At 42.0% G+C, this 144,179-nt stretch overlaps 1 protein-coding gene and 20 non-coding genes across 22 annotated transcripts; 15 read left to right on the top strand and 6 right to left on the bottom strand.

The window, feature by feature from the left end:
• Positions 1–59,456: 59,456 nt before the first annotated feature.
• Positions 59,457–62,287, bottom strand: LOC147234042 (C-type isolectin Sp-CL4-like). 2 transcript variants are annotated; one of them, XM_086146139.1, is made up of 6 exons: positions 62,245–62,265; positions 61,843–61,924; positions 61,635–61,774; positions 60,745–60,885; positions 60,034–60,148; positions 59,457–59,651 (listed from the first exon to the last, which is right to left on the bottom strand). In XM_086146139.1, exons 2-6 carry the CDS (start codon positions 61,910–61,912, stop codon positions 59,581–59,583), a joined length of 537 nt encoding a protein of 178 aa, XP_086002265.1. In that variant the 5' UTR covers positions 61,913–61,924; positions 62,245–62,265; the 3' UTR covers positions 59,457–59,580. The 2 variants fall into 2 exon arrangements, with proteins under 2 accessions (XP_086002265.1, XP_086002263.1); XM_086146137.1 differs by having other exon boundaries at positions 59,458–59,651; positions 61,843–61,957; positions 62,245–62,287.
• A 6,253-nt stretch (positions 62,288–68,540) lies between these two features.
• On the bottom strand, positions 68,541–68,612 carry trnap-cgg (transfer RNA proline (anticodon CGG)). Its single transcript has one exon. It is a non-coding gene; the product is annotated as a tRNA-Pro (tRNA).
• A 1,082-nt stretch (positions 68,613–69,694) lies between these two features.
• trnap-agg (transfer RNA proline (anticodon AGG)) lies at positions 69,695–69,766 on the top strand. The gene has a single exon. It is a non-coding gene; the product is annotated as a tRNA-Pro (tRNA).
• Positions 69,767–71,881: 2,115 nt separating this feature from the next.
• Positions 71,882–71,953, top strand: trnap-agg (transfer RNA proline (anticodon AGG)). Its single transcript has one exon. It is a non-coding gene; the product is annotated as a tRNA-Pro (tRNA).
• Positions 71,954–74,067: 2,114 nt separating this feature from the next.
• On the top strand, positions 74,068–74,139 carry trnap-agg (transfer RNA proline (anticodon AGG)). The gene has a single exon. It is a non-coding gene; the product is annotated as a tRNA-Pro (tRNA).
• A 2,090-nt stretch (positions 74,140–76,229) lies between these two features.
• Positions 76,230–76,301, top strand: trnap-agg (transfer RNA proline (anticodon AGG)). Its single transcript has one exon. It is a non-coding gene; the product is annotated as a tRNA-Pro (tRNA).
• A 2,090-nt stretch (positions 76,302–78,391) lies between these two features.
• trnap-agg (transfer RNA proline (anticodon AGG)) lies at positions 78,392–78,463 on the top strand. The gene has a single exon. It is a non-coding gene; the product is annotated as a tRNA-Pro (tRNA).
• Positions 78,464–80,553: 2,090 nt separating this feature from the next.
• On the top strand, positions 80,554–80,625 carry trnap-agg (transfer RNA proline (anticodon AGG)). The gene has a single exon. It is a non-coding gene; the product is annotated as a tRNA-Pro (tRNA).
• A 2,114-nt stretch (positions 80,626–82,739) lies between these two features.
• trnap-agg (transfer RNA proline (anticodon AGG)) lies at positions 82,740–82,811 on the top strand. The gene has a single exon. It is a non-coding gene; the product is annotated as a tRNA-Pro (tRNA).
• Positions 82,812–84,901: 2,090 nt separating this feature from the next.
• Positions 84,902–84,973, top strand: trnap-agg (transfer RNA proline (anticodon AGG)). The gene has a single exon. It is a non-coding gene; the product is annotated as a tRNA-Pro (tRNA).
• A 2,090-nt stretch (positions 84,974–87,063) lies between these two features.
• trnap-agg (transfer RNA proline (anticodon AGG)) lies at positions 87,064–87,135 on the top strand. Its single transcript has one exon. It is a non-coding gene; the product is annotated as a tRNA-Pro (tRNA).
• Positions 87,136–89,249: 2,114 nt separating this feature from the next.
• Positions 89,250–89,321, top strand: trnap-agg (transfer RNA proline (anticodon AGG)). Its single transcript has one exon. It is a non-coding gene; the product is annotated as a tRNA-Pro (tRNA).
• Positions 89,322–91,411: 2,090 nt separating this feature from the next.
• trnap-agg (transfer RNA proline (anticodon AGG)) lies at positions 91,412–91,483 on the top strand. Its single transcript has one exon. It is a non-coding gene; the product is annotated as a tRNA-Pro (tRNA).
• Positions 91,484–93,047: 1,564 nt separating this feature from the next.
• On the bottom strand, positions 93,048–93,119 carry trnap-ugg (transfer RNA proline (anticodon UGG)). The gene has a single exon. It is a non-coding gene; the product is annotated as a tRNA-Pro (tRNA).
• Positions 93,120–93,772: 653 nt separating this feature from the next.
• Positions 93,773–93,844, top strand: trnap-agg (transfer RNA proline (anticodon AGG)). The gene has a single exon. It is a non-coding gene; the product is annotated as a tRNA-Pro (tRNA).
• Positions 93,845–95,382: 1,538 nt separating this feature from the next.
• Positions 95,383–95,454, bottom strand: trnap-ugg (transfer RNA proline (anticodon UGG)). The gene has a single exon. It is a non-coding gene; the product is annotated as a tRNA-Pro (tRNA).
• Positions 95,455–96,108: 654 nt separating this feature from the next.
• On the top strand, positions 96,109–96,180 carry trnap-agg (transfer RNA proline (anticodon AGG)). Its single transcript has one exon. It is a non-coding gene; the product is annotated as a tRNA-Pro (tRNA).
• Positions 96,181–97,719: 1,539 nt separating this feature from the next.
• Positions 97,720–97,791, bottom strand: trnap-ugg (transfer RNA proline (anticodon UGG)). Its single transcript has one exon. It is a non-coding gene; the product is annotated as a tRNA-Pro (tRNA).
• Positions 97,792–98,444: 653 nt separating this feature from the next.
• On the top strand, positions 98,445–98,516 carry trnap-agg (transfer RNA proline (anticodon AGG)). Its single transcript has one exon. It is a non-coding gene; the product is annotated as a tRNA-Pro (tRNA).
• Positions 98,517–99,302: 786 nt separating this feature from the next.
• On the bottom strand, positions 99,303–99,374 carry trnap-cgg (transfer RNA proline (anticodon CGG)). The gene has a single exon. It is a non-coding gene; the product is annotated as a tRNA-Pro (tRNA).
• Positions 99,375–103,943: 4,569 nt separating this feature from the next.
• Positions 103,944–104,015, top strand: trnap-agg (transfer RNA proline (anticodon AGG)). Its single transcript has one exon. It is a non-coding gene; the product is annotated as a tRNA-Pro (tRNA).
• The last annotated feature ends 40,164 nt before the right edge of the window (positions 104,016–144,179 follow it).

Below are 144,179 nucleotides of genomic sequence, written 5' to 3'. Positions count from 1 at the left end.
AATATAAATATAAATATAAATATAAATATAAATATAAATATAAATATAAATATAAATATAAATATTATTCACACACACACCTATATATATGTAGGAGGTTTGAGATCTCTCTCTCTCTCTCTGTATATATATATATATATATATATATATATATATATAGTCTTTTTAAAAATCAAGTTATTTTAATTTTTCTTTGGTGCATAATGTAAGTGGCATATTTTCAGGGAAAACGGTGATTGTTTGCCTTTTTGTTCCAGTCTACATTTTCCCCAACTGACTTTTGGGTGTTTTGTTAACAGCCCTGCATTTATGACACCTGTTCTGTTGTCCCTCTCATGTTTAATTGTTTTTTCCACCTTCAATTTCACTAATCAATTTTAATTTATTTATATGTACCAACGGCATTCACTCTCTTCCTGATATCCTTAAAATTATTCATTGATATAGTTCATCAATGTTTAATTACCCTTTTCACAAAGAAATGTTATTAAATAGTAGTAACCTACTTTCCATCCAAAGTCTCTGTGGCTCCAATCATAAATAATAATTTATATGATGCTTTTGAAGTGATTTGCATCTGGATCTCACATTCAAACATTCACAAATGTTCTCACACGCCGACGGCAACTTTGCTGCAAGGCACTAAGCAGGACACAGGGGCAACTTAGAATTCAGGAGGAGCTGGGAATCGAGCCACCAACCTTACGATTGGAAAGGGGCACTGGAGGAAATGAAAGAAGTTTTGGCAAGGAGGAATGAAAGGCAGATAAGGCAGATTAGAGAAAAGATAAACAACAACATAAACCACCCTTTTTTTTCCTTTAAAGTTTTATTAAATCATTTACGTTTGTTTGCTTTTTTTCTCAGAAAGTGTGCGGTGACGCATGCATTCACAGCATATGGTCCAAAGCAGAGAAGATGATATGAAGAAGAGTACGTTTACATGAGGAAATTATCAGCACATCAAAAAACAAATAAATGTTTTATGGTTCTCAAATGGGGTACTGAACAGTTTTTGGGCTGGGTTGACCACAAGCCATCTGGGAAAAAGTGGCATGTGAACATTCAAGTTCTTTTTCTTATACCTGATTTATAACCAACGGTAAAATTGTACTCGACTGGTAGTGGTTTATATTTCTTTTTTCATTTATTTATGTATATTTGCATGCCCTCAGTGCTATGTCTTCCAGACAAAGTTCATACAGTTGACACAATATGTTTCCTAGCCTTCTGATTTTAGACCCGGTGACTAAGCGTATCTGGCCTTGATAAAATGGTGCATGTATGATTCAGCATCCTGTCTTATCCTTTATTTTAAAAATCAGTCATATTCCACAATCCCTTCTTATCTTGACTTCCTGTCAGCAAGAGTCACTCTGTGCAAGCTGACATGGCATCCACTAAAATTAGGCTCGCCCAGGGTTTCATGAAAATTGTGTCTCCTCTTCTCCAGTCATGATCATCCAGTAGAATGGCTGCAATCCATGGCAACTGAAGACGACAGTAGTGGATTTGGTGGACATTGTGAAAAACTAAAAAAGGAAATAAAAAGATAGATGAACAAATTCTTACATACATGCACAGATACAAACATACATACATGCATACATAAATTGACATCAGTCAGGGATTTTAGGGTGATATGTATATACATATATCAGTCTCTCACTAATATTGTGAAATTAGGGTCTATTCTGTCTCAAAAAGATTCTGCGGTTCTAACATTCAAATTATTCCTACGTTTTCTTTTCCACCCTGGATTATTGTAACTCTCTTTTGTTGGGCTGCCGTGCTAAGCTGTTAAAGACTCCAACTCATTCAGAAGGCTGCTGCACGTGTTCTAAAAAGAGCTAGTATGAAGGATCATGTTTCTTTAGAAATACCTAAATGGTTAAAATTCCTAGAACCCAACCCTCTCTCTACGCTCCCGGGATGCAGGTAGTTGTGTTCTCTTGAGTCTCTCGAAGTAGAAATGTATCATTCAGACACTCAGCTTCTCCTCTGTGGATCCTCTTCTTCAGATCCCGATCCGAATAGACTCAAAATCTTCCATTTTGAAGGTTTCACCATCACATCTCATAGTGAGGGTGAGGCTCTCTCTTTTTACCCTGACTGGTCAAACAGGAGGCTGCCCACACGGTTTAGTTCAAGGTTAGTACCCGGTAAACGGCAGTTTCCTTTGCCATTGTTGCTTAATGGGGAATCTTTGGTTTCTGTAAAGTACTTTAAACAGTGCGGTACAGACCTGCTCATCATGAAAACTGGCATGTAACAACTGTGTTGTGATTTTGCGCCATGTAAAACTTAACTGGAGTTCAGTGAGACACGATTTATTGTTTTAATTGGGACCGAGGGTAGAAGGAGGAGCATCTGACCTGAGAGTGACTATGTCACTATGAAAAATTCCAATCAACCTTTCCAGAGCATATGAATTTGAACATGAATGCATGATCACATTTGAGCAACTGCACTGCAGTGTAAAAAATAAAAATAAAAATGAATAAATAAATAAATAAATAAATAAATAAATAAATAAATAAATAAATAAATAGATGGATAGATAGATAGATAGATAGATAGATAGATAGATTGATAGATAGATAGATAGATAGACAGACAGACAGACAGACAGACAAATAAATAAATAAATAAATAAATAAATAGAAACCTTATCATTACAAATAGAGATCAACTAAGGGTTCATAATTTTTTTCTGTCAAGTCCACTGTATTTCAATCAGGTATGTGTTGTTTCTTTACTGTTTTTTTTTTACAATTTGTAATCACAAGTAATTTATTCATCCTTTATCCATATTTCTTGAAAAATGAAGTCATTAGAATGTAAGCCTCAATGTTTTGAGTCATGTTTTCATTTAGATGAGTTATTAATGAAGACCCCTGCACAAAAGGTCGTATTCATTAACTGGTCGGTGTCTTCCTAATCCACGTTGCAATGGGGCATCATCCTAATGATGCTGGGGATCCTCTATTACAAAATAATTAGCTTTGGGTAAACTGAGGTTATCCATCTTGATTGAGAAGAAGCTTGCTTTTTTGAAAAAGCGGTAAAAAGCGCTGAGGGCATTTTATCTGGCTGCAAACATGATGTCAAAGACAAGGTTTTCTCAACCATGGTTCTGTAAATATTGTTGCAGTATGAAAATATGACTCTCGATCTATGTGGTTTTTTACAGTTGCGCTAAGGGTGAGGTGAGAGAAGAGCCCTCAGTCCTTTTAAACCCCCGCCTCGACAAACTGGTTACACACGATTGGTGGCACTTCGTGTGCAAAGAGAAGTCTGGAAACCTCATCACCTTCTCATGGTCTTTCAAAATACTTTCACATGGTTGCATATTCCAATTACAAGGAATATTGCACAGGTCCTTTATAACTTAATAAGCAAACAGTTGACACAAAACTGTAAAAAAACTTGTCTTTCAACGGTAAGACACTGTGCATTTTTAAACATATCTAAAAATATGACTGAATCTTGGCTATGCTCAGGATAAATTTAGGTTAAGCTGTCAAGGCCATGCAAGGAATGTGTAATGTTCATGACCCTGACCGCAAATGATATTTGTATAGAGACCCCCCCCCGGAGGACCTTGGGCAAGATACGGCACAATAGTTTCTTTCTGCATGCTATTAACACTGGTTAACTCCTCAATAGTAACTGCTCTCTCATCTCTTATACTTTGCATTCTCCAATAAATATACAGTATGTTAATGGCAGAAGTGGAGTGAGGACTACTGTGGTGTTTGAGAGGAGCCAATGGGATGCCTCAGGGATTGAAGAGACTACCCCACAACGCATTAACTTATTTTGTATTCATACGTTATCCCTGTTTAAAATATGAGCAATGAATCATTGTGTGAGATTTCTCAAGAAATCAAAAAAAAGAGAAAAGAAAAATAAAGCCTGCAAAGCAGTAGAAGAACAAGCTTTGAGATGAATGATGTTTCCCCAAAGCTTTTTTTTTTTTTTTTTCTTGTACATGTAAATAGGATTGTTTCAAACTGCCTCTGAAACATCACGTATTGCTGCATGTCACAGTCCTTTTTCAGAAGCCCCCGACTTTTACAAATTGAGTTTTGTATCGATTTACATAGGCGATCCCTCGCGGAAATCTAATTTCCATCCGGCTGAGATTTGTAGTGAGAACTCATCCGTAAAAGATTTCAGTGGATGTGACACAATAATGTAAACCTTTCCGCTGGTGCTGACATAACACTGACACTTTTTTTTTTATCTGGCTTATTAATGAAATTGATTGTTACCATTTTATTCACATAAAGAGATGGAGTCAATTAACTTGATTGAAAAAGCTTCTAAAGAAGAAGAAAAAGACATCTTCTGGTTTCCCATTTTGCTACAATGTTACTAATTTCTCTCTATGTATTGTCTTAGTTTTATTTGCTAGCATGCAACATCTCCTCCCTTCATAACATTCTCCTCTGACTCCACAAAGACAACTGACATAACTTGATTATTCATCTTCAGGCTGTGTAACTTTACCCCAAACTTTACATATCTTTTTGGTAGAAAGTGTTCTTTACTTGTCCAGACACAGCATTAAACCATATTCAAGGACTTTGTGTAAAAAAAGGGGGTAGCAGACAATTTTACAATAATGTGTTTCATCCCATCAGTAGCATACCAGGTCCGGCCTCCCTGAGTGACAATGATATGGCTGTGCTCCACACTCATGAGGTGCTTTGGTTTCAAAATTCAGCAAAATGAAAAGTAATTAAATGGATGGTGTATGTATTTTATGTTTTTCATGTTCAAACTTCTATCTAAGCCTTCAATTTCAAACTGGAACAAAATTGTTCTATTAATGGAGAAATCACAACATGTACATGGAATATCAAACAGGTAAAGTAATAGGGCAAGTTATTTCAAGTCAAGTTTTATGTATATGGCACCGGATCACAGCACAGTTGTATTGCATATAGAGCAGGTCTGGATCACATTCTTTAAAATGATTTACAGAAAAAAAACCCTCTCCCATGAGCGGGTACCTGGAGACAGTGGCAAGAAACTCCGTCTTGTACAGGGCAGAAGCCATGGCCTTCTGTCTCAACCAACTGGGGTAGACAGAGAAAGGGGGAGAGGGACAGAAAGATAAAAAGCAACAGTAACACGAAATCTGCCAGTTATCCTGCACTTAGGGTCGCGGGGGATGCTGAAGCTCATCCAAACTGCCAGCGGGGTACACCCTGGAGTAGTCGCCAGTCAGATGCAGGGCCACATACAAAGACAGACAACATTCACTCACTGACGCGTTCGGGGCAATTTTCCCAATTTTCCAATTAACCCACAGATTGTTTTTGGAATATGGGAAGAAACCGGGGAACCCAGAGGAAACAAAGGGTCTTTTGTGCTGTGAAGCACTAAATACTGCGCCACCATGAAATGATATATTTGCAACTTTTATGGGCAGAAAAAAAAATAGGAATGGACACTCAGCAAGACCCCTGCAGTAGATCAAGCAAAATAACCTAGGAACCTGAGGGTTTTATTATTGAACCATAAGTTACGTAGCTGCAGCTATGGACTGAAGAGAATATGAAGAGAAGCAATAAAGTTGACTTTGAAGCTAAATTTGATATGAGTTTAGCACTTTTCACACAAACCTTTTGGAGTTCCTAAATCCTTTTCGGGAAGAAAACCATAATCCTAGGACCATATTAGCTCTTTCACCAAGTTCTTTTTAGGCTTCCATAGGAATTCATATGACTTAGATGCTTGGTCCTTTGTGAAACTCATAAGCTCTGTCCATTACTGGCTTCTTCCTGTGGTGCACCATTTTCAAAAGCTATTGTGGTCAGTTGGTTTCTTGCAACCTCTGACAAAATGGACGGAACCGGTGATAAATGGTTATTCGGAGTGAGGGATTTTTAGAGAAAAATCTCCAGGTACATGATTCCCTACAAAAAATGTATTTATTGAAGTGAGTTTGAAACAATAAATGGAAACCAAAGTCAAGCTGAAGAAAACCTGCAATGAGACTGTCAATGATCTTATGAGGAATATCAATAGAACATGTTGCTCTCCAGCAAATGACTGTATATACTGAAGCGCAGCTCGCAGTGGAGTTGTTGTCAAATGCAGCATTCCAACAGAAAAATCAAAGTTTTTGTCCAAGACAAAGCTGCTAATGTAAAAGCAATGGTAGGGATTTTTGGCAGCAGAGCATGAATGCTATGTCACACTCTAGACTTGGCGTGAAGTGCAGTGAAAAGCCTTCAAACTGTCCGGGAATATGTGCTACAAAATGCCGTACTGGACAGTTAAACTGCAAAAATTGGTAAAGACCAATACTAAAGGATAAACAACCATAAATAAGGCAGTCACATACCTGTGCAATATTTAAGCACCCACCGAGTGAGCACCGAGTGAGCATTTAACACATGCTTACTGGCCTGCTGACCTTTGTCTTGATCTTGTAAGAGCGGAGGTAGGAGCACACAGGTAGACTACATCTTGTATAGACGAGGTAACCTGAAAGAGATCAGTGACTACAAAGTAGTTGTTGGTGAGAGTGAAGCCACACAGAATAGGATGGTGGTTTGTAGGATGACTCAAGAGAATAAAGCAGAGCGGAGGCCTAAGTGGTGGAAGCTGAAAAGGGAGGAGGGTTGTATGGTTTTCAGAGAGTAGTTGAGAAAGGCTCTGGGTGATAATATGTCACATATTATACAGTCGTGACAGTGGACTGATTTGTGATTAATCATCAGTCATTAAGGGGTTATGGAATTAAGAGAGTACTGGCAAACTGTATGAGGTTCATGAAAATGGGATTCTAAATGGGATTCTCCAGCACTGTTAAAGAGACCTAACCAGGGAGGCTGAGGAGTGTGATCCCTTGTAGTTGGAACACACCCTCTGATCACCCTTATTAAAAAGGGGGATCATCACCCCAGTCTGCTAGTCTAGCGGTACTGTCCCCGACATCCATGCAATGTGCCAGAGGCGAGTCAGCCAGGACAGCCCTATAGCATCCAGAGCCTTGATGAACCCAGGGTCAGAGTCCAAGTCTGATGATACGATGACAAGGTTGATCAAAGAGCTGCAGCCTAAGGTGTGTTGGTGCCAAATGCACATATGGACACCTTTATGTCCGAACATATTGTTTGTTATGGACACTGCTTGGGTTCAATTGGGGGGGTCCGCTCCTCCCAATCGTGCCCTTAAATGTCACACTGTCATTGCCCACTAATTCTTCCAGTAGAATGAGGGAGCCCTCAGTAGGAGCGCTCTCCAACAGCCACTCTAGGGACCCATATGAAGGTGGGGGGGTTGCTACCCTCTTGTCCACTGGGTTGGGCCCAAATGTGCAGACGGTGACATGAAGAGCAATCAATATACCCATACCTACTCCCTCTCACTGGGGTAAACGTCAGAATAAAAGGAAGAGCGGACCAGCAAGGTCCCCCGCTACGGCTACCACCCGGCTAACACTGCACCTGACCGCCTTGACTCTTGCTTGTGTTGGTGAGACCAGGGGAGGAGGGACCCATATCGTCTTTCTGGCTGTGCCCGGTTGGGCCCCATGGCTGAAGGCCCTGTCACCAGACACCCGCCACCGAGCCCTGTCCCTGGGTGACCTGTATTCGGCCAAGGGAAAACCATGTCCAATGATTGTCTTCTTCATGGGGGACCATTATTGTCCCTAATGTTGACTGAATTATTCAGATTGTCTTGTGTAATTATTTTGTTTTTCTTTTATCAGTTGAAAACAACCACAACAACCAGGCAATATGCGCACATCACTTGAGAGATTCCCATCCCTTTGTTGGTGTCATTTGCTCATTTTTGTTTAGGTTGGTCAAAGACCAGCCACAGACTAATTACTATTGATGGCTGAGTGAATCACTGAACAGCAAAGTGATCAAGATGGCTTTTATTCTGCTTGGAGAGGTTATTTTTCACCATTCTCTTTAACACCATTTCACCAAGATATGTTTTCTCTACCTGCAGCTCCAATTGACAGAGGGGATCATAGAAAACAAATATCTCTCACGGTGTAAATTTAAACTGAGATCCAGGGTAGCCCTACAAACATCCACCCTCTCTTTAAAGGCAAGACAGACGCAGAAAAACCAAAAAGGGTAAGACATGTCTTGCTCTCGGATCACATCTTGGGTGTTATCTTTAATCCATTATTGATGTCACAACAAAGCTAATACATGCACAAGCCTGCTGGGTCTCATCACATGACCCGATGAAGTGTGTAAATTCTGTGTCTGTGCGACCACAGTGGGATGCTTTTCATGGGTAATGCGTTCTGCTCCTTTTATGTTGCCAGTTGCGGGGTATGACACATTTGCTACACTTCTGTAGACGGCTATACTTTAACATTCAAACCCTGCTGGGGAGGCTCTCTGTGAACTGAGGCTGTCAAAAGATGGAAAGTGTCTTTTGAATATTCCCTCATTATTGTTAAAAATGGGATTTTCTGACACTCTTTCTTCTAGCGTGCAAAGTAACTTTGGGAAGCTAATATTATTGCACCTAAAATGTTTTTCATGGAAAAAAAACTTCATTAGATTATGCAGCTGGTCTCAAATGTGCTCTGATTTTCAATGTGGTGCCAGGTTTGACATATATGGATGCTAAGCTTAATGCAGGTTCCCCTGCTTGCACATCATTTTGTTGTTTTCCAACTGAATTCCAAGCAAAGGCTTGAGATTGTTGGGAATGGAAATCCATCTGTTACCACACACCTCCAATATCGTTATCGATCAGCTGATTTAGCCTGACCTACATTTCAGCCTGACTGCTTCAGAAATGAAATTGCAAGTCCCATTTCTGGAATGCGGTTCAATAGTCATCAGGTTCAAACCCAAATGAGTTGACTTTGTTTCAGCCACCATTGCTTGTTTTGGTTTTGGTCTGATCCTTTCTGTTTTAGCTCTAAAAACCTGGCCACTTTGATTGAAAAAATAGAAAAAAAGAAAATTAAACTTTCTAGGTACATTTTGATTACATTATTATCAGAAGTTTTCAAGCATGTCATGCTGCGCCCGGGTGAGGTGACGTGTCCCGAGGTGCAGATGTCAGTGGCAGTGATCCATAACACGGCTGTCAACAACAAAACTTGTTTGACGATGATTTGGCTGAGAAGAGTTGTGTCATGTTACACCCATTGATTAACATGGGGGAACCGGATAAAGTGACTATGTGAGTGGTAAAGGTAAAAGGGAAAAACAACCAAAAATGAGGCCACTAAGTTAACTTAATTGAACCATATTATACCTTTTGTCCACGTAGTCCTGCTATTTGACCGCTATTTGACCGCATTAACTCTCTGTGAAAGAGCTGTATTTAAAATCCACATACGATATCAAGTCTGGGCTCAATAAACTGAAGTGTTGTAGATGCTCATCAAATATTCATTTGGCGTTAAAAATCAGGAAATTGGGTAGGTTCTGTAGCCCTTGAGCCAGAGTAAGTTTTTCAACAGCTACTGCCAGTTTGTAGTGAAAGAGACTCCCCTGACTGAAGGACAGTCTTTCTATGTGAGATCAGTCTGTTTCCCAGCCTCTGAGGCGCCTTTCCTCCTCCTCCTAGATGCTTTCTTTGTGCTTTTGCTGTATTGGCTGCGTTGAGTCCACAGAGAGCTGCTGAGCTCCCTGTCATCAACAGAACTTTCTCATCCTTCAAAGCTGCCTCCCTCGCTGTAATATGCAGTATGGCTGGGAGAATCAGGGAGAAATTTAGTCAAACCGAGTGTTCAGAATTTTGTTACGTTTGATTACTGTATTTAAACATAGCAGAATTTGTAATGAACGGAAACGTCATGAGATAGAATGGGATTGGATGGGATCCAAAACTCAGGTAGGTAGGAAGGTTTCAAATCGTGATCAGAACACGAAAAATTGATGGTAGCCTAATATCAATCATGTACAGTAGCATGTTTGCTTTCTTATTGGATATATGACTTGCCATCAAAACAATGCTGTTTGTGCAGGAGGCTGAGTGAAAACAATAAATATGCTTGTTGTCAGCAATTTTTCATTTCAACTTTGCTAAATGACACATCTACTATCAGCAACAGGCAGTAAATCATTTGTTAAAAGCCTGAACTGCTTACTGCTCAGTAAATATGTCAATGGCGGAAGACGGACCCTGTAATAAGTAATAAGAAAAAGAAACCCACATTTCCCATACTGGAAAAAAAAAGACTGAAACTACCAATGTTGTATTCGATACTTAATGGTACGGCTGTCTGGCAACACTGGAGAAAAGATTGAAATGTTTGACTTAGTTTAACATACAGGCAGTTGTAATTGAGGACCTTTAACATTTACATTTAGGCGGGCCCACCCTGGATGAGTCTATGACAGGCCAGGATGATTAGAAGGATGAAGGTCAGCAGCATCATCCTTTCATCCTGAAAGAGATGGATTGGCGGGGAATCGGGACTGCCTGCAGATAACAGCTGTAAGGTCAACTTGAAGAACGCAGGGAGTTTAGACCTGGAGGGAGGGGGGGTCTCACTGATGAAACATTTCAAGCCTCCATCCATCACAGGTTCTGTATTATCCTTACAGTGTTTCCACTCTATTGTCGGTGGGCTGAACCTGGTTGACTTAGGAAACATATCCATTGGAAAAAATTTAGGAAACATGTCCATCCAACTCGAGAATATAACATTATTTTTCTATGTATCATTATATATTTTTTCTGTATTATAAGTGAAAATGTGATTTTCTTTGTTATCATGTTGGTATATGTATATGTATTCTAGAATGAGCATAACTCATGTAATGTTCCAGTCCATAGAATTGATTAGATATAATATCCGTTGCCACCATTTCTGACTCAGCTTGTAATTAAAACATCAGGACATGAGTTCTCTCTCCAAAACCAATTTTAGTAATTCAAGCCCATAAAGTCATGATGACTTGTGTGCCAGCAGAGCTGGCGTGGCCGTGGTATCTCGTTTCAGAACAGCACTGTAACAGGTGACAATGTTCTCATCACAGCTAAACGCCCTCTGTGATGGGGCACCGGTGGCAACGAACAAACACACACCGGCTGGCAAGCTTTGCAACACGAGGAGTTTTCCTTTCGCTGTCAGGCTCCGTGCCTTGCATGCTGGCACTGGCATCTCACCCCACTTAAGCTGCCCCCTCATCAGAGGGAGTCGCTGTGCTCTCAGCTTAGTTTGTCCTGACCTGCCTTTTGAAAAAGACGGACAAAGAGTTCTTTCTTTTCACCGTGGCTTCACCTGTTGCCAATGTGATTTGATCTCTTCTACCACAATGACTGAATTGCACCCAAGGATCAAGAAATGAAGCTGTGTCCGACCGGTCAATTGCTAACACCGTTGGCCCTTTTCATTCAAGCCAATTGGAATGGTTGGGTTTATGCTCTCGCATCTGCTGAAAGTCATTTCCTCATTTAGCAATTATATTTTCAATCAAGACATGGAGGAGTGGCTTGGATTTTGAACCCCAGATGTGCTTTTCATCTTATGAAACATCTGTTAACTCCTAGAGTGGGTTCAACACGTCACACTTGGCCTACAGCACCACCATGTACAGCCTGCTGGGCCTTATTTTCTTGTTAACTTCCAACACCTGACTAATGGCTTCCTGCGGCTCAATCAGTCTTTGGATAATATTTCCTTGCAGTGATCGATGCCATGTCTCTCTTTTTTCCCTTACCAGAAATAACAGTCTTAAGCATTTTTCTGTAATAAAAACGTGTTTAGTTCATAACTGTGACATGCAGTAGAATTATTAATAATATTGTAAATATAAAGAAAATAAATAAATAAATAAATACAAATTCTAAATTCTTTACAGTTAAATATTTCACTATGCACAATGATGGGTAAGTGGAGTTTGACCGCAGATGACGGATTTCACTTATATCAATGTAAAGCAAATCCGCATTGAAAATCAGATGTCCAGGGCTTGGTTGATTTCCGATATCATAGTTCATTCTGACATACGATGTAATTCAGGACAAGATTGACAGAAGTGTGATGTGAGCACATATACTAAGCATGGGCTTTATATTTGAGGAGGAAAAACCATGGGCTTAGCAAGAAAATGTCTGGTAAGGTCAAAAATATTGTGGTCTAATCATTTTGCACTGCCTTCATTTTGTTACTTGCACTCTCAAATGTGAAAGCTTCCTTTCCTTGTCTCAAGGAAATAAGTGTATCTCTCAAGATGTGTGAGATCATATTAGATGTACCATTTTTATTGCCAATGGTTGCACATCTCCCCACCATCAACTGATGAAGTAGAGTGTTATAATAATGAATGACTCCACGGTATGGCTTGACCTATTTCCTTCCTGGATGTGTTGTAAATCAGCATTTATAGCCAGCATGGGACATCATAATAATGCCCTTTCTACAGATGTAGAGAGACAGAAGAAAGGGGAGGAGACAAATAAGATGGGGTGAAAAAAAAGGTAGCCGAAGACCTTATGAACTGATGGTTCCAATTTAAATCCCCCTCCACCGGCCACCCCCTACCCCACTCTTGGGAGAGAAATTTTTCTGATTTCAAAACTTTTTACGTGACTTTCATGACCTTGGGAACTCTGGTGGTAATTCAAAAAGCTGATACCTCAACAAATCCTACAACATGGTTGGCTGAGTGTGCTGATCTAATCTTGGCTTCTTTTTAGTTATTTTTTTCCTGGCGTCTTATTGCGATCAGCTGTAACAGCAATATACAACCAGTATGGTAGCCAAATATTAGATGTAAGTGAAATTTCAACACTGGAGTAATAATTATTTCTTAATTGGAGAGGATGGTCTCTCACAAACTCCTATGCCTTAACCTTGATTGTCCTGCAATCGCACTGAGCAGTTACAATTAACAAGTAATGGGTTGTAACACAACACATGCCTTACATTCAAGGACAAAAGGCCTTCAGACAACAAATTAAATATTAAATATTAAAAATTTGAATTTAAAAAAATCTCCATGAAGTATGTCAGGACTTGTACAACATTAGAACATATTGATCTGTGTTCGATAAATGTATGCAGCATGTATGCAGAAACTGAAGACCAATAGTTTTTATTGGTTTTTGGATGTTCGATTCTATTGTATTTCTTCATTCTAATCTTTTTTAGTTTCCCCCATCACATCCATCAAAACCTAACAAATACATTAATATCCAATGTGCAATGCGCAAGCATTGGTTTTATGAGGCAAAATGTAAAAATAGATGAACCATGGATAAATTCAATAGATTGTCAAATAAATCAATCAATTTATACATATATTAACAAATACTTTAAAAGATAATAAACATTTTAATAATATAAATAAATAAATATATACATACATAAATACATATATATTTTATTTTGAGTTCGACAACACAAGTGTGTGTGCTTTTAACATGACATATGCATTCTCACAACATTGCACAGTGTTACAGTGTGCAACAATTCCAGCCCTTCACTGACTTGGAGAAACTTAAACATGGATAGTGTTATTGGTTTATTGGCTCATTTTTTGGAAGCATTCCTTTTGTTTTAAAATGGTTTGGTTTTCTTTTTACTGCTAGTTTTAAGGATCCTGTGTGTGTGTGTGTGTTTGTGTGTGTGTGTGTGTGTGTGTGTGTGTGTGTGTGTGTGTGTGTGTGTGCATTTGTCATATTGCATTCCTTCCCTTAATATCATATTAGGGACTGATTGTTAATTTTGCTATTAGCGACATATTGACTCCACTCTCAAAACTAAATCTCCTTCCTGGAGTGTAACCTTGCCTGAGAGGTAACTTTGTTATATGTGTTACCGTTGGTGTGCTTGTGTTTTTTATCCACTCAGGGGCGGCAGGCTTCCCCGCATGTAACAACTTCCCTGTCTGATGACTTATTATCCTTTGGTGACGCCACTACCTCATGACCTCTAACTATTCTCCCTTCATTTTAGATAATGACATTTGAAACTAATTAATGGGCTTCATTTTTCACCGAGCGAACATTAAAGGGCATTGCATACTTGGTGATGAATTTGATGACAAAGTCATCAACTGCACAGAGTCAAGCGGTGTCACTGTCTGTCTCAGTCTGTCAGAGTCACTTGATTGATCGTGGTTCTATTGGACTGTATGAAAATATTTTGCCAGGAAAAAAAAAGACCTGTGTGGTATCTTGTTAAAACACACATCTCCCACCAAGCAAAGAATGGCTTGCCCACATAGATTTAAACTTTACGTGTCCACTGTCTGTGTATACATCTGAAAGATATGTGTGATTCCAGATCAACCTCCACACAGGTCACCAGAGAGACAGGATATATTTTACTTGGATAATTAAACTGAGATGAAGGTGCAGGAAAAATTAAACCTGCGGAAAAAGTATAAAAATAAAACAAAAATCCCAAAAAATGAAGGACAAACTGTCACGATTGGATATCTGATATGGAAATTGGGCCAACATTATAGAATGTAAAAAAAAAAAGAAAAAAGGTCAGCAACCACTACTTTTCAAAGACCACACAGGCGGGTCCTGCTAGTTAAACAACTGAAAGTCAAGCTACTAGATACATTTTTTTGTCACATGATAAATGAGTAGAGAGGAATATCATTTGCATATATTGTAATTCCCTTTTTGCTTGAAGTCATGCTGAGCCAAGAAGACAAAGATTGAGGGTGACACTGAAGCATGTGAAAAAAAAAATTAAATACATTTTTACTTTATTTCCATTTGCTTTCGCTGGAGTGGTTTGCAGTCGAATGTGAAGCAGCTGGAATGGGGATCAGTACCTCCAAATCCGACACCATGGTGCTCAACCGGAAACAGGTGGAGTGTCCACTCTGGATCGGGGAAGAGGTCCTGCCCCAAGTGGAGTAGTTCAAGTATCTCAAGATCTTGTTCATGAGAGAGGGAAATATGGAGCAGGAGATTGAAAGGAGGATCGGTGCAGCGTATGCAGTGATGAGGACTCTTTGTCTGTGGTGGTGAAGAGGGATCTGAGCTAGAAAGGTGAACCTCTCAATTTACTAGTCAATCTATCTTCCTACCCTCACCTATGGTCATGACCTGTGGGTGGTGACCGAAAGAATGAGATTGCGGATACAACAAACTTTTTTTTTTCCGCAGGGTGGCCAGCCAGTCGCTTCTCCTCCGCATAAAAAGAAGTCAGATGAGGTGGCTCGGCATCTGGTCAGGATGCCTCCTGGACACCTCCCGGGGAGGTATTCCGGACATGTCCATCTGGGAGGAGGCCACGGGGAAGACCCAGGACTTACTGGAGAGCTGATGTCTCTGGGCTGGCCTGGGAACGCCTTGGCATGCCCCCAGAACAGCTGGTCTGGGGAGAGGGAAGCCTGGGCCTCTCTGCTTTGGCTGCTGCCCCTGCAACCTGACTTCTGATCAGTGACAAAAGATGGATGGATGTGTGGAAGGATCATTTACTTCTGAAGAATCAGCTTTGTGTTTGCTTGAATCATACGCTTAGAACCTGTGGAATGATTCAATATGATGTAAACAAGCAAAACTACTGTGAAATTTCTCTATGTAGGTTGATCTATCAAAAGATCCACCCTGCAACACAATTTTTACAATTGTAAAAACAATGTAAAATATGTTTTAGACAGTACACAGCAAATGAAGAAATTAATGACAGTATTAAAAAAAAAAGCTAGAGGAGAAAAAAAGAAATCAGACAGCATAGTATGATTGAAATGGTGGAGAGTGTGCTAATCTCAACCAAGATAATTTTTTTTCATTGGAGGGATTTAATTTCATTATTTTCAGGTTTGGATCAGGTTTTGTCAAATCATTAAATAGCGAGATTCATAAAAAAAAATAAAAAAAAAAGTTTGGTCCTATCGATTTCATAGAGAATTGTGTCTCAATGTCCCCACTTGCTCTTCAATGACCTTAATTTCACACGCCATTTTTTTCCCAGGAAATTCAATACATTTAATGAGCCTTGTATTGATCCCTAGCAATCTTTGGACGGTGACCGTAACATCCACAACTTCTTCTCGGGCTGTGGTCAAACTAATCCCCAACATCAATTGAAGACCGTACGAAGATATGGAACTCGAATTGCGCAGTGGCGGAAGAACTATTCTATACCCATATTTGTATTATACTCCCCATGTTAAAAAAGAAACAATTTTAACTGTATTTGACATGCTTGAATGCGCTCATGTAGAACAAAATCAAGTTCAATGTATTACATCTGATGTACGAACAAACATTCCTTTCTTAGCAAAATCCCCAGCTACCGTGCTCTACCATGCTTCCTACTTTACACAACTGTTCAATAGCTCATTCTGTTGCCTGAGATATGTTGGCTCTTCAAATCCGGCAGGACTTACAGAACAGCAAGGTGAGGAGTGAAAAATACTTCCGTAAGCAATTTAAGTCAGGCTCTTAAGAGAGCGCAGGGCTGCCGGAACCTGTCGAAGGAGTGCGGAGACAAACAAGGTGAGAGAAGGCAACCTGTCCACTGGGAAAAGAAAGAAGACAACATGGCAACTATAACTATAACTATAACTTTAACATATTATAGATGTCCATGCAACATTGGAATTGATATTTCATTTACATATTTTAATTATATAAGTAGTACAGTTACTCATATTTGCCAAAAAAAAATCAAAGTATTATGTTACTGGAGAACTTTATATTTTACAAATGTGCAATCATTGTATTACTTATGTATTATCTGAACCAGCCAGCTGCATGGCTACAAGATTTCATGTTTTGTCATTTCTCCTTTTTTTTTATTTTATTTTTTCTCTTATTTCCCCTCCTGGCTTTCTTTCTCTACTTCTTTCTTTTAACTTTTGAAAACAGTTTCATTATTCTCTTTGCTCCTTATCAGTTAGTAACACATCAATATTCACTTCTACTCATCAAATACTGTGGCCAGGGCTCTGGCAAATGGCATCTCCTGCTGGTGCAAAAACAGGTTGGCTCGATCCGTTAAATTAGCATTTCATTCCGGCATTTAGCTCACAATTGCTAGTTCTCCCAATTATTTGCATCGGAAAAGTCATTTGGAGAATTTACATCCAGAGTTAAGCCTGATCAAGGATGGATAGAGGGAATTGGAGAGTAGAATCTCTTTTAAACTTTTATTTTATTTCTTTATGGAGAGATCTTCTTTAGCGCAACTTTCTTCCTGCTGTCTTTGCCCAACACGTTGCTACAGCAGGCTCAATGCCTAAAGCCTTGCCGGAAATCACTTTTTAATTCATTTTCCATTTGTCCCTCCAATTGCCTCCCAACCCAGGTGTTGGACTGAATTAATTTCAACATTAGTGACCATCCGAACCAAAGGAAAACTGTGTGGTTCAAGTGTAGAAAACAAACATGAAAACAAAAAAAAAAACAGAGAAAGAAATATCTTGTCTTGATTGTACAACTACACTCGGGCACTAAAAAGGACCAGGAATGTCATTGGAAGACAAATAAGCCTTGAATACCTCGTAACAACCCTAGAGACCATGTTGACTTGTCACAATGGATTCATTAAGAAAATAACCACAGCCGCAGCATTAATTAAAGGGAATGAATCAATTATCATTTCTCTCTTTATCAGCGAGTCTCTGTTCTTTCCTCATCCCAGGTGTCAATTCTCCTTCTCCCCCCTTGCTCCATAGATCGGAACCTTGGTAACGGGGGATAAAGTATCTGTGCATCTATCAGTTCTTCGCCTGCCGCGTCCGACTTAAACTACTTATGGAAGTATTTTTCACTCCTCTCCTTGCTGTTCTGTAACTTTTCTATGATGAACAAACAAAGTTTCGCCCATCCCTCCCAAGGCATCTGAGGAACTGATTATCACAACTGCTTTTGTTATTAATCATTCCGAAGAACCTAATTACAACTGAATTGATCAGTGATTTATTTTTTCTATTTTTCCAATATATAAAAATGCAGCAGGTTAATTGGAAAAATTTTGGGAAAATTGCTCCGAATGAGTGGGTTAGTGAGTGAATGGTGGTCTGGTAGGCTCCAGCATCCCCTGTGACCATGAGTGCAGAATAATCGGCAGACAATGGATGGATGAAGAGTTTAATGATTAAACAAAAAAATTAAAAAAAGGAATTGTATTCACCGTTCTTTAAGTATTTATCTTTTTTGAATTCTATATATTTATTTGTTTATTTATCCATCTATATATTTTGCAGGCGCAGTAGTAGACACTTTCACTTCACAGCAACAGGCTTCCTTGTTGGATTCTGACAGGAGGCCTTTCTGCTTGATTTGTGAGGTTTCATAAACAAATTTCAAAACTGATACAAAATTTTTGTCCCTATAGCCAAATCTTTTGGCTATACAGGTAAAACATTATGCCTCTTTACAAAGCATGTAGAGGTCTGTAAGTTTTTCTCATGGGTACTCCTCAACTCTGACATAATCCAAAACATCTCATCAGACCATCCATTTCTCCTCTAGATCATCTTTGGTCTTCTTCTAGGCCTCCTGCTTGGCAGTTCCAGGCTCAGCATCCTTCCATCAATGCATTCACCATCCCTCCAACGTACATAATCAAACCACCTCAGTCTGGCCTCTCTGAACTCATATCCAAAACATTTAACATCTGATGGACTCATTCCTGTCCTATCCACATTCCTCACTCCAGAAGAGTACCACAACATCTTCATCTCTGCTACCTACGGCTCTGCTTTTCGTCTTTTCCTCAATGCCACTATTTCTAAACTATATAATGTTGCTGATCACACCACTGTTGTGTACTTCCTTCCTTTCACTTTGGCTCAAACTCTTTAATTGCACATTACCACTGGCACTTTCCAGTGGTAATGGCACTGTAAAAAAACGTTTATCTCTTATCTTTACCTATAAATGAAGTCTATGTGTCGCACCCTCTAAAGAAAACCATCGATAACTTGCTTGTAGAAGTTCTCCTTATCTTTCTTCAGTTTCAAAAGTGTCTGTCTCAATGGAAATCACTGCCAGTGAAGACAGTCATCCTTGATCGGTCCTGTTCTGACTATATATTTTGAGTCTTTTTAGTGCTCAGAATGACCGCTCAACCCATGCTGTTGAAGTCGGAACGGTGACCTCCAAGTAACTTTGTCGTCTCAGGAATAGTTTGAATGAGATCCTTTTGGGCCAAAAAGTTGAGAAGCTGCCCAGGAGATTTATGTTCATCTCTCAAGGTTTGTGAGCTATAAAGCCCAATGAGATCGGCAAAAAATAGCTGGATGGCTGCGCTTGACTTGCTAACCGTCTACTGTAGCTTGCTATTGTTAATTCAATTATTCTGTAGCTCAACACGTTACAGTTGTTAACAAAAAACATTAGACACATCAGCTAAATTATGGAAATTTAGTTCATATATTAAAAGTGTTTTTTTCTAATAGTAACATCCACAGACAGCAATACGGTCTCAGTGCATAGCATGGCTGCACAGTTAGCAGTATCATTGCGCAATCCATAGTGGGCGCAGCTGGTTGCCGCATCACCGCACATCTCTTCTTTATATTTGAATGGTAAATGTGAATATTTTTTCAGCGATTTTGAAAAAAAAAAAAAATGGTGAAATCAAGTGGAAAATAACTTTATAGTGCAAATTACTGAATAAATATAACCATTTCATTTATTTTTCTTTTTGCATTTTTTTCTTTCCATGATGCCAGGTGAGGCCCGGCCTCCCCTCCCTCTACTCACTGCACGTCACTGGCGACAGCATACCTAACCACTGTCTCACTGTTTGCATAGATGTCTTGCACTAGTCTGGCATAATTCCTCCCCTCCTTCATTGACCCTCAGTGGCCCAATTTTCACTGGTACCCAGTAAGTTATAGATACCAGTGATGGTCATTCTTAACCCCAGTCTTGACCGATCCTGTATGAGAATCATAGGTTGAAATTGCATATTTGGTTTTGGTACAAGTTTTGCACCGGATGCCCTTCCTGACAGAACCCTCTACATTTATTTAGTCCTGGGACCAGCTCAGAAAGACACTTGCTTGTGCCCCCCTGAGGCTGCCTTACCTGATCTGATCTGGGAACATATGTGCCTGAATAACTAAAAGCACTGAATTTTGCATGCTGTCAAAACAGAGACACTGGCCATTAGTGTTGTTTTGAATTTTAATTTTGTCATTATTCACCCACAAAAACTCTTCATCACTCTGCATTTGTTATGCAGTGGGGTTTGCCAAAAAAACAACATTACATTTTAATGAATTAGTAATTAGCCCCAAAAGCCAGTTCCCGACAAATATGTCTGGATTCTGATCCTCAGACCTTTTATTCCTGTTAATAGGGCTTATGGCTCAGCATGTAACAACGGGCCCAACACATGAATATACAATAAACAAAACACCTATGTCCGTGAGGAGGATTTTGCATTTGATTCACATAACAGATCTGACCTTAAGGTCAGCTCTGAGACAATCAGACCACCCTGACCTCATTAGGATTCTAGTTGTGTTTTGCGTAACACTGCTGAAATATTTGAAGGCCTTAGCAGTTGCATGATTTGCTAATGAGCTAAAAGTTCTGCCAGTTTTCCTTGTTGACTGAACCAGTTACTCTTACCTCACACACGAGCGATTTTATGGATTTCACTCTCCATTGTTGTGTCTTTAACATTCACCGGCTATTTCCCTTGTTTCTGTTCTTACTTCTGCAACTTTGAACAGTAGGAGATTGTTGTAAAATGGATTGTAGAGGTGAACAAATGTGTACGTGCCCAGCAAGAGTCTCACCTTGGCTGTGCATCGGCATCTGTGTGATTGGCTATGGTACAGCTGTAACTGAGCCAATGGACATGAAAGCTGCAGCTAGTTAATACAATTCACAGTCAGTGGCCATTACTGTGAGCTGTACCTTGCTTGAACTGGAGCCTCGGGGCATTAAAGTGAGGTGTGTCTGGAACATGGCCCACTCATTGCAGTCCATTCACTGGACACCTCTGTGAAAACCCATCTTTTTAATTCATATTTAGTACAGAGAAACAGTGCATTTGGCCTTTACTTCATTCTCTTCCATCTTAAAACATGAAATTATGTTTACATTCAATAACATTGTGCTATAGTCCATTCCCAAAAAGCCGTCTTTAGGTTTACTCAGATTTTTCCCCCCATGTGTTGGTTTCTTCTAATCCTGCCCATAGGATTGGATGGTTTTCATTTTAACCAAAATTCATGCCGATCTTTTCTTTCATTTTTCTGGCTTGTGATATATTTTTTTGACTAATTATATATCTCAAATTTGCTTATGCTAGCATAACACACACAAGAAAGAAGGCCAAAGGCCTGTACATACTCTATGTATTATGCGCTGCATGGAAAAAAGTATGCTACTCTTATCATGTATCCTTGGTTTGGGAGTTCTTGATGCTGATCATCTTGATCATCTGAGCAGAACTTTTATTTTTCTAGCAGGGTATCCAATAACTATTGTGTCAGTTGTCAGAAATGTGTAGAGGGCTTTAATGCAGAAAAACAAAAGTGTTGCCACTCCTGCTTTTCCACTGGTGCAAAAGGCTGTGCAGTATGCAAGTATGAGAGGATCAGGTATGAACATTTACAAAGCACATTAGGCAAGGCATTTGAAGACACCCAAAAATGGGTGAGGTAGTGAGTGGGGTAAGGTAGTGAGGTTATGGAAGCAGCACAGATGCACCTTTGGCCAGCGTTGCGCACTGTCCAGAGTGCTGTTATACATTCTGTTGGCCGTGGGGACAAAGGACTGTCTGCAATGTTTGGGGTGCGATGAACCATTAGCTGAAGGAGCTGCCCACCAGCCACAGCTCATCTTACAGGGGGTGTAAAAAATTGTCCAGGATAGCTTCCATTTTGTCCTTCACCCTTCCCACTGCCACCGATTGAGGATGGTCCAGGTTCAGTCCCGCCACCAAGCGGGCTTACTTCAGTATCTTGTTGAGATAAACAGATAGCCTAGCCCTGAATGTTTCTGGTAAATAATGTGTAAGGTGTTTTTGTAGGTTCAAAGGCTCAGCGACATTCAATAAAGAATGTTTGAGAGCACATTCACATTCTCCCTTTAAGACAATCCTTCCATGTCTGCCAGTTACACTTGACAGAAGGATGGGGGATTCAATTAATTCTCAGAGACTCGTATTATTAGGGTTTCATCAATGATGATATTGATATCAGTTAAGCTTTCTTTATTTAATGACTTCTATTTATAACTGTAAAGGCAAGAATGGGTTGTATTCTTTGTTTCCACTATGTCACAAGTTGCTGTTACAATTAATGATTCTTCCTCAAGAAGGGCTAAATAAAAGCTTTGATTAATTTGATCATCCCATTATGTGATACTGCATCTTGCATAGCTTTTAAAGCAAAATACTATTCAATCACACCCAAGCCATAGTTTAGTTACTCTTTTGGCCCAGACAACCCTGTGCAAAGTAATTGTGATGGAATATGGATGAAAGCAATCTTGACAAAGCAACTCTCAGAGTGATGATGTATTTGTCTCATGGCTTCAGTGAAACTTTAATGACTGTTCAGGTATGATGCTAATTAAAATAATCACAATACTGTTTTGCAGTTTATTGTAATGGGTGGGGTATGGACCCAATCACAACACCACAACTCCACACCAACAGGGGGAGTTCAAACAACTTTACTGAGGCTAAGGTAGCAGATGGGTTTGTAATCGCAGAATGCAGGTGAAGCAAAAGAACTGAAGATAGAAAGGAGAAAGCTGGAGAGTCACAAGTGGCAAAGAACAATGTGAAAAAGGGGAGAGAGTGAAGCTGGTATTGTATTTTTCGCACTATAAGGCGCACTTAAAAGCCTTTAATCTTCTCAAAAACCGACAGTGCGCCTTATATATGGCTCAATATTGAGCCGCAAGAGGTCTCGCACTACGGGAAGCAGCCGCCGATTCCATTTTCTCCCGTAGAAGAAGTGTGCATTGCATGCTGGGATATATGATTGCACTAAGCATGCATTTTCATTTCCATTTGTGTGTGTGTGTATGTGTGCGCACGCGCGTCGCCGAAGTAGCAGCGGTAAAAATGGTAAAGGGGAATTCCAGTCCCACATCACTTGTGTGTGTATGAAGACCCCAAAATGACTCCTTTTAAGAGACACGCTTACAATGCAGAGTTTAAACTCAAGGCAATCAGTCACGTAGTAGAACACGGGAATAGAGCAGCAGTGAGAGAATTCAACAAAGTGAGATGGCCACAGTTGGAGGACAAACTCGAGCAGTTGTTGAACAGAGAGCAGCAAGTAGAAACATCTCTACAGTCACTCTTTGAATGAAGGCAACAGCACGAGCTAGCGACGTAAACATCGATGAATTTAGAGGCGGTCCTTCTTGGTGCTTTCCTTTTATGAAACGCTTTGAACTGTGATAAATTGAGTTGGAAATACATTGTTTGAATGAAGGCGGCGCGAATACCGTTAAGAGCTACCGGTATGTACGGTACCGTACTGTGAATGCACTAACGTGTTTTGGGAATGAACAGCGTTTTCTGTTGGCCTGTATTCTAATAATAAAGTCTGACAGACTTATCTGACTGTTGTTGACATTCCCTTTGGTGCAGCTCCATTTATTGGATGCATAATGCAACCCAAGCCACAACTGTAGCTTTTATTCCATCCACCTTAAAATGCGTTGTGCCTTATATATGAACATTTATTTAAAATAGGCCATTCATGGAAAGTGCGCCCTATAATCCGGTGCACCTTATAGTGCGTGAATACGGTACGTATGTCTGGATTCTGATCCTCAGACCTTTTATTCCTGTTATTAGGGCTTATGGCTCAGCATGTAACAACGGGCCCGACACATAAATATACAATGAACAAAACACCTATGTCCGTGAGGAGGATTTTGCATTTGATACACATAACAGATCTGGCCTTGAGGTCAGCTCTGAGTCCAGAGCTGCTTTGAGTCCAGTGATGGGGGGGACAGTTATACTGTCTGGTGTCCCAGTTTGTGCAGCATTCACAGATTCTCAATCTTTGTTGTTGTGTGGGACTGCATTGGTTAAATGACTTGTTACGTTCACATTGACTGTATCTCAGACTCCTGAATGTCTTAAACAACAAAAACGTTGGTCAAACAAGTAAACACACAGGCGTGATGTAAGTATGACCTTCAACAAATAAATGTCACTCTCAATTAGTGCTGAGATACCCATCACCTGCACACAAGAAGTAATTTGAAAGTATAATGCTCTAGCTGTAAAATGCTGTGAAACTATAACATAATCTGCAAAGTGCTGTCGTCCATTTACGTCGTCATGATACGTTAAATATGGTTGAAGCATCTATGGAGGTTCTCAGTCATCCAGATCATATTTAATCATGTCAAATCTTGTTAAATTCCAGCTCACACTACACAACACTACCAAAACTCACACTATATAACTGCTCTGTAACAAAAACTCCCCACAGCCTATTAGAACTGTTGAAGCCTTTCGGATGAGAAGTGAAAAGACTTCAAGAGAGGAAACCAAGCCCAGTTGCCACAACAAGATTAGACAAGGAGTTGTCTTACGTGGAATTCCCAGGTGAAATTTTCTATTTACTATTTTGCTCCGCAAGGGTCTATTTGCAATTGTTTGCCAGGTTTATCAATATAACTAAAACATGATTTGAGACTGAATTGTTTCTGCCAAATAAAGTTAATGTTGAGAGTCTAGATTTGGCCTGGAGCTAAATTCAGTCTGCAGTCCTTGACTGGTCCCTGTGCAGAATGCCAGGTTAGACATATTCTCAAGGTTGAAAGAAAAGGTGTTTAAAGACTTATTTTGAATTTTTTATTGGTTTTGAAACCAAGGGCTTCCACTAATGATGCCCCAAAGTCCCATGTCTTACTAAAAATATATTTAGTTCCAGTACAACAAACTCAATAATTTTCCCTTGACATTGTGCTTGCATCTTGGATAAGAACCTTGATATTGTTTGCTTTGTTCTGTTTTTGGTGTTCCCTCAGTTAGCTGCAGCTGAAGTTATTCTTTTAACTTTGTCTTTGTTTTGTCCAATGGCAGATGGATATCTGACCTCATGCCTAGGATCACCTTATTGGTCTGGTAATGTTATACACCAGTGGCTCCTGATTTCTATTTGGAGGACCACTGCAACTACATTCATTGTGTATGCAGGGCTATTTGGGGATTACTATTGTCCGGAACCAAAACATTTGAATTTGAAAAGAATTAATGTATTCCGTGTTGTCCCCATGTCTGCATGGGTCTCCTCCGGATTCTCTGGTTTCCTCCCGTTGTCCAAAGACATGCAGTGGGTTCACTGGGTACCCCAATTTGACAAGGTAGTTTGTCTCCATATGCCCCCTTTGATAAACCGGTGACCGGTCTATGGTGAACCCGACCTGTCATCTAATGACAGCTGGGATAGGCTCCAGCCTCTATAACCCTTACTGCGGGACAAGGAGTGTATATAATAAATGAATGACTGTAGGATGAAAATGCACTACCATCAAATACACTGTAACCCGGGGGCAATTGATCTACAATTTGATCTGATTTAATTTTTGGAAATCAAATTATACCCTGGCTGAAGTTTACAGTCAATCGCTTGAGAAATCTGTAGAAGACAGATTCAAAGACAATTAAGTGATATCTCATAGGAATTAATTAGGGAATTACAGACTAGGGAGGGTATATATTAATTACGCTGCCATAATTTAAAGAGATGATAATTAAAAGTCAACAAAAAATTCCTGTTGGTGATGAGATTTGGTCTTTACATTATCCTTAATTCAGCTTATTGCTGTGATTTGTTTGTTTAATTGCTGGCCATCAGGGTGAGGCACAGAGAAATAATTACTGAAGGTTGTTGGTGGTGTGAAAATAAATGAATAATTTGAAAAAAGTTCGAGAATGATTTTAATTCAATTTAACTGCCTGACAGATATTCTATTTTGAATGTGGATTACATGGTGTTTTCTGTCTCATTCCCTGCCCAGTCCCATTAGTGAAACATAGACATGGGCCATATTTCTCAGTAATGGGTTGCTTAGTGATGCTTTTGAAATGCTCTCTTCTGGTGCAGTTGCAATAATTGTTTAAAGCGGCCCTGATTGCCTCCATCAGCTTTATTGGTGCAGGGATACATGACAGATGGGCCCACAGGGAGCCCTGGGCTTGGCTAGACATGGTCCTGATGTCTAAATGCTCAAGGTAGTGCTACCTGTGCCCCGGGAAAAAGTAATTGTGGTCCAAGAAAATGCTGATTTGGGAGGTGGTAATTGGGGTTTGTTGAAAGTCCCACTCAATGTGACCCAGTTGAAGTGGCAATAATAGAGTCTGCAACAAATCTTGGTACTCCTGAACACTTGTAGACTCAAAAGATGAGGGGCCATTAGCAGCATCTTAGAATGCATTAAAGAGGCTGGATGTTGGCAGTGGTTAAAGAGCTTACATGTGGGTTTGTGGACTAATTAAACAACTTCCATTCAAAGATAAAGTAGGCATCCTGCTTGCCGTGGGATGTGGGGTAAATAAACAACAGCACTTAATACTTTACTTTTTTCTCTTTCTTTTGGTGTCATTGCCTCCTTTGCAAAGCCCATATCAGAGATACGCTTAATTATATTGGTACTTTGCTGAAGCTTGTTATGCTTATTTATGAGTCTACAGATAAACACAACATTGCAAAAGGCCAGAATCCCTTTTTTCTGTTGCTGTTGGGAGCAGAGTCTAAACAAGGCACCAATGAATTTCTCTGATTTACAAAGTCCGCCTCATGTGTTGATGTTCTATAGTAGAAGTGTACATATCCATATGTCATCTATTGACTTTTGAATAAAAGTCTCTGGTAAAAATGTTCCATACCTTGAGATCAATAGTCACAAAAACCCAGTGCAAGTTGATAAGGCATGCAGAGATAACTTGCTGGAAACAAACGTGGTATATTTCATTATGCATTCCATTAGCATTGGTGATTTTGATCGCAAAGTCTTGCTTTTGGTACTTTTATATTCTGCAATGGTAAGGTAAAAGGCAAATCAAGTATTATTGATTTCTTTTTTCTTTTTTCTACACATATCTAACAATAATTCTTCTGCTTGCCCAGCTTTAAAAACACTGGAATGGCAAAAAACACATTCTGACAGCCTCAGGGATTATACATGGAATAACCACTGCAACTTTCAAACTTTAGAAACATAAACTGAGGAATACTTCCACATGAAAGTCACTCAGTACTCATGTTCATTTATAATGTATCTTAATTTCAATCTAAATTTTTAATAGATGTTTGGATGCTGAAGACTGACTTCATCTTCATTATGGCTTGTAGCTTTCATCGTCTGCTTCTCAAGTCCCAGGGCAGCAGTTTATAATTGAAAAGGAGGCTGAATTGTCCCTCGGTGTAAAATCCTACGTATCCCCGTGTGTTTCAGCCAATTTAACCGAACCACATCAATTAGTTGAGTTAGATTGGACAAGAGATAAATTTATAGCTGCAGTGTTGTCGCTCCAATTGCGTTGTTTAATCTTTGGCACTCAACACCAATGTCTAGAACCCATTCAACATGAGGTGACAAGGCCCTGCCTGAAAAAGAGGTGTAAAATAATTGTTCTAGTTTATATATGTTGCTTTCCTGGAGCTGCGTGTATAAAATCTTAGACTCTTAAACTCATAAACTCAATTCTATGCATGTGAATATTTTCAAATGGATGCGGATCATGATGTCTGACCTGAAGCCAAATAGCCTGATGACAACTCTCACAAATATAATTGACTTGATATTAGTCTTTATTAAAAAACCCATAAAGCAATGTGTAATTGTTCTTGTTGTCAGCCATATCTGCTCCATGAGCCCCTTTCTTATAAGCCCACTGGGATGATAGATCAATATTGCATCACATCGTCCAACCATTACAGCAGGCTGGGCTCTATCTGATGAAATAATCACCAGCACTTGCAGAAAACCAAGGTACAATCAAATTTTATTCAGATGTGCCAGAGGAGAATGTCAATAGTTTTAATAATTTATTCAAAAGCGGATGTCACTGGATATCATCTTAATACCAATAAAATATTATAAATGTATAATGTATAAATGTTATTTACTCATTGTTGTCAGGTTATAGAGTCAGATATTTTAGGTACTTTTTTGTAATCACTCCCCTGCAGCTTTCTATATTGACCACTTCTCTATCTGAGCTCCACAGCCGCTAAGTGACCAAGAAAAGGACCCAAATCACTTTCACCACTCACGATCTCGCCATCCCTTCCAGTTACTGCCATCATGCAGACAGCATACTGGCTTGTTGGAATATCTGTCTATACATCTATACATCTATCTTGAAGTACTCCAACACATGAACCCCCCCAATGACATTAATTAGGGCTCAAAGAAGGCCAGATGCTCAACTTATCTGCATTCATTTGGCACATAAATACAAACAATTTAGAGTGATTCAAGGACAGCTAATGACCAGCTGGACCCTTTGGCTATGTTAACCACCAATCCTGCATGTGACCATATGTCAATCATCACTACAAGAAAAGTCATGAAAATTTGATTTTATTTATAATTATTATCATTATTATTATTTATATTTTTTATTTTTGGTTGACCCTCTGCTTAAAATCCACCTGCAAAACCTTAGTAACATGTTGTAAAGTAAAAGCCACATTGGCACCAGGAGCCTGTGTAATGAAAATACTAATTAATCTTCAGTTTAATCACCACAATAGACCTGCTCTTTATCCTCAAATCAAAATGAGTGTTTTATCTCAATGTCCTGTACATTAACTTCTCTTGGCCAAAACAGAGCAGAAGTTGGAAAGCAAGGTCCATCTGTGCCTGCAGGACACAACCAGGGGTTTACTGTTCCCTTCTGAGATCAGACACCAAAATGAAATGGCTAGAATCAGAAAAAAAAACTTTATATGTCCCAGAGGGGAAGTAGGGGAAATCCAGTCTATAAGTCTTGCTGAGCTGCAGGGCGGACAGCATTTCCTTCTCTGAGATGTTAGGCTGTCAGACAGAGGCAGTAGCTGATCTTTTCATTCTCAGTTCTCTGACTGACTTTTCGTCCCTGAAATTCATTCCATGAAGAAAATCACCAGGAAAGAGACAATTTATTGCCATCTGACTTGAAGATATTACATGCAACAAGCAATCAAATACACTGAAGGCATGCCTTCCATCATTGGTTTGTCAATAGCATAGCCGCTAAGTTTTGAAGAATTTGGAGTTGGAAAGTCCTTGACACAGAAGGATATCAGAGTATGAATGATTTGCTGTGTTCCTGTGGGTCAGAGACATTTCACAACTTTATTTATTGAAAAGTGAAAAAAGGAGTTGACTAAAACATGGGTGAATTATTTTTGCCAGATGTGTGAAACATACATTTCATTTCCTGAGAAACAGAGGATTTTAGTGTAGTAGGGGGAATAAGAAGAGGCTGATGATCACGATGGCCAAATAAATCTCTATTTTACCGTCTTTCTTGGGGACGAGGGTGTGCAACAGTCAGAGAGGACTGACGGCCATTAATGAGGTGGGCAGGGGTAATGCCATGGATTTATTCAATTCTATAAAAGACTCTTGTTATCAGATACAAAAAAATCACCAAACATTCCACTTCAGTCTTTAATAGTCTTTTTTGGGACCACAAAGACTTCCTCCACACTGGTCTGATTCAGACTTCAACGACCTCAAAGGCAATACAAATATATAATCTTGTTATTTGTTTTAGACTAACACCTCACTAATCAAATCAATACATGGATGTTCACTTGGAAGCAATCGAAAAAAAAAACAAAACATCGATACATTATTTTGAAATCAGTATTTCCCTTTTGTGACCAATGAGTGACCCCACACTTGACCATCTATTGGGAGGGGACATTTTTGGCTGGTCAGCTTGAAAGCCATTTACTGATGTTGTATGTGTTTATGTTTTGCTTTTCAGACAAAGGGATCTTGTTTACTGGTAGAACATTTCCAAGTTTTTCCTTTTTTTTCTCAAGATTTCAGAGATGAGAAGACACTGTTGTTTTTGGCTGAAGAACAACCCATTACTACAGCCATCTCTTTGGGGTCCTGTTGGGTCAATATTGTTCCTCATGAAACTGCTCCCCCCAACCTGCATGGGCTGTTTTGAGTAACTACAACATGAGGCATTGCCAGTGAGCTTTTCAATTTCATTTTGGTGATGCTTTGACCTGTAAGAGAAACCTTATTAATTCAACTTTATTTCACAGCAAACAAATTTTAGTCCGACAAACCTTTGCCAAATGGAGCGACACAACCAAAACAATGTAGATTGATGAAAAGTACTACAGGGAGCAGGAAAAATCGGCTTTAGATTCAGGGGCTAAAAGTTCTCATACATACTGCATTTACCTGCACTCTCGCTTTTGAGCAGGGGATGACTGAACATTACTATGCTTCATAAAAAACCCATTAAGATATCTGGAGAAACAAAATAGTCTTTCTCCTTGAATCCCATCTATCTGCAGAGACACTACTTTCTATACACACACGTCCACCACAAAACACATTGGATTAATTTCCAAAGCCTGCTCTTATAAAGGTAAAGATGCTCAAAATCTCTCAGGTCTCACAGCCAAAACTTTGGGTGTGGAGCTATGATCACATAATAAGAGGGATTAATCCAACGTTTACATAACAATCAATGGGTTTTTCACAGTCGTTTTTCCAGCCACCTGTGTGGATTTTGATGCCAAGTGTTGTTATCATTGTTGTCCAAAATGGAACAGAATAACAGTACATTCTTGCAGAATAGTCATGATTACATGAGACTCTAGTTTTATTAATGTCAATTTTTGTCTGTTAAGAGGAAACTTAAGGCACAATTACCATCGGAGGCATGTTGAGCACTACTATATACGTTTTTTGAAGGGAAAAAGGAATATGGAGACTGAATTAGTATTAAAGTGACCATTCATTTTTTTCATTTATTTTAGAAAAATGTAAAGTGAAACCCACCCTATATTTTTTTTTTCAACACAAAATTTACATCCTTTTTTGGCTTTGAAAAACATCAAATTTGTCTGAAGTGTCAAACTTGACAGTTCCAAAAATCCATTATCCAACCTTCCAGTATTGAAAACACCAGCAGGATGGTTCAAAAATGAATAAATAATGTCCACCCAACTTCTCTGTTTTCTGCCCATGGGTTCATGTGGGCTACAAAAGTTTGCAAACCATCTTATCTGGAAGAACAGAAAAAAATGGTATAACTGTTTTATAGGAATGCCCTGCAGCAAAAGATCTTTCTCTGTACTTCATTTATATGCCCACCTCCTGTAACTCTACTGGTCAAAACTCCCCTGAATACATGATGTAACAGAAGGTAAGCTTTATCTGTTCTTTCTGCAAGTCATCGTCAATGCTGAGATCAAACACATCGATTCACTATGTGAGCCCCGTCACCCTGTGTTGGCGCTCAAGGTCATCTGAAATATGACAAATGGCTATCCTCTGATTTACAGGTGGCAAGGCCGCAAGATCAGGAGTAGAGACCGCGTGGAGCGCCATGAAAAAGTGAGTGTTGAAATCCCAACTGCGGCGAATGGGCCACAACTAAACTCCAATTCACTTTTGACCAAAGCAAAATCAAAAATTTCACAATAGCCTCCAACTGAATAATTACCATAAAAGTAACATTTACATTAACATACACATTAAATGAACAATGCAGTGGAATAAATAGATAAACCAATGTATTTTCAGTAACTACATGACAACAAGTACATAAAAGCTTACGTTTTTAAGCAAAAATTGCAGGTATGGAAAGCAAGGAAGTAAAAAGTTGCTGTGAGTTTTGTTTGGTACTCTAAACATGACCCTTAAAATCCAGCTTTAAATACAGATTTCCTCATTTGATTGTGGTTAACCTTATGACAGATTGAGACTGCTCCATCCAAAAAAATTATGTCACAGATTCATAATTCAAGATAATGTTCATCCCTGCTAGACCGTCCAATATACAACATAGTACTGGCTGCATATTTTCAAATCAATTGGGCCTTTCTTAGCAGTAGACACTTTTAATGTCAAAGCAGGGTAAACAGTGACGTAATTGATTGAATTAATTAAGGTCCCATTCTGTTGAGTGTCACGGCAACTTTACTGTACCAACTTGCACAGAGTGTGTTTCTCATTGCCAAAGATCCTTCCTTGAAATCCTTGGTAGAACGGATCCTTCCAACTCAGTGCCTGCGGAGGATGAAGACTGAAGATAAAGAAAATCTGAATAAACTACCAAGTGTATTTTCCATAGAAAGATGACATCGTCTAACTTCAGTTACACCTCAGTTACATATTCATAGGCTGGAAAATATAGTTTTCTGTAGCCAATCAATTGGTTTATTGTGTACTTATTGACAGGTATGTATGTGTGTAAAAAAGTGGGACACTGAGAGGACTGAAGAGAACAGACAGGGGTAGAGGGAGATACAACGTAAGGTGAAGATAGAAGTAGCAAAGGCAAAATAAAGGGCAAATGATGACCTGTATGCTCACTTGGACAGTAAGGCTAGAAGAGTAATAGAAAGATGGAAAGAGTACTTTGAAGAGCTGATGAATGGGGAAAATTATAGAGAAGCAAGGGTAAAAGAGGTGACTATTGTAGACCGCAAAGTAACACAGATTAGTAAAAGTGAAGTGAGGTAGGCATTGAAGAGAATGAAGGGAGGAAAGGCAGTTGGTCCTGATGATATACTACTGGAGGTGTAGAAATGTCAAGGAGAGGCAGCGTTAGAGTTTCTGACTAGTTTATTCAACAGGATCTTAGAGTGAGAAGATACCTGAAGAATGGAGACGAAATGTGATGGTGCCCATTTTTAAGAATAAGGGGCATGTGCAGAACAGCGGCAACTATAGAGGGATAAAGTTGATGAGCCACACAATGAAGTTATGGGAAAGAGTGGTAGAAACTAGACTGAGAGAGGAAGTCCGCTTTTGTGAACAGCAGTATGGCTTCATGCCTACAAAGAGTACTACAGATGCAGTATTTGCTTTGAGAATGCTGATAGAGGAGTACAGGGAAGGCCAAAGGGAGCTGCATTGTGTTTTTTTAGACCCAGAAAAAGCATATGACAAGGGTGCCAAGTCAGGAGCTTTGTTATTGTTTGAGGATATCTGGAGTGGTAGAGAAGTATGTTAGACTGTATGTTAGAGTATGTTAGAGTAGAGTGGTTGAGTGTTCACTACAGCCATTTCCACCCTTTATGCAAAATCTACCACCATCTGTCCCTCTGTGTTTCTATCCTGTATACCAAATCTGCTCATCACTTCTTCATCCCCTCTATTGCCTGCACCAACATGTCCATTGAAGTCTGCACTAATTACAACGCTCTCATCTCTGGGGATATTCTGCATCACTTATTTTAGCTCATTCCAGGACGTCTTCCTCTTCTCCAACTCACATCCCACCTGAGGGGGATAGCCACTAACACATTGAGCATCACACCTTCAATTTCCAGGTTCAGACTGATAAGTCTATCTGACATTCCACTCCAGAACATTTCTAACAAACTCCTGAAAGATAACTCCTACTCCATTTGTCTTCTTGTCAGTACCATGATAGTACAACTTAAAGCCTGCTCTTAAGCTTCCTGCCTTATTATCTTTCCAACTGCTCTCCTGGACACATACTATATCCACTTTCGCCCTCTGAGACGTGTCGACCAACTCTTTACCTTTTCCTGTCATTGTACCAATATTCAAATTCCCTACTCTCAGTCCCGGACTCTTGCCTTTCCTCTTCTCTCTCTGCTTCAGAACACGCCTTCCTCCTCTCCTTCTTAGACCTACAGTAGCCCAGTTTTCATTGGTTCCAATGGCGGTCGTTTTTAATTCGGGTCTTGAACGATCTGGTATGATGTGGTTATTCGGTTTGATCAGCATTTTTGGTTATTGCAAAAGTTTTACACCGCATGCCCTTCCTGGCGCAACCCTCTGCACTTATCCGGGCTTGGGACCGGCTCAGGGAGACACCGGCCTGTGCCGGCCCGTGTTTATTGATATGCATTTTTGATGCCTCCTGTAATTGGAGATCATTGGGATCTAAATGCCCGTAGAAGATGATCTTAAGCTTATAAGGTGAAGAACTTTTGCCAGCAACAGATGATTATATTCAGACAATATTTTGTCCTTACCGTACAATAATTTTCCTAGAATATAAGCAAACACTGCTGTTTTTGACAGGCTGCAATAACTTATCTTTTTTCCCCTGTCAACAACTGCATCTCCATGTTGAGAAACATCTCTGAATGTCACCCTTTCACCTGCAGGATTTTTTTTTAAGTAATCCTGAAGCAGGGTTACCTTGGAGACTGTCATTTAAGAAAAAAAACACATTTGCCTCAAACCTGGTTTTAGCAGATCTTCAGTGTTTGAGTGTGTCCTGGATTTTATGGAGGAAACAAACACTGATATTAACAGACATATCCCATGGTCACACCTTAGGGTCCCTTTTATATGTTTATATTTGCACACCAAGAGGATTGGTGTATTCTTGTATTCGTGTCTTACACTTTCTGCATCATGGTGAAATGTTAGGTATTTTACGGGTGCTATACATATATTTTAAAATGCACAATTCCTTGTATGAACAGAAACCACAGAAAGCGAAAAGAACATTCTCAGTTTTGCAGTAAATGAACAATGGGTGCTCTGTGAATATACAGATGGTGGGAAAATAGCTACGGACAATTTAGAGCGTTCATTAAACCGAATGGGTAATTTTGGACAGCGGGAGGAAGACTGAGAACCCACAAGAAACCATGCGGGCAAGGGGAGAACGTGATGACTACACACAGAATGAGTCAAGTCCCTGGATTCAAACCTTTTCGGTATGAGGGGATACCCCCTGTTGCTACACCACCTTGCAAAAAAAAAAGAAAAATCTAATAAACCAAGTAATCAGAATCCATGATGAAAACACACACACTATCAGCTGTGATAACGTCCAGCTGCTACAGCGTTCCCAGGCCCTGACGGCAGAGAAATGACATGGATATGTGGACTGTTGCTCTCCAGGTGTCAAGCTGCTCTCTGGAATAAAACTAACTGACTTTCAGACCCTCCTTCCTCTATCATCGCCCCTCCTGGTCATTCCTCAGTCTCCCCAATATTTACTCAAAGTAGTAGTACTGCTATCAATAACTACTTAAACATTTTTTTTTGTACCCCGTTTGCTTTGCTTTTTCCTTCACGTTTTAGATTCACTATCATATTTCCTGCTGACAAATTGCCCACAGTCAACTTCATGGCCCCTCACGCTTGATTTCCTACATGTCATTTGTGTTCTCTTTTTGGCCTGGTGACAAATCCAAGCGACATCTATCGCAAAGCATTGGTACACGTACATGTGCCGATTTGAATATTGCCCCTCAAAAGTTTTGTGTCATTGTTATGTATAACCATGAACAAGTCAACACATGCTGTCTTGAAATGAACATGCTTGTTTATTAAACATGAGAACATGTTCACACAATAAAATGCAATATTTGTGTCTTTCAGACTGTTTTACCACAGTATTCATTCACCCACTAAGAACAAAAAGAATAATTCACAACATATTTACACAGCCACTGTTTCCATGGTGACAAGACTTAAGTAGCATTACACACCTCCATGTAACGCAGAGGTCATTTACTATCATGAATTTTCTGTGAAATTTCCCTGGTGGATTGAAAAGCACGGCAAGCATATTTTCCGCCAAGTCTGCAACATTGTCACACTCATGCTCATTGTCTCCATTCTGATTCTGTTGTTATTACATTCAAGCTGTAGGCCACATTCATCTCCAAAATAAAAATGCCTGTTGTGCTTGATAAGACTTTTAAATCGAATCATATTCTTATCATAGATACCATGCATGTATTTAATTGGCAGCAAAAATCTGGGTTTACTCCTCTGCGAAACAGTTTCCAAATACATCAAATATGAGACTTTTTCACATCTGTGGTAAAATTCACTGAGGTTTTTGACTGGATACATAGTGTATCAAGAAAAAAGAGACTTTTTATTTTCATCTATACTTTTTAGAGGCATTTGGAGTACACACTTTCTGTAATGAGACACACCAGGTGACAAAGCTGGTGTAAACAGATGATTCATGATATAAATACCACAACTAAAAAAATGGAGTGTATTCTATGAAGGCTCTAAGTCCTCCAGGACTTGGTGAAGACATAATATCAAGTATTTGGTTTCTCCTGTAGTTGCAATGATGATTGTATCAATGTATTGAAGACACAAAACAACCTCTGCACAAACAGATAGCTCAACACAAGAGAGCCAACTCTTCGAGTCAGGAGACCGCTGTACACCTACAGCTGAAGGAGACAACTGTTTTGTTACGCAAACAACAGAAAGATGGGCACATTAACACAGAAACCCCATTCCACCTACACTGTGTGCACAATTATTAGGCAAGTTGTATTTTTGAGGATTAATTTTGTTATTGTACAACTACAGCGATCTTGGTTGCTAAACCCTCAAACCTGAACGTTTAAGTAGTAAAAGTGGTGTTTTGGCTTTCCTAACAGAATATGTATATGTACACAATTATTAGGCAACTATTAGTGTGCAAAATTATTATGCAACAAAATGAAAAACAAAGCTTTTCCCATTTTGCTTATTTTCACCTGTTAAAGTGAAGAATAAGCAAACTCAAAATTTATAAATAAACATTTCTAAAAAAAAAAAAAAAAAACTCATTGACCAATATAGCCACCCTTCTTTTCCACAACAGTCGCAAGCCTTCTAATCACATCAGTCAATTTCTTAATCTGGTCAAAATAAACTTTTTTTAGCAGCTGCAACCGCAGCCTCATCTCTGAACATCACTGTTCAGAGATGTGTACTGGTTTCATTCACTGTAAATTTCCTGCTTAAGAAGGGCCCAAAAATTCTCAATGGGACTTAAGTCAGGTGAAGAAGAGGCATGTCATTAGTTTTTCGTCTTTAAGGACTTTACAGGCCAGCCCTGCAGCGGAGTACTTTGATGCACGTGATTGAGCGTTGTCTTGCATAAAAATCAAAGTCTTCTTGAAACATGCTGTCTTTTTTCCTGTACCACTGCTTGAAGAAAGTGCTTTCTAAAATTGGCAGTAGGTCTGACAGTCAATTTTCAACCTGAAAAGGTCCAACTAGCTCATCTTAAATGATAGGTGCCCATACCAGTACCCCACCTCCACCTTGCTGAGTCGAAGGGGAGCTCTGTGTCTGTTACTGATCCAACCACAGCCCCATCCGCCTGGTCTGTCCACAAAAGTCCACAAAACCTTTCAAAATCTGTCTTCAGATATATCTTGGCCCATCCTTGATGTTTCAACTTATGTGTCTTGTTCAGAAGGGGTCAGGTTTCAACCTTTCTTACCTTGGCCATCTCTCCGAGAACTGAACGCCTCCAGGTAGGTTGCTGTTGTGGAATATGGCAGTACTGAAGCATTGAAAGATACTGGGTTCCTGGTAGCTTCATGTTTGATTCTTCTCAAATCTTTGGTGTTTAATTTGCGGTTTGTTCTCCTCGACACATTTCTTGCGACCCTGTTGACAATTTGTAACAAAATGTTTGAATGTTCTTTGATCGCGCACCAATATCTAAGATATTTGAAGAGTGCTTCATCCCTCTGAAAGACTTTTTACAATTTTTGACATTTTAGAGTCAGTTGGATATCTTTTTTGGCCATTTTTTCTCGAGGAGAAGAATCTGCCGAATAATTATGCACACCTAGAACATCACTCCTTAGGCAACACCCTCCCTCGTTACGCAAATGCACATGACTTGATATGCATTAAATCCAATAAGCATTCAAATTTATACAGCTTGGAGTTGGAAATTATGGATAAAATTATGATATGTTCAAAATAATCCCTTTGCCTAATAATCGTGCACACAGTGTAGTTGCTGCAAAACAAGTCATTAACCCCAGTCAAATCTTACCATGACAGCTGGGCCAGACTTCTCCCCTAAAAGACATTAAACTGAACGAACCTCGCAGATGAGTGGTGAAACATCTTCAAGGGAAGAAATCAAGTCCAGTTGTCATGATAAGATTTGAAAAGGATTAACCATGACCTGAATGACTGGGAACCTCCATAGTCAAGTCACCTATTTAACATAATGAGACATCCGAGGTTGGACCAATGGCCAAACCCAAACTCTACAGGTGTATACCAGGAACTACCCAGGGTATAATGGAACTGAAGGAGCCTCTTGGTTGGAGGGGTGAAAGGTCATCAGGAAAAAAAGTCAAGTCAAGTTACAATATTTGAAAGTGTGGAGAGTGTTTGATATAAGAATCTCATGGTCCCCTGTCTGGGTTTTGCATACACAGTGGTCATATGCGTCACCCTTGTGTTCATACCCCGGGGTGCAAGCATTCGTAACAAGAAGCTACACCTTCATGTCGGACACAATGGTTGTCTGCAGGGTGGACTGTCCCCTTTGGTTTGGAAGACAGTTAATGGTCCCAGTGTAAGACTTCAAGTTTCTTGGCATTTGTTAAGGGTGAGGGTAGAAGGCCAGTCATTACATTGACCTGTTGTGGGGAAAAATAGATGAATTATAGCATTGGAAAATAATTTCCCCAGGATGGTGTCTGGTCTTTGACCTCCCAAGATATACAGTGCAAAGCAGCTATTCCTTTTCGTCAAAGGTTGTTGGCTGGAGTCATTCTGTGAATTTGGTCTCTATTCAAGTTTTCTAGGCACTTACACCTGGCGAAAGGCCCTGTGATTTACCTACATCATATCTGTTTTAATCTTTTATGTCCCTTCTGGCCAGGTACCGTCCTGGGGTAAATCACTGGAGGGCGTCTCCTGGGTGGACAGAACCAGCCTGCTCCCCCAAAAAAGTAGCATGAAAATTTGCAGATGGCTGTTTTAATTTTGTTTGTATATTTTGGCTTTTTTTTCTAAACTTCTCACTTTTCTCCTTTTGAGTTTTTTGAGTTTTATTTTCCACCCTATCTTACATATGTGTGGCATTTTGTGTCCCAGCATGGACTTGATGGCACTTATACTTTCTCGATTTTAATTCCCAGTGATTTCATCTTGAAGGCGAGGCCCTGCTGTTTATCCTTTACTGGTCGTCCTAAACTCACTAAGTGTCACAGAGCAGTGAACAGAGAAATTACGATTACTTCATCAACATGAAATATACAATGAAAATATACCAAAAATTGACCCGAGAGCTGATGGCCTCACCTTTAACCTCTCATCCTATCTATCTATCTATCTATCTATCTATCTATCTATCTATCTATCTATCTATCTATCTATCTATCTATCTATCTATCTATCTATCTATCTATCTATCTATCTATCTATCTATCTATCTATCTATCTATCTATCTATCTATCTATCTATCTATCTATCTATCTTCCTTCTTACCTTCCCACTGGTAGAGGATGACTAGTTGAGTGGTGGAAAGCAAACCTAAAAATAAATTAGACAAAACAATAACATATTTTAATTTACTCAAGTAGTTCAAATACATTTGTCCAAGGCTGAAGCATCAGTATGGAACCCCATAAGTATAGAAACCCTAGCCCATGATTCTGTTGGAATCTGGGGCTAGTGCTCTCTGTGCAGCCCCTCATCACCAGTGAGTCTGATTGACCAAGTGAACGATTCCTGCTGGAAGTGATCAGCACCAGCGGCTGATCAGGCCTGGTCAAGCAGCGGATTAGAAGAGCCTGCTACCAGGCCTTTGGTGCCAAATTGTTGGTTGCTCCTCGCTAGTACTAGGCCAGCGCCTAGTACCTGAGACCCCCGTGACATTCCATAAGAGACAATCCTACGCCAGCACATGTCCCCATTCACTTTCCTTGTCAAATGAACCCCTTAAGATGCCCCACGTCACAACAGCCAGGAATTAATCAAGCAAGAATGGTTTATTCAAAGTCAGGAAAATGCACTTACAAGATGTCCTGGGCCAGAATGAATGTCACCCCATGAGGATTGTTCAGCTTCTCCAGACACTCGCTGAGGCGGTGTCCAGTTGAATGTGTGAACAAAGAAGTACGGGGTCAGGTTAATTTTATATCTCTGACCCTAAGGTCGGGTTTACTTCCTTATAAGGACTTTTTTCCACACACTCTTGGATTGTGGGCACTTGGGTTGCGGGTCCGCACAAAGCCGCAACCCGGACATAGCCGCGGGTGCACGTGATCGATTACACGCAGGGGGTCGAAAAGTACGGAGTACTGCATTCCTTGACATCACGTAATGCGGTCTTGCAGTTAAATTTTAACAGAGGTTTATTATGCCTCGAGTTTTTTCACGAGGCTAAGTGGTCTTTAGAAGAGAATGGGTATCTATACTTGTACCTTAGAGGCCTTGCACGTCTTTGTATTACGCTTTTCTCCATTATAATAGGGGTCTCAAAGCCAGTACCGTAAAGGGCGGTTTATCACATCGTGACAACTTGGAGAGCATCCTGTAAAGTCACCATTAATCAATTAGACCATCATTGATTGCTTAAAGTGCAGAGCAATCTATATTTGATATTCAAGCTCAACATGTTCTGGCAGATAAATGATGTTTGAGGCAGAGGTCATTCTGTTTGGTGCAGGTGACATTGGAAAATAATTGTTTTGCCCATGTTTTGTGATATCATTAGTATGTTGAGATATCATTAGTATGTTGTTGAAGACATGCTAGACCAAGGCAGATGATATAATGTCTGATTTCCCGGCACGGATGTGATAGTCAGATAATGTGAGAGCCACCCGAGTAATGAGGTGACACTGAGACCTGACCAATCCTCATTTGTCTCTATTTGTCTGTTTTTGTCCTCCGCAGCCACCAGCTTTCATTTCACTTCTCCTATTTCACTGAACCGTAATGAAAGAGCAAGGCAACTCAATCATTAGATAATAAAGATGATGGATGACATACAATGCTTGTGTGGTCAGAGGTGAGTTTCTTACTGGAAGGTTGTTTGTTCGGTCCCCTGGACCACCAGGCGGAATGAGGGTGGATAAAGTTGGAGTCGTTAATACCCCTTTACCACCGATGTAACATCTAGCAAAAACTTGGGACCAGGTAATCAATTTTTTACAGTCAGGGATTTATTGAACCAGAGTTTTAGAGTCAAAGTCATCCCAAAGAATAAATGCTATCAGAAATATGATAAACACACTCTGAAAATTAACTTACTGAAGATTGAAAGGGTCATCTTACACTCCGATAGTATAAGAGGAATTCTTTGATGCTTAATGCAAAGATGTCAGATTAGATTCTTAATGCAAAGGAACAGAAATGGGGACATCCATTTTTCATTCAATAACAAACAAAACATGACATACCAATGCTTTCAAAAACCCTTTGATTTAGGAAATGTTTGAACATCAAATTAGTTTGATAACCCTCCCTTCCAGTATCTAATAGTCCCTTGTAATGTTTCCACTTAAAAGCAAAGAGGGAAAAACAAAGTACCCATGTCCTTGTGATTTAGAGAATATATCACACTCAAACAGTCAGTCTGACTCAATACATCCAGTAATATTTCCATGAGTTGGATGAGAAGTCATGTCCAAGAAGGAACCCATCCTCTTCCCTCTTCACACTTTTGGTTGATGTTTGCAGAACAAATGCCAGAGAGAGTCCCGTTTCCCACACCCAAAATAAAGTGCATTTGCCATTGCCTGTTGTGTCAGTCTGCCACTGCACTGTGGCCTGTTCTGTTGCAAATCAAACACCCATTCAGTTGTTCTGAGTTAGAGAACTCCATTGTTAAATAGCTGTACAATGTTGTGCTTGATGTGTTTCACTAACCTGCACTGTTAGTTGGTGCAGGTTAGTGTCACATAGGGGGTTGCACCCTCAGTCTGCTAGAGCTGAGAAAGACACTAAGGCTGCCACTGGGTTTTCCCTGTTCCTTGGTTGTTGAATTAAAACCCCCATCTAAAGCACATTATCCTGAGAGCAGTTATCCTTGATTCCAATTGTCACTGCGCAAAATCCCGGTCTCGCCGCAATACATAGCGTATAGCTGGAATCAGACTTACCAAGGGTGACCTTTGTCCCTAGCAGGAATCTCTATTGAGAGAGAGAGACTTTTAAGAGACGATAAAGAGAACTTTTACACCAAAGTCATAGAGATGTTTGCCCAGAAGGATAGGTGAATGGATTGCATATACAAGTAGAGGTAAGACCATGCATACACTGCTGTACAGTGCACAACAAAATTAAAATAACACATTCTACTTTGGCCAAATATGTACCTTACCCACATGTGTAAAGAATGCTGATAAGGGATATAAAACAGAACAAGTAGACAATGTGCAAGCAGCCAGTTGGTGAATGCCGAATTCATGCTACTCTGTAGAGATCATATGACTTTGAAAGAGTAAGTACCACCAACCTCAACGCGGGTCTCTATTCTCTATTCCTCCTTTGAACATGACCGAACCATCTCAGTCTGGCTTCTCTGACCTTCTCTCCAAAACATCCAACATGTGCTGTTCCTCTAATAGACTCATTCCTGATCCTATCAATCCGGGTCACTCCCAAAGAGAACCTCAGCATCTTCATCTCTGTGACCTCTAGCTTTTCCTCCTGTCTTTTGGTCATTGTAACAGTTTCTAGGCCATACAGCATTGCTGGTCTCACCACTGTCTTGTACAACTTTCATTTTATTCTGGCTATTAGTCTTCTATCACATAGTATCCCTGACAATTTCCTAATTTGTGCTACTTTGTACCGTGCAATAGTCACCTCTTCGACCCTTGCCTCTCTGTCATTTCCCCCATTTATCAGCTCTTCAAAGTACTCTTTCCATCTTCCCATCACTCTTCTAGCATCTGTCACTACATTTCCCTCTCTATACTCGATCACCTAGACCTGTTGCACATCCTTTCCATCATTATCTCTCTGTTTCGCAAATCTGTATAGATCATTCTCACCCTCCTTACTATCCAACCGAGCATACAAGTCATTGTACGCCCTTTTTTTGCCTTTGCAACCTCTATCTTTACCTTATGTTGTATCTCCCGGTACCCCTGTCTGTTCTCTTCAGTTCTCCCAGTATCCCACTTCTTCTTTGCGAACCGCTTTCTCTGTATATACTCCTGCACTTCCTCATTCCACCACCAAGTCTCCTAATCTACTTTCCATCCAGATGAAACACCAAGTACTCTTCTACCTGTCTCCCTGATAACACTAGCTGTTGTTGTCCAGTCATCTGGAAGCTCACCGTGACCACCCAGACCCTCTCTCAACTCCTCCCTGAAAACCATGCAACACTCCTCCCTTTTCTGCCTCCACCACTATGTCCTCTGCTCTGCCTTTGTCCTCTTCATCTTCCTTGTCACCAGACCCATCTTACAAACCACTATCCTATGCTATCTGGCTGCACTCTCACCTACAACTACTTTGCAGTCACTGATCTCTTTCAGGTTATCTCGTCTATACAAGATGCAGTCTACCTGCGGACTCCTACCTCCGCTCTTAGAAGTTACCCTATGTTCCTGTTTTTTTCTCTACAGCCATTTCCAACCTTTTTGCAAAATCTAACACCATCTGTCCCTCTGTATTCCTATCCTGTATACCAAATCTGCCCATCACTTCTTCATCCCCTCTATTGCCTTCACCAACATGTCTATCTAAGTCTGCACCAATTATCACTCTCTCATTTCTGGGAATATTCTGCATCACTTCATCCAACTCATTCCAGAACTTCTCCTTCTCTTCAAATTCACATCCCACCTGCGGGGCATAGCCACTAAACACATTGAGCATTACACCCTCAATTTCCAGTTTCAGACTCATAAGTCTATCTGACATTCTTTTCACCTCTAGGATATTCCTAACAAACTCCTCCTTTAAGATAACTCCAACTCCATTTCTCTTCTTGTCAGTACCATAATAGTACAACTGAAAGCCTGCTCCTAGGCTTCTAGCCTTACTACCTTTCCACCTGGTCTCCTGGACACACTGTATATCCACCTTCCTTCTCTGCATCATGTGGACCAACTCTCTACCTTTTCCTGTCATAGTCCCGATATTCAAATGGCGGTCGTTGTAAACCTGGTCCACAACCGATCCAGTATGATATGGTTATGGTTGACTCGCATGTTTGGTTTTGGTAAAAGTTTTACGCCGGATCCCCTTCCTGACGCAACCCTCTGCATTTATCCGGGCTTAGGACTGGCACAGGAAGACACTGCTCAGTGCCCCCCCAAGGCAGGCTTTGGGAGACACAGGCCAGTGCCACCCTGAGGCTGCATTTATATCTATATCTATATCTATATCTATATCTATATCTATATCTATATCTATATCTATATCTATATCTATATCTATATCTATATCTATATCTATATCTATATCTATATCTACATTGTCACAACATTGTTCTGCCTGCATGCTAGTTCACTTTACAGTGAAGTTACCCTGATTGTGCCTAAGCATGAAATGTTGTGTAAGTTATTAAGAATCTTAATCTTTCAACCCTCTGAAAATGAGGTGAGGTGTGTTTTTGTTTCAAACTCTCAGAACCACCGGGATTTCCCAGATCATGCTCATTAAATAAATGGTTGAATAATTCAGTTACCTTCCTGCTGGGCTGATCTGTTAAAATGATAATTTCTGCTACATTGCTGTCGGCACTACAAACTTACATTTCTGTCGTGCTTATCAGTTACTACTTCAAATCCACTGTGCCCCTTGGCTTTCAAGACACACGCACACATAATTAGTACCCTGGATTCAACCACCCTGAATTCCATCTGTCCCCGACTACACCAATAGTCCCAAAAAACTTTTAAAACATGCATCAGTGCAAAAATGTTGCATTGCCCACATTCAGTTTTGAAAAAAAAAAAAAAAAACTTAATCAGCACTTCCAAGCATGAGATCTATGGTTGGAACCTGGAAGTAGAACAAGTACACCAGCACAAATAAATCATACTTATAGCTTTTGTATGAGTGGCTGTGCATCATCCCCAAAGCTCAGGTTAAAATATACAAAGCCTCCAGGCAAAAATTGAGATAGCTAGATGAGGGGTTTGGAACAGATGAGAATGATATGATTAGCCTAGCTTAGCATTAAAGCTGGAGGCTCTGAGAAAGTTTGTACCGTTGCCCAAGTGTGCACTGGATCCCTTTTAAAAATACTGTCCTTGTTTTTTCCAAGACAAAAATAAGGGAGTTTTTAAAAATTGCCACACAGTTTGAAGGGTGAGGCCAGTTTAACTCTATTAACTAAGTCAGTGAATTTGAAAGTGTCTGTCTCAAGACTGTTTCAAACTGAAAATACATTTTTTTTTTTAGTTTAGTTTTTTCTGAGCCAGCTCTCTGCCAGACAAAAAATGTAGCAGAAATGGCGCAGATCTTCAGTAACTGTAGAGAGTATGATGACACATTATAATGACAGAACCATACATATTCATAGGATCTGTAATAATGTAATTTCGCTGTGATTAGTTGAAGGTATGTGATAGTATGAAAACTACAGTGTTACTTGTGCGGGGTGTCACTTGTCCTATTATTTAAGTTATTCCTTACACAAGCTGTGATATACAGAGTACAACTTGGATAAACAAAACTTTTTGCAACAGAAGACTTGAATGACAAATTTTGAGAGCAAATGCACACACAATGCATATTTTTATCTTTTGGAACTGTTGTTAGAAACTTTCTCCAATGTACAACTAGGGTCAAGTTTAAAGCGCAAAAGGATTAGATTACTTCTTCCAAAAAAGGACAAGGTACCATCTTTGAATTTAAGTTGATCCAAATCTTGTTCTTTTAATTCATTTATTTATTAACAATGCGTATTTTTATCTTTTGGAACTGCTGTTAGAAACTTTGCCCAAATGTACAACTGGGGTAAAGCTTAAAGCACAAAAGGATTAGATTACTTCTTCCAAAAAAGGACAAGGTACCATCTTTGAATTTTAAGTTGATCCAAATCTTGTTCTATTCATTCATTTATTTATTAATTTATTCATGTATCTATTTATTTATTTGTTTGCTTCCTAGTCATTGTTTTCATTTATTTATTTATTTTGGCATTACTTATTGGCATTATTATTTTTTCAACTTGACAAGTGGCATAATACAAATTCCTATGTCCATTCAGAGGCAGGGGTCAGCTCGTTACTGCAGGCTAAACCACAAAGCAATAATTCATTGGATTACCATGGAACAGGAGGCGTCATTTGAAATTGTCACAGATGTTAGCAAACATTGCACACATAGTTACTGCTGAGTCTGTAAGGCTAAGTACCGAATGAAGATGTAGAACTTAATGGAAAAAGTGTATAAATCAAGATGAACAGCAAACATAAGCCACATAGGCCATAATTTTGAAAATGACTTCACTATGCAAGGTAACTTGCATCATTTCTTATAACAAAAGTAAACATGACTAAAATAATCTGCTTTGACATTTTTACATGCATCGTCATAATTCCTGATCTTAATGACTCAGTCAAATTAATGGAATTCCTCACCAAGGACATGATAAAGCCCAGAAATCATGTTATGTTTATTACATATGCACAGAAATAAAAAAGAATAAAAAAGAGAGGAAAAAAGCACTCTCGTAATCTTATGCATTAAGTAATGCGTGTATACATGTACTGGCTTCAAGGAATATGGGGGACATGGGGAGGGGCCAGAGAGGGCACTCTGACCATTCTTCCACCATGAATGTTGCAAACTGTGGTGCACATTTTTTGCACCTTCATTATAACAGTAGAAAGTAACCTGTTCAGGAGTGCAACTTGAATAGCCTATTAATATAATCTCATGTTATCTCATGTTATGAAAGATGTCTCTTATAGATAGAGGTTAATAGCTGTGGCATAACTGTTGCATTCAATGTTCATCCCTCTCTTCATTCTTTTTGAGCTGGAAATGACACATGTACCTGAAGCCTAACCTGTATGGATGATTGCTTGAAGTTTATCGCAAGTGCACTGGATTCACTCAAGTCAGCAAACAGGTTATGTGTTCAACCACTAGTTATTTAATTTGGAATGAGTGTAGGGTCTAAAAAAATCTGATACAAAAGCTCAGGGAAGTCTCTCCACATTTTGTTTATCCTTATCTTCAATTTGCGACCTCAGATGAGAGGGACTAAGATGAGGGAAAATAATTTAAAGAGTTACAATCTCGGAAATTGAAAGAGGTGTATGAATATGTATGCAGTGTTTCTTGATCACTGAATGTGATGCAGGAGGCATTATGTCTGTCTGCAGTGAGGGGAGGGACAGCAGTTGTCGTACCAGGAGTTAATGTGCAGTCTGGAATTTTGTTTTCAAAGGGGATGGTGTCTGACAGGGCCAACAAACTTTAACGACTTTAACTGACACAGCTTACTTTACTATAAGTGGAGTGTTCCAAATAAATATATAAAAAAAGATATATAATCCAAAACTAGAAATTACTACAAGAAGCAGTCATAGAAATGGGATAACCTAAATTTCATTCACTGACCAGTCAACAATATAGATACCCAAAGTAGTAAACATGATACTCTATTTGCAAAATATTCGAACACTCAAAGTGCAAGGAACTAAGTTTTCAATTAAAATGAAGTTTGTATTAAAGTGTAAAACAGCAAATAGAAATAAATATTCATTTAAAAGAATAAATAAAAGGGTTATGTTTTTTTAAAAAAGTATCAGCTCTTAATGCGATTAACGAGTGTAAATAAAATCCCATTCAGACCAATAATTGACCGGAATGCTGGTTTCCCTGCCTATTAGCTTTGCGTAGTGGCTTTCTTGGATACCCCTGTCTGTGGTTGAGTTAATTGGCTTGTCTGTTTTCGAAGATAATCATGCTCTCCAGGTCCTGTATACACATGCCAAATTATTCCGTCTCCACCCTGTTACCCTGAATGTCCTGCTGCCTTTCAATTAACTCCCCTGCTTTCAAATCGCTGGAAGTTTCTCCACCAGCGTCTTCAAACCTATATCATTTGCACACTCCTGGGGCTACAATACCATTTCTTAATCAATCCCTCTATCCAAATGTTCAGCTTTATGATTTTAGCAATATTTGCCAATAGGAAGGCATTTCTTACGGGTTGCTACATCTGCATCCATGTTTCTTCTGCTGCCTTTCCACAGCAGGGCTGCACAAATATCTCCACTGGCGTGTTTCTCCAACCTCTGTAACGGTCTGCTTCAGGTTGTCAGCCCATATTACACCTTGCCTCCTCCATTTCTAATAAACCTTTTTTTTAAATATATTCCCCATTCCAAGTGCTCTGCCCCATACCAAAAATCCAGACATTTCTCTATTCATTGCGCAAATAGAAGAAATAGTAGTAAATTTAGTATGACCTTGAGATGATACTTCCAGTCATTTAGTAACTCTGGATTACATTCAATTAATGTTGTGGAATTTATACAAGACAAATACAAGTTGGATCCTCATGGTAATAACATATGCATTACCAAATCTGAAGAGTCTTCCACTCACTGCACTGAATTGTGAGTGCTTGTGTAAGTGGAAGAGTGTGAAAGAGAAATATTTGCTTTGGAATAACAAACATTCAGTGACTGTTTAATTGAGACGAAGAGGTAAGGATGGCTGTTACGACAGCGAATAACAATGGTGACATTTACTTAATGTCAATGACAATTAGCAACTGTTTTTCCTTTCTGTCTGCATATCGTTCCCCATGGAGCGAATGAAATAACAAATAAATATGTGATAAAAAGTCATAAACTATATATAATACATTAACATAATGTAATAATAAAAACATTTGCACAAAGAATAGGATTTAAAAATCATTACATCATATCATAAGCATATATTCAATACAAACCCGAGTTCACAGCAGCAATATCTGTGGTATTGCCCCGGTTTTATGTTTTTTTTTTTGTTTTGTTTTACGGACCGGCATTTTTCATGGTTGTTTTGTCATGTTCTTTGGCTAATTCTGTGGAAAAGCCTCACAACCTGACAATGGGGAGTCAGAGTGAAATTATGAAAGGTAACAGCCCTTTTTTCCACTTCCTCTAAGATTTTGCTTTCAAACTATCATATAAAGCTTGATCCTTTGTTTGATCCGTGAGGACTTTTGGGTTCTGGACCCTGGTCAAAGTTGAGTAGTTGAGTGGAACTGGAATTTCCCCATATCCTCCTCTGCAGTAAATGTAAACATTTTCCAAACTAAAGCAGAAGGGGGAAAATTTCACCTGTTTTCACATGTATGCAGTTCAAGGTCTTCAAGGGCCTTTCCTTGCCCACTACTGTTTGAGAAGCTGTTGCATTATTTTATTTAACATTATTTTTCCTTTCATATCTTCTGAGAGCTGGATATGTGGCTGCATGACCTCCAGTCTTGAGAAAAACATAATCCCTCTTTTACCTCAAAATGTTACTTTCCAAGTTGAAATGTCTTTTTTCAGTTCATCAAAGATGAAGGTATCCATACATTTCTACTGTTTAGAGGTGACTGTAATTTTGTTTTCTCTGGGCCACAGTGGAAATATTCTCTCCTGCACTTCACTTCAGCAGAGCCCATTTTCCTTTGAGCCAAAATAAACTGTTAGTTTGAATTCCACAGAGGGAGATATCCATCCTAGTTAAACTGAGATAGAAGGTGCTATAGGAAGCTTTATGAGTTTCCTGTTTAAAGCTGGGTGCCATTACTCAAGCCTTGTCAAGCCTGATCTCTGTGCCGCTGCTACTGTCCCCTGTGAACGAGAAGCCAAATAAAGGCAACACACAAAGCTATTCTCCTGCTGATCAGGCTGAATTGTGGTCACTGCTAAGTGACAAGTTATTTCGGGGGGTCTATTGCAAGCTGGTGCATTGGTGAGCGGGAGTGTTTGCCCTTTAATTTTACTTTGAAAACTGCGGACGCAAAAAAAAGAAAGAAAAAAACTTTATGTTTGAATGTAAAACATTGAGGGGTGGTGTGGCTCAGGCAGAGAGAGTCGTCGTCTTGCAACCAAATGTTCCAAGGAATTGATTCCCAGTCTCCTCCTTGCCTTCTGAAGTGTTGGTGGGCAAAACACTAGACCCCTAACTGCTCCCCAAAAGCTGCTGAGAGGCTGCTCAGTACTCATCTGTTGTACGTTAAATGCAGCAGTTGAATTCAGCTGACCTTGTGCTGTATGTAGAACTGAATTTGACAAAACCTAATTCTTAAACGTTTTAATCACCAAATCACACAGTCTATCAAAAAAATGTAAGTCACTCACCAAAGTTTGCATATAGTTTGCATATAGCCTTAACCTTGACAATTTATATTTTATTGTATTTCTTATTCTCCCTCCTTCCTACTACTATCTATTATTGTTATGTTTTGCTTGAAACTCTGACACAACAATTTCCTTTGGACAAATAAAGTTGTTCTTATCTTATCTTATCTTATCTTATCTTATCTTATCTTATCTTATCTTATCTTATCTTATCTTATCTTATCTTATCTTATCTTATCTTATAGAGTCAGGTTCGTTGTGCCTGCTTTTTAGTATGCAAATAACTAATATAGCCCAGACAAAGGCGGTTATATGTGTGTTGTGGTATTTCAACGAGGAAACAATGGTGGAGACGTGGAGGAGTTTAATAATATGATATAGAAACACCAACAAACAACAACAACCTTGAACATCCGGGATCACCCATATATACCTGTCTAAATCATATCCCCCCCAGCTCTTATACCTATGGGTTCATAGGGCCAGACCCTTCGGTGTCTGCAACACAACCTCACCCGCCACTTTGTGTGCTGGCTTCAACCAATCCAGCCCCTCCCTATGCCTGCCCACGTCTAACATGAAAATCTTGGGGTCTGCCTTAAGCACCCTGAACAGCTCATTGTACGGGGGCTGCGGAGGCGAGCAGTGAGCGTCATGCCTAACGAACGTGAAACAAGCCGACATGAGCATTTCTGGCACAAAAGACCATGGGAGACAGAAGTGGATGGGGACAGATGGTTAACAAAAGTTAACCATAAAGTTAACATTACCTCTGAACCTGATCGGTCATTTGTGTTTTCCCTCCTCTCTTAAAAGGAGTGATGACAACAAGGAATGCCACACAAAAGACAACACATGTACTTGAACACATCTTAATTTTACCGATCATGACAGAAAATATGGGTCTATAAACACTGATGTTTTTTTTATTGTAGTCAGTCCAACATAGTGGCTCAGTTGAAAATGTCTTCTTCTTTTATTTGGCTTTTAAAGTCAGTGAAACACATTATTGTGCGCACCTAAAGCAATACATTATCGGTGCAGTGGCTGGATTTATCCTGATTTGATTCAGTGTAGTGTAGTTTTATTGTTACAATTTAGAGATTGTGAGTCATTCTGTTGAGTCTCCTCGGATCTCATTTTCATAAAGTTTCAGCCACGATTATGCATGATTCATTCCTCTCCTGACGAGTAATAAATATCAGAAAGCTAGAAAAAGGAAAAGCCAGGTAATTTTGCCAATTTTTTTGAAGGAAAAGCAAAATGTGTTTTTACTGTTTCTGAAGAAAATTGTCTCCCTACTTTGGTTGTTTCAGATTTTTTGTAGCCCAGAAGAACCAGAAAAAGAAACTGATTATATAACCACTCAAGCAGTCAAGGACAAATCAAGATATCAGAAGCCAAAGCCTCTGGTTTCCTGCTCCTATAATTGTGTGTGGGAGACTGAACATGGAAGACTGAGCATTTTGGCAGTATGTTACTCAGCAGCTTCATATTGATGAAGACCTAGTTTCGAAAACTAAACCCAGACTCTATTATTCATCAATTTGTCACCACCCATCATGCACAGTGCAGGGGGATCGTTGCTCTTCATACAAAATGAATAGGACCCAATGACCTCATATCCAACATTGGATTTAGCGGGTATACACCTTGTGTAATACAAAGTGACAAAGTGATTGATAATACGGGCATAGAGTCAAGACACACAAGGTTCATCATTAGTTTCTAAATGAATTCATTGTGCATTTGTTGAGCTTTCAAATATATTGAATAAGAATGTCGAACTTGTCAAAAAGTGATGTTGCTTTGACTTCGCCACACATTCAGCTTGCGTTTCCTTGCCTTTCTTTAGACATGGACAGTCTGGGCACAAAAAAGCATACGTGCTTTCATAGCTTTACTGGGGAGAAGGGAGGAGGACACCAGAAACTCAGGTGAGCGTCAACAGTAGCACCAATTAGTCACTGTCAAAACTACAGATGACCTCTGTGTTGGCGGAGCTGAAGTAAATCAATGTACGATGTTTAGGAGCGAGGATTGCAGAAGAGGAAACGGGGCCATGCTGAGAATGGTGAACCACCAATAAATCTTAACAGTTTTGTTATGACAACCTGTCAAGGTCTGGAGCCGATTGCCTCATTGATTTACCTTATGAATTAATTTATTAATTCTAAGATGCAACATTGAATACACACATCTTTTAAAAGATTGGGGGCGGTGTGGCGCAGGATGTAGAGCAATTGTCTTTGGAACCAAACATTCCTGGTTGGATCTCCTAAATGCTCCCCTGGTGTTAGTCGACGGTAACCTACTGCTCATGGCTCATCCATGATGGGTTAATTGCAGAGAGCGAATTTCCCCACATAGATAAATAAAGGATAAATTATTATTGAATGTAAGTCCCAGGGTGATCCCAGTTTAATGCCTTATTGAATATATCTGCAAAAACAGATACATACATGGATGAACAACTGCTAATTTCGTTCAAATTTCCCTCAGTCTTCATCCCTTAGCTGGGATTTGCTATGACTCCCTAGGGTCCCAGAAAGCTTTTGGAAACCCATATCTGATATATAAATGGGATAATAAAACAGAAACAACACGGCAAATAAAAAATCAAATGAGTTACACAACGACATATGGTAAATGTAAAGAAAGTAAAACAGAAAAAAGGCGTAAATATGATAATAAAAGATTAAACAATATTTCAGCATTTGTATAGTTATCTTTGCATTTCATTATATTGAGTCATTGTGTTTCAGTCCCATTATGAAGTCCTCTGAAAGTACCCTTTGTATTTCAATACAGTTATGAAGTCCTATGAAAGCCCTGGGCTGTTTGTGAATTTATGGGAGACGTTTTGACTCTTTCAGTTTGACAGCAGAACCCATTGAACAAGGTATTTATTGTTCGTAATTGCTCTCATAATTGCTTGGCCCTTCCATGGTATAAAAAAATTGGCTAAATCCAGTCAGAGCTGAAAGTGCATCTGCTTGCTGCTGGATCTAATCTAATGGAGACTACCCACCAAGGAAAAGGTTAACTTTAATGATATCATAGTGGTCCCCACTCACTTTGAATTTCCAGAGATTGGTGTGATTTGCAAGATAAGTGCGTCCTAAGTAATAAGCAGTCAGTAATATACACTGTCATGAGACCTCTTATTACAAACAGGGTGCAACCCTATTATGTCAAGAAACCACATTACAGCTTTGCCCACACACAACCCACTCCAAGCAAACACATATTCATTCATTGGTCTTATTTACAGAATCACCTTTTTGTAATAGTAGACAAATAGTTTTGTCTTTTTTTAAATTAAATATCTGTATCATATCAGTTGTCTCTAGAGGTTATTAAAATAAATATAATTTTCTTTATTCAATTTAAAAACATTTCCATTAAAATCCTCAAAGAAGAATATACATCTGTCTGCCACGTCAGTCCCTCAATAAATAATATATATATTGATCCTGACAGGTGCTGCCTAGGCTCACTTTGAATTCAGTTGTACAACCACATACCATGTTGCTGTCTTTATAAGTAACATTTCATCTTTGACCGCCACTTTGGCATGAGCAAGCATATGAACAAGGTTGACGATACCACTTTTCTTTACCTCTGGAAACATCCAAATAAGAGGAATTGTGTCTGGCAGAAATCAAATAAGAGTTCTACATGCCTTTTAAAATCTAGAAAAAGCATAATACAGTGTACAGAGAGAGGAGCTATGGTTGTGTATGAGGAAGTCTGGAGGGGACTATACATGACTGGTGGAAGACATGTTTGCAAGCTATGAGAACATGGTGAGGTGTTACATAGGTGTGAGCTGTAGATGGAGCTGGGACTAGATCACAGATCAGGTCTGAGGCCCTTCCTGTTCTTCTATGTTGATGGACAGCATAAGAAATGAGTTTAGACACAGATCTCCATGTACCATGATATTTGAGGATAATAATCTAAAGAGGAGGTATGAGCTGGAAAGGAGAGGAATATGGTGTGCCTAGGGTTTGCTGCAGCAAGACAGAATGAAACAAGTGGAATGGTAAGGCTACAAGGAGTGGATATATCAGATGGAGGATTCAGTGCTTAAGGTCAACGTTCAGAGCAATAAAGAATGTGCTACAGAGGTGAAGAAATGTGTGTGAGCAGGTTGTTAAAGCTGGAGAAAAAGTTCGGGGGCTATGTGTGATAAAAGAGTATCAGAGAGAATTAAAGGAAAGGTATACAAGTCAGTGGTGAGAACAGTGATACTGTATGGTTTCGGGACAGTGGCACAGCAGAAAAGACAGGAAGCAGAGCCAGGGGTAGCAGAGATTAAGATGTTGAAGTTCCCTTTGGGAGTGAGGAGGATGGATAGGATTAGGAATGAGTCCATCAGAGGGACAGCAGATGTTTTGGAGATAAGGTCAGAGAGGCTAGGCTGAATTGGTTTGGGAATGAACATAGGAGAGATAGTGAATATCTGGATAGAAGGATACTATTCCTGTGTGGTTTTCAGGACTAATGAAACAAGAAGCCCTAGCATGTTTGCTGATGCTGGGTATATACTCAAGGAATGGTCATCATGCTGAAACTGACGAGCAGCTCCAGTGGTGACATGTTATCAGCTCTTCACCTTGATAAACGTTTGCCGTGCAGTTGTTTTCTCACCGCAAAGATGAAGACACTGGAGGGAAGATAGACCTGAAGGATTTTGTTGGCTGAAAGGCAGGCAAGTTTCTAATTTATAATTTTATTTCATTCTTTTTTTTTTTTAAATTTTTTACATTTACATTTATACTTCACATTCCAGTTTTTGCTTAACCAATTTATCCTGAAAGTTTGCTTTTGGGATGAACTGTAAGAACAAGGTGAGCACTGTGCTCATGATTTTGTTGAATTGAATCGTTTAAAGTCTTTGAGTGATTCATAAATCACCAACCATGTTACAAAACAGCTTCATTATCAGAGGATGTATCCAAATTCATTTCACATGCATTTTGGGTTGGTGCATATTATAAAAAATGAAATAATAGAAAATTAATAATTGAATAATAACTGAAATACATTCTATTTCCAATTCAACCTTTCAATAAAGGCCAGTTGGTTATCATCTGAAAAGTGTCCGGGCTGCAACTTGGGAAAAAAAATAATGCTGGAAACGAAACACTTTGATTATAGGTTTATCATTAAGTGTTCAACTATAAGCCTACAAGGCTTTACAAGGCTTTATGAGGCTTTACAAGAGGAAATGCAGAAAAAGTTTATTTTCCTTCTTTTCCTTTCACTGGTGTTGCCACAGATAATCATCTCCCGCCATCTAACCCCATTCTCTGTATCCTTTTGGCCTCTAACATCAATGAACTTCATGTTCTCTTTCACTCCATCCATAAATCTCCTCTTTGATCTTCCTCAAGGCCTCCTGCCTGGAAGTTCGAACCTTAGTATCCATCAACTAAAACATTCACTATTTCTCCTCTGTTCATGTCCAAACCATTTCAGTCAGACCTTATAGTCCTTTAGTCTGACATCTCACATAAAAAAAAAAATGTGCCGTACATCTGATAAACTGATTCCTGATCTTATCCCCCCTTCTCATTCTCAAAGAGAGCTTCAACAACTTCATCTCTACTGCCTCCAGCTCTACTTCCCGTCTTTTCCTCGGTACAACGGTCTCTAAACCATATGAAATCACTGGTCTCTGGTCATCTCGTATAACTTTCCTTTTATTCTGGCTGATACTCTTTTATTGCACATTACCCCATAATATTTTTCATCGCAGGAGAAAAGGCAAGTGTGAATATGCAAAATCAACCCTCCAGGCCATCCCAAATGCTTCTCTCCTCATTTTTGAGTACTTATATTAACTTTTTTCAGTGTTTTAAATTATGCTTATTTTACTTTACCTTATCTTGGCCTCATGTTTCACGGTGTATTGAAACATCCTACACCATTTTTTATTTTACTAAATGAAGGTTTGAGCACACTAAGGGACAGCTAAAGAGATTATTTCTTTAGGTTAAAAAAAGGTTTAATAAAAAAAAGTGCCATTCATTATCGACCATTTTTGATTGAAATAAAAGAAGAACCTCTTTAATTTTCTCATTGAGTGACAATTTGTCCAGGATGGTTGGAAACATGTCACACCTGAGACGCTACAGAGCCTTCAATCAGATAATCCATTTTACATTTGAACTTTAACTTGAGAAGAGCCTTTATTTTGTCCTCTCAGATGAAGGAAAGTTGGTCAAAAAAGGAGAGGAAGAATGTGTGTTTGGAAGCAGAGACAAAAGTGAAAAGGCAAGAGTCTGGGAGATAGAGTAGGGACTTTGAATATTGGGACTATGACAGGAAAAGATAGAGTTGGTCGACATCATGCAGAGAAGGAGAAGTGGATATACTGTGTGTCCAGGAGACCAGGTGGAAAGGTAGTAAGGTGAGAAGCTTAGGATTTAAGTTGTACTATAATGGTACTGACAAGAAGAGAAATGGAGTAGGAGTTATCTTGAAGGAGGAGTTCGTTAGGAATGTTCAGGAGGCCAAAAGAATTTCAGATAGCCTTATGAGTTTGAAACTGGAAATTGAAGTTGTGATGCTCAATGTTGTTAGTGGCTATGAATTTGAAGAGAAGGAGAAGTTCTGGAATGAGTTAGATGAAATGATGCAGAATATCCCCAGAGATGAGAGAGTAGTAATTAGTGCAGACAACAATGGACATGTTGGTGAAGGCAATAGAGGGGATGAAGAAATGATGGGCAGATTCGGTATACAGGATAGGAATGCAGATGGACAGATGGTAGTAGATTTTGCAAAAAAGGATGGAAATGGCTATAGTGAACACCTTTTTCCAGAAAAAAACAGGAACATAGGGTAAATTATAAGAGCAGAGGTAGGAGCATGCAGGAAGCCTACATCTTGTATCGACGAGGTAACCTGAAAGAGATCAGTGACTGCAAAGTATTTGTAGGTGAGCATGTAGCCAGACAGCATAGGATGCTTTTTTTTAAGATGACTCTGGTGAGAAGGAAGATCAAGAGGACAAAGTGGTGGAAGCTGAAAAGGGAGTAGGGTTAAATGGTTTCAGGGAGGAGTTGAGAAAGGCTCTGGGTGGTCAGGTAGAGTTTCCAGATGATTATACAACAACAGCTAGTGTTATAAGGAAGACAGATAAGAGAGTACTTCGTGTGTCATCTGGATGGAAAGTAGCTAAGGAGACTTGGTGGTGGAATGAGGAAGTACAGGAGTATACACAGAAAAAGCGGTTAGCAAAGAAGTGCAACACTGAGAGGACTGACGAGAACAGATAGGGGTACGGGGAGCTACAACATAAGGTAAAGATAGCGGTAGCAAAGGTAAAACAAAAGGCATACGATGACTTGTATGTTCGATTGGACAGTAAGGAGGGAGAGAATGATCTTTACAGGTTGGCGAAAACAGAGAGACAACGATCGAAAGGATGTAAAACAGGTCCGGGTGATTAAGGACTGAGAAGGAAATGCATTGACACAAGCTAGAAGAGTGATGGGGCGATGGAAAGAGTACTTTGAAGAGCTGATGTATGTGGACAATGAAAGAGAGGCAAAGGTAGAAGAGGTGACTATTGTGGACCACAAAGTAGCAGAGATTAGTAGAAGTGAAGTGAGCAAAGCATTGAAGAGGATGAAGGGCAGAAAGGCAGTTGGTCTTGATGATATACCTGTGGAGATGAGGAAGCGTCTTGGAGAGGTAGTGTCAGAGTTTCTGACTTGATTATACAACAGGCTCTTAGAGAGTAAGAAGATGCTTGAAGAAAGGGGACGAAGTGTGATTGTGCCTATTTTTAAGAATAAGGGGGATATGCAGAATTGTGGCAACTATAGAGGGATAAAGTTGATGAGCCATTCAACTAAGTTATGGGAAAGAGTAGTGGAAACTAGGCTGAGAGCACTTGTCAGCATTTGTGAACAACAGTATGGCTTCATGCCTAGAAGGAGCACTATAGATGTAGTCTTTGCTTTGAGAATGGTAATAAAGAGATACAGAGAAGGCCAGAGGGAACTGCATTATGTGTTTGTAGACCTAGAAAAAGCATATGATAGGTTGCCAAGAGAAAGCTCTGGTATTGTATGAGGAAGTCTGGAGTGTCAGAGACGTCTGTTAGAGTGATAAGGACATGCATGCTCGCTGTGAGACATTGATGTGGTGTGCTGTAGGGGTAACAAAAAAGTTCAAGGTGGAGGTTGGACTCAATCAGGGATCAGCGCTGAGCCCCTTCTTGTTTGCAGTGGTGATGGGCCGGCTGACAGATGAGGTTAGACAGAAATTGCCATGGACCAGGATGTTTGCAGATGACATTGTGATCTGTAGTAAGAGCAGAGAACAGGTTGAGGAAAATCTAGAGAGGGGGAGGTATGTGCTGGAAAGGAGAGGAATGAATTTTAGCCACAGCAAAACAGAATATATGTGTGTGAATGAGAGGAACTCGGGGGGAACGGTGAGGCTACAGGGAGTGGAGTTCAAGAAGTTGGAGGATTTCGGGAACTTGGGGTCAACGGTCCAGAGCAATGGAGAGTGTGGGAAAAGAGGTGAAGAGACGGGTTCAAGCAGCTGGGAATGGGTGGAGAAAGTGTCAGGGGTACTGTGTGATAGAAGACTATCGACCAGAATGAAAGGAAAGGTGTACAAGGCACCGGTGAGACCAGCAATGATGTATGGACTAGAAACAGTCACAATGACGAAAAGACAGCAGACAGAGCAAGAGGTTGTCGTGATTTACGGACATTGTGAGAGAGGATATTAAGGTAGTAGGTGTGAGAGAGAGGGAGTCAGAGAATGGATCAGCGAGTTCCACTGAGGGTCATTCAAGGTCAGGTACGATAATACATAGTTAACCTTGAGTTTAAATACTATTAGTCTGTGTTTTGTTCAGTTCCTGCATTCCTTCTAAACGGAACATTGTACACCTGTCATGGCTTCTCTACATCCTTCATACATTTATCCGTCAGTTGTTGGAAGTGCTGCAGAGTTGTAAGAGTCGACACACCTCTTCAATGATGCAATGGTCTGTTTTGGGATGCCAATAGGGTGCTTAAAATGCTTCATGGAGTAAATTTAACTGTTAATCAGTTGAATGTACTGGTCATTTTAAATCTAGTGTTTGGCTTTGCATTGGATGGAAAATGGGCATGGAGACACTGACATGCAACTGTGAATTCTCCAGACAAGGGATGCAAAGTATGAAACAATGATTTATGGATGGAAATAAACACAGCTTGAATTTCACAGATCATGATAATGTTTCGTCCTTAACTATGTTGTTAATGTCAGCTCACATAAGCCCAGAAACACAAACCCTATGGATTGAAAAAAGAAAGAAACTTTCATGTTTGCCCATGCAGAATATTTATTGCTGATTATTTATTGCTAGCTTCAGTGGCAGGCACTGAGGCTAGAAACAGATTCACATTTTCTTTCATTTCACATCAGATGTGTTCCAACTTAGAAAAGGTAAACTGTGCACACATATGGCCTTGGAGTGGAGCAGGAAAGGTCATTCCACAACCCCCAGTCTGAAAAAAATGTACAACAGTAAAAGAAAATTAATTTTCTAGACATGGTCTTCAGTTCAGCAGCTTATTTCCAAAATAAATAAAGGCATTAACAATTAATCACAATTAACCATTACATATCCATATAGTAACCATATAGTGAATGTGTAGCTCAGTGGTAGAGCGCATGCTTCACATGTATGATGTCCTGGCTTCAATCCTCAGCATCTCTACTGTAAGTCGCTTTGGATAAAAGCATTTGCCAAATTACTGTATTCTACATTTCAAGTTTGAAAATGCGTCTCCTTTGAATAATAAATCAAGAGTGGAATATATTTTCAGTACAACTCAGACACATGGAAAAATCCGTACATAGTTAAACATACAGACACACATTACCAACCTCCATAGTTCATCTCAGCACAGTACTCATTTTTGTCATAAAAGTCAGGCTGGCCAGAGTGCCAGTTGGTATAATCATATCTTTTATTGTCAGTCCAAGTGTAGCTCTGACCGCCCTGAAAAGAAGGGGGAAGAAAAGAAAAAGGTCATGCAATCATTTGGGAGATCATTGTTTTTGAGTTTCTAGTTTAGTTTTTCTAGTTTTTTACATGAGCACTTAACACTACATTTTTTTTTTCCAATGGGGGTATAAGTCTCCTACTTCGCAAGCACATCACTAACATTCTTTATTTGCAATACAAGTCAAATCTTCAGTCATATCTTACAGATTGATAGATATTAGGGGGTTGCACTTAACACAACTCTCACAACCTTTCTATGACACTGCATCATCAGTATTGTAGGACTTAACAAGCAGTTGGTGTGTGCACGGTGGTGGTGGTGGTGGTGGGGGTACAATTATTGCAACTAAACTAATTTTCCCTTGTGGACTTATGATTAGGTCATAGCTTTTCTTTGCTTATCTTGGCTCTTTTCAGAGAAAACACCCAAGAAAATATTTCATAAACCACCTTAAGGATAATTCCTGGCAACATGCAACGCGGAAGTAGGGACACCATGAAGATGAATGATTATCACGATGGCTTGAATGTATAGAAAAAGACTGGTAATGTATCTATGATTAAACACAAGTATTATGGCCAAGCCTTACCTTCCTCAGCCCAATCCAGTAGTGGAGTTTCTGAGATGTGTGTCTGTACATGTAACACACCAACTTTCTCTTCTCCTCGTCGCTGTGGACTGAAACCAGGTGGCCGATGTTCCATAGGTATTTGGCAGAGTTGCAATTTTTCTGAAATTACAGAGCCGAGATAACAACTCGAGACAACCACGAGAAGTTGTCCTTATAGTTTATTTTTATTTTTCATTTTTTTCCTCTTTCCTTCAATCATATTAACTGGGTTCAACATCACAGATTAACCCAACCAAAAACTTTTACCCTTTAACCAAACCGTTTTCAATTGATGACTATGATTAATCAAAGCTCAGCCAAAATCAACATTCATCTCTTATATCTCTGAAAATTTTCTGTGAGAAGTTTAACAGTTTCAGTTATATCTAAATGAAAAATTTTCTGCTACAATGTCTCACCAAAGGGCTGCCAGGGCAAATTGGATGTCAATAAAATGTTTGTTGGGAATTTCACTGCCTCTTATCATCCATTTGTTTCCTTCAAAGTTTCTCCTCAGCTCAAATCACATTATCATTTGAATTTTGATTTTATTTTTTTGATTTATTTTTATCTACTTTATCTATCTTTTATCTATTTTTATCTATATTTAATCCACTTTTTTTCTATTTTCATTATTTTTTTTCCCTCTGGCAAATCAAAGTGCATTTCACATGATCTTTTAATATTGACATCTACTGTAGATTATATAACCACTATTTCAATTTAAGTTTCTAGGATTTAAGATGCAGACCACAAACAAATTTTACCATCCTACACAAAATTTTCAAAAGTGAGATTGTGTGTGTGTGTGTGTGTGTGTGTGTGTGTGTGTGTGTGTGTGTGTGTGTGTGTGTGTGTGTGCATTTCACCTCTGCCTGATCAAATGTTTCAGCTTTTGAGAAGATCTTCAAACAGCGGCCATTATCAAGCTGGTACCATGGCCCATTTGGAATATTCTTTCTGCACGGGTATGCCAACACATAATCTCTGCAATCCCGATGAAGAGAACCTGTAAAAGAGAAAGTGCATGTAATATTCCCTTTCTGTGTCTTTGTCTGTCTGTGAGTGTGATCTTACCAGCTGAAGGGTCCACAATGGACATCAGCACCACCAGCAGCAGGACAGCAGTAACCACGACAGTACGCATGGCTCAGGATCACTGAATTACACAGAATTCCAGAAGCAATGAGACCTAAAGACAAAGAGGTAGCCACTATCTTTCAGATACTATTTATACATTGCACAACAAATTGATCACTGATTAGACAGCTTGTTTTGACATCCAGAGTTTATTCATTTAAAGATGTTGTAACTTGATTTTACAAACACGATTGAACCTATGATTAGGACCCTGCCTCAAAAAAATCTATATACTTTTCACTTGGTGTTACTGTAATATCATTTTTCAAGATTAATTACAAAAGATGAAATAAAATTATGTCTTCTGAGAAATTTTCTGTGGAGTAGCAGATAACTCACCAGACGTGTGTCAATCTTCTGTCGCCCACTATCTGGGTGTCTCTAAGTTTTGCCTATTTAATACTGGTTCTGCAATTCCTTGCGGGCAACCATCTAAATGTACAAATAAAAAATTAGAGAAGGCGTGCTAAAATTAAGTTTACACCGCAACTCCAATGTAAACATGGAAGCCACACAGTAGGGAATGACAAATTATATTTTATCAAGGGTCATAAAGTATAATGCCAAAGAAGGTTTGGCAAAAACATTTGGCCTCTCTGGCTTTCTTCCTTAAGATGTTATCATTTGGCCAATTCATGCTGGATCATTGTGTAGATTTCTAATAGACCACAGCTTGTTCTCTGTTGTATGTTTCTGTTCAGACTTCTTCCTGATCACTAATGTTTTTAATAAAGATACAATTTATTTATGTTTATTTCTATTTTAGTTTAGTTTAGTTTACTCCATTAGATCTGAATTCATGCTTTCTCTCATCAAGGCTTGACTACTTAATTGTCTTACTTTTTGGCAAAAGACAGTACCATCAAACTATTACCATTAAATTAATAACAGATCATCTCTAATCAGCATGTTTGAGGTGAATGGGTCTTTTTTTTCTTCTTCTAAATATGAAGTTTTATTTCATATGGACTTTTTAACCTCAGCATAACTATGTTTCATCATTACACACTTAAACATAGAAAAAGGTTTGGGAAACTCTATTGAAACATACTGTAACACACACACACACACACACACACACACACACACACGCACACGCACACACACACACACACACACACACACAAATTGCACTGACATACATAGATATCTAAGCAGTACCACATTTCCTTTTTGCGAGAAAGCATATTTTTAAGCCTGAATAGGTTATCTTTTAAGTAGAAATTACAGATATCCATTAACAATGGAGGTATTTGAGGACATTAAGATTATTGTAGTTGTTGATGTCCATAACTTCTTTTGAGGTTCTTTGGGCAAGGACAAGCTGTATTGTACGTTGATCGTGACTGAATATAAAGAGCTCAGGGGCAATTGATTTATTTCCAACAGAAACTTGTGAAAAAGGAATCCAAAATATTGTAGCGACCCTGCAGCACTGTTTAAACCAATGTTTGGAGTTCTGTAATTTCCTACTGGCTGTGAATGTGTTTGAGCGAGGGGGCGGGGTGTGGGAAAGAGAGAGAGCAAGAGGCGTGGGAAGTTAAGCTGAGCCGCTGTTGCATAAGTGTGGCATAATTGTTCATGATCGTTCTAATAAAAATAAGGTTATGCCAGCAACTCATCATTGTTGGGAAATTGCAAATTTATGATTGCATGCTTGAGTCTGAGATAACTGCCTAAAACAACCAAGATAAACTGACATAAGTAAAAACTGCATTGTGGCGAAGAATGTTTTTTTACTCTCTTTTTTGAATGTTAAAAATAAAACAATACTTATGTTATGTAACCTTTTTGTTGCAATTTTTAATGGCAGAGAATAGCTCAATGATTTAACAACAATGGAACAAATCCATCATTGTTATTTTTCTAAACAGAGAACTTCAACATTATGTAATTTTAATAAAAGGGATATTTACAGTCACAATACTTTATGTAAAGACTGATGCATGTGCAACTTGAAACCAGATGTCTCACTGATGTCAGTGAAATCTGAATTTTATGTTTCATGACACAAGCGTAGGGTTTTATGGATTGGTCATTTTGAGAAAATAATCTTTGGACAATTTTTCTACTTTCGTACAGAAACTTAATTCTTCCAGGTCAAAAACTATGGGGGAGCATTAAATATTGAAAAGAGATGTTCATTGTGACTCAAGTACGTATGTGTATTATATAAATGGTAATATAAGTAGCCTATGTTTATGTAAGACTTAAGTTATTAGATCCATAAGATTTACTGTTTGTTTCGTTGTGTTGTGTTGTGTTGTGTTGTGTTGTGTTGTGTTGTGTTGTGTTGTGTTGTGTTGTGTTGTGTTGTGTTGTGTTGTGTTGTGTTGTGTTGTGTTGTGTTGTGTTGTGTTGTGTTGTGTTGTGTTGTGTCACGTTATATTCTGCTTTGTTATTACACCCAAACTGTGCAGATCAAGGACCTCATTTTCAAATTTCTCTGTTTCGCTCATATCTTGTTCTTCTAAATGTTTGACGATGATAGATGATGGTTACAGATGATATTCATCAACTAGCCTGTTGGTAGATTTTCCCATTTGTTACATTACTCAAGGCACAAACAAATAATGAGTAGCTACTAAAATTTAGAGTGCATTTGCAGTTTTAGAGGTGTCCTATTTCAGCCAAAAACACACAGTATGTTTCATGAACGCCTTGAATTGACCAGGAATGTTTCTGAGAAATAAGAATAGCTCTATATGAGGTCTGAGATTTACTGGCGACTGGTCAAGGGTGTCCACCTCTTGCACTATGGCAGCCTGGATAGGCTCCAGCAACCCCCGAGACCCCTAGTAGTTACCATTTATGTATTTTAATTCTTTAAGCTACTCGGAAAAAAAAAAAAATGCCTGAATTGTTAACCTCCTCTCCTGTGCCACGTAAAATTGTAATGTTAACTCAATTGTTATCAGTAATTGGAGTCATTCCAATGCTTCTTTGCAGAGCTGCAACTAATTATATGTAAACATCTGAAAAGAGAATAAAACATAAAAAGACATATGAAGATCCAAATCCCTTTCAAAACAACCTTGTTGTAATTGAAATCTAAATCTAATAGCTATCACATTCCGACATATGTGTTGTTTCTGTTTAATTAACATTATCCATGTTGACATACTGTATTTTGCCTTCTACCTGCGAACACAACAGCTTGTTTTACTCTTCCTGCCTCACTCTGAGTCACTCTTCAAATTAAGACAGCAGTTGCTAACATTTATTCTGATACTCATGGCCCCTGTTTTAAAATCCCGTGAGCTTCGTCACCTGTCATGTGTCTGAGAGAACACCTGTCAGCTGGTTCGACTGTCTGCCTCAGAGATTTCCCCCCTGCGCTGACTCCACTCTTCCTCTGTTTCCAGTTCACTTTAAACACATCCTCCTATGTCCTTGGCCAAAGTCTTTTAAACTTCACATGCTACTACTGTGCAGAAAAAAATGTATCAACGCACAATGTCCTCACAATGTTCAGCCCCTCCACAATGTGTATCCACACCAGTATTTCATAAGACTGAAACGTCTTTATCCATTTAGGTGGTCATTGATAGGTTTTGGATGAATGGACTTGCAGATTTCTAACTGGTGGTCTCATGAATAGAGGATGATATTTCCATGGTGAAATTCAACTGAAACTCAACAACACATATGAACACATGCTATTGGCTGGTTCCAAAGAGGTTATCAAATTTGCTTTACAAGCAGAAGGTCCCAAGCTCTAGCCCCAGTAGAACTAAAGATTGTTTCGGCTGCAAGTTTGTTTTGCAAAGGATCAATAAAGTATATAACTTAACCATTGCTTCAGAACCTCCACAGACATATCACTTTAGCATTCAGCAAACTCAAGAGCCAGGTTCATTTCTGACCAGGGCATGTGTGGACAATTCAAAACACAGGAAATCCATTGGTGGGGGCGTGGTATACACACCTGGGATGAAAAATGTCCAAAACAAATCTGTATCTGGAAAAAAAAATTGGAGTTATGGATTGACTTTTTACATCTTCCAAGATAATTTGATTAAATCATTATAATTATTGTTTTCATTTATAATTTTATTGTACTTTACTAACCCCATGCAGGATGTTCCTCTCTGCATTTAACCCATCATGAATGAACCATGAGCAAGTGGCTGCAATCTAGCGGTTCCTGGGGAGCAGTCAGGGGTTCAGTGTCTTGCTCAACAACACTTCGACAGGCTAGGAGGAATCGGACCAGGAATGTTTGATTCTAATGACAATCATTCTACCCCCTGCGTCCCTAAAGCTTTGCATTACAGGTCAATCCATAACTATAGGTTAGATACAAGGAACAAGGCAATTTAGCACACAACGCTACAGGTGGATGACTTCGTTGTTGCTGGATCTTTCAACTGATGCCTTAAAGTCTATTCTAGTCTCGCAAGTCTGGCCAAAATCTCAAATATTTATCCCTCAATACAGGTCGAACTTGAGACAGGAAGTGTGAAATTCAGGATGTGAAGCTTTAGACTCAGATACTTTGAACAAAAGTGAGTGTAATATTATTTTGACTCCTTTTGACAGCCCTATATGAAGTGATAGACTTTTTTTTCCCACATCCTTCATAATGGCAATTAAAATCAAAACCATAGAGGAAAAGAACTGTTCTGTCGACTACAGAAACTGGCAAAAGGCTTAAAAATGATTGCCTGACCTTGACAGGACAATGAGAAGAAGAGCAAACTGCAGAAAGTAATTAACATCCAAACTTCCAAAGCCAGAGTGAAGGACCCAGTCCATTGTCTGCAGTGGGAATGTAAACTTTTCCCCTCAGTTTTTATCTATTTACCCTCAGGATATTGATTACAAACAACCAGGAGAAATATCCAAACAGAATCCATTGTCCAGTTGCTTTTGAGGAATTTAGCTTATCTCTGGTCAGCCACAATTTAGGATGGTGCCTCTGGCTTTGATGTGATTTTGCCCAAAAATTTGCGTGTCGTTATGCATGGTGTAAACTAGATCGTGTAAACTGTAGATTCATGGCAAGTGGCTGACTGGATGATTGTCGCCAAATAGTATGTTTCAACAAAATTCTATGTCTAAAAAGCATGGTTTGGAATATACACTTATTCATTTTCACTGCCCTGGCATCATCATAGAAACTGCCATTTTGCTCTTGAGTTTTCTCCTTGCATTTCTTCAGGCATGAAGGTGTGAAATACTCCCTTTCTTTTTCTTGTGTGCTTGAAAAACTTCAGAAGAGATTGAGAAAGACTGAGTAAATTCAATTTTTCTTTGCTAAACATTACACTCACATCTTTGTTGGAAATGTATAATATATAATGCATTTTAAACTATTCAAAAGATGCCTGCTCAATTTCTATTATAGTAGCCCTGACATCTTGTCAGGTAATGATCTTTCAGTTGCATTAGCTGTCCATAAGCTAAGGCAATGCTTTTACAAACCAGACCACTTTTCTGCAACAGTGCTATTGCACCTCAATATTTCAAACAAATAAATTTAGAAAAATAGTAATAATAATAAGGTCAGTTTCAACATGTTGGTAAAAGTAGTTTCCAACTTGTTAAGAAAATAGCTAAGGATCCGAGACCAAATAGGTGTGGAAATTGATTGACACTCGCAAGACTGAAGTTTTTGGGTACTCCTTTAAGGACTGAAGAGGGATCATTTGATCCCCTGCCCTTGAATGCGGGGGCTGGGCGTTCAGCATGTCTCCACTGTCCCTGTTGTTTTCTAATGTGCCACTAATGGCAGGCTGCCACTTGCTGGGAGTACAATGCAAGGTGAGAAATGTAGATGAGGCCTTTGTCTTCTTGGTGTCTTCACATTCTATAGTCATGGCCAAAAGTTTTGAGATTGACACTTTCACAACGTCTGCTCCTTCAGGGTTTTTAAGTGTTTGCCAGATGTTTCTATGGTTGTGCCATTCTCCAAACTTTTGGCCTTGACTGTACAGACCTGGTCGTCACATCACAATTGATGAACAGCTTTACCCATCAAAGACACGTTGGCCTTTTTTGCAATATATTGCTACAAAACCAGATAAGTTTGGCATCAAGTTCTGAGTGGCTCGCAACTTGACATCAAAATATATCTGCAACGTCTTTCCACATGTTCGCAAAGAATCTGGTCTTCCCAAAGAGGAGAGATTGTCCGAGAGTGTGCAAATGAAGTTGATGGGACCATTTCTGGACCAGGGCAGAACTGTCACAATGGACAATTTTTTTCACCTCCATCTCACTTGCTTATAAGTTGCTCAGCCGCAATAAGCCCCTTTAATAAGATTCGCAGAGAAATTCCCCCTTTGGCTCGAGAGATGAAATGCAATGAGTTCAGCACTCAGGTGTTTTCAACGACTGACGCCACCCTGACAGTGTATGCAGCCAGCTGGAAGAAGACTGTCTGCGTTATGAGCAGTATACACGGTGTGGTTCAGATTGAGTAAAGTCACAAAAGAAAGCCAAGCACCATCACCCAGTACAATTCCACAAAATACAGTGTTGATGCCATGGATCAGATGGTGGGCGAGTACATCGTATGGGCAGAATGATATATGAATATCAGCATATTCTTTCCATCATAAAAATGGAAGTGCACGCATATCTAGTGAAAGAGGGGTGCAAATAGGAAATACGGGAAGGTACATAAAGAGGGGCTCGTCCGGGATTTGAACCCGGGACCTCTCACACCCGAAGCGAGAATCATACGACTAGACCAACGAGCCACAAAAGCTTACTGAATCAAATCCTGGATTAGACCCGACTATGACCTTTTTTGCGACCCCTTTATCATAGCACTGTCATGTGAGCAAGTAAGGGTTTTTTTTGTTGTCATTTGAACCGGGATATTGGTTCACAGTAGCTCCCTCAATACACCTGACTAGGATATTATGAACCAGATCAAATGAGTCTGTGATTGCCTATACACAGTATTACACTCAGCACCACGATGGTAAGTGTCCCAAAAACACATCACATTGTTATGGGTACTCACCCAGGAAACTTGGTTTCGTCTCATGTCACATGCTGCCAATAAGTAAACCAACATAATGAAAAATGTCATTGCCCTCCACTTCTGTTCCAAGAGATGTGTAGCAGGCTAAAGAAGAGGTGTAGTCCTCTCGGCCCAGCCTTAAGGTAGATGACGCAGGCTCAAGCTAGTTAGCTCCGCTCAAGGAGAAGTGTAGGCCCCCGAACCAGTGTCCAAATGCCAACACAGCGTTTCCATGATGCTGTCCATATCAAGCAGGACTGAACCACGCTCTTCAGAAAGACTTACAGAAACCCCACATTCCCCCATGAACAAGCACCTGGAGACAATTCGAGGAAACAATGCCCTTTACCAGCTCGAAACTGATATGGGATTTCTGAGCCTTGGGATTTCCTTTTGATGACCTTTGAGAAGTGACCACTGAACATTGTTGCGGTCTCTTCATTTTTAGTGAGAAATAATCTTTGCTACTTGTATGGTTCCATCCTCCATTGTTCACCCTCTTTCATAGATTTGAGGAATGGTTTAGTTGCACTTTCACGAGTCACCCCTTCTCGAAATGATCTGTCCTGAGCAAAACCAAAGTATTGGAATGGTAGTCCCCAAGTGGAACTGATTCCTTTCCAGCCGTGGAAGAGGGCTTTTACCAACCAGGTACAAGCTTGTTGGCCCTTTTTTCTACAAGCTACATGCAAAAAGGAAACATCAGAGGCACTCATCCAGGTGGATGAGGGGAATATAAATAAAAAAATCAAACCAAAAAAGAGATTTGATTAAGCGCGAAAAAAAAAAAGTTGACATGCAAGCAATGGGCGTGGCTCGTTGGTCTAGGGGTATGATTCTCGCTTAGGGTGCGAGAGGTCACGGGTTCAAATCCCGGACGAGCCCGTGACTCTCACCTTGTCAGCTCCTCCTTTTTCACAGCGCCGTCATTTGAGCAAGTAACTTTGTTTAGTTGTCATTTGAAGCGAGATATTGGCTCTGACCCCTTTGTTGCACGGGATGCCTAGGTTGAAGACAGAGTTGAGTGGTGAGTACTTACGTTGACACGGAAGACCGAAAAACTGCTTGAAGAATCCCGCTTACTAAAGGTATTGAATTCGTGAAAACCCAGTGGCAAATGAGAGGTGACTCGGTTATCTCAGAAATCGCTGATCGCAATGCCCGGTGGCGAGCTGCCCCACCTCATGTGGCCAATGTCCATCTAAAAGGTCATAGTAGCCCTGCTAATGGGCAGGAGCAATTAGTGAGCGCGCCGGTGAGGAATTGGCTCGAACCACTCAGACGCGTCATCTCAAATACCTTCCATCGTGGATGGAACATCTACGCATCTCCAATGGAAGAGGGCTCATCGGGCTGGTGCGGAAGTGGCTTGGAAAACCCAGATGCCTCATCGGCATAGGAATGTACATACATGCAGCCCTATTCCACCATAATTGGGCCTGGTGGCGAAATACAAGTATGCCACAGCAAGACATGAGACGCGCCCCAACATCCCTTCATCGGCAGTGCTGCTTCGACCGTAGAGACTGAGAGAAGATGGAAAAGTCAAGCAAAGGTACAGTCTGCTGTGAGACAAAGGGACATTGTGGGCCAATTCAACATGGCGGAAGGTGCAGGGAAAATCAAAAATATCCTTCATGCCGGAAGGCTACTCCCGCTGCACACCGACACCTGGTGGCACTGGACCTGCGCCACCAGGACGAAGCAGACTGGATTGCCAGAGCTGTGTCCCACGCCAAGCATGGTGGCTGGGTGAGGTGAGATGGTCTAGAAAGTACCGTGATCTTTTGGAGCCGGCAGTTGAACATGGAGGCCACATGCTGAGCTTGACCATCAGATCATTGTATGATATGCCGCGCCCTCCTACCAAAGTACAACTGTGTTTTGGAAAGGATCCAGCCTGTTTCCAGTGTCCTTCTGAAGTAATTCTAAAGAACATCCTTGAGGGCTGTAGGACCAGGCTACCCTGAAGAATAATCATAACCTGCGCGCTAATCTGAAGGCAGATTCACAAGCAATCTGTGAAGTGCCTTGCTGCTGCGATGGAAAAGGAGATGGTAAGCAGCAATGCCACGGGCCCATTGTAAGTCCTGGAACTAAAGATCCACTTTGCAGGAAGGGGGTTGGGACTGTCCAACCGACCTTTCACCTGAAGAACGATACCCTTTAACTTTAGCAAGCGACAAGGAATGCAGGTAGACTCTATTTGTAGTCCCACCATTGCGGCCGAGATTGTAGCGAGGTGGTCCCGAGAACCAAATCCTGCAAAGGTGTCCTCCTTGTGGAGCTGACAGACACTTCTTTCTGACAGAAGAAAGCGAGAATCATACCCCTGGACCAACGAGCCACAAAAGCTCACACAGTCAAGTCACGACCAATCAAATTTGATTCACTTAGCACCAAATGCCAACACAGCGTTTCCGTGATGCTCTCCATATCAAGCAGGACTGAACCACGCTCTTCAGAAAGACTTACAGAAACCCCACATTCCCCCATGAACAAGCACCTGGAGACAATTCGAAGAAACAATGCCTTTTACCAGCTCGAAACTGATATGGGATTTCTGAGCCTTGGGATTTCCTTCTGATGACCTATGAGAAGTAAACACTGAACATTGTTGCAGTCTTGTCATTTTTAGCAAGAAATAATCTTTGCTACTTGTATGGTTCCATCCTCCATTGTTCACCAACTTTCATAGATTTGAGGAATGGTTTAGTTGCACTTTCACGAGTCACCCCTTCTCGAAATGATCTGTCCTGAGCAAAACCAAAGTAGTGGAATGGTAGTCCCAAAGTGGAACTGATTCCTTTCCAGCTGTGGAAGAGGGCTTTTACCAACCAGGTACAAGCTTGTTGGCCCTTTTTTCTACAAGCTACATGCAAAAAGGAAACATCAGAGGCACTCATCCAGGTGGATGAGGGGAATATAAATAAAGAAATCAAACCAAAAAAGAGATTTAATAAAGCGGGAAAAAAAAGTGGACATGCAAGCAGTGGGCGTGGCTCGTTGGTCTAGGGGTATGATTCTCGCTTAGGGTGCGAGAGGTCCCGGGTTCAAATCCCGGACGAGCCCGCGACTCTCACCTTGTCAGCTCCTCCTTTTTCACAGCACCGTCATTTGAGCAAGTAACTTTGTTTAGTTGTCATTTGAAGCGAGATACTGGCTCTGACCCCTTTGTTGCACAGGATGCCTAGGTTGAAGACAGACTTGAGTGGTGAGTACTTACGTTGACACGGAAGACCGAAAAACTGCTTGAAGAATCCCGCTTACTGAAGGTATTGAATTTGTGAAAACCCAGTGGCAAATGAGAGGTGACTCGGTTTTCTCAGAAATCGCTGATCGCAATGCCCGGTGGCGAGCTGCCCCACCTCATGTGGCCAATGTCCATCTAAAAGGTCATAGTAGCCCTGCTAATGGGCAGGAGCAATTAGTGAGTGCGCCAGTGAGGAATTGGCTCGAACCACTCAGACGCGTCATCTCAAATACCTTCCATCGTGGATGGAACATCTACGCTTGTCCAATGGAAGAGGGCTCATCGGGCTGGTGCGGAAGTGGCTTGGAAAACCCAGATGCCTCATCGGCATAGGAATGTACATACATGCGGCCCTATTCCACCATAATTGGGCCTGGTGGCGAAATACAAGTATGCCACAGCAAGACATGAGACGCGCCCCAACATCCCTTCATCGGCAGTGCTGCTTCGACCGTAGAGACTGAGAGAAGATGGAAAAGTCAAGCAAAGGTACAGTCTGCTGGGAGACAAAGGGACATTGTGGGCCAATTCAACATGGCGGAAGGTGCAGGAAAATCAAAAATATCCTCCATGCCGGAAGGCTACTCCCGCTGCAAACCGACACCTGGTGGCACTAGACTTGCGCCACCAGGAAGAAGCAGACTGGATTGCCAGAGCTGTGTCCCTCGCCAGGCATGGTGGCTTGGTGAGGTGAGATGGTCTAGAAAGTAGTGTGATCTTTTGGAGCCGGCAGTGGAACATGGAGGCCACATGCTGAGCTTGACCATCAGATCATTGTATGATATGCCGCGCCCTCCTACCAAAGTACAACTGTGTTTTGGAAAGGATCCAGCCTGTTTCCAGTGTCCTTCTGAAGTAATTCTAAAGAACATCCTTGAGGGCTGTAGGACCAGGCTACCCTGAAGAATAATCATAACCTGCGCGTTAATCTGAAGGCAGATTCACAAGCAATCTGTGAAGTGCCTTGCTGCTGCGATGGAAAAGGAGATGGTAAGCAGCAATGCCACGGGCCCATTGTAAGTCCTGGAACTAAAGATCCATTTTGCAGGAAGGGGGTTGGGACTGTCCAACCGACCTTTCACCTGAAGAACGATACCCTTTAACTTTAGCAAGCGACAAGGAATGCAGGTAGACTCTATTTGTAGTCCCACCATTGCGGCCGAGATTGTAGCGAGGTGGTCCCGAGAACCAAATCCTGCAAAGGTGTCCTCCTTGTGGAGCTGACAGACACTTCTTTCTGACAGAAGAAAGCGAGAATCATACCCCTGGACCAACGAGCCACAAAAGCTCACACAGTCAAGTCACGACCAATCAAATTTGATTCACTTAGCACCAAATGCCAACACAGCGTTTCCGTGATGCTGTCCATATCAAGCAGGACTGAACCACGCTCTTCAGAAAGACTTACAGAAACCCCACATTCCCCCATGAACAAGCACCTGGAGACAATTCGAGGAAACAATGCCTTTTACCAGCTCGAAACTGATATGGGATTTCTGAGCCTTGGGATTTCCTTCTGATGACCTATGAGAAGTAAACACTGAACATTGTTGCAGTCTTGTCATTTTTAGCAAGAAATAATCTTTGCTACTTGTATGGTTCCATCCTCCATTGTTCACCAACTTTCATAGATTTGAGGAATGGTTTAGTTGCACTTTCACGAGTCACCCCTTCTCGAAATGATCTGTCCTGAGCAAAACCAAAGTAGTGGAATGGTAGTCCCAAAGTGGAACTGATTCCTTTCCAGCTGTGGAAGAGGGCTTTTACCAACCAGGTACAAGCTTGTTGGCCCTTTTTTCTACAAGCTACATGCAAAAAGGAAACATCAGAGGCACTCATCCAGGTGGATGAGGGGAATATAAATAAAGAAATCAAACCAAAAAAGAGATTTAATAAAGCGGGAAAAAAAAGTGGACATGCAAGCAGTGGGCGTGGCTCGTTGGTCTAGGGGTATGATTCTCGCTTAGGGTGCGAGAGGTCCCGGGTTCAAATCCCGGACGAGCCCGCGACTCTCACCTTGTCAGCTCCTCCTTTTTCACAGCACCGTCATTTGAGCAAGTAACTTTGTTTAGTTGTCATTTGAAGCGAGATACTGGCTCTGACCCCTTTGTTGCACAGGATGCCTAGGTTGAAGACAGACTTGAGTGGTGAGTACTTACGTTGACACGGAAGACCGAAAAACTGCTTGAAGAATGTGAAAACCCAGTGGCAAATGAGAGGAGACTCGGTTTTCTCAGAAATCGCTGATCGCAATGCCCGGTGGCGAGCTGCCCCACCTCATGTGGCCAATGTCCATCTAAAAGGTCATAGTAGCCCTGCAAATGGGCAGGAGCAATTAGTGAGTGCGCCAGTGAGGAATTGGCTCGAACCACTCAGACGCGTCATCTCAAATACCTTCCATCGTGGATGGAACATCTACGCATCTCCAATGGAAGAGGGCTCATCGGGCTGGTGCGGAAGTGGCTTGGAAAACCCAGATGCCTCATCGGCATAGGAATGTACATACATGCGGCCCTATTCCACCATAATTGGGCCTGGTGGGGAAATGCAAGTATTCCACAGCAAGACATGAGACGAGTCCCAACATCCCTTCATCGGCAGTGCTGCTTCGACCGTAGAGACTGAGAGAAGATGGAAAAGTCAAGCAAAGGTACAGTCTGCTGTGAGACAAAGGGACATTGTGGGCCAATTCAACATGGCGGAAGGTGCAGGGAAAATCAAAAATATCCTTCATGCCGGAAGGCTACTCCCGCTGCAAACCGACACCTGGTGGCACTAGACTTGCGCCACCAGGACGAAGCAGACTGGATTGCCAGAGCTGTGTCCCTCGCCAGGCATGGTGGCTTGGTGAGGTGAGATGGTCTAGAAAGTAGTGTGATCTTTTGGAGCCGGCAGTGGAACATGGAGGCCACATGCTGAGCTTGACCATCAGATCATTGTATGATATGCCGCGCCCTCCTACCAAAGTACAACTGTGTTTTGGAAAGGATCCAGCCTGTTTCCAGTGTCCTTCTGAAGTAATTCTAAAGAACATCCTTGAGGGCTGTAGGACCAGGCTACCCTGAAGAATAATCATAACCTGCGCGTTAATCTGAAGGCAGATTCACAAGCAATTTGTGAAGTGCCTTGCTGCTGCGATGGAAAAGGAGATGGTAAGCAGCAATGCCACGGGCCCATTGTAAGTCCTGGAACTAAAGATCCATTTTGCAGGAAGGGGGTTGGGACTGTCCAACCGACCTTTCACCTGAAGAACGATACCCTTTAACTTTAGCAAGCGACAAGGAATGCAGGTAGACTCTATTTGTAGTCCCACCATTGCGGCCGAGATTGTAGCGAGGTGGTCCCGAGAACCAAATCCTGCAAAGGTGTCCTCCTTGTGGAGCTGACAGACACTTCTTTCTGACAGAAGAAAGCGAGAATCATACCCCTGGACCAACGAGCCACAAAAGCTCACACAGTCAAGTCACGACCAATCAAATTTGATTCACTTAGCACCAAATGCCAACACAGCGTTTCCGTGATGCTGTCCATATCAAGCAGGACTGAACCACGCTCTTCAGAAAGACTTACAGAAACCCCACATTCCCCCATGAACAAGCACCTGGAGACAATTCGAGGAAACAATGCCTTTTACCAGCTCGAAACTGATATGGGATTTCTGAGCCTTGGGATTTCCTTCTGATGACCTATGAGAAGTAAACACTGAACATTGTTGCAGTCTTGTCATTTTTAGCAAGAAATAATCTTTGCTACTTGTATGGTTCCATCCTCCATTGTTCACCAACTTTCATAGATTTGAGGAATGGTTTAGTTGCACTTTCACGAGTCACCCCTTCTCGAAATGATCTGTCCTGAGCAAAACCAAAGTAGTGGAATGGTAGTCCCAAAGTGGAACTGATTCCTTTCCAGCTGTGGAAGAGGGCTTTTACCAACCAGGTACAAGCTTGTTGGCCCTTTTTTCTACAAGCTACATGCAAAAAGGAAACATCAGAGGCACTCATCCAGGTGGATGAGGGGAATATAAATAAAGAAATCAAACCAAAAAAGAGATTTAATAAAGCGGGAAAAAAAAGTGGACATGCAAGCAGTGGGCGTGGCTCGTTGGTCTAGGGGTATGATTCTCGCTTAGGGTGCGAGAGGTCCCGGGTTCAAATCCCGGACGAGCCCGCGACTCTCACCTTGTCAGCTCCTCCTTTTTCACAGCACCGTCATTTGAGCAAGTAACTTTGTTTAGTTGTCATTTGAAGCGAGATACTGGCTCTGACCCCTTTGTTGCACAGGATGCCTAGGTTGAAGACAGACTTGAGTGGTGAGTACTTACGTTGACACGGAAGACCGAAAAACTGCTTGAAGAATGTGAAAACCCAGTGGCAAATGAGAGGAGACTCGGTTTTCTCAGAAATCGCTGATCGCAATGCCCGGTGGCGAGCTGCCCCACCTCATGTGGCCAATGTCCATCTAAAAGGTCATAGTAGCCCTGCAAATGGGCAGGAGCAATTAGTGAGTGCGCCAGTGAGGAATTGGCTCGAACCACTCAGACGCGTCATCTCAAATACCTTCCATCGTGGATGGAACATCTACGCATCTCCAATGGAAGAGGGCTCATCGGGCTGGTGCGGAAGTGGCTTGGAAAACCCAGATGCCTCATCGGCATAGGAATGTACATACATGCGGCCCTATTCCACCATAATTGGGCCTGGTGGGGAAATGCAAGTATTCCACAGCAAGACATGAGACGAGTCCCAACATCCCTTCATCGGCAGTGCTGCTTCGACCGTAGAGACTGAGAGAAGATGGAAAAGTCAAGCAAAGGTACAGTCTGCTGTGAGACAAAGGGACATTGTGGGCCAATTCAACATGGCGGAAGGTGCAGGGAAAATCAAAAATATCCTTCATGCCGGAAGGCTACTCCCGCTGCAAACCGACACCTGGTGGCACTAGACTTGCGCCACCAGGACGAAGCAGACTGGATTGCCAGAGCTGTGTCCCTCGCCAGGCATGGTGGCTTGGTGAGGTGAGATGGTCTAGAAAGTAGTGTGATCTTTTGGAGCCGGCAGTGGAACATGGAGGCCACATGCTGAGCTTGACCATCAGATCATTGTATGATATGCCGCGCCCTCCTACCAAAGTACAACTGTGTTTTGGAAAGGATCCAGCCTGTTTCCAGTGTCCTTCTGAAGTAATTCTAAAGAACATCCTTGAGGGCTGTAGGACCAGGCTACCCTGAAGAATAATCATAACCTGCGCGTTAATCTGAAGGCAGATTCACAAGCAATTTGTGAAGTGCCTTGCTGCTGCGATGGAAAAGGAGATGGTAAGCAGCAATGCCACGGGCCCATTGTAAGTCCTGGAACTAAAGATCCATTTTGCAGGAAGGGGGTTGGGACTGTCCAACCGACCTTTCACCTGAAGAACGATACCCTTTAACTTTAGCAAGCGACAAGGAATGCAGGTAGACTCTATTTGTAGTCCCACCATTGCGGCCGAGATTGTAGCGAGGTGGTCCCGAGAACCAAATCCTGCAAAGGTGTCCTCCTTGTGGAGCTGACAGACACTTCTTTCTGACAGAAGAAAGCGAGAATCATACCCCTGGACCAACGAGCCACAAAAGCTCACACAGTCAAGTCACGACCAATCAAATTTGATTCACTTAGCACCAAATGCCAACACAGCGTTTCCGTGATGCTGTCCATATCAAGCAGGACTGAACCACGCTCTTCAGAAAGACTTACAGAAACCCCACATTCCCCCATGAACAAGCACCTGGAGACAATTCGAGGAAACAATGCCTTTTACCAGCTCGAAACTGATATGGGATTTCTGAGCCTTGGGATTTCCTTCTGATGACCTATGAGAAGTAAACACTGAACATTGTTGCAGTCTTGTCATTTTTAGCAAGAAATAATCTTTGCTACTTGTATGGTTCCATCCTCCATTGTTCACCAACTTTCATAGATTTGAGGAATGGTTTAGTTGCACTTTCACGAGTCACCCCTTCTCGAAATGATCTGTCCTGAGCAAAACCAAAGTAGTGGAATGGTAGTCCCAAAGTGGAACTGATTCCTTTCCAGCTGTGGAAGAGGGCTTTTACCAACCAGGTACAAGCTTGTTGGCCCTTTTTTCTACAAGCTACATGCAAAAAGGAAACATCAGAGGCACTCATCCAGGTGGATGAGGGGAATATAAATAAAGAAATCAAACCAAAAAAGAGATTTAATAAAGCGGGAAAAAAAAGTGGACATGCAAGCAGTGGGCGTGGCTCGTTGGTCTAGGGGTATGATTCTCGCTTAGGGTGCGAGAGGTCCCGGGTTCAAATCCCGGACGAGCCCGCGACTCTCACCTTGTCAGCTCCTCCTTTTTCACAGCACCGTCATTTGAGCAAGTAACTTTGTTTAGTTGTCATTTGAAGCGAGATACTGGCTCTGACCCCTTTGTTGCACAGGATGCCTAGGTTGAAGACAGACTTGAGTGGTGAGTACTTACGTTGACACGGAAGACCGAAAAACTGCTTGAAGAATGTGAAAACCCAGTGGCAAATGAGAGGAGACTCGGTTTTCTCAGAAATCGCTGATCGCAATGCCCGGTGGCGAGCTGCCCCACCTCATGTGGCCAATGTCCATCTAAAAGGTCATAGTAGCCCTGCAAATGGGCAGGAGCAATTAGTGAGTGCGCCAGTGAGGAATTGGCTCGAACCACTCAGACGCGTCATCTCAAATACCTTCCATCGTGGATGGAACATCTACGCATCTCCAATGGAAGAGGGCTCATCGGGCTGGTGCGGAAGTGGCTTGGAAAACCCAGATGCCTCATCGGCATAGGAATGTACATACATGCGGCCCTATTCCACCATAATTGGGCCTGGTGGGGAAATGCAAGTATTCCACAGCAAGACATGAGACGAGTCCCAACATCCCTTCATCGGCAGTGCTGCTTCGACCGTAGAGACTGAGAGAAGATGGAAAAGTCAAGCAAAGGTACAGTCTGCTGTGAGACAAAGGGACATTGTGGGCCAATTCAACATGGCGGAAGGTGCAGGGAAAATCAAAAATATCCTTCATGCCGGAAGGCTACTCCCGCTGCACACCGACACCTGGTGGCACTGGACCTGCGCCACCAGGACGAAGCAGACTGGGTTGCCAGAGCTGTGTCCCACGCCAAGCATGGTGGCTGGGTGAGGTGAGATGGTCTAGAAAGTACTGTGATCTTTTGGAGCCGGCAGTTGAACATGGAGGCCACATGCTGAGCTTGACCATCAGATCATTGTATGATATGCCGCGCCCTCCTACCAAAGTACAACTGTGTTTTGGAAAGGATCCAGCCTGTTTCCAGTGTCCTTCTGAAGTAATTCTAAAGAACATCCTTGAGGGCTGTAAGACCAGGCTACCCTGAAGAATAATCATAACCTGCGCGCTAATCTGAAGGCAGATTCACAAGCAATCTGTGAAGTGCCTTGCTGCTGCGATGGAAAAGGAGATGGTAAGCAGCAATGCCACGGGCCCATTGTAAGTCCTGGAACTAAAGATCCATTTTGCAGGAAGGGGGTTGGGACTGTCCAACCGACCTTTCACCTGAAGAACGATACCCTTTAACTTTAGCAAGCGACAAGGAATGCAGGTAGACTCTATTTGTAGTCCCACCATTGCGGCCGAGATTGTAGCGAGGTGGTCCCGAGAACCAAATCCTGCAAAGGTGTCCTCCTTGTGGAGCTGACAGACACTTCTTTCTGACAGAAGAAAGCGAGAATCATACCCCTGGACCAACGAGCCACAAAAGCTCACACAGTCAAGTCACGACCAATCAAATTTGATTCACTTAGCACCAAATGCCAACACAGCGTTTCCGTGATGCTGTCCATATCAAGCAGGACTGAACCACGCTCTTCAGAAAGACTTACAGAAACCCCACATTCCCCCATGAACAAGCACCTGGAGACAATTCGAGGAAACAATGCCTTTTACCAGCTCGAAACTGATATGGGATTTCTGAGCCTTGGGATTTCCTTCTGATGACCTATGAGAAGTAAACACTGAACATTGTTGCAGTCTTGTCATTTTTAGCAAGAAATAATCTTTGCTACTTGTATGGTTCCATCCTCCATTGTTCACCAACTTTCATAGATTTGAGGAATGGTTTAGTTGCACTTTCACGAGTCACCCCTTCTCGAAATGATCTGTCCTGAGCAAAACCAAAGTAGTGGAATGGTAGTCCCAAAGTGGAACTGATTCCTTTCCAGCTGTGGAAGAGGGCTTTTACCAACCAGGTACAAGCTTGTTGGCCCTTTTTTCTACAAGCTACATGCAAAAAGGAAACATCAGAGGCACTCATCCAGGTGGATGAGGGGAATATAAATAAAGAAATCAAACCAAAAAAGAGATTTAATAAAGCGGGAAAAAAAAGTGGACATGCAAGCAGTGGGCGTGGCTCGTTGGTCTAGGGGTATGATTCTCGCTTAGGGTGCGAGAGGTCCCGGGTTCAAATCCCGGACGAGCCCGCGACTCTCACCTTGTCAGCTCCTCCTTTTTCACAGCACCGTCATTTGAGCAAGTAACTTTGTTTAGTTGTCATTTGAAGCGAGATACTGGCTCTGACCCCTTTGTTGCACAGGATGCCTAGGTTGAAGACAGACTTGAGTGGTGAGTACTTACGTTGACACGGAAGACCGAAAAACTGCTTGAAGAATCCCGCTTACTGAAGGTATTGAATTTGTGAAAACCCAGTGGCAAATGAGAGGTGACTCGGTTTTCTCAGAAATCGCTGATCGCAATGCCCGGTGGCGAGCTGCCCCACCTCATGTGGCCAATGTCCATCTAAAAGGTCATAGTAGCCCTGCTAATGGGCAGGAGCAATTAGTGAGTGCGCCAGTGAGGAATTGGCTCGAACCACTCAGACGCGTCATCTCAAATACCTTCCATCGTGGATGGAACATCTACGCTTGTCCAATGGAAGAGGGCTCATCGGGCTGGTGCGGAAGTGGCTTGGAAAACCCAGATGCCTCATCGGCATAGGAATGTACATACATGCGGCCCTATTCCACCATAATTGGGCCTGGTGGCGAAATACAAGTATGCCACAGCAAGACATGAGACGCGCCCCAACATCCCTTCATCGGCAGTGCTGCTTCGACCGTAGAGACTGAGAGAAGATGGAAAAGTCAAGCAAAGGTACAGTCTGCTGTGAGACAAAGGGACATTGTGGGCCAATTCAACATGGCGGAAGGTGCAAGAAAATCAAAAATATCCTCCATGCCGGAAGGCTACTCCCGCTGCAAACCGACACCTGGTGGCACTAGACTTGCGCCACCAGGAAGAAGCAGACTGGATTGCCAGAGCTGTGTCCCTCGCCAGGCATGGTGGCTTGGTGAGGTGAGATGGTCTAGAAAGTAGTGTGATCTTTTGGAGCCGGCAGTGGAAGATGGAGGCCACATGCTGAGCTTGACCATCAGATCATTGTATGATATGCCGCGCCCTCCTACCAAAGTACAACTGTGTTTTGGAAAGGATCCAGCCTGTTTCCAGTGTCCTTCTGAAGTAATTCTAAAGAACATCCTTGAGGGCTGTAGGACCAGGCTACCCTGAAGAATAATCATAACCTGCGCGTTAATCTGAAGGCAGATTCACAAGCAATCTGTGAAGTGCCTTGCTGCTGCGATGGAAAAGGAGATGGTAAGCAGCAATGCCACGGGCCCATTGTAAGTCCTGGAACTAAAGATCCATTTTGCAGGAAGGGGGTTGGGACTGTCCAACCGACCTTTCACCTGAAGAACGATACCCTTTAACTTTAGCAAGCGACAAGGAATGCAGGTAGACTCTATTTGTAGTCCCACCATTGCGGCCGAGATTGTAGCGAGGTGGTCCCGAGAACCAAATCCTGCAAAGGTGTCCTCCTTGTGGAGCTGACAGACACTTCTTTCTGACAGAAGAAAGCGAGAATCATACCCCTGGACCAACGAGCCACAAAAGCTCACACAGTCAAGTCACGACCAATCAAATTTGATTCACTTAGCACCAAATGCCAACACAGCGTTTCCGTGATGCTGTCCATATCAAGCAGGACTGAACCACGCTCTTCAGAAAGACTTACAGAAACCCCACATTCCCCCATGAACAAGCACCTGGAGACAATTCGAGGAAACAATGCCTTTTACCAGCTCGAAACTGATATGGGATTTCTGAGCCTTGGGATTTCCTTCTGATGACCTATGAGAAGTAAACACTGAACATTGTTGCAGTCTTGTCATTTTTAGCAAGAAATAATCTTTGCTACTTGTATGGTTCCATCCTCCATTGTTCACCAACTTTCATAGATTTGAGGAATGGTTTAGTTGCACTTTCACGAGTCACCCCTTCTCGAAATGATCTGTCCTGAGCAAAACCAAAGTAGTGGAATGGTAGTCCCAAAGTGGAACTGATTCCTTTCCAGCTGTGGAAGAGGGCTTTTACCAACCAGGTACAAGCTTGTTGGCCCTTTTTTCTACAAGCTACATGCAAAAAGGAAACATCAGAGGCACTCATCCAGGTGGATGAGGGGAATATAAATAAAGAAATCAAACCAAAAAAGAGATTTAATAAAGCGGGAAAAAAAAGTGGACATGCAAGCAGTGGGCGTGGCTCGTTGGTCTAGGGGTATGATTCTCGCTTAGGGTGCGAGAGGTCCCGGGTTCAAATCCCGGACGAGCCCGCGACTCTCACCTTGTCAGCTCCTCCTTTTTCACAGCACCGTCATTTGAGCAAGTAACTTTGTTTAGTTGTCATTTGAAGCGAGATACTGGCTCTGACCCCTTTGTTGCACAGGATGCCTAGGTTGAAGACAGACTTGAGTGGTGAGTACTTACGTTGACACGGAAGACCGAAAAACTGCTTGAAGAATGTGAAAACCCAGTGGCAAATGAGAGGAGACTCGGTTTTCTCAGAAATCGCTGATCGCAATGCCCGGTGGCGAGCTGCCCCACCTCATGTGGCCAATGTCCATCTAAAAGGTCATAGTAGCCCTGCAAATGGGCAGGAGCAATTAGTGAGTGCGCCAGTGAGGAATTGGCTCGAACCACTCAGACGCGTCATCTCAAATACCTTCCATCGTGGATGGAACATCTACGCATCTCCAATGGAAGAGGGCTCATCGGGCTGGTGCGGAAGTGGCTTGGAAAACCCAGATGCCTCATCGGCATAGGAATGTACATACATGCGGCCCTATTCCACCATAATTGGGCCTGGTGGGGAAATGCAAGTATTCCACAGCAAGACATGAGACGAGTCCCAACATCCCTTCATCGGCAGTGCTGCTTCGACCGTAGAGACTGAGAGAAGATGGAAAAGTCAAGCAAAGGTACAGTCTGCTGTGAGACAAAGGGACATTGTGGGCCAATTCAACATGGCGGAAGGTGCAGGGAAAATCAAAAATATCCTTCATGCCGGAAGGCTACTCCCGCTGCACACCGACACCTGGTGGCACTGGACCTGCGCCACCAGGACGAAGCAGACTGGATTGCCAGAGCTGTGTCCCACGCCAAGCATGGTGGCTGGGTGAGGTGAGATGGTCTAGAAAGTACTGTGATCTTTTGGAGCCGGCAGTTGAACATGGAGGCCACATGCTGAGCTTGACCATCAGATCATTGTATGATATGCCGCGCCCTCCTACCAAAGTACAACTGTGTTTTGGAAAGGATCCAGCCTGTTTCCAGTGTCCTTCTGAAGTAATTCTAAAGAACATCCTTGAGGGCTGTAAGACCAGGCTACCCTGAAGAATAATCATAACCTGCGCGCTAATCTGAAGGCAGATTCACAAGCAATCTGTGAAGTGCCTTGCTGCTGCGATGGAAAAGGAGATGGTAAGCAGCAATGCCACGGGCCCATTGTAAGTCCTGGAACTAAAGATCCATTTTGCAGGAAGGGGGTTGGGACTGTCCAACCGACCTTTCACCTGAAGAACGATACCCTTTAACTTTAGCAAGCGACAAGGAATGCAGGTAGACTCTATTTGTAGTCCCACCATTGCGGCCGAGATTGTAGCGAGGTGGTCCCGAGAACCAAATCCTGCAAAGGTGTCCTCCTTGTGGAGCTGACAGACACTTCTTTCTGACAGAAGAAAGCGAGAATCATACCCCTGGACCAACGAGCCACAAAAGCTCACACAGTCAAGTCACGACCAATCAAATTTGATTCACTTAGCACCAAATGCCAACACAGCGTTTCCGTGATGCTGTCCATATCAAGCAGGACTGAACCACGCTCTTCAGAAAGACTTACAGAAACCCCACATTCCCCCATGAACAAGCACCTGGAGACAATTCGAGGAAACAATGCCTTTTACCAGCTCGAAACTGATATGGGATTTCTGAGCCTTGGGATTTCCTTCTGATGACCTATGAGAAGTAAACACTGAACATTGTTGCAGTCTTGTCATTTTTAGCAAGAAATAATCTTTGCTACTTGTATGGTTCCATCCTCCATTGTTCACCAACTTTCATAGATTTGAGGAATGGTTTAGTTGCACTTTCACGAGTCACCCCTTCTCGAAATGATCTGTCCTGAGCAAAACCAAAGTAGTGGAATGGTAGTCCCAAAGTGGAACTGATTCCTTTCCAGCTGTGGAAGAGGGCTTTTACCAACCAGGTACAAGCTTGTTGGCCCTTTTTTCTACAAGCTACATGCAAAAAGGAAACATCAGAGGCACTCATCCAGGTGGATGAGGGGAATATAAATAAAGAAATCAAACCAAAAAAGAGATTTAATAAAGCGGGAAAAAAAAGTGGACATGCAAGCAGTGGGCGTGGCTCGTTGGTCTAGGGGTATGATTCTCGCTTAGGGTGCGAGAGGTCCCGGGTTCAAATCCCGGACGAGCCCGCGACTCTCACCTTGTCAGCTCCTCCTTTTTCACAGCACCGTCATTTGAGCAAGTAACTTTGTTTAGTTGTCATTTGAAGCGAGATACTGGCTCTGACCCCTTTGTTGCACAGGATGCCTAGGTTGAAGACAGACTTGAGTGGTGAGTACTTACGTTGACACGGAAGACCGAAAAACTGCTTGAAGAATGTGAAAACCCAGTGGCAAATGAGAGGAGACTCGGTTTTCTCAGAAATCGCTGATCGCAATGCCCGGTGGCGAGCTGCCCCACCTCATGTGGCCAATGTCCATCTAAAAGGTCATAGTAGCCCTGCAAATGGGCAGGAGCAATTAGTGAGTGCGCCAGTGAGGAATTGGCTCGAACCACTCAGACGCGTCATCTCAAATACCTTCCATCGTGGATGGAACATCTACGCATCTCCAATGGAAGAGGGCTCATCGGGCTGGTGCGGAAGTGGCTTGGAAAACCCAGATGCCTCATCGGCATAGGAATGTACATACATGCGGCCCTATTCCACCATAATTGGGCCTGGTGGGGAAATGCAAGTATTCCACAGCAAGACATGAGACGAGTCCCAACATCCCTTCATCGGCAGTGCTGCTTCGACCGTAGAGACTGAGAGAAGATGGAAAAGTCAAGCAAAGGTACAGTCTGCTGTGAGACAAAGGGACATTGTGGGCCAATTCAACATGGCGGAAGGTGCAGGGAAAATCAAAAATATCCTTCATGCCGGAAGGCTACTCCCGCTGCACACCGACACCTGGTGGCACTGGACCTGCGCCACCAGGACGAAGCAGACTGGGTTGCCAGAGCTGTGTCCCACGCCAAGCATGGTGGCTGGGTGAGGTGAGATGGTCTAGAAAGTACTGTGATCTTTTGGAGCCGGCAGTTGAACATGGAGGCCACATGCTGAGCTTGACCATCAGATCATTGTATGATATGCCGCGCCCTCCTACCAAAGTACAACTGTGTTTTGGAAAGGATCCAGCCTGTTTCCAGTGTCCTTCTGAAGTAATTCTAAAGAACATCCTTGAGGGCTGTAAGACCAGGCTACCCTGAAGAATAATCATAACCTGCGCGCTAATCTGAAGGCAGATTCACAAGCAATCTGTGAAGTGCCTTGCTGCTGCGATGGAAAAGGAGATGGTAAGCAGCAATGCCACGGGCCCATTGTAAGTCCTGGAACTAAAGATCCATTTTGCGGGAAGGGGGTTGGGACTGTCCAACCGACCTTTCACCTGAAGAACGATACCCTTTAACTTTAGCAAGCGACAAGGAATGCAGGTAGACTCTATTTGTAGTCCCACCATTGCGGCCGAGATTGTAGCGAGGTGGTCCCGAGAACCAAATCCTGCAAAGGTGTCCTCCTTGTGGAGCTGACAGACACTTCTTTCTGACAGAAGAAAGCGAGAATCATACCCCTGGACCAACGAGCCACAAAAGCTCACACAGTCAAGTCACGACCAATCAAATTTGATTCACTTAGCACCAAATGCCAACACAGCGTTTCCGTGATGCTGTCCATATCAAGCAGGACTGAACCACGCTCTTCAGAAAGACTTACAGAAACCCCACATTCCCCCATGAACAAGCACCTGGAGACAATTCGAGGAAACAATGCCTTTTACCAGCTCGAAACTGATATGGGATTTCTGAGCCTTGGGATTTCCTTCTGATGACCTATGAGAAGTAAACACTGAACATTGTTGCAGTCTTGTCATTTTTAGCAAGAAATAATCTTTGCTACTTGTATGGTTCCATCCTCCATTGTTCACCAACTTTCATAGATTTGAGGAATGGTTTAGTTGCACTTTCACGAGTCACCCCTTCTCGAAATGATCTGTCCTGAGCAAAACCAAAGTAGTGGAATGGTAGTCCCAAAGTGGAACTGATTCCTTTCCAGCTGTGGAAGAGGGCTTTTACCAACCAGGTACAAGCTTGTTGGCCCTTTTTTCTACAAGCTACATGCAAAAAGGAAACATCAGAGGCACTCATCCAGGTGGATGAGGGGAATATAAATAAAGAAATCAAACCAAAAAAGAGATTTAATAAAGCGGGAAAAAAAAGTGGACATGCAAGCAGTGGGCGTGGCTCGTTGGTCTAGGGGTATGATTCTCGCTTAGGGTGCGAGAGGTCCCGGGTTCAAATCCCGGACGAGCCCGCGACTCTCACCTTGTCAGCTCCTCCTTTTTCACAGCACCGTCATTTGAGCAAGTAACTTTGTTTAGTTGTCATTTGAAGCGAGATACTGGCTCTGACCCCTTTGTTGCACAGGATGCCTAGGTTGAAGACAGACTTGAGTGGTGAGTACTTACGTTGACACGGAAGACCGAAAAACTGCTTGAAGAATCCCGCTTACTGAAGGTATTGAATTTGTGAAAACCCAGTGGCAAATGAGAGGTGACTCGGTTTTCTCAGAAATCGCTGATCGCAATGCCCGGTGGCGAGCTGCCCCACCTCATGTGGCCAATGTCCATCTAAAAGGTCATAGTAGCCCTGCTAATGGGCAGGAGCAATTAGTGAGTGCGCCAGTGAGGAATTGGCTCGAACCACTCAGACGCGTCATCTCAAATACCTTCCATCGTGGATGGAACATCTACGCTTGTCCAATGGAAGAGGGCTCATCGGGCTGGTGCGGAAGTGGCTTGGAAAACCCAGATGCCTCATCGGCATAGGAATGTACATACATGCGGCCCTATTCCACCATAATTGGGCCTGGTGGCGAAATACAAGTATGCCACAGCAAGACATGAGACGCGCCCCAACATCCCTTCATCGGCAGTGCTGCTTCGACCGTAGAGACTGAGAGAAGATGGAAAAGTCAAGCAAAGGTACAGTCTGCTGTGAGACAAAGGGACATTGTGGGCCAATTCAACATGGCGGAAGGTGCAAGAAAATCAAAAATATCCTCCATGCCGGAAGGCTACTCCCGCTGCAAACCGACACCTGGTGGCACTAGACTTGCGCCACCAGGAAGAAGCAGACTGGATTGCCAGAGCTGTGTCCCTCGCCAGGCATGGTGGCTTGGTGAGGTGAGATGGTCTAGAAAGTAGTGTGATCTTTTGGAGCCGGCAGTGGAAGATGGAGGCCACATGCTGAGCTTGACCATCAGATCATTGTATGATATGCCGCGCCCTCCTACCAAAGTACAACTGTGTTTTGGAAAGGATCCAGCCTGTTTCCAGTGTCCTTCTGAAGTAATTCTAAAGAACATCCTTGAGGGCTGTAGGACCAGGCTACCCTGAAGAATAATCATAACCTGCGCGTTAATCTGAAGGCAGATTCACAAGCAATCTGTGAAGTGCCTTGCTGCTGCGATGGAAAAGGAGATGGTAAGCAGCAATGCCACGGGCCCATTGTAAGTCCTGGAACTAAAGATCCATTTTGCAGGAAGGGGGTTGGGACTGTCCAACCGACCTTTCACCTGAAGAACGATACCCTTTAACTTTAGCAAGCGACAAGGAATGCAGGTAGACTCTATTTGTAGTCCCACCATTGCGGCCGAGATTGTAGCGAGGTGGTCCCGAGAACCAAATCCTGCAAAGGTGTCCTCCTTGTGGAGCTGACAGACACTTCTTTCTGACAGAAGAAAGCGAGAATCATACCCCTGGACCAACGAGCCACAAAAGCTCACACAGTCAAGTCACGACCAATCAAATTTGATTCACTTAGCACCAAATGCCAACACAGCGTTTCCGTGATGCTGTCCATATCAAGCAGGACTGAACCACGCTCTTCAGAAAGACTTACAGAAACCCCACATTCCCCCATGAACAAGCACCTGGAGACAATTCGAGGAAACAATGCCTTTTACCAGCTCGAAACTGATATGGGATTTCTGAGCCTTGGGATTTCCTTCTGATGACCTATGAGAAGTAAACACTGAACATTGTTGCAGTCTTGTCATTTTTAGCAAGAAATAATCTTTGCTACTTGTATGGTTCCATCCTCCATTGTTCACCAACTTTCATAGATTTGAGGAATGGTTTAGTTGCACTTTCATGAGTCACCCCTTCTCGAAATGATCTGTCCTGAGCAAAACCAAAGTAGTGGAATGGTAGTCCCAAAGTGGAACTGATTCCTTTCCAGCTGTGGAAGAGGGCTTTTACCAACCAGGTACAAGCTTGTTGGCCCTTTTTTCTACAAGCTACATGCAAAAAGGAAACATCAGAGGCACTCATCCAGGTGGATGAGGGGAATATAAATAAAGAAATCAAACCAAAAAAGAGATTTAATAAAGCGGGAAAAAAAAGTGGACATGCAAGCAGTGGGCGTGGCTCGTTGGTCTAGGGGTATGATTCTCGCTTAGGGTGCGAGAGGTCCCGGGTTCAAATCCCGGACGAGCCCGCGACTCTCACCTTGTCAGCTCCTCCTTTTTCACAGCACCGTCATTTGAGCAAGTAACTTTGTTTAGTTGTCATTTGAAGCGAGATACTGGCTCTGACCCCTTTGTTGCACAGGATGCCTAGGTTGAAGACAGACTTGAGTGGTGAGTACTTACGTTGACACGGAAGACCGAAAAACTGCTTGAAGAATGTGAAAACCCAGTGGCAAATGAGAGGAGACTCGGTTTTCTCAGAAATCGCTGATCGCAATGCCCGGTGGCGAGCTGCCCCACCTCATGTGGCCAATGTCCATCTAAAAGGTCATAGTAGCCCTGCAAATGGGCAGGAGCAATTAGTGAGTGCGCCAGTGAGGAATTGGCTCGAACCACTCAGACGCGTCATCTCAAATACCTTCCATCGTGGATGGAACATCTACGCTTGTCCAATGGAAGAGGGCTCATCGGGCTGGTGCGGAAGTGGCTTGGAAAACCCAGATGCCTCATCGGCATAGGAATGTACATACATGCGGCCCTATTCCACCATAATTGGGCCTGGTGGGGAAATGCAAGTATTCCACAGCAAGACATGAGACGAGTCCCAACATCCCTTCATCGGCAGTGCTGCTTCGACCGTAGAGACTGAGAGAAGATGGAAAAGTCAAGCAAAGGTACAGTCTGCTGTGAGACAAAGGGACATTGTGGGCCAATTCAACATGGCGGAAGGTGCAGGGAAAATCAAAAATATCCTTCATGCCGGAAGGCTACTCCCGCTGCACACCGACACCTGGTGGCACTGGACCTGCGCCACCAGGACGAAGCAGACTGGATTGCCAGAGCTGTGTCCCACGCCAAGCATGGTGGCTGGGTGAGGTGAGATGGTCTAGAAAGTACTGTGATCTTTTGGAGCCGGCAGTTGAACATGGAGGCCACATGCTGAGCTTGACCATCAGATCATTGTATGATATGCCGCGCCCTCCTACCAAAGTACAACTGTGTTTTGGAAAGGATCCAGCCTGTTTCCAGTGTCCTTCTGAAGTAATTCTAAAGAACATCCTTGAGGGCTGTAAGACCAGGCTACCCTGAAGAATAATCATAACCTGCGCGCTAATCTGAAGGCAGATTCACAAGCAATCTGTGAAGTGCCTTGCTGCTGCGATGGAAAAGGAGATGGTAAGCAGCAATGCCACGGGCCCATTGTAAGTCCTGGAACTAAAGATCCATTTTGCAGGAAGGGGGTTGGGACTGTCCAACCGACCTTTCACCTGAAGAACGATACCCTTTAACTTTAGCAAGCGACAAGGAATGCAGGTAGACTCTATTTGTAGTCCCACCATTGCGGCCGAGATTGTAGCGAGGTGGTCCCGAGAACCAAATCCTGCAAAGGTGTCCTCCTTGTGGAGCTGACAGACACTTCTTTCTGACAGAAGAAAGCGAGAATCATACCCCTGGACCAACGAGCCACAAAAGCTCACACAGTCAAGTCACGACCAATCAAATTTGATTCACTTAGCACCAAATGCCAACACAGCGTTTCCGTGATGCTGTCCATATCAAGCAGGACTGAACCACGCTCTTCAGAAAGACTTACAGAAACCCCACATTCCCCCATGAACAAGCACCTGGAGACAATTCGAGGAAACAATGCCTTTTACCAGCTCGAAACTGATATGGGATTTCTGAGCCTTGGGATTTCCTTCTGATGACCTATGAGAAGTAAACACTGAACATTGTTGCAGTCTTGTCATTTTTAGCAAGAAATAATCTTTGCTACTTGTATGGTTCCATCCTCCATTGTTCACCAACTTTCATAGATTTGAGGAATGGTTTAGTTGCACTTTCACGAGTCACCCCTTCTCGAAATGATCTGTCCTGAGCAAAACCAAAGTAGTGGAATGGTAGTCCCAAAGTGGAACTGATTCCTTTCCAGCTGTGGAAGAGGGCTTTTACCAACCAGGTACAAGCTTGTTGGCCCTTTTTTCTACAAGCTACATGCAAAAAGGAAACATCAGAGGCACTCATCCAGGTGGATGAGGGGAATATAAATAAAGAAATCAAACCAAAAAAGAGATTTAATAAAGCGGGAAAAAAAAGTGGACATGCAAGCAGTGGGCGTGGCTCGTTGGTCTAGGGGTATGATTCTCGCTTAGGGTGCGAGAGGTCCCGGGTTCAAATCCCGGACGAGCCCGCGACTCTCACCTTGTCAGCTCCTCCTTTTTCACAGCACCGTCATTTGAGCAAGTAACTTTGTTTAGTTGTCATTTGAAGCGAGATACTGGCTCTGACCCCTTTGTTGCACAGGATGCCTAGGTTGAAGACAGACTTGAGTGGTGAGTACTTACGTTGACACGGAAGACCGAAAAACTGCTTGAAGAATCCCGCTTACTAAAGGTATTGAATTCAAGAAGACCCAGTGGCAAATGAGAGGTGACTCGGTTATCTCAGAAATCGCTGATCGCAATGCCCGGTGGCGAGCTGCCCCACCTCATGTGGCCAATGTCCATCTAAAAGGTCATAGTAGCCCTGCTAATGGGCAGGAGCAATTAGTGAGCGCGCCGGTGAGGAATTGGCTCGAACCACTCAGACGCGTCATCTCAAATACCTTCCATCGTGGATGGAACATCTACGCATCTCCAATGGAAGAGGGCTCATCGGGCTGGTGCGGAAGTGGCTTGGAAAACCCAGATGCCTCATCGGCATAGGAATGTACATACATGCGGCCCTATTCCACCATAATTGGGCCTGGTGGCGAAATACAAGTATGCCACAGCAAGACATGAGACGCGCCCCAACATCCCTTCATCGGCAGTGCTGCTTCGACCGTAGAGACTGAGAGAAGATGGAAAAGTCAAGCAAAGGTACAGTCTGCTGTGAGACAAAGGGATATTGTGGGCCAATTCAACATGGCGGAAGGTGCAGGGAAAATCAAAAATATCCTTCATGCCGGAAGGCTACTCCCGCTGCACACCGACACCTGGTGGCACTGGACCTGCGCCACCAGGACGAAGCAGACTGGATTGCCAGAGCTGTGTCCCACGCCAAGCATGGTGGCTGGGTGAGGTGAGATGGTCTAGAAAGTACTGTGATCTTTTGGAGCCGGCAGTTGAACATGGAGGCCACATGCTGAGCTTGACCATCAGATCATTGTATGATATGCCGCGCCCTCCTACCAAAGTACAACTGTGTTTTGGAAAGGATCCAGCCTGTTTCCAGTGTCCTTCTGAAGTAATTCTAAAGAACATCCTTGAGGGCTGTAAGACCAGGCTACCCTGAAGAATAATCATAACCTGCGCGCTAATCTGAAGGCAGATTCACAAGCAATCTGTGAAGTGCATTGCTGCTGCGATGGAAAAGGAGATGGTAAGCAGCAATGCCACGGGCCCATTGTAAGTCGTGGAACTAAAGATCCATTTTGCGGGAAGGGGGTTGGGACTGTCCAACCGACCTTTCACCTGAAGAGCGATACCCTTTAACTTTAGCAAGCGACAAGGAATGCAGGTAGACTCTATTTGTAGTCCCACCATTGCGGCCGAGATTGTAGCGAGGTGGTCCCGAGAACCAAATCCTGCAAAGGTGTCCTCCTTGTGGAGCTGACAGACACTTGGGGTTTCTTTCTTCTATGCAAGCAATCCTTGAGTGGAAAAGTCTGCGATAGTTGAACCTGGCTGCTGAAGCAGAGGATGCAAGGTATGGGCAAACAGGAGACCTGAACCGTCTGTATGACACAGCAGAATGTAGCATTGAAAGAGCTCGGGCTCATCCGGGATTTGAACCCGGGACCTCTCGCACCCAAAGCGAGAATCATACCCCTAGACCAACAAGCCACAAAAGCTCACACAGTCAAGTCACGACCAATCAAATTTGATTCACTTAGCACCAAATGCCAACACAGCGTTTCCGTGATGCTGTCCATATCAAGCAGGACTGAACCACGCTCTTCAGAAAGACTTACAGAAACCCCACATTCCCCCATGAACAAGCACCTGGAGACAATTCGAGGAAACAATGCCTTTTACCAGCTCGAAACTGATATGGGATTTCTGAGCCTTGGGATTTCCTTCTGATGACCTATGAGAAGTAAACACTGAACATTGTTGCAGTCTTGTCATTTTTAGCAAGAAATAATCTTTGCTACTTGTATGGTTCCATCCTCCATTGTTCACCAACTTTCATAGATTTGAGGAATGGTTTAGTTGCACTTTCACGAGTCACCCCTTCTCGAAATGATCTGTCCTGAGCAAAACCAAAGTAGTGGAATGGTAGTCCCAAAGTGGAACTGATTCCTTTCCAGCTGTGGAAGAGGGCTTTTACCAACCAGGTACAAGCTTGTTGGCCCTTTTTTCTACAAGCTACATGCAAAAAGGAAACATCAGAGGCACTCATCCAGGTGGATGAGGGGAATATAAATAAAGAAATCAAACCAAAAAAGAGATTTAATAAAGCGGGAAAAAAAAGTGGACATGCAAGCAGTGGGCGTGGCTCGTTGGTCTAGGGGTATGATTCTCGCTTAGGGTGCGAGAGGTCCCGGGTTCAAATCCCGGACGAGCCCGCGACTCTCACCTTGTCAGCTCCTCCTTTTTCACAGCACCGTCATTTGAGCAAGTAACTTTGTTTAGTTGTCATTTGAAGCGAGATACTGGCTCTGACCCCTTTGTTGCACAGGATGCCTAGGTTGAAGACAGAGTTGAGTGGTGAGTACTTACGTTGACACGGAAGACCGAAAAACTGCTTGAAGAATGTGAAAACCCAGTGGCAAATGAGAGGAGACTCAGTTTTCTCAGAAATCGCTGATTGCAATGCCCGGTGGCGAGCTGCCCCACCTCATGTGGCCAATGTCCATCTAAAAGGTCATAGTAGCCCTGCAAATGGGCAGGAGCAATTAGTGAGTGCGCTGGTGAGGAATAGGCTCGAACCACTCAGATGCGTCATCTCAAATACCTTCCATCGTGGATGGAACATCTACGCATGTCCAATGGAAGAGGGCTCATCGGGCTGGTGCGGAAGTGGCTTGGAAAACCCAGATGCCTCATCGGCATAGGAATGTACATCCATGCGGCCCTATTCCACCATAATTGGGCCTGGTGGGGAAATGCAAGTATTCCACAGCAAGACATGAGACGCGCCCCAACATCCCTTCATCGGCAGTGCTGCTTCGACTGTAGAGACTGAGAGAAGATGGAAAAGTCAAGCAAAGGTACAGTCTGCTGTGAGACAAAGGGACATTGTGGGCCAATTCAACATGGCGGAAGGTGCAGGAAAATCAAAAATATCCTCCATGCCGGAAGGCTACTCCTGCTGCAAACCGACACCTGGTGGCACTAGACCTGCGCCACCAGGAAGAAGCAGACTGGATTGCCAGAGCTGTGTCCCTCGCCAGGCATGGCGGCTTGGTGAGGTGAGATGGTCTAGAAAGTAGTGTGATCTTTTGGAGCCGGCAGTTGAACATGGAGGCCACATGCTGAGCTTGACCATCAGATCAATGTATGATATGCCGCGCCCTCCTACCAAAGTACAACTGTGTTTTGGAAAGGATCCAGCCTGTTTCCAGTGTCCTTCTGAAGTAATTCTAAAGAACATCCTTGAGGGCTGTAAGACCAGGCTACCCTGAAGAATAATCATAACCTGCGCGCTAATCTGAAGGCAGATTCACAAGCAATCTGTGAAGTGCATTGCTGCTGCGATGGAAAAGGAGATGGTAAGCAGCAATGCCACGGGCCCATTGTAAGTCCTGGAACTAAAGATCCATTTTGCGGGAAGGGGGTTGGGACTGTCCAACCGACCTTTCACCTGAAGAGCGATACCCTTTAACTTTAGCAAGCGACAAGGAATGCAGGTAGACTCTATTTGTAGTCCCACCATTGCGGCCGAGATTGTAGCGAGGTGGTCCCGAGAACCAAATCCTGCAAAGGTGTCCTCCTTGTGGAGCTGACAGACACTTGGGGTTTCTTTCTTCTATGCAAGCAATCCTTGAGTGGAAAAGTCTGCGATAGTTGAACCTGGCTGCTGAAGCAGAGGATGCAAGGTATGGGCAAACAGGAGACCTGAACCGTCTGTATGACACTGCAGAATGTAGCATTGAAAGGGCTCGGGCTCGTCCGGGATTTGAACCCGGGACCTCTCGCACCCAAAGCGAGAATCATACCCCTAGACCAACAAGCCACAAAAGCTCACACAGTCAAGTCACGACCAATCAAATTTGATTCACTTAGCACCAAATGCCAACACAGCGTTTCCGTGATGCTGTCCATATAAAGCAGGACTGAACCACGCTCTTCAGAAAGACTTACAGAAACCCCACATTCCCCCATGAACAAGCACCTGGAGACAATTCGAGGAAACAATGCCTTTTACCAGCTCGAAACTGATATGGGATTTCTGAGCCTTGGGATTTCCTTCTGATGACCTTTGAGAAGTAAACACTGAACATTGTTGCAGTCTTGTCATTTTTAGCAAGAAATAATCTTTGCTACTTGTATGGTTCCATCCTCCATTGTTCACCAACTTTCATAGATTTGAGGAATGGTTTAGTTGCACTTTCACGAGTCACCCCTTCTCGAAATGATCTGTCCTGAGCAAAACCAAAGTAGTGGAATGGTAGTCCCAAAGTGGAACTGATTCCTTTCCAGCCGTGGAAGAGGGCTTTTACCAACCAGGTACAAGCTTGTTGGCCCTTTTTTCTACAAGCTACATGCAAAAAGGAAACATCAGAGGCACTCATCCAGGTGGATGAGGGGAATATAAATAAAGAAATCAAACCAAAATAGAGATTTGATAAAGCGCGAAAAAAAAAGTTGACATGCAAGCAGTGGGCGTGGCTCGTTGGTCTAGGGGTATGATTCTCGCTTAGGGTGCGAGAGGTCCCGGGTTCAAATCCCGGACGAGCCCGCGACTCTCACCTTGTCAGCTCCTCCTTTTTCACAGCACCGTCATTTGAGCAAGTAACTTTGTTTAGTTGTTATTTGAAGCGAGATATTGGCTCTGACCCCTTTGTTGCACAGGATGCCTAGGTTGAAGACAGACTTGAGTGGTGAGTACTTACGTTGACACGGAAGACCGAAAAACTGCTTGAAGAATGTGAAAACCCAGTGGCAAATGAGAGGAGACTCGGTTTTCACAGAAATCGCTGATGGCAATGCCCGGTGGCGAGCTGCCCCACCTCATGTGGCCAATGTCCATCTAAAAGGTCATAGTAGCCCTGCTAATGGGCAGGAGCAATTAGTGAGTGCGCCAGTGAGGAATTGGCTCGAACCACTCAGGCGCGTCATCTCAAATACCTTCCATCGTGGATGGAACATCTACGCATCTCCAATGGAAGAGGGCTCATGGGGCTGGTGCGGAAGTGGCTTGGAAAACCCAGATGCCTCATCGGCATAGGAATGTACATACATGCGGCCCTATTCCACCATAATTGGGCCTGGTGGCGAAATACAAGTATACCACAGCAAGACATGAGACGCGTCCCAACATCCCTTCATCGGCAGTGCTGCTTCGACCGTAGAGACTGAGAGAAGATGGAAAAGTCAAGCAAAGGTACAGTCTGCTGGGAGACAAAGGGACATTGTGGGCCAATTCAACATGGCGGAAGGTGCAGGGAAAATCAAAAATATCCTCCATGCCGGAAGGCTACTCCCGCTGCACACCGACACCTGGTGGCACTGGACCTGCGCCACCAGGACGAAGCAGACTGGATTGCCAGAGCTGTGTCCCTCGCCAGGCATGGCAGCTTGGTGAGGTGAGATGGTCTAGAAAGTAGTGTGATCTTTTGGAGCCGGCAGTTGAACATGGAGGCCACATGCTGAGCTTGACCATCAGATCATTGTATGATATGCCGCGCCCTCCTACCAAAGTACAACTGTGTTTTGGAAAGGATCCAGCCTGTTTCCAGTGTCCTTCTGAAGTAATTCTAAAGAACATCCTTGAGGGCTGTAAGACCAGGCTACCCTGAAGAATAATCATAACCTGCGCGCTAATCTGAAGGCAGATTCACAAGCAATCTGTGAAGTGCATTGCTGCTGCGATGGAAAAGGAGATGGTAAGCAGCAATGCCACGGGCCCATTGTAAGTCGTGGAACTAAAGATCCATTTTGCGGGAAGGGGGTTGGGACTGTCCAACCGACCTTTCACCTGAAGAGCGATACCCTTTAACTTTAGCAAGCGACAAGGAATGCAGGTAGACTCTATTTGTAGTCCCACCATTGCGGCCGAGATTGTAGCGAGGTGGTCCCGAGAACCAAATCCTGCAAAGGTGTCCTCCTTGTGGAGCTGACAGACACTTGGGGTTTCTTTCTTCTATGCAAGCAATCCTTGAGTGGAAAAGTCTGCGATAGTTGAACCTGGCTGCTGAAGCAGAGGATGCAAGGTATGGGCAAACAGGAGACCTGAACCGTCTGTATGACACAGCAGAATGTAGCATTGAAAGAGCTCGGGCTCATCCGGGATTTGAACCCGGGACCTCTCGCACCCAAAGCGAGAATCATACCCCTAGACCAACAAGCCACAAAAGCTCACACAGTCAAGTCACGACCAATCAAATTTGATTCACTTAGCACCAAATGCCAACACAGCGTTTCCGTGATGCTGTCCATATCAAGCAGGACTGAACCACGCTCTTCAGAAAGACTTACAGAAACCCCACATTCCCCCATGAACAAGCACCTGGAGACAATTCGAGGAAACAATGCCTTTTACCAGCTCGAAACTGATATGGGATTTCTGAGCCTTGGGATTTCCTTCTGATGACCTTTGAGAAGTAAACACTGAACATTGTTGCAGTCTTGTCATTTTTAGCAAGAAATAATCTTTGCTACTTGTATGGTTCCATCCTCCATTGTTCACCAACTTTCATAGATTTGAGGAATGGTTTAGTTGCACTTTCACGAGTCACCCCTTCTCGAAATGATCTGTCCTGAGCAAAACCAAAGTAGTGGAATGTTAGTCCCAAAGTGGAACTGATTCCTTTCCGGCTGTGGAAGAGGGCTTTTACCAACCAGGTACAAGCTTGTTGGCCCTTTTTTCTACAAGCTACATGCAAAAAGGAAACATCAGAGGCACTCATCCAGGTGGATGAGGGGAATATAAATAAAGAAATCAAACCAAAAAAGAGATTTAATAAAGCGGGAAAAAAAAGTGGACATGCAAGCAGTGGGCGTGGCTCGTTGGTCTAGGGGTATGATTCTCGCTTAGGGTGCGAGAGGTCCCGGGTTCAAATCCCGGACGAGCCCGTGACTCTCACCTTGTCAGCTCCTCCTTTTTCACAGCACCGTCATTTGAGCAGGTAACTTTGTTTAGTTGTTATTTGAAGCGAGATACTGGCTCTGACCCCTTTGTTGCACAGGATGCCTAGGTTGAAGACAGAGTTGAGTGGTGAGTACTTACGTTGACACGGAAGGCCGAAAAACTGTTTGAAGAATCCCGCTTACTGAAGGTATTGAATTTTTGAAAACCCAAAGGCAAATGAGAGGTGACTCAGTTTTCTCAGAAATCGCTGATTGCAATGCCCGGTGGCGAGCTGCCCCACCTCATGTGGCCAATGTCCATCTAAAAGGTCATAGTAGCCCTGCTAATGAGCAGGAGCAATTAGTGAGTGCGCTGGTGAGGAATTGGCTCGAACCACTCAGATGCGTCATCTCAAATACCTTCCATCGTGGATGGAACATCTACGCATGTCCAGGAAGTGTATATATGTCTGTCTGTGCGGAAGAAGCTTGGACGATCCAGATCTCACATTGGCAAAGGACTGTACTTCCATGGAGCCCAACCCCCACCATAATTGGGGTTGGTGGAGAAAGACAAGTATTCCAAAGCAAAGTTAGATTCACTTGGCACCATAAGCAATCAATGAAATGCTTGACCACTGCAATGAAGATTGAGATGGTAACCCTCAATGCCATAGGCCCTGGAAGACCCACAAGCCTTGTCAGCACATTCTTTCCACAATGAATAGGAGGTGAACTCATGTCTAGTGGAAGAGTGGAGCATATATGAAATACAGGAAAACACACAGAGAAGGGCTCGTCCGGGATTTGAACCCGGGACCTCTCGCACCCGAAGCGAGAATCATACGACTAGACCAACGAGCCCGATGGGAAGATTGTGTCAAATCCCGGGAAAGCCCCTGACTCCAAACATGTTTGCTCCCCCTTTTCATAGCACTGTCATGTGAGCAAGTAAGTTTGTTTTGTTGTCATTTGAAGCGAGATATTGGCTGCAACTTCTTTGCTGCACGGGATGCCTACGTTGAAGACAACTGATAGGTGAGAGCATACGTTTACATTGGCCGGACAGGGAAGACCGAAGAACCAGTGGCTGGAACCACTCAGACGCGTCATCGCAAATACCTTCCATCGTAGATGGAACATCTACGCATGTCAAATGGAAGTGGGCACATCGGGCTGGTGTGGAAGTGGCTTGGAAAACCCAGATGCCTCATCGGCATAGGAATGTACATCCATGGAGCCATATCCCCGCCATAATTGGGCATGTTGCAGGTATACACGTATTCCAAAGCAAGACATGAGACGACGGCAACGAGTCCCAACATCCCTTCATCGGCAGTGCTGCTTCAACCGTCAAGACTGAGAGAAGATGGAAAAGTGAAGCAAAGACAATTCAACATGGCGGGAGGTGCAAGAAAAACAATAATATCCCACATGATGGAAGACTACTCCCGCTGAGCAGCAACACCTCCTGGTACTGGACCTGCGCCACCAGGAAGAAGCAGACTGGATTGCCAGAGCTGTGTCCCTCGCCAAGCATGGTGGCTGGGTGAGGTGAGATGGTCTAGAAAGTAGTATGATCTTTTGTAGCCGGCAGTGGAACATGGAGGCCACATGCTGAGCTTGACCATCAGATCATTGTATGATGTCCCGCGCCCTCCTGCCAAAGTACAACTGTGTTTTGCGGGTAGACTCTATTTTTAGTCCCACCATTACAGCCGAGATTGTAGCGAGGTAGTCCCTAGAACCAAATCCTGCAAAGGTGTCCTCCTTGTGGAGCTGACAGACACTCGGGAGTTTTTTCTCCTATGTAAGTAATCATTGAGTGGAAAAGTCTGCGATAGTTGAACGTGGCTGCTGAGGCAGAGGATGGAAGGTATGCGCCAACAGTAGACCAAAAACACCAGTATTGCACAGCAGAATGTAGCATTGGAAGGGTTGGGGCTCATCCGGGATTTGAACGCGAGACCTCTCACACCCTAAGCGAGAACCATACGCCTACACCAACGAGCCACAAAAGCTTACCCAGTCAAGTTACGACCACTCAAATTTCATTATTCATAAAGCAACTAGCACCAAATGCCAACACAGCGTTTCCATGATGCTGCACATATCAAGCAGGACTGAACCACACTCTTTAGAAAGACATGCAGAAACCCCACAATTCCCCATGAACAAGCACTTGAAGACAGTTTGAGGAAACACTGCCCTTTACCAGCTCAAAACTGATATGGGATTTCTGAGCCTTGGAATTTCCTTCTGATTACCTTTGAGAAGAAAACACTGAACATTGTCTCCAGGAGTTGCAGTCTCGTTTTTTTTAGTAAGAAATAATCTTTGCTACTTATATGGTTCCATCCTCCATGGTTCAACAACTTTCATGGATCTGAGGAATGGTTTAGTTGCACTTTCACAAGTCAACCTCTTCTCGAAATGATCTGTCCAAAGCTAAACCAAAGTAGTGGATTGTTAATCCCAAAGAGGAACTGGTTCCTTTCCAGCTGTGGAAGAAGGCTTTTACCAACCAGGTACAAGCTCTTTGGCCCTTTTTTTCTACAAGCTACATGCTACAGGATATGAGCCAGCCACATGCTGTCTCCAATTCTTTTTTTTTTAACCTTTATTTAACCAGGAAAGTTCCATTGAGATTAAAAACCTCTTTTTCAAGGGAGTCCTGACCAAGAGGCAGCAAAAGAATACAGTTACATTTCAAATGATATTATAATTACATAAAAATCATGTAAAACAGTTATAAATCAGTGAAGTTGTCTCAAGTGCTCTCAATCTAGACTTAAAGCCGTTCCATGAAACAAGTTCTGTAAGTTTCCAGTCCTTTTGCAACATGTTCCATATAGAGGGGCCAGAATAGACAAAAGCCTTTTCTCCCAGTTTCGTGCAGAAAAATTGAACAGAAAGAAACAGCTGATCATTTGAATCAACACTTCTCTGTATAATTAAGTTACAAATGTAAGAGGGCAACAGTCCCAGCACAGCCTTGTAAATGAAAGTGCACCAGTGAATAAATCCCCTGGTGGACAAATAAGACCATCCCACTCGAGAATACAGCTCACAGTGACGGGTTAAGGCCCTAGAGTTAGTGACAAACCTCGAAGCAGCTTGATACACCGAGTCAACCTTACTGAGACACTGAGCTGAAGCATTCATACGCAAAAGGTCTCCATCATCTAAAATGGATAAAAAAGTTGCGGTGACAAGTCGCTTTTTGACCTCAAAAGAAAAACAAAATTTATTTTGGAATAAAAAACCCAGTTTCAGGCGGAGTTTCTTCACAAGATTCTCAACATGAGGCTTAAAAGACAAAATGTCATCAAGCAAGACACCAAGATATTTGTAAACATCAACCACCTCTATTTCACTTCCCTCAAGAGTGGACACTGTGGGTAAAACTTGTGGCATCTTTCTAGCGTTTGAAAACAACAGCAGCTTGGTTTTGTCAGTATTAAGGACTAATTTTAGTTGCAAAAGTGTGTTCTTTCTGCAAAGATTCAATAGCAGCAGCAGGGGATGAGCCAAAGCAGTAAATTATTGTGTCATCTGCATAAAAACACATGCCAGCATTTGAGACATTTTGTCCTAATTCATTAATGTACTCTGTCACTCAAATTATTTGTGAACCAGGAGATGACGTGCTCTGAAAGACCAAAACTGATGAGCCTTTGTTTTAAGATTGTGTGGTCCACAGTGTCAAACGCCTTTGACAAATCAATAAAAAGTGCACCACAGTACTGTTTTTATCATGATTTAAAAGTATATCATTAATTGCTTTTGTTGCAGCAGTAATAGTGCTGTGTTTTTTTCCTAAAGCCTGATTGCAGCTTTGATAGAAGCTCATTCGAGTATAGATGTCAAATAATGAACCAGATGCTACAAAATGATCATGAAAGCTGTTTAAAAATCTCAGCTCTATCATATATTGGAACTAAGTCTTTTAAAACAAAAGTAGGAAGCAACTGATCGCATTTGTTCACAGATAAAGACTTCATCACTTTCCGAAATTTCTGTGGGTTATTAAGATTCTCAGTAGTAACAGACATGTAATATTCAGATTTAGCCTTTTTAATAAAAGAGGTGCATTTATTTCTCAGTCATCTACAGATAGACCAGTCACTAGCAGAATCACTTTTCCTGGCTTTGGCCCACATAACGCTGGTGAATGAGATCAGATAGTTCAGGAGACAACCAAAGGTTTTCTTGCCCCTTTACCCTGAATTTCCTCATGGGAGCATGCCTATTTACATTTTCTCAAAGTGCTCCTTAAAAAAGGTCCAAGTAAGCTCAACATCTGCTATTAGGTTTATTTGTTCCCAATTGACCAAGGACAAATGAGGATGATAGGCCTGAACCACACTGAACCACACTCCACACATTACACTTCGCACATTAAGATGAACACTTTTGAGACCAGGCATTGATTTGAAATCAGCAGGAGTCTCAATACATTGCAGTCCAGGACCAGGGTTAGGCTGCACATTTCCAGATAGAAGTAAAAGCAGGACAATCATGAATCTTTGCTTCAGATTACTTTTTGGAACAATATTTTTGTTTGTTGACTCCGAGCAATTCTTTTCATTAAGTGTGAAATCATACAAAGTGAGAACATTTTGAGGTTTAAGTAGCTCCCTCGATACACCTGACCAGGAGTTTAAGAACCAATCAGTACCACTATGGTAAGTGTCCCAAAAACACAACACATTGTGATGGGTACTCACCTAGGAAACTTGGTTTGGTCTCATGTCACAGGCTGCTAATAAGTAAACCAAAATAAAAAAAATGCCATTGTCCTCCACTTTAGCTCCAAGAGAAGTGTAGGCCTCCCGGCCCAGCCTCGAGGCAGATGAGGCAGGCTCAAGCTAGTTAGCTCCGCTCTAGGTGAAGTGTAGTCCCCCCAAACCAGTCTCCTGAGGGATGAGGCAGGCTTAAGCCTGTTAGCTCTGTTCCTAGAGAAGTGTAGTCCTCCCAGCTCAGTCTCTAGGGGGGATGAAGCAGGCTCGGGCTCCCAGAGGTACAACAAGCCCAGGCCTGTTAGCCAAGCTTGTTAAAAGTCACTCAGTTCATTAAAATCATGATGCACTTGTGGCATGTGAAAAGATTTTGGTAAAAATGTCAACAGCAACTTATTAAAAAAAAATTAAATGCAATAAAGTCATTAAAAACAACTTAACCCAGAGAGACACTGAAAGGACATTGCACATGCTGCCATCTTGGCTCACCCTCACATCATATCATTGTATGATGTTATTCCTGTTTACAGTTTCCTGCCAAAGCGACCCAGAAGGCAACCAGCAATGCCATGGGCCCATTGTGAGCCCTGGTACTAAAGGAGGTGGATGAAGGGAATATAAAGAAAGAAATCAAACTAAAATATTGATTTAATAAAGCGTGAAAAACAGTCGACCTGCAAGCAGTGGGTGTGGCTCGTTGGTCTAGGGGTATGATTCTCGCTTAGGGTGCGAGAGGTCCTGGGTTCAAGTCCCAGATGAGCCCATGACTCTCACCTTGTCAGCTCCTCCTTTTTCACAGCACCGTCATTTGAGCAAGTAAGTTTGTTTTGTTGTCATTTGAACCGGGATATTGGCTCTGAGTCATTTGTTGCACAGGATGCCTACGTTGAAGACAGAGTTGAGTGGTGAGCACTTACGTTAACACGGAAGACCGAAGAACTGCTTAACTGCATCTGACTGCCCGACTGTTTTTTGCACAATTACATACTATATGTCTTTGCGTACAAAATTGTCAAAAGCAAATGTTGCATGATTCAGTGTTTGCAGTGTAAATGCATCAGGCAAGTCAGACAACAGATACTAATGATTACATATGCATGCACGTGAAGTGTAGTGTGCTTGTAAGGCTCTAGCATGGGGGTTTAAAATCAATTTTAGCACATTTGTTGTGCATCCTAGTTCTTTAAGCATGACAAAATAGGTATTTCCTCCTATGTTATAATTGGTGTGATAAGTCCTCATTGTTTAGCTAATGTGGCTGCAGGGTTGACTTTGATGATCACAAAGACTCCTTAGGTATTGTTAATGTTTTCTTCAAAAGAGTGTTATGGTCTTATTATTAAAGTCTTATTTTGCTACATCAAAACTAGCCTAACAAAGTTGTTACAAGCATATTTTTCCCTATTAAATATGCCCAATGGGACATATCATTACCAGTAGAATGGAGTAAAAAAACCCTAGCCTGTATGGTAAATTAGAAGTAAAAGCTCAATAAAGAACAGACTGGGACATATTGGAAGCTACTGTGTCAATTCAAATAATACAAATTGGCTGACCAGCTTTGTTAATGTTCCACAAGAAGAAACGTAAAACACGAGGGGATAATCATCCACAGCCACACCTTCATCAATGGCGAGGACCACTTTCTAAAATCCACCAGGTTGACCACAGTACCTGCACCTGCCCAAACATTGTTGATGTCTAGGTTTATAATCATCCATGAATCACTTATAGCCACCGCATCCATTTTTTTTAATTTGTAGCGGAAACGATGCTATACGTAACTGAATCAGATGTTACATTCCCCCCTGAATGCCATCATCTTAAAGTGTTAATCACTCACAGGGATCATTAGCGAAGGTCTGCAAGAGGTGACCAATCTCTGCCAATTTGTTCGATACTCCAAGCCAATGCTGGAGAGAAAAGGAATCACTTGAGGCCTCGGAGAACGCTGCCGCTCAAGGTCATAATCAAGGTCACGCAGTGCAGTTGTATGTTTGAGATCTATAGGACATTGTGATGGAAATTATTTGCTCCAAGCCAAAGAGGAAAAGGACCGTCCGGATTTTTTATTAGCGCAAAATTCAAAAGCCAGCGTCTGTGATTGCATGGGGGTGTTTTCGTGCCCATGGCATGGGGAACATGCACATCTGTTAAGGCACCATTAATGCTGAAAGATACGTACAGATTTTGGAACAACATTTTCATTGTATTTCTATTTAGGTTTCGCACAATGTTCCAACGTCATTAGAATTGGGATTTGGAGAAATACAGCGTTCCCCCGTATCTTATTTATGTATCAAAGTATTCATTAAATGCTGTGTGCTTAATTATGCTTCACGACAGTAAGCATATTTTGTATTTCATAGTTTATTGTGTACTTGGTTCATATTTCATACATTTTTCAAATTGTTTTATGATTTTTCAGGTCTATTTTGAAGAGTTAGATTCTGGGATTGATCATTTCTTACTGTTACACCATAGATTACAATGAAATAATACAAATCAGCCACCAAAGGGATCTATGAAATAATACAATAATAAATTCAAGAGGGAAAAAAAAGTTGGAAATTATATATTTTGACTTCCGGTAAGAATGACTCATAAAGTTGAATCTCACTAATACTGAGACCAACCCTTGAGCTTCTCAGGGGGCAACAGCCTATGGTTAGGAACCAAAGTGGGAAGATAAAATAAAAATCTTAACTCCCCATAGCTTACTTTCACTTCTCTATTCCAGTAACCCCCTCTCTCTCTGAGTAAGACTTGAGGAAATCAGACTGTCCCATACCTTGAGCTTTGTGATGATCAGTTGCCGCTGGCTGATGGGGAGTCACTTGATCAACTCAATGTGGAAGCCTGAAAGTTTTGACCACTGATTTTTTTTGTTGTTGATAGTTCCCAGCAATTATTTTCCTCTCTTGAAATCTGTTCTGAAAAGGTAGGAGAGGGCTGTTGAGTGCCACTTTCCACATTCACAAGACTTCAAAACTTCACCGCATTTGAAATAATGAAAATTAATGCAATAGAAATGTGACCTGGACAGGCTTATATTTTCAGCCCAAGGTGAATGTTTGTGTGTATTGGACATCTGCATTTCTATCTTTTACAAACAATGATTGAGTTATTTGAATTTCTCAAGGACAGACGTCTTCTTTTCCTTCCAGCTTTCCCATTCAGGGGTTGCCACAGCAAATCAACTATCTCGATCCAACCCTATTCTTTTTATACTCCTCTCTCACACTAGCTACCTTCATAACCTCTTTCACTACATCCATAAATATTCTCTTTGGTCTTCCTCTAATCCTCCACTGAGTTGCATGGCAACTCCAATTCCTGGATCCGTTTACCAATATTTTCCCTATCCCTCCACTGTAAATGACTGAACCATCTCATTTTGGCTTCCCTGACCTTCTCTCCAAGACATCTGACAAGAGCTGTCCCCCTGATGGGCTCATTCCTGATCCCATCCATCCTCACTCCCAAAGAGAACCTCAACATCTTGATCTCTGCAAGCGCCAGCTTTGGCTCCTGTATTTCTGCCATTGTCACTATTTCTAGTCCATACAGCATTGCTGGTCTCACTTCTGTCTTGTACACCTTTCCTTTTTTCCACACTCTCTTTTCTCTGGACTATTGACCCCAAGAACCTGAAATTCTCCACTCCCTGTAGCCTCACCGTTCCACCCCAGGTTCCTCTCATTCAAAAACCATGCTACACTTCTCCGTTTTCAGCTTCCACCACTTTGTCCTCTGCTCTGCCTTTATCCTCATGATCTACCTTGTCACCAGTCATCCTGCAAACCACCATCCTATGATGTCTGACAACACTCTCACCAACCACTACTTTGCAGTCCCCGATCTCTTTCAGATTACCTTGTCTAGAGAAGATGTAGTCTACATGTGTGCTCCTACCTCTGCTCTTATAAGTTATCCTATGTTTTTTTGTCTTTTCTGGAAAAAAAGTATTCACTACAGCCATTTCCATCCTTTTTGCAAAGTCTACCACCATCTGTCCTTCTGTGTTCCTATCCTGTATATCAAATCTGCCCATCACTTCTTCATCCCCTTTATTTTTCTTCACCAACATGCCCATTGAAGTCTGCACCAATTACCACTCTCTCATCTCTGGGGATATTGTGCATAGATTCATCTAACTCATTCCAAATTTTTTCATTCTCCTCTAACTCACATCCCACCTGCAGGGCATAACCACTAACAACATTGAGCATCACACCTTCAACTTCCAATTTCAGACTCATTGGTCTATCTGACATTCTTTTTACCTCCAGAACATTCCTAACAAACTCCTCCTTCAAGATAACTCCTACCCCATTTCTCCTCTTGTCAGTAAGATGATGGTAAAACTCAAAGCCTGCTCCTAAGCTTCGAGCTTTAATATCTTTCCACCTGGTCTCCTGGACACACAGTATATCAACTTTCCTTCTCTACATCATGTCATCCAACTCTCTATCTTTTCCTGTTGTAGTGCCAATATTCAAAGTCCCTACTCTCAGTCCCAGACTCTTACCTTTCCTCTTCCCTCGCTGCATCCAAACACACCTCCCTCCTCTCCCTCTTTGACTTGCTGTAGCCCAGTTTCCATTTGTTCCCTGTAGGGTACCAATGGCGGTCGTTGTTAACCCAGGCCTCAACCTATCCAGTATGAGATTCTTAGGTTTAATATACTGTCATGGACAGAAGAATTCCATTAAAAAAAGACATCAAAATGAAGGTTTAACCTGAAAGGGTAAAAGGCTGAAAACACAATGGCTGTAGACAACAGATAGATGTAGATAATAATCTACTTCCTATTGTGATGGCAAACCAGCTTTTTCTCTGACCGTCTGATACCATATATTGTTATTTTTAACTTAGTTAGATACAGTGGTATAACATGTATACATAGTAACCTAACATAGTAGACAAAGGAATTTTCGATCACAGTGACTCCGTCTTTTGTTGTGCACAAGCTCAATTTCAGAAGTTTCCTGTCTTTAATTGTCCATACAATATGAGTCTGTTTGATAAGTGAAAATATGAGTGAATGCAAATCATAAACGTGTATTTATATGGTCATGACTAAAGCAATTAATCTTAAGGTCAGTGTATTACTCGAGAAGCAGAATGTTTGGGCAAATGGGACATTAAGGCAGAAAGGCTCATTGCTTTCTTCAGAGCCACCGAGATATGACCCATAAACTAGAAACTAATCTTCAGTGTTATTTTGGCTGTCATCATTAGTGGACAGGAAATTAGAGGGTAGGAAACAGTCTACCACCTCACACACAGCAATGTATATCTGTTCTTTCCACGGCCCACTGGTGTCCGCTTGGGTCATGCGATGATGAGCCATGGAAAAAAAGGCTGCCTCATTAGAAGATGCCCCCACAGCCTCCTGGAATTGAGCTGCTGTGACCTCAGCCTTCTTCCCTTGGTGAGAAAAACAAGAGAGGTGCCATCATTTCAGCACACCCAAAGCCTGCTTCCATCATGACCACACACAGCCAGTACGAGTTGCTTTCTTGATTGTACCATTATTCTGTGCAACCATGTACTGTGTGTATATGAGTAACAAATAGGATAATAGGTTGTATTTCTGTTGAATATTATTATTGAACGCTTTCTGTAGTATTTGATTACCTGGGAATTATCCCGTATTATGGGTGAGATGGTGGTGCAGTGGTTAGCCTCACAGCACGAAACACCGTGGTTCTGTTTCCACAGAGGGCCTTGTGTGCAGAGCTTATATATTCTCTCCGTGTCTGCACAGGTTTCCTCTGGTTTCTCTGGTTTCCTCACACAGTCCAAAAACATGCAGGAGATTAGTTGGAATCCACTGGGAAAACTGCCCAGATGTGTGAATGACAGAGTGAATGGTTGTCTGTCTATATGTGGCCCTGCTATTTACTAGTGACCATTCCAGGGTGTATACTGCTTCTCTCCCAGGAACAGCGGGGATAGGCGCCAGCATCCCAGCGACTGCAGGATAAGCGGTAGATAATAGATGGATGGATTACATATTGTGAACTTGCTCAAAGAAAATATGACTATCTAATATAGGTTCACAACTAGAGTATACAAATTTTCTGTCATATAACCAGTCATAATACAATTTTTACTGCAATTTCTTTTTTTTTTTAGTTCTTTTAGATTGCATTAATTGATGACCTTTTGAAGTATGGGATATGTTACACAAATAAGCAATCTGTGCATGCTACTGCTGATTATAATGAGACAATCCAATCAGGAATCAGCAGAAGCAACGTTTACATGCACCATCTGATTAGAAGTACAGATACTTTTGTAAAAGAAAACTAGGTAAGAGTAGGAGTATGGAATAAGTTCATTTTCCCAACGGTTTGTTCATCTATTAATTCATTTATTAAAATCCATCCATCTGTCTTCTTCCGCTGATCCTGCACTGAGGGTCACAGGGGAAGCTTGAGCCTATCCCAGCTGTGCAAGGCTCTTCTCTCAGCAATAGCCTTGAAGATGGATCCTGGCTGGGTCCTCCAGCACGATAATGACCTGAAACACACAGCTAGGGCGACTAAGGAGTGGCTCAGTAAGAAGCATTTAAAGGTCCTGGAGTGGCCTGGCCAGTCTCCAGACCTGAACCCCATAGAAAAACTTTGGAGGGTGTTGAAAGTCCATTTTCCCAGCGACTGCCCTAAAAGCTGGAGGATCTGGAGAAGATCTGTATGGAGGAGTGGGCCAAAATCCCTGCTGCAGTGTGTGCAAACCTGGTCAAGAAGTACAGGAAATGTCTGATCTCTGTAAGTGCCTACGAATGTTTCTGTACCAAATATAAAGCTTTGTTTTCTGATGTATCAATAAATGCAATAGAAAGCTAATTAATGATTATAAAATCATACAATGTGTTTTTCTAAATCTTTGTTTCAGAATCCGTCACTCAGTTGAAAAGTACCTATAGCAAAAATTACAGACCTGTACATGCTTTGCAAGAGGTAAAAGCTGAAAATTCAGCAATGCATCAAATACAGATACTCGTTCTCCCCAATTTGTCATATATATATATATATATCAACATATATTCCAGCTGTTCAAGGCTCTTCCCTCAGCAATAGCAATGAGCCTTCTCATTGCAATACACTGTAGAATTAAGTATAATAGACATTTCTGAAATGTTTATATTCTACATACACTTTCATAAACACAGACAAACAACCAGGCCTAGGTACTTAATCAATGCTGTGAACAGCCAGGGGCCAGTTCTTTAGGGCTGATGCAAGTTAATCAGCACGGGGAATGTCGGTAAGTAAGTAAACATTACCAGACAGATGTGTATAAATCCCGGATTTAGTTCATTCTGGTGCATTTTTCACATAAACTTGGCAAGTATTATATAACAGTCCTTGTACCAATTTCTGACCTTTAGTCTATGCAAAGCGGAGTGGAAAGCGGGGAAGGGAAGACGTGAATGTTTAACTGAGACAATGACACTATCTCTTGACTCAGAGCAGGATGCTAGGAACCTTTTTTTGTGCGTGTGTTACTTTTTCTTGTGAAAAGTGTTTCGAATCTTGACTACCACAGATACTCCTTATATGAAATGAGAAGTAACAAATAAAAATAAATATAAATAGTTATTTTCTTTAAAATGTCCATGGTTGACCGAGAAAATCAAACGTGTTTTATTTTAAGTGAAAGGGTAAAAAAATAAATGTGAGAAACAGAAAGTGTTAGAAACTGATTTCTAGATTCAAAACTATTTATCTCTCCATGTCGGAGAAGGAATTATAGGAAACTCGAAGATATAAGTGTTTTCATTTCTTGTAATCTATAGTCTGTCTATTGAACCCCGATATTTGCACCATTTATCTTTCTGAATCATAAGATGGTGGTATCCTTGGAACTCCAGCAGGCATATTTGAATGCCATGAACAACATTGATTTAACACTTTTAAACTTAACACTTGTTTCACTATGAAATGATAGGCATATCTTAAATGTCAAACTGGTGAGCAGTTTGACACCCTCTGTCTCTTCCTGCGAAAGTTGTTGCAAAACAAAAAAAAGGAAAAAAAAAACATTGTGCGACAAAAAAAAACTATTGTGCGACAACAGTAGCAGCAGCAAGTAAACAACTGAATCAAGGAAACAACAAAACAGATGAGCAGTACAATTCCTCATATCCAAAAGTGAAGGAAACATTCAGAAAAAATATGTTCTGTCTTATTTTCAGTCTCTCATCTATCACACAGCGCCCACGGCTACACCTACACTTGCAAACTTCGATTTGATGTATAGATGTTATAGTATGTCTCCCACGGGAGCAGAACTTCATAATAGAGAGAGCTGTTTGCAGCTTTGGGGGCTGAGTGCGAAATGTAAAGGCAAATGGGAAAAAAAAACACAGACTTTGCACCACAGCTATTTGGCACATGCTAAAATAATGTGATGAAAGTGTGGTTCATTATTGTTATTTTGTGCTTCAACTTTGGATGAATACAAGACGCACACACATATGAAATTCAAAACCCAATATCACCCAGGCTTTCCTCATTTGTCTGCCAGTTCCAGGCTCTTGTGACCCAGCAATCTGACACTGTGCGGGTCTCATTTTGTAGTTTCCCAGGGAAGGTGGCTTGATCTACAGCACCAACACTGTCAGACACACACTGTTGTTATTTCTTTTATGAATGTTCAAGCTACTTGAGCTAGAATCATGCAACTGTTAATGTTACTTTTATTATTATTTTGGATAATTTGTGCTGTGAGCTGAATGCAGCCTCAGGATGGCACTGGCAAGTGTCACCCTGGTCAAAGAAGGTCAAAGAAGGAGAGTAGGAAGGCATGCTGGGAAGCAGAGAGAGAAGAGGAAAGGCAAGGGTCTGAGACTGACAGTAGGGACTTTAAATTTTGGACTGTGACAGGAAATGGTAGAGAGTTGGTCGACATGATACAGAAAAGGAAAGGGGATATACTTTGTGTCTAGGAGACTAGGTGGAAAGGTGGTAAGGCTAGAAGCCTAGGGGCCGTCTTTAAGTTTTACTATCATGGTACTGACAAGAAGAGAAATGTAGTAGGAGTTATCTTGAAGGGGGAGTTTATTAGGAATGTTCTGTAGGTGAAAGGAATGTCATATAGACTTATCACTCTGAAGCTGGAAATTGAAGGTGTGATGCAAGACTTTGCAAACAGAATGGAAATGAGTGTAGTGAATACTTTTTTCCAGAAAAGACAGAAACATAAGGCAACTTATATACAGAGGTAGAATACATCTTGTATAGACAAGGTAACCTGAAAGAGACCAGTTACTGCAAAGTTGTTGTAGGTGAGAGTGTAGCCAGACAGCATAGGATGGTAGTTTGTTGGATGACTCTGGCGAAAGGGAAGATCAAGAGGAAAAAGGCTGATGGTGGAGGCTGAAAAGGGAGAAGTTTGTGGTTTTCAGGGAGGAGTTGATAAAGGCTCTGGGTGGTCTCGGACAAAAATAGCTACTGTTATCAGGAAGACGGTGGGAGAGTACTTTGTGTGTCATTTGGAAGGAAAGTAGATAAGCAGACTTGTTGATGGAATGAGGAAGTGCAGGAGTATATAAAGAGAAAGCGTGTAGCAAAGAAGCAGTAGGACACTGAGAGGACTGAAGAGAACAGACAGAAGTACAATGAGATACAACACAAGGTACAGATAGAGGTAGCAAAGTCAAAACAAAGGGCGTACAATGACTTGCATGCTAGGTTGGACAGTAAGGAGGGTGAGATGATCTATACAGGTTGGCAAAATAGAGAGATAAAGATGTAAAGAATGAACGACAGCTCTGAGTGATTAAGAATAGAGGGAAATGTATTGACAGATGCTAGAAGAGTGATGGGATGATGGGAAGAGTACTTTGAGGTGCTGATGAATATGGAAAATGAAAGAGAGGTAAGGGGAGAAGATGTGACTATTGTAGAGTGAAAAGTAGCACAGATTAGTAAAAGTGAAATGAGGAAGGAGTTGAAGAGGATAAAGAGTGGAAAGACAGTTGGTCCTGATGATACCTGTGGAGGTGTGGAAGTGTCCAGGAGAGTGGTAGAGTTTCTGACTAGATTATTCAACAGGATCTTGAAGAGTGAGAAGATGCCTAAAGAATGGAGAAGAAGTGTGATGATGCCCATTTTTAATAATAAGGCGGATTTACAGAATTGTGTCAACTATAGTGGAATAAAATTGATAAACCATACAATGAAGTTATGGAAAAGATTAGTGGAAACTAGGCTGAGAGCAGAAGTCAGTATTTGTGAACAACAGTATGGCCTCATGCCTAGAAAGAGTACTACAGACACAGTATTTGCTTTGAACATGCAAATAGAGAAGTACAGAGAAGGTGAGGGGGAGCAGCATTGTGTTTTGTAGACCTGTTTTTGTAGAAAAAGCATATGACTGGTTGTTGAGAGAGGAACTCTGGTATTGTATGAGGAAATCTGGAGAGGAAGAAAAGTATGTTAGACTGGTGCAGGACATGTATGCTAGCTGTGAGACTGGTGCGGTGTGCCGTAGTCTAATAGAGAATTTCAAGGTGGAGGTGGGACTCCATCAGGGATCATCTCTGAGCCCCTTCTTATTTGCAGTGGTGATGGACAGGCTGACAGATGATGTTAGACAGAAATCTCAATGGACAATGATATTTGCAGATGACATCATGATCTTAAGTGAGGGCAGGGAACAGGTTGAGGGAAATCTAGAGAGGTGGAGGTATTCTCTGGAAAGGAGGGGAATGAAGGTTAGTCACAGCAAGACAGAGTATATGTGTGTGAATGAGAGGCACCCAGTTGGAACGGTGAGGCTACAGGGAATAAGGATAAGAAGTTGGAGGATTTCAGGCACATGGGGCTTAACAGTCCAGAGAAATGGAGAGGGTGGAAATAATGTGAAGAGATGGGTTCAAGCAAGTTGATATGGGTGGAGAAAAGTGTCAGGGGTACAATGCGATTAAAGACTATCAGCCAGAATGAAAGGAATCGTGTACAAGACAAGTCTTGAGACCAGCGATGCTTCATGGGCTTGAAACAGTCACAATGACGAAAAGACAGGAGGAAAAGCTAGAGGTCACAGAGATGAAGATGCTATGGTTGTCTTTTGGAGTGACCAGGATGCCTAGTATCAGGAATGAGTCTATCAAAGGAACAGCACATGCTAGATGCTTTGGAGAGAATGTCAGAGAAGCAGGACTGAGATGGTTCGGTCATGTACAGAGGAGGGATAGTGAATATATTGGTAGACGAATGCTGGAATTGGAGCTGCCAGGCACCAAGGGCGAGCCACTACTCCTGTACTCCTGCCAGTGCAAAGCCTCTCCATCAACCAGACACCTACCAGACATCCTCATGGCATACATGGTAACTGTGGCCCAAGGCTAACTTGGCATGGGATCTGGGAGTAGCAGTGGGCCCCATAGATATGGTGCGCAGGCCCACCCTAGTGGGTATAACCTGGCACTTATCAACTTCTGCCCCACTGCCTTGTGGGTGAGTCTTGCAGGACAAAAAGCTAAGGGAAAACACCCTAACAGAAAAGCACTGTGCTCGTGGCACACGATCGGCGGTACTCCTGAAAACAGGAGCTTCAGCAGCCCCCTGCAACAGTTTTAGAGAGCTGGTTGTCTTAGGCCCTCCTTGCCGCCGGATTACACCCTTTTGCAGTGTAGAAGGGGTGCTGGGACATCCGTACCACCAGCGGCACTCTAAATTTTCTCCCTTCACAGGTATCACCTCTGCCTTGGAGAGGAGACAAGAGGATGATCAAAGTCTGGTGGCAATGGGGTGTGTGGTGACAGGAATAGGTCTGAATGTGCATGAGACTCCAAGTCAGAACCCCACACACCAGTGGCACAGCGTTATCTATGGTCGTTAGCAGCTGGGGTTGAGTGGCAGCTGCTCCAAGTAGACCTTGTGCATCGAAGCAGCTTTGATTAGGAGCCACGCTGCTTACCCATATTGGGAAGGGGCCTAGAAAAGCTGACCTTGAAAATTGTCCCCTTAAAGCATCCTGGATAGGGCATTGTACCTATCAGGATATTCCACCCAATGGTCAAAATAAACAGAAGAAATTAATACCTCCAAAACTGGCTAAATGGAACATGCAAACCCTCCTGGACACTAATGGAGTCAGTGGCAGGCCACACTCATTGCAGCAGAACTTATCTGTTGCAATGTTGATATTACTGCTCTTAGTGAAACCAGGTTCCTAGACAAAGGCTCCCCGAATGAAGTAGGGCAGGGTTACACCTTCTTCTGGGGGGAAAATCCAATAGGAGAATAGCATCAGCATGGTGTAGGACTGGCAATGAAAAAACACACTTCTACCAAGACTCCCAGAAACACCAATTGGCGTTAGTGAAAGCCTTATGTCACTAAGGATCCTTTTGGCAAAGAAGTGATATGCCACCCTTAGGAGTGGTTATGCACTGACTCTTCCATTGAAAGATGACGTGAAGGATCATTTCTACCAAGCATTAGATAAGGCTTTCTGTCCTGTACCAAAGGAGGGCAAGGTCTCAGGAAAGTGGGAATAACTAAGAGCATTGCTCCACGTTCCTTTGGGACCACTGGCCCAAAGGACAAAGTGCTACCCTGTCTGAGCTACGTGATCAAGGGACTAAGTATTGGGCATAGGATTGTCATAAGACCTGAACTTCTACTGGGCAACCTAAGCCTGTTTGCTCCCACCACCCTGTCAGCAGCCCTGTGGGGACTTGACTGTTGCCAGGTGAAGTGAACCAGGCCAACTATGACAATAGTAAGGAGCAAAAAGCAGCTCAGCAGGCACTCCCTGCTGCCCAACCATATCACCATTATAGGGAGGAGCACACCGATGGCCTCTGTGGGGTATCTTGTCAAGTTGTCAGAAACTGTCCAGTTCCAACAAGTAGGGTTTCAACCATCAAGCAGGGTTTCAACATTGGCAGGGACCAGCAAGCCACCAGAGACTCCTAGTGTTGCAGTATGGTGGTCATGGCCTGAGGGAAACAATTAGGATGATGGAAGTAGGAAGTATATATATATATATTCTATATATATAAATATATATAGAATATATATAGAGAACTACCCCCAAAGCTGCCCAGCCATTGGATAGGGCCCTGATCTTTCTTGCACAGTCCCAAATTAACTGTCTGATGTGGTTTTCAGGGTGTGACTGTGTTAAAAAAGAGTATTGATTCTTCAGATAAAATGCTTGGCATCCTTCACCCATGATCACCAGCTGCCAAGCAGCCTGAGAGTGAAGAGCAGTATACTCTGTAAGTGGAAGCCTATGGTTTAGAAAGGGGGAGAGGACAACTTCTTCAGCCAGCTTCAGGTTGGTGTGATGATTTCTTGGGACAGCTAATCCTCTTAGGTGGGGATACACCAAATGACAGTGGACATAATGAGTTAAATGAATGCTGGTTGAATGGGTTTTGTCTGGCTTGTCATCGCTTCAGAACCAAAACCTATTACTCACTACAGTATTAAGTACATATAGTACAGATGAATGAAATACTGTTGTAAATAGTATAAAAAGGAAAAAAAAACAATGTTTTCTCTGCAGACTAGGGTCAGAACATAGGAAATCAGTCACACAACTAAAGGTTCCAGATAGCTGAACACAAAACCGCTTGTAGAAATTTCATAGAATTTCACCCTGGCCAAAGCAGAAAGGCAACGCTTGAAGACACAAGTCAGGATAGATGTAGGTCCAGGGTTCAGTGGAACCACAGTGGAGATCATTACAATAACAGATTTAATAATAATAATAAGAAGAAGAATGAAAATTTTAAAATTGCTCAGAAATGGTTGTGGGAGTATGTGCTGCAGAAGTTTCACAATTTTTATTTCTAGGATGCTGAAAACCTGTTTTATTTTGAAATTTAAGGATATTTTTGTTTAGTACATTAGTGCAGTCTGACAAAATATCCAGCTCAAAACTTCCAACTGTTGCTTTGTGTTCAGTTATTGGTCTTGAAATGTTTGTTTTCTCTTTTTGCTCCTCTGTGTTTAATTTCCTTTCCTTCCGGTGAGCCTGATTACAGTGATGCTGGAATGTTGAAAGATGTACATTATATTTCACATCGCACACTTTAGAAAATAGGCTTTTTGTCTGGTCTATTTTTTTTTCTAAGTCAGAACTGTTTTGGGCTTCTCCTTCTTCTTCTTCACCTTTTGGCTTTTCCCTTCAGGAGTCGCCACAGCAAATCAACATTTTTCCATCTAACTCTATTCTCTGTATCCTCCTCTCTCACACCAACTTCCCTCATGTCCTCTCTCACTACATCCATAAATATTCTCTTTGGTCTTCCTCAAGAGCTCCTGCCTGGCAGCTGCAATTCCAGCATCCATCTACCATTATATTCACTACATCTCCCCTGTGCATGACCTAACCTTCTCAGTCTGGCCTCTCTGACCTTCTCTCCAAAACTTCTATCATGTGCTGTTCCTCTGATACACTGATTCCTGATACTAGCCATCCTGGTCACTCCAAAAGAGAATATTAGCATCTTCATCGTTACAACCTCTAGCTCTGCCTCCTGTCTTTTCGTCATTGTCACTGTTTCTAGTCCATATAGTATCGCTGGTCTCACCAGTGTCTTGTACACCGTTCCTTTTATTTTGGCTGATAGTCTTTTATTGCATTGTACCCCTGACACTTTGCTCCTCTTATTCCAACCTGCTTGAATCCGTCTCTTCACATCTTTTCCACGCTCTCTGTTGCTCTGGACTGTTGACCCCATGTAACTGAAATCCTCCGGCCTCTTGATCTCCACTCCCTGTAGCCCCACCATTCCACCCGAGTTCCTCTCATTCACACACATATATTCTGTCTTGCTGCGTCTAACTTTCATTCCTCTCCTTTATAGCACATACCTCCACCTATCTAGATTTCCCCCTACCTGTCCTCTGCTCCCACCACAGATTACAATGGCATCTGCAAACATCATGGTCCATGGATATTCCTGTCTAACCTCATCTGTCAGCCTGTCCATAACCATTGCATACAAGAAGGGACTCAGAGCTGATCACTGATGGAGTCCCACTTCCACCTTTAACTTCTCTGTTAGACTACAGCACACTGTGCCACTGTCTCACAGATAGCAAACATGTCCAGCACCAGTCTAACATACTTCTCTGCCATTCCAAATTTCCTCATACAATACCAGAGTTCCTCTCCTGGAATCCTGTCACATGTTTTTTTGAGTATACAAAAACACAATGCATCTCCCTCTGGCCTTCTCTGTAATTCTCTATTTGCATTTTCAAAGCAAATACTGCATCTGTAGTACTATGTCTAGGCATGAAGCCATACTGCTGTTCACAAATGCTGACTTCTGCTCTCAATCTAGTTTCCACTAGTTTCCCATAACTTCATTGTATGGCTCATCAACTTTATCCCTCTATAGTTGCCACAATTCTGCACATCCCCTTTATTCTTAAAAATAGGCACCATCACACTTTGTCTCCATTCGTAGGCATCTTCTCACTCTCTAAGATCCTGTTGAATAATGTAGTCAGAAAATCTACCCCCACCTCTCCTAGACACTTCCACTCCTCCACAGGTATATCATCAGGATCAACTGCTTTTCCACTCTTCATCCTCTTCAATGCCTTCCTCACCTCACTTTTATTGATTTGTGGTCTACAATAGTCACCTCCTCTACCCTTGCCTCTCTTTCATTTTCCCCATTCATCAGCTCTTCAAAGTACTCTTTCCATCATTCCATCACTCTTCTAGCATCTGTCAATACATTTCCCTCTCTATCCTGAATCACCCGGACCTGTTATACATCCTCTCCATCTTTATCTCTCTGTTTCGCCAACCTGTATAGATCATTCTCACCCTCCTTACTATCCAACTGAGCATACAAGTCATCGTAAGCCCTTTGTTTTGCCTTTGCTACCTCTATCTTTACCTTTCCCCGGATCTTTCTGAACTCCTGTTTGTTCTCTTCAGTCCTCTTAGTATCCCACATAAGTCTATCTGACATTCTTTTCACCTCTAGGACCTTCCTAACAAACTCCTCCTTCAAGATAACTCCTACTCCATTTCTCTTCTTGTCAGTACCATAATAGTACAACTTAAAGCCTGCTCCTAAGCTTCTAGCCTCACTACCTTTCCACCCGGTCTCCTGGACACACAGTATATCCACCTTCCTTCTCTGCATCATGTCGACCAACTCTCTACCTTTTCCTGTCATAGTCCTGATATTCAAAGTCCCTATTCTCAGTCCAGGCTCTTTCCTTTCCTCTTCTCTCTTTGCTTCCGAACACACACTCCTCCTCTTCTTCTTCTTCTTGTTCTTCAACGCACAATAGCCCAATTTCCACTAGTACCGTGTAGGTCATGAGTACCAATGGCGGTCATTGCTAACCCGGTCCATGACCGACCCGGTATGATATGGTTATGGTTGACTCGCATATTTGGTTTTGGCAAAAGTTTTACGCCGCATGCCCTTCCTGAGGCAACCCTCTGCATTTATCCGGGCTTGGGACCAGCATAGGGAGACACTGCTCCGTGCCCCCCTACGGCAGGCTTGGGGAGACACGGGCCAGTGCCGCCCTGGGGCTGCATTTGTTATCCTTTATTCTTCTTTCTCAACTAAATATGAAAAAATGTACTCAATCAATTTGTAAACCCCATTAAATATTCTGTCAATAAACAATGCTCTGATTTAAGCACATAGAAACCCTTCTACAAAGCAGTCTGCTTCATGCCTGATTTTACTAGTTCGGCACATTTGCATATTGTTTAAAAATCTCATTAAAGCACCTATACATATTAAGTTCTTTGAGGACATTCTGACATCTTCAAAAAAGACAACAAAACAAACAAACAAACAAGCTTAAACAAGTTCACTTGCTGCAATGACCTGGGTGACTGAGAACCTTCACAGATTAATTTGCCGTCTTTATTAATAACAGGGGTCAACACATTTCACCTTTATTATTGCCTTTATTTATACTGAAGTTTTAGTTCTAAAATGATAGAACTTCTGAATAAATCAGTATCCGATGAAATTTGTCAAATAAGCAAAGACTGCTGTTACAAATAATAGCAGTTTAATTATCCCCATGTGACTGCTTGCAAAGGATTTAGTGAGTGATATGTTTCAGCAAATTGCAGAAGATATGATGCATGCTGCTTTTTATTTTACAGATTGTCTGAGGATCCAATACACTCATGGATAGATCACACTAAAAAATATCTCAACAATGTTTATAAGGATCTGTTGTGCAGGACTAGGAGGTGATATCCCTCGATAAAAATTCATACTTAAGGCACTGATGAGACTGTCGGGTTCAGTGAGCGATGGCTTCCTTCGGGTTGTCAAGTGAGCGCCCACCCTCACGGATGTTTTGCTGATTGGCCCACGATACCTCCAGAGGGTTCATCAGTGAATCCCAGCATCCCAGGTTCCCTCCCTCGATGCCATCACTTCGCTTGAAGGCCCAAGTTGGATCCTTTCTCTTCATCCACAGCCACTGGCTCCCCTTCTCAGCGGCCCTGCAGTAGAGAGGTCCTTGACTGCCTGTCAGTTGATGTTTCCTCATACTCCCATCTCACTGAGTAGCCTAGATGAAGACTATGATGTAAACAGCCTGAGTAAGGATGACCACAGAACGAGTTCTGGTAGCTGGTTGGTGGATGCGATCTCAGCTGGGAAGCAAAGTTTCTTGTCCAGGTCCGCCAGTCCAGTCCTGTGCACTGTCCAGTTGCCAAAGGTCAACTCTCATGGGGCCGAGGCTGGCATGCCCCTCCCGCACGAATGAAGTTGGCTGCCAATGGGATGATGGAGGAGATAGGGCGTTCATGGTTGTCTGACAAATTTCCAGCACTGCTGCGAGACATTTTAGTACCTGGTTGTGCCGCCAGGTATAACGGCCTTGGGTGAGGCTGGTCTTGCATCCCACTAGGATGTGCTTCACTGTTGCTGGACTTGAACTTAGAGGGCATTTATGGCCTTTGCCATACTACTGGTTTAGATTTGCAGGAGAAGGCAGGACATCATAGGCCACCCTGATGGTAAAGCTCGCCCTGAAGGCCTCCATCTCACGCAGATCTTTACAGGAGATCTTTTGCTTCTCCACTCCTTCCCATGTCATCCAATGCCCTTGGTTTGCCTGCAACACAGCTTGTGCCCGCCTTCCTGCTTCATCTTCCCCCCGAACTTCCTGGACCACCAGATTGCGTCTCTGGGCTGGATTGGCCGTGCTCCAGGCTGGTGTACTGGCCCCGAGCCAAAGATCCCTTCTTCCCTCCTAAACTTGGCCAACAATGTCCCTGTGTCTGAGTGCTGCCTTTGCCTGCTCAGTTCTAGCCAGTGGGGTCCATTCCTCCCTTTGCCTGGACGGAGGGCGCTTGGGCTACAAATGGGTCGCTCGAGTCCAATAGCATCATCTCCAATCTGACTTTGGCGCACTTGTACTCCTCTGCAAGACTGGAAATGAGCAGGTGTAGCATCCCTTTGCTATAGAGCCCAATACCGCTGAGGCACCCGGGAAGGCCAAGCCACTTCTTTGAGAGCAGGACTTCATTGAGGGTGGCACGCTGGCAACCTCCTTCCTTAGCTGCTCTTATTTGCTCTTTATCCTTGAGGGAGGCATCATACCAATGACCTAGGCTCTTCACAGGCTTCTTAAAGGCCATTGGAATGGGTTCCTCACCAATGTGGAAGCGGTAGTCTTACAGCTTCCTATTGATAATGGACATGCTTCTGGATTTGCTTGGCTTGATCTTCATGCAAGCCCGCTTGATGTTATCTTGGATTTTTCCTAGTAGCCATGCTGTACAAGCCTTGGTCGTGGTGAGTGTTGTGAGGTCATCCATGTAGGCTCTGACCAGTGGTAGCCTCAGTCCAGGTCTTATTCACTGTCCACCACCCACTTCCACGTCCGTATGATGACCTCTATGGTCAGAGTGAAGGCCAGCGGGGAGATGGTGCAGCCAGTCATGATTCCCACCTCTAGCTATTGCCATGCTCTGGTGCACTCTACTGTTGTCACACAGAGCTGAACACCCTGGAGGTAGGCCATGACAAGGGTTGTAAGAAGAGGTGGGAGTAGTCGAAGGCTGTCCACAGGAGGTTGTTAGGGACTAAGCCAAAGGCGTTCACGAGATCAAGGAACACCACATGAAGATCTATCCCCTCCTTCTTGGCAACCTGGATCTGATGCCAGATGACACAAGCATGCTCCACACACTGGGAGAAGCCTGAGATGCCTGCCTTCTGGATTGACGTGTCGATCGGGTTGTTTTTCTTCAGGAATCCAGTCAGTCTATGAGCGACCACGCTGAAGAAGATTTTTCCCCCCCACATTTAGGAGGCTGTTCTGGGGAAACTGGCCAATTCACAATGAATTCTTTTCCTTGGGGATAAGGATCCCTCCAGGTCTCCGCCAGGGTGTCGGTATGTTTTAATAGGTCTGTTGAGGGAAATACTGACTTCTGGAGTCAGTAAAACCCTAGGTTGGATCTATTTTAGTTCCGTTTACTGTAAAATAATTCCCAATGCCAGATTGGAACTTGGCCAGCAAACTAATTTTCAACATGAAGTTATTTCTCTTTCAGTTGAACAGCCGACAAAGGATGACACCTGAGTGAAGCAGAGTCATTAAAATTTCAATTAGCCATCCATCTTTTTCCGTTTATCCTGCACTGAGGGTCGCGGGGGATGCTGGAGCCTATCCAAACTGTCATTGGGCAAGAGGCAGGGTACATCCTGGACCGGTCACCAGTCAATCGCAGGGCCACATATATAGACAAACAACCATTCACTCATTATTCATTCGGGGCAATTTTTCCCAATTAATCTGCATATTTTTGGACTGTGAAAGGAAAATGGAGAACTTGGAGGAAACCCACTCATGCAAACATTGCATTGATGTTTGCGGAGAGCATGCAAACTCCACACAGAGTAATAATAATTGCTCCCACAGTTGATTTCTTCACACCAAGTTGCTTACCTATTGCCGATTCTTCCCAGCCGGGTGCAGGTCTAAAATTTTGTCTCTGGTGTCATTTGACAACTCTTTGGTCTTCGCCATAGTGGAGTTTGGAGTGAACTGTTTGAAGTTGTGGACAGGTGTCTTTTATTCTGATAATCAGTTCTAACAGGTGCCATTAATACAGGTAACATATAGTAATCCAGCTTGTTTGTAGGTTACCAAATACTTATTTTACACCATAATTTGCAAATAAATTCTTTAAAAATCGGATAATGTGATTTTCTGTATTTTTTTTGCATTCTGACTCAGTTGCAGTGTACCTATAATGAAATTTACAGGCCTTTCTCATCTTTTTTAGTGGGAGAACCTGAACAATTGGTCGCTGACCAAATAATTTTTTTCCCCAATATATATATATAAATATTCCGTGCCCCCCCCCCCCCCCCCCCCCAGTGCCACCCTGAGGCTGCATTGTTTTTTTGGAACAAATGGTCTTTGTTTTTGATACTGATTCTGATTCTGAGTTTCAAAAGCATAATGTGGATATATTACAACAATTAAAAAATAACAATTATAATAATTTCCTAGTATAATCAGTTAATTAATTAATATGTTATTTTGTTGGAATAAAAATGCAATAGAAATATCGTCTTGTTTCACAGCTTTATGTATTTTCAGCTTGATGGCAAGTGCTGACAAAGGAGATGTTGACAAGGTATCGTGTCTGGCCGGTGTCATGGTCCATAGTCTATGTGACACAGAACCATTATGTATCATGAGGAAGGAAATCCCCATAGAAACAGCGCATAACCTTCAACTATTGTTTATATGTTAAATTAATCTGTTATGATTTTGATTCAAGGCGTGACTGCTGTGGAGTCGCACATAATTAAAATGCATTTACTTCGATGATGTAGTCTTTCAGATTACTGTCCTGCTCCAAAGACAGTGGTAAATAAGGTTATAACGATGCCTCAGAAGCCATTATCTTTTAAAACACCACTCTCGTCAACATGCATTCAAATTGTCAGGCCATCTTTCCAAAACCCCTGCTATATGCTGATTATTGGTATTTGCCGCCACTTCGGCATGTCACCCATGTTGACATGTTTTTAGCGAGAGTTGCTCCTGCTCACCATTTCTGCTTGTCTTGAAAAGAACTCCATTTGATTTTATTTCTAGCTTTTCATACCTTCTGCCAGGTCAGTCGGTACATTCATGGCTTTGGAAACAACCTTCACGGCAACGCCCACTGGTTCAATTTTGAACGGAAGGGCTTTAAAATTTTTGCAAAAGACTCGACTGAGTTATGTCTATTTGGAGAAGCTATTTCTCTAAGCTGCCGGTGTGTAATCAGGGCAGATGGGTGAATTCCACATAAATGCTTTGCCGTGAGTTCCTAAGGTGATTGTAATCAGGCACGCATCCTCTCTATATATATCACCATCACCTACTGAGGTCAGGTGCTCAGCTGCCACATGGCACAGCGAGCACACTCTGCTGAGGGAGGTGCTGCTGTCTGTTAAGCAGCGGAAACACATTACCATACACACGTTATGAGGCAATAACAGATCTGGAACAAGGATTTGATCAAATTGCATGGATGCATGAAGTATCTCATACTTTGTAAATAAGGTTTTGCTGGAAGCTTTTGTTACTGCTTCCACACCCCAGAACACCCAGACACTGATTTGGGGTAATGAAATTCAAACAGAGGAGAACCGTCCGAGGATTAGCTGCATGTTTGCGAGTGTTCAGCCGACTCTAAGTCATTAAATCCCAGTAGGAGAGAAGGGTCTGATTATTAAACAAGAACTTTCCTTCCAAAGTTTAATTTTCAGTGAAGTTTCTTTGAGAAAATCTGAAATACCAACTGCCAAATTACTTCAAATTGACGAATGTGAAAGCTTTAATTGGAGACAAGTTTCTTGCTTTTTTTGTAGATTTAGTTATATTTTCTAAGATAGTGCCTTAAAGTGCTTCTACAGCAAACACTTCCTTTTCTTCAATATTAGCACAACATGGGTTTTGCCAGGGGCAAGATGTGAACGCACAGACTACACATTCCGAATGCTGTTTGCTGAGCATTAAAATGAAAATGACTTTTTTTAAAGAACATTGAGGGTTTTAGGCTGAGATAAGAATCACTTTTAAATTACACTTTTACATTACATTTTGCTTGGTAATCTATTAAATTTCCTGGTTAGTTTCCATATCATTACATGAAGACTGCTGGAACAATAAAATCTTATGTGACTGTGAAAACCTCAATTGGAGTTTGTGTTTTACATATAGCGTAGTCTGGGGCAACCTCATCAGTCTACTGCCATCATAAATGGTCCCTTATCTGCAGTTTAACAATGCATGAATGCATGAATGCATGAATTTCTTGACTTTCTTTTCCTCTTTTGAATGTTACATATATTATCTTTTGGTTAATTTCAAATGAATTGCACTGTTTAAATTACTTAAATCATAAACTAAATCATGGCTCAGAAGAGATTAATTTGGATAAATAAAGTTCCAGGTTCTTCACTGATGCACACTAATGTATGATTATGTTACATACACTGGTAAAATATATTGACATAACATGCTGTGTTACGTGTAAGAAGAAGACTCTTGAGGATCCTGCCAGCATTTTGTACCTAATCCTCCTCTAAAACGAGAGAAACATCAAAGGCTGCTCTGTAATAGGGGGAAAAAAGGCTAATCAATAGCAATCTGCATTTCTCATCTTAATCTGGAAGAATCCATCGTGGTTGATGACAAAAGATTACAGACATCCCAGCAAGTGCATTGATATTTTGATAATTGATTCAGCTCATGTTGTTTTCTCATCACTGCGCTTCTTCCATGCTCACTTAGCTTTCATTTTGGTGGCTAATTGTGTGGTCACCTTATAATTTGCCCTTGCAATGCATTTTGTGATTATCTGTGGAGGTTCTCAGTCATCCAATTCATGGCAAATTCTTGTTGAAATCTTCTTGTCGTGGGAACTGAAGAAGCCTCTGGGATGAGCGGCAACATCAAGTTGGTCCTAATGAGAAAAGCACAAAATTCTAAATCATGAACTATACATTTTTTTGCATGTTTAAACCATGGATATAATGATCCATACGCTTTCCTACCAGAAAAGCTTCTTTTAGGTTGTAAACAAGCATGTATTTCCTGCTTTATATTGATTTATACTTTTCTCAACGCCAGAAGTATTAGTATTCCTGAATTCATCCTGAATCAATTTTTTGTTTGCAGATGACATTGTGATCTGTAGAGAGAGCAGAAAACGGGTAGTGGAAAATCTAGAGAGGTGGAGGTATTCGCTGGAAAGGAGAGGAACGAAAGTTAATCGCAGCAAGACAGAATATATGTGTTTGAATGAGTGAAACTCGGGTGGAACGGTGAGGCTTCAGGGAGTGGAGATCAAGAAATTGGAGGATTTCAGGTACCTGTGGTCTACAATTCAAAGCAACAGAGAGTGTGGAAAAGAGATAAGGAGATGGGTTGAAGCAGGTTGGAGTGGGTGGAGAAAAGTGTCAGGAGTACTATGTGATAGTCTATCATATAGTACGCCTGACACTTTTCTCTATCACTGATAGAAGACTATTGGCCAGAAGGAAAGGAAAGGTATACAAGACAGTGGTGAGACCAGCGATGCTGTATGGTCTAGAAGCAGATACAATGTCGAAAAGACAGGAGGCAGAGCTAGAGGTCACAGAGATGAAGATGTTGAGGTTCTCTTTGGTAGGGACCAGGATGGATGAGATCAGGAATGAGTCTATTAGAGGAACAGCACATGCTTGATGTCTTAGAGAGAAGGTCAGAGAAGCCACACTGAGATGGTTCGGTCATATACAGAGGAGGGATAGTGAATATATTTGTAGACGGATGCTTGGCCAGGCAGGAGGTCTCGAGGAAGACGCCAAAGAGTAGATTTATGGACGCACTGAGAGAGGATATAAAGGTAGTTGGTGTTAGAGAGGAGGATACAGAGAATAGGGTTAGATGGAGAAAGTTGATTCGCTGTGGTGATCCCTGAAGGGAAAAGCCAAAAGAAGAAGAAGATCCTACATCAATTTTTAAGTTTTCAAGTCAAAATTTTTAATACTTAATTTTGACTGCCCTGGTGATTAGAGTGCTCAAGCTTCACCCAGGGATCATCAACAGGAGGTTCTCAATTCTAAGAGTTAGTGACAGGGGAGCAACAATCTTTGTAAAACACAAGAATAAAAAAGATATCCAATGTATGATTTTCTAAAAGAGGCATTGTAAGGCTTGTGTATTTAAAAAAAAAATCAATATCTGAAGGTTTTGTATTAGCCAATTTCTCAAAAAGTAATTATTTTTCACTGTAACATTTGATCAACCAGTCTGTACTTGCACTTTTTTTGTCTAAAAAAGTTTCCAGAATCACAATGAAGGAGTGCAAGTTTTTATATACCATTGACTTTAATTTTATTAAATGAAAAATGTCTGCATCCCGGTATTCATCAAAATTTGTTGAGTTCATCAAAGCTGCCCCTTCCATTTATCAAAAATGTTACTCGAGTGATAGAGATAAGATAAGCTAAGATAAGCTAAGATAAGATAAGATAAGATAAGATAAGATAAGATAAGATAAGATAAGATAAGATAAGATGAACTTTATTGATCCCCATAGGAGAAATTCCTTTGTCACAGCAAAGGCATTGTTGACGACAACATCAACAACAACATCAGGGATGACAATGGGCAACATCAAGGAACAGTGAGGGTGAAAAATACACAATTAGAACTAAACAGCAACATAAATAGATTGAGAAAAATAAATAGTAATGAATAAAATAAACCAAAATAAGTAGGATGTGTTTGGGGCTGGGACAAACAAGGAGAGGGCTAGAACATGGCGTGTGTGGATGAAGTAGTGAATGGGGAAGGGTAGTGAGATTGTGGAATTACGGAAGCAGATCGCCACAGTATCAAATTCTTAACCACAGACCCACTAATTGACTGTGTTTGAAATCATTGGTAGAAAAAAAACAAGACCCTTGAAGCAAGAATGAATTCACACTTAATCAATAAATCACACATTTACATTTTGCAGATTTACTGTCTTCTTGTCTGCGGAGGTTCTCAGTTATCCAGGTTATCCAGAATTCTTGTCGAAATCTTCTTCTCTTGACAACTGGACATGAATTTCCTCACTTGAAGACATTTCAGCCCCCATCCGAAAGGCGTCTTCAGTTCTAATAACCTATGGGGGGTTTCCAAATATACAATAGCTGCCAGAGATTTGGGCAGGTCTAGGTTATGTTTGCTTGTGTGAATGAAAGAGTTGATCTGCAGAAACTAGGTCTTAAGGGGTGTTGTTATGCTAACTGACGTGTCGGTCATTAAAACAAAAGAGCAATTTAGTGGGATTACCTGGATTAGAACGCGAGTATGCAAAGCTAAACAAGTGAACTGTGGCTATTGTGGGGGCTGGTTCTGGTGGTGGGGGGGTCTTTCCTGTTTGTTTGGAGGGTGCACCTGGTCCACCTGGTGACCTGGTCCATGTATGCAAATCCGTCTTGGTATTGATCCCAGTACGGCATTGTATGTTAGTGAAAGGTTGGGTCTGAGGCTCATTCTTCTGTTCAGGAATGTTTTTTGTTTTGACAACGATGGCTCCTTTGAATCCTCTCTCAAACCATCTGTCGTCTCTGGCCAGAATACAGACATTACTGTCAACCTCACTGTTCACATGTATCCCCACATCGGATGCAATCACCAAAGATTGGTCATGGACCGGGAGCAGTGATAGAATGCCTCGTGAAGGACAACACCATAAAAAACAGAAAAAAAACTCTCCACGGATCACATCTGCACCTTACTGGACCTTTGTCTACAGACCACCTATTTCCATTATTCCATATTCACTATGTCTCCTTTGTACATGACAAAATCATCTCAGTCTAGCATCTCTGGCCTTCTCCCCAAAACATCTAACATGTGGTGTCCTGCTGATGGACTCATTCCTGATCCTATCCATCGTCATCACTCCCAAAGAGACCCTCAACATCATATCCACAACCTCTGGCTCTGCCTCCTGTCTTTTTGTCACTGTCACTGTTTCTAGGCCATACAGCATTGCTGGTTTCACCACTGTCCTGTACACCTTTCCTTTCATTCTGGCTGATAGTCTTCTATCTCATAGTACACCTGACACTTTCCTCCACCCATTCCAACACGCTTGAACCTGTGTCTCTACCTCTTTCCACACTCTCCATTGCTCTGGACTGTTGACTCTCAGTACCCGAAATTCCCCAACTCCTTGATCTCCACTCCCGTCAGTCTCACCGCTCAACCACGGTTCCTCTCATTCACACACATGTTCTGTCTTGCTTGCTCCTCCCATGAACCTGTTGCTTTGAGAGATTTATGATTTCAAGGGGGCTTGTCTCCCAAGAGTTTGTATCTGCTCTGTGAATTTTCTGGTTTCTAACTCACAACCAAGCCAGTTATTACTGAATCCTGGAGAAAATAAAAAGTTCTACAGTAGACATTCTTTGAACAATTATGTAAAATCCTGACACCTCTTATTAAACTTTCTCTCAGAGAAGAATAACATTTGCATAAAATTCTCTGCTGTGGGCTTGTCTGGCATGTGAACCGCAGTTGTCATTAGAAGGAAATCTGTGAAGCTCCCATTCTTCTTTTCCTTTCGACTTTTCTCTTCAGGAATCCCCACATCGAATAAACCTACTCCTTCTAAGCTTATTCTGTGTATCTGTCACATTTAGGGAGGGTGTGCCTAACCCAAACGGATGAACACGTAGGAGGTGGGGCACCTTAAGGGGTCTATTTGTCGAAGAAGATGAAGGGGGACCTATGCTGGGGCCGGGTTGTTCCTGGGGGCATGTCACGGGAGTCTCAGGAACTGGCAAGGAGAGGCATCAGGAGTCACAAGAAGTAGGAGGCTCTTACTAGGAGCTGGCGAGGAGAGGTGTAGACTTCTGAGACTAGGAAATGGTGAGGAAATGCGAGCTGAAGAAGACAGGGATAAGAAACTTGCAAGGCACAACCAAAAATCTGGCACTGAAGGGCTGGCAGCAGGCTCCTCTTCTCCTCTGCTTGACAAGGCGTGATGACCCGTAGGTGTGCCGGCACCCCAGCTGAAATCATTCACCTGCTCAATCAGGCTCACTGATGAAGGGAGTGGCACAAAGAGCCCAAGCACTGGATCCCGACATCAGCCCCCCAAACAGCCACCACCTGGTGGCCCTGAGGAACAAGTTTGAAGAGCAGTGATCTGATGAGTGACAGATCCAAGACGACGGTCCCGAGGGCCATAGCCCACCCAATCCACCAGGTATTGCCACCCCCAATGGGAATTGACAATCCGTTAGATGGAGTATGCAGAGTGCTCCCCAATGTCCTGTGTGGGCGGAGCGGGCTGAGAAGGAGTGCACAAAGTACTAGGATGGACAAGCTTGACCTGGGACACATGGAAGGTCATGTGAATACTGAGGCTAGGAGGCGAACCGCAGTGGGACTGATTATGGACTCCACCTCAAATGGGCTGATGAATGTAGGGGCCTGGAGGTGAATTTCAAGGGGATGTCGCGAGATGAGACCCAAAGCGTCGGACCTTTTGCCCAGGCAAATAGATGGGAGCAGGAATCCGCCTCCAATCAGCAAAGCAGCGGTTTTGCTCTGAGGTGTGCTTCAGCACGGCCAGGGCAGCGAGCCAGATGCGCCTGCAGTGACAGATGTGATGTTGGACTGAAGTGACAGCCATCTTTCTCTCATCCATGGGGAAGAGTGGCGGCTGGTAGCCCAGGGAGGCCTTGAAAGGGGGCAGACCAGTGGCAGCAGAGGTGTGCACATTTGTGAGCACACCCAACCCAGGAGAGGAACTGGATGGCGCTACGTAAGGCTGCCTCAGTGTTTACGGTGCATGTTGTTTTGTTTGTAAACTCTGTTTTTTGTGAAAAATCTGGGAGCTCGTATACAAGAGAGGACCATAGCTCCCATTAACTTATTCACGACTTTCATCACTACATCGGTGGAATTAATGAACATCCTGGTCAAAGGTGCACTAACCTTTGTATACACAGTGAAACGCTGGAGGAGAGGGAGATGCGCTGCCCTGCTCATGTCACTCCGCTGATGTGGACATCAGACACCGTTACCTGGAATATTCTTGTCTGAAGTGCGGTCACTTGGAAATAAACTGGTTGAACTTTGGCTTCTGTTGGGGAAAGATCAATACCATTCTTCATCTTCTCGTGTTTCACAGAGATGTGGCTGTCCACATCGGTGCCGGACTCTGTGCTACAGCTGGCTCTCAACTCTGCAGAGCAGATTGTGACATGGAACTTCCAGGCTAAACAGGAACCTCCTGGGGGGAGGTTTATGTTTTTTAACCAACGATCGCTGTTGCAACGAAGTATAAGTAATCCAGAAACACTTTTCTCCTCATCTGGAATCCTTTTTCATCAACTGCAAGCCATTCTATTCCCTGCGGGTGTTTGCCTCATCCATCCTGGTTGGTGTTCACATCTCACTGCATGCAAAAATGCAGGAGACATAACACATGCTTGCCGACCAAATACTGAGTATGGAGCAGACAAACCTGGACTCTCTAGTTATTGACCTTAGTGGCTTAAACAAAGGGAACCTCACCCATGACCTCCCAAAATACAGTTTATGAAATGCCCGACCAGGGAGGAGAGCATTCTGGATCACTTTTACATGATAGTAAGCAGTGCTTATCAGCTGCACAGGGACTCTGACCATGTCATGGTCTACCTGATTCCTGCATATAGGCAGAAACTAAAACTCTGTAAATCTGATGTGAGGAATCAAGACACTTCTTGATTCCTCAGTGAAGCTGTGGAGGACCCCCAGGCGTGTTTAGACTGCACCGACTGGAACATTTACAAGTCTGCCAACAACAATCTGGTGAAGTATGCAGAGACTATGACATAACCCATCAGCTTCTGTGAGGACATCTGTATTCCAACATACAGTAGGGTGAGTTAAAATACTGACAAACCCTGGTTCACAGCTAAACTCAGCCGGTTCAGGTCAGAAAAGGAAGCAGCATTTAGGAGTGGGGGCAGAGTCACGTTAGGACAGGCAAAGTACAGATTTAGCAAGGTGGTGCGGGACGCTAAACGACTGTATGCAGAGAATCTTCAACACCGATGCTCTGCTGATGACTTCTGTCTGGAAAGGGTTCAGGCAGATCACCAATTCCCCCTCCACTCCACCCCATAAACAATGCACACCTGGCCAACGACCTGAACAACTTCTGTTGTTATTGAAAGACAGTGGGACAGCTCTGATTCAATTCCTCGTGACACCATTCTCCAGCACAAGCCCAACATCCACTCCTTTATGGAAAGAAATGTGAAAAGAATTTTCGATAGGCCGAACCCACGCAAAGCAGCTGGGCCTGACTCTATCTTCCCATCTACCCTGAAGCACTGTGCATACCAGCTGTCTCTGGTGCTTACTGACCTCACTGGACACATACCATGTACCAGCTTGCTTCAAGGCCTCAACCATTATCCCCGTCCTCAAAAAACCAAGGACCACAGACTTAAGTGACTGCAGGCCTGTTGCCCCGACCTCTGTGTTGATTAAGTCTTTTGTTGTCCGATCTCAAATCCATCATAGACCCCCTCCTGGACCCCCTGCAATTCACCTCCAGAGCCAACAGGTCTGTGGATGATGCAGTAAACCTATCATCCACTACATACAGCCCCTGGGCACAGCAGGAACCTATGCTAGGATCCTATTTGTAGATTTCAGCTCTGACTTTAACACAATTATCCCAGCTCTTTCACAGGACAAGCCCTTCCACCTAAATGTGCCAGACTCCACCAGCAGGTGGATCATAGACTTCCTGTCTGCCAGGAGGCAGCAAATGAATCTGGGAAAACACATCTCTAACTCCAGGACCATCAGCACTGGATCCCCCCCAATGCTTTGTTCTTTCCTCTCTGCCCTTCTCTATCTACACCAACAGCTGCACCTCCAGTCACCAGTCCGTGAAGCTCGCAGATGACACCACCTTCATTGGACTTCTCTCTGGTGGGGATGAGTCCAGCTACAGATGGGAGATCGGCACCCCTATTGACCTGGTGCAGTCAGAACAACTTGGAGTTAAATGCTCCAAAGACTGTGGTGATGGTGCTGAACTTCAGGAAAAACCTCAACCCCACCCTCCCCAATCATCCTGAGGAATTCCCCTGGTGGCACCATGAAGTCCTACACTTCCTGGGAACAGTCATCTCCTAGGACCTCAAGTGGGGCTCCCTCACAAACAACACACAGCAGTCGATGCTATTCCTGAGGCAGCTAAAGAAGTTTAACTTGCCAAAGATTTCTTTAGCCTTTCTCAACTGAGGACCACACAAAACTCTTCTCTTTTCAGCTTCTATCATTTTGTGCTCAGCTCTGCCTTTGTCCTCTTTATCTTTCTTGTCACCAGAGTCCTCTTACAGACCACCATCCTAGACTGCTTGGCAACACTCTCACCTACCACTTCCTTGCAGTCACTGATCTTTTCATCCTCTTCTCTTTTCAGCTTCTATCATTTTGTGCTCAGCTCTGCCTTTGTCCTCTTTATCTTTCTTGTCACCAGAGTCCTCTTACAGACCACCATCCTAGACTGCTTGGCAACACTCTCACCTACCACTTCCTTGCAGTCACTGATCTTTTTATGATTTCCTTGTCTATACAACATGTAATCTACCTGCGTGCTCCTACCTCCGCTCTTATTAGTTACCCTATGTTCCTGTCTTTTATGGAAAAAAGTAATCACTACAGCCATTTCCATCCTTTTTGCAAAGTCAACCACCATCCGTCCCTCTGCGTTCTTATCCTGGATACGAAATCTGCCCATCACTTCTTCATCACCGCTATTGCTTGCATCAAAATGTTCATTGAAGTCTGCACCAATTACCACTCTCATTTCTGGGGATATTCTGCATCACTTCATCTAAGCTCATTCCAGAACTTCTTATCCTCAAACTCACATCCCACCTGTGGGGCTTAGCCACTAACAACATTGAGCAGCACACATTAAATTTCCAATTTCAGACTCCGGTCTATCTGACATTCTTTTCACCTCCTGAATATTCCTAACAAACTCCTCCATCAAGATAGCGCCCATTCCATTTCTCTTCCTGTCAGTACAACAATAGTGCAACTTAAAACCTGCTCCTAAGCTTCTGGCCTTACTACCTTTCCATCTGATCTCCTGGACACATAGTATATACACCTTTCATCTCTGCATCATGTCAACCAACTCTCTACCTTTTCCTGTCATCATCCCAATATTCAAAGTCCCCACCCTCAGTCCCAGACTCTTGCCTTTTCTCTTCTCTCTCTGTGCTCCTAAACACACCTTACTCCTCTCCGACCCACATTAGCCCAGTCTCCACTGGTACCCTGTACGTTATATGCACCAATGGCAGTTGCTGTTAACCCAGGCCTCAACTGATCTGGTGTGATTTTCTTAGGTTCAATTTGCATGTTTGATAAAGGCAAAAGTTTTGCACCAGAAGTTCTTCCTGATGCAACCTTCTGAAGCTCCCAATGAATTTGGAAATTAAATTCAAATTCAAAATTATGTTAAAAAAGCAAGGTTTCATCTCCTTGCCACATCTTTCGCTGCATTAGTCATTTCCTCTTATGATGAATCAAAGAGCAACAGAATCAGAATCAGAATATTTTATTGATTCCCAAGGGTGAAACTCTTTAAGCCAAGAAGGAGCTTGCTTTGTTGTCAAGTTTTTTGTCCTTTGGGTGTCAAACAGATGGATATGATTTATTCCTATTTAATTTTTTTGCGTCACCAACTTTTATTCCAACATATCCTGTAACACATATCTAATTGTGACTTCATTTGGCGAGGCAAAGTTTATCTCCTTTAATCTCTCCCAAGCTAAAAGAGTACAAGGTGGAGTCTGCACCACAACTTCAGAAATCTTCTTGTTTAGCCAACTAGTATCTCCCTATATATCTGATAATTTGTGTATTTTATTTATTTATGTATGGGTTTGTACATTTAAGAACTTAGTTTTAGCACAATTTATTCTAGATGCATTTCAATGTCTCCATCTTCTATGACCCCAAACCATATCAGATGTTAATAGTGTACAGGGCTTGTACAGGGTTTCTTGAGTTCTGCTTTCAAATATTTTGCTAGTGAGACATCAATAGATTACATTGGAAATAGGAAGGGTACATGAAGCTTGGATTGGATTTGAAATGTCCTATCAAATGCCCTCCTTATTCCCTCAACCTTTGGTTCTCAAACTTGGGGGTCTGCTGGATAATTTGCAATAAATGTATAAAACTACTCTTGGAAACACTGTGCCACCTTCAGGCAAGTGATGAAAACCTCTTTACACACTCTAGATTAGGGGGGGATAATCCAACCACCAGCCGACAAGGTCACCTGCCATGTCACTTACACCAGTGGCATGGCCCCAGGTTTTGTTTTTATCAGTGAAGTGTTTGTTTAAATACATTAAACCAATATTGGCAAATAAAAACTATTAAGTTCATGTAATTTCATTTCTTCTAATTCATTACCAGAGTAATTTCATGACTCAGATAATGAGAGCCATCATCTTGGAACTGAACTTTCATGGTTCATTCCCAATCTCCTCCGAGCCTGCTGAAGTGTTGTTGAGCAAAACACTGAACCTCTAACGGTTCTCCAGGCACTGCTCGGTGGCTACGAACTACTCAGTGACGTGCAGTCAGTAGAAGCAGGTGAGGCCCTTTCATCACAGAAAGAAAAAAATGAAAAATGAAAATATAAATCAAATGGTTATATTTATTCAGTGATTTGTACTATAAAGTTATTTTTAGTTTTGTTTTTTTTTTTTCGTTTTTTTTCAAAAACGCTAAAAGATATTTACATTTACCGTTCAAATATGAAGAAGAGACATGCTATGACATGCCAACCAGCTGAGCCCACTATGGCTTGCGCAATGATTCTGCTAACTGTGCTGTCATGCTATGCACTGAGACCGTATTGCTATCTCTGTGGATGTCACTATTAGAAAAACACTTTTAATATATGAACTAAATTTCCATAGTTTAGCTGACTTGTCTAATGTTTTTCGTCAACAACTGTAACGTGTTTCTCATGTTTCTCGTAATTTTTAAAAGAGTGCGAAGAGACATTAAGTGAGGCACGCAGTGACGGTGCCTCATGGCAGGGGGCACAGCTGATCCCAGGGATTCTTCTTACTACTCAGCTACAGAATAACAGAATTAGCAATAGCAAGCTACAGTAAAAAGTTAGCAAGTCAAGTGCAGCCATCCAGCTATTTTTTGCAGATTTCATTGGGCTGTACGTCTAACAAACGGTGAGGGATGAATGTAAATCTCCTGGGCAGCCTCTCAACTTTTGGGCCCAGAAGGATCTCATTCAAATTGTTTGACAAAGTTGCTGTGGCCGGTGGTCATCTTTCCGGCTATAACAGCATCAGTGGAGCGCTCCTTCTTGGCACCGAAAAAACTCAAAACATATAGTTGGAACACGACCGATCAAGGACGACTGTCTTCACTGGCAGTGATTTCCATTGAGACAGAGACTTTTAAAACTGAAGAAAGAAGTGGAGGACTTCTACAAGCAAGTTATCGATGCTTCAGAGGGAACGGCGCATGGACTTCCTTTAAAAGTAAAGGTAAGAGATAATAACATTTTTTTTACATGTGCTTTTTTCTATGCTACGGTTTGTGTATGTAACAAATGCTAATATGGTATTTTAAACAAAACACATCAACTGCTGCCAATAAAATGGTGAGTAAGCCACTGAAGGTTCAAATGATTGTAAATCGGACTGATGACGTCAGTGCCTCACCAGCCATGAACATCACCGCACGTCACTGCAACTGCTCATAGTTAATTTATGATGGGTTAAATGCAGTGGATAGATTTCTCTGATGTGCTGTATGTGTAATTGAATGTTACAAAAATAAAAAATGGCTCTCCAAAAAATGTCTGTCCCCAGTGAAATAAGTAGTATTCAGGCTGAAATGTTTAAACCATAAATCCTGTGATATTTAGGGGTATAAATGGCACTCGGCATAGATTTGATTGGCATCAGAATAATGAAGGGCCTTGAAATTTTTACTCCCCTTTGAAGGTTACCTAAAACTGAAATATTTGAGAGCCTCTGTCTTAAACACCAAATGTGCCAGCAGTACTTGTGTATGATATGACCAGGAGTGAGTAAATATTTTTACCTGTCATACACTTGAAGTTCTTTTAAAATTAATCAAATTGTAATGTACTCATTTTTCACATATAAATGCATTAGATAATATTCTCAAGAACCACATGATTTAATCAATGATTAAGATTAATTTATCAACTTTTTTTTTTTTTTTTTTAATTAGAGTTTCAGTTCTGTCAAATAAAGAGAGGATGATATCATTCAACCACTGCAAGTTCTGCTTGGATCGACACTTACTTCCATTGGCTGCCTTTATGGGTCAAAGCTTTGTCTAAACACAAGATTTGACAAATAAAATTGATGTTATCAAGGAATCCCTGAACAAATCCTAATTTGCAAAGCCAGAATAATGTTAAAAATAAAGTCCTTATGAATGTGTCTGTCCCTCAGCTAACAATGACTGATGCTTCTTCAGGAATGTCCCAAGAGCACTGTAGAGGCTGGAGACGAAAAAGGGACTCTTCTTTCTGTGTCACACAGAATCCTAAGAGCTCATTGCTGATGTGATAATGAATTTGGTTCAGACCCTCCAGTTCAGTTACAGCAAGCTTTACACAGAAATAAAAGGACATGCTTTAAATGAATTCCGCCAATACTCAGCTCTGACCACAGACCATTTAATTGTTCATTCATACAAATGGTTTGAAATTACTTGCACATGGAAACCACCCACCATGTGGGGAGGTCACATTTGTGCCCACCACCTAAATTGGAGTGCATCAGAGAAATTGTATTTGGACCAGAACCAAGAGACCAGTGGTCCAGGAGTCATTTGTTTTACTAAACAGCCAACACGATGAAATTGTGCCTGAAAAAATGTAATGATAGCACCCTCTCTTCCACCATTAAACCTAAGCAGGCATGAACAGTGAAGCCATAGCAGACACATACCGGTTTGGAAATACATTTGAAGAACAAAAGAAAGATTTCCTTGGATCAAGATAGGTTTGAAGTGACCGGTTGTAAGAATATATTGTTTTGTGTTGAACAATTATTGGAAAGTATCAGTTCCTGAGGGCATTCTGGAGGGGATTGATCACTTGAATGGCAAGAGAGATTATTAACAACATTTTCAACCTGACACTGTGATCAGACATGGCCTCTGAATGGATTAAACTCTTCCTCTATTGTTCTTGTCCCTAAGAAAATAACTGTCAGCACTGTTAATGACAAACCAGTGGCTCTCAGAGCAATAAAGTGCTTTGAGGCACTAATCTTAAAATACATAAAGTCATCCCTTTTGCTCATCCTGGATTATTAACATTTTGCCCCTATAGACAAAAAAATCAACATATGATTCCATCTGCACAACTCACCGTCGTGAAATAGAAATAGAAATTCAGTGTCTGTTTGTGAATCAATCAAACTGAAGTCGGTTGCCAAAATTATATTTGCATATAGATTTAACACTTTTTAACAAACTAATCACAGACTTTCCCTATGGATTCAAGTACCCATCTCCTCATATTTAGCAGAGGAGTTCCACAGGGTTGTGTACAAAGCCTTGTACAGCAAACCAAGGAACTGGCCACTCTAAATATTGGAGAAGAAATTGTGGACAGTATGACAGAAATTGGGTTATTAGAAAGTATTATCTCACACCACCTTATACAAACACAAGAGGCTGTTTGAAACAAGGCATGGCAGTATCTGCTTGCTGAGAGAATTAAGAAATACAAAACTGTCCAAGCAGCTGCTCCTGTCTGTCTACTGCTGCTCCACTGAAAACCTCATCACCTTTGAACTCCTGGTATGATATTGTCAAAGCAGTAGGACTGGGGAGGACGAAAAACTATGAGTCATTAACGCTGCTTTACAGATCACAAACTCACAGGATATTTATCAAAGCCAGTGTCTACCATTGACTGAGATAATTCACATAACCCTGGAAACCACTTCCCTCTGGAAGGTGATAGTAGTCCATTGAGATTTTATCTACATGCTACTAAGGAAATAAACTAAACTGCAAATAAAATGTTTGCAAAAATTAAAAAATTGGGTCTAACTACTGTTTATCAAGTAGGCTATGTATATACCAGCATTGTCTTTTTTTCAATTTCATATCTGTGCATGTGTGTTGGCTGTACTGTTGTGGACTCAACACGTGCTGTTATTGAAGTCGTTGCAGTGTGCCTGCCCAAAAAGCTTCGTCATGCACTTGCAGTGCACAGGTGATAAGAAGGGCAGCAAAAGCTTCTATCTCCATTTCATGGAGCTTGCGGAGGCATGCGGGGCTTGTCAAGCAACCTTCACAATCATCATGCTCCAGAGACATCATGCACCAGTGTCTCAATCCTGGATCCAGTGCAGAAGAGTCACTTTGGCAAAGTCATTCACCTGCCCCTTTGCAGACTTTGCCAATCCTTTTTTTGCCTTTCCATGATGAATTCTCATGGGGCATTTCTCCAGTGACATTGTGGATATAATTCACTTTGTGTTGTTGTCTATATATCTATATTACACTTACTCATGCAGCACGGCTGTGCGTCATACAGTGAGCTAGCAATGGAGGTTTCTGATGACATGGTTCCTTGAAGGAAGCATGCAGGGATCATGCTCCCGGGAGCATGCAGGTGATGAGATGGGCAGCGTGAGAGGGTCTCTGGTAACTGCGTTATCAATGTAAGCAATTGCTTGTGTTTTTCTAATTGCAACAGTACTCTCTTCATGTAGCTGGTGGCTCAGCTTCATTAGATGCTCCAGGTTTTAATGTCTTCTTCTTTGTCAACATCACACCAGGCTGGCAGCTTCTACAGCACCAGGTAGTTTTCCTCTTTCTAACACCCATCAAAGCAAATCCTCTGGCCCTTGAAATGCTAAGGCCCTACCTGGAAAAACAAGGTACTCAAACCCTCCTGTTTTTTCTCAGTTTAGGTCTCATTTGTACTGATTTGCTCCATATAACAACTGCTGTCCTAGCAAATGAAAAAAAAAACATGCTTGTGAAACAATCTCCTTTTTTTTTTTTTTAGTTTAATACTTTTTACTTTAAATGGTAAATCTTTGATGTCAGTCTCAGTGGGAATGTTTGACAAGTTTACTTTAAAATAGTGGAGAAATGCAAACCATATTTTTTTGCACCCACTAATTGATTTATGGTGAGGCCTTTGCTCCACGCGCTCCATTGCTCTCTCCACCTCATTAACACTCCTGATGATAATGTCAAGCTAAACTCACAGTTTCCTGCTACCTCACTCATGTCCACTCTCTTCTTCCAGAAGAGCCTGATTACAATTCAAGTGTATGATTTTCTTCTCATCTCACAACCCGCATTTTTTTAAATGATGGATTTCATAAATGATAAATCTCTTGAAAGTTATTGTAATATTTTCTGATGTCGTCGTGTTAGATTTAGTAACATCCATGAATAGGTGCTGTAGATTTCTGTATCTTGTATTTATTTTTTGGTCAAACTGGCCATCCTTATTTGCTCATGTTAGCACAGTTTTAGATCCAAACCAACTGTGCTGTGGTCTGAATCTGAGTTGCACCAATTTTAAAAACACTTCCTGGCACTAAACACAAACAAAACATGAAAACAAGTGCAGAGCATGGAGAAGTTATTAAAATGTGTCATTATGCAAGAGAGGCAGAAATGCACCTGTGGGAATCTTATTCCAATTCAATTTGATATCCTGATGTTAAAATGATCAATAAACATGAATAGCAACTGTTAGCTAGAAACATTTCAAAAGTGAAACCTTAAGCCCTCTTCCCTCAATTTTGAAAACTCACTGGTCCTTGAAAGTGTATTAAAAGGCATTTTAGCTCATCCCAATTTGGATCTGAATGCTGATGTACTCCGATTCCATTTTGTGTCATTTAGAATAAAAATGGATAATATTGAGAACCAGCTTCACCTGGAACTCCATTTAAAAGCATATATCTATGCTAAATCATTCGGGCCAGATTTTCACCGATGTGGCTCTTTAATTCCAAAAAACCCACATGACAAAAATACTTAAATAATTGAATCCAATGTAAAAAAAAAAAAGATAACTGGAAATTACCCCCAATTATTTCCAGACACTGAAAAGGGGAAGGACTACAGTCCAGGTTCTGTGGCAGTGACTTGTTGTGAGCGGGAGCAGAATAAATATCGTAGTGGAGGACAAAAAAGAAGTTGATAAGATAATTCATGTGGGCGATGTGCCGCACAACAAGGAACACAGAAAGACACATTCTCCATGGCTGGTTTATTTAATTACAGCCGCCTTTAAGTCAAGGCAAAGTCTTGTACACTAAACAATACGCCACCATTTGCAGAGAAGAAGCTGACATGCCTTCCTGTCTTATTTGCAGGCAGCCTCCTTTCCAAGAGGTCCTGACCAAGGCCAGAGCGCCGTGAGCTGAGCCTCCCAACCTCTGCTTCTCACTGACTATTATCTAGTGAGAAGGTCAAGGTGGTGTGACTCATCCACCTGCTGTGTGATGGGAATACATTAATGGGGAAAAGTGAATTCTGAGTAGGAGGGGAAGCTGATGAAAGAAAGAGAAACAAAGATAGAGAGACCTGAGTGGTTCTAGTTACTGGATATTGATTTTGAATCAGAATTCAGAATATGCTTGGTTGACTCCAGACGAAGAGAGGTGGCAAGTTGAGGAGGGTTTACAGGAGCCTGACTATATCCGATGGCAAAGAATTTGGCTGATTGATCAATTTGGAACATGAGCTGAATGAAGTCGAATAGAATCCAGTATATCAATATGGAGTGACAAGGTCAGGCATCCAAAACCCGCAACTCTGGAGCTGCATGTAGCTATTTCACCACACCACTCTGCTGCGGTTCGACGTGGCTTTAGAGGATAAATAATGAGTATTTATTTTATTTTAGCCCATTCGTTTTTTAGAATGTAATTGTAAATTTAAAGATGATGTGATCAAGTCAAATTGAAATGAAAAAGGTTTAATTTCTAAGTTGCTCAAAATATGTGTCACAGCCACCACTGTGTAACACCCACTGGCATGTGATTTATTGAGTTTTTGCAAGAATATATTTTACATCATTCAGTAAAATAATTCAGAAATAATAGTCTTGTTTTCTCTATTTGTTCATTGATTGAACAGTACCTATATATACATACATATATACATACATATATGTATATATACGTGTGTGTGTGTGTATATATATATATATATATATATATATATATATATATATATATATATGTACCGGTAAATATGTCTATATATATATATTGTATGTGTATGTTTGTGTATATATATATATATATATATATATTGTATGTGTATGTATGTATATATATATGTAGATTGTATGTGTATGTATGTATATATATAGAGAGAGAGATTTTATGTGTATGTATGTACAGCATAAAGGTAAGAAAAAACTATATAGGCAGTGTTATCTTCATTTTAGATGTTAAAAAGGTTTTGTGGCCCTGGGCTTTTTTTTTCTTTTTTTTGTGGGAAATGGATTCAAAAGATCACACTTTATTGGGGGGATACTTCTTTATATTCTTGCTATAAATACATATATACTGTATTATAAGACAGGTGGTTTTGATTGGCATACAAAAAAATTAACAGAATCATTTTCTGTCACATGGAAAGTCTATGATAAATGTTTGAGCCAAGAGTCGACAGTTTTCAAATCCGTTGAAGAAAGCCTAGCTGTTCCTTGAATCTCATCCAGAATCCCATGTTGAGAGTGTGGTGCCTTGTTTTTTTCTCTGATGGGTTGTCTCCCCGATAAATTCATTTGGGTGACTTCAGACACAAAAAACATATCCAGTGACTCATAAAGTTCTCCAATGACTGAAGTGCAGGGATCATTGACCCAATGGATCTGACTCAAACCACTGCAGTGGCTCAATAGGTGGGAAAACAAACAACTCTAGCCTTTATGGGTACTGTCTGATTTCCTAGAAAAACTTAAACCAAAAAAAAGGCAATTTCTGACAAATGAGCAGAGCGACAACAACACCCCACATACGGCCTTTTTTCTGTTCACTTAGCTTGTTGACAGAGAGTGGCACATGAAAATCAACATATGTACTGATTTGGTAGAAAAACAAATGACTCAGGGTTGTTGCTATTAGCATATAAGTGGTATCTGGTATATTGTATACTGAAGCACACCAGAGATGTGTGATGTCGGAAGCTTAAGTTCCAAGGTCATAATCTAAAAACATCAAGTTTATGGGGGTAAGGGAGGAAATCAATAATTAAATGAAATTTCAAACATGTGCGTTTGAATTTTATATTATAGAACTGAAATTTAGGATCAGGGGATAGATAACAAAGTGATTAATATGATATGCATTTATAATTAGTGAATACTACCATTGTTACCCCTGACAGTTTTCAGTTTGCAATAATATCTATTTCCCCCCTAAATTTGATGCTTGTAGACTATGACCTTGGAACTTATGCTTCCAACATCTGTCTGAAATTTCACAGAAAATTTGTTTTTAATATATTCTCTCCTCCCTGCCTGTCTTTTACTCTTAGCTCCAATCTAAGTGTATGCCGACAAAAAAAAAAAAAATGAAGACACCAAGTGTGGCCGCAATGTTTGGCAAATTGCTGAAACAAGAGTGGAAAGCAAATAGTCAACAGGCACGTTTATGTCCTCATTTCATGATGTTTTCTGGGACATGATTTTGATAGCAGTGGTCTCAGTAGGTGAAAGCAAACTCACCTTCCCTCCACAGTGCTTAGGGGGGGAAGGTGATACTGTATGAGTCAGTTGATCTTACATCTACCAATATCATGTTTTTGTTGAATTTAACCAGTAATTT

Source organism: Fistularia commersonii, chromosome 5 (genome assembly GCF_037954325.1).
Source record: "Fistularia commersonii isolate RoL2024-O1a breed Wild chromosome 5, RoL_Fcom_v1.0, whole genome shotgun sequence".
Taxonomy (NCBI): Eukaryota; Metazoa; Chordata; class Actinopteri; order Syngnathiformes; family Fistulariidae; genus Fistularia; species Fistularia commersonii.
Note: the sequence above shows the minus strand (reverse complement) of the source record. Positions and strands in the feature narration are given on the sequence as shown.

Bases quoted from the DNA above. Each gene is read 5' to 3' on its own strand.
- LOC147234042 (XM_086146137.1), bottom strand. From the start codon at position 61,912: ATGCGTACTGTCGTGGTTACTGCTGTCCTGCTGCTGGTGGTGCTGATG. The intron at 60,886-61,634 runs GTGAAATGCACA...CTGTAATTTCAG, and splicing joins AAACATTTGATCAGGCAGAG to AAAAATTGCAACTCTGCCAA. The intron at 60,149-60,744 runs GTAAGGCTTGGC...CCTTCTTTTCAG, and splicing joins ACTGGATTGGGCTGAGGAAG to GGCGGTCAGAGCTACACTTG.